This window comes from Pseudopipra pipra, chromosome 3 (genome assembly GCF_036250125.1).
Source record: "Pseudopipra pipra isolate bDixPip1 chromosome 3, bDixPip1.hap1, whole genome shotgun sequence".
In the NCBI taxonomy this organism is placed as follows: Eukaryota; Metazoa; Chordata; class Aves; order Passeriformes; family Pipridae; genus Pseudopipra; species Pseudopipra pipra.
Window position 1 is genome coordinate 39,881,530 of NC_087551.1, and position 121,062 is coordinate 40,002,591.

A 121,062-nucleotide genomic window follows, 5' to 3' on the forward strand; every position below is an offset into this window, starting at 1 on the left:
GTGTAACCACGTATAATTTACATTTTCAACACAAGTAAACTCTCTTATCGGGATGAAAAGTAGTAGAAATTGTTAAAGAAAATAGTTGAATAAATTGTTGTAACTAATAATTGACATCTGAAAACAAGTTTTCCTCAGGAAAGGAGCTGGAATGAATGAGCTAAGCAAAAGTTATTTAGAGATACAATCACAAAAAGTGTAATGCCCTGATCAGAAAACCACTACAGACAAAACCTAGTAGCTTGTCCGGTAATGATAATTTTATAATGTGATATTTGCAATGAGTATCTTTAAAGGCAAATATTGACAGACTGCTCTGATAAAAGAAGAACTTTATTTTTCAACAAAGGCATAGACTTACAAACAGTGTAATTTGTAAGTGTAATTAATATACTTGTGGGAAAATCACACCTTTTCTGTAACACAGAGAGCCAACAAAATACCTAGTGCAATAAAACCTTATGTGATATTTTACACATCAATAATGTTCTGGTAGATATTCATAAGCACATTCAAAATGAGTAATACATACTTCATTTTCTCTTTGTTGCCAGTGTAAAATGCTTCAAAATAAAATTCCAAATACCCTGGATTGTGAAGTATGCACAGTGCTAAGCTAAGCTCACAGGAACATCCTTCAACTAAAAAAAAGAACAGTCTTCTGCACATCAGGAATAACAAAAGGAGCAAGAGCTATGATCATTATATTAAGCCATACAGCCAGTTACTAAGTGCTAATCAATAGAGACAGATTTAGAAACAAACGTAAGTCCCTTCCAGTAATAGAAGTAAGCAGAGGGCTCAGAAATAGCATAGCAACAAACCTGCTCTGCCTGGAGGGAGCCATTTCCAACACTCAAGCTCCATTGCTGTCAGCTGTGACACACACAGGCCCTGGAAATGGTACTGTTTCAGTGCTGAGTGCAGGCAGCATTTAGGCTTTTCTGTTCCCAAATTACACAAACTCGCCTTCTTGTTTGAGCAGCAATGTCTGTTTAAAATCATACTCGTGGTAAGATTTATGTCCTACCAGGACTGGAGCCAGCAAGTGACAAACTGACTTTGTACAACATGCATATAGACTTGTAAGCCTGACACTCTCACTCTGCCAGAAGAACACTTCCAGACTTCCAAGTGCTGCAGACTTCTGGACCTTCATCACATTGTTGTGCTTGTCTTCCAGTATGTTGGGTACATGCTCGGGGGAGCAGGATCTAAACTCTACCCTGGCATTGGACCTCTGCACTCCGGCTCATCGTGTGCTTCCTCTGCCCACAACAGTCACATACCTGAGAAAGGAGACCTCTCTTCCCAACCCCTCTTCCCAGCTGCAACAGCCCTGGGACTTCCTGGCTGCCTAAGTATAACCAGACCTCCAGTGTTCTGGTTTCCCATTCCACAGGCAAAGGATAGCTGAAGAAGTTAGGAGAAAATAGGCTTGTGCCAGTTTTTGACAGACCTGTGCACAGGTTAGACAGAGGTCTAGATTACCCTCACAGCCCACTTTTTCCTCATGAATATCAATTTTCTTTGGTTCAAATCTGTCCTTTAGTGAGCCCAGATAAGTTCTTTTCCTTCTTCAGTTTAAGACCTTAGCTACTTTTATTGTCAGTGGCAAAGGAGGGAAAGCGGCATTTTCAGAGGCCAGTTGACCCCACTTATGCAGTATACCTCTGTTAGGATGGACTGAGTTGCCTTCTGGAGGTTACTATCTCTCCCCACTGATCATGTAAGAATTTTGGTTTAGATTGCATGTCTAATTTATTGTGGGAAGAAGTTAGATAAAACAAAGATCAAGCCTCATCTGCCTAATGTAGGTGTCCAACTGCCAAGCAAAACTGTAAAGAGACATCAAAATATTTACAATTGCCCAGGCAGATGTACGAACAGTTTTCCTGGTCATCTTATGACATGGAGATACTACAGCACAATGCAGGAATTGTTTTAGGTCTCTGTGTCAGATAAATTCTGCTATAGTGTACAGTATTTCGTAGCTTCCTGTGCTGGGTTTTGTCTCCTTGAAATTGAGAAGACGTTTCCTCTTGGTATAAGAATAGAAAGGAATTTTACATCTTGAGAATTTTCAAGAGCTTGACAAAACTGAGAAGTCAAATTAAATAGTGATTACATGTTTTCAGCAATACTGCACTGGTGGTGATCTGTGTCTTATTCCTTCATACCAGCTGCTCCTTGTACAGAGATTTCTTGAGTTACCCCTCAGATAAGTATAAATTTGGAGTAAATCCTCTGAAGTTAAGGTGGTGTAGATCTGATGACTATAAATGCAGACTCAAGCATGATACCACTGTGCTTGGCCAGGACCTGTACTGTTCAATGAGCGTGTGGTGAACTTTGCCTTCATGGAGAGCCTTAAGAGACTGACATGCAGACTGAAACCAAAATGGATGGCATTTTCTTTCACTTTGCAGATGCATGTCCCCCTTCTCCCTTTTGTTGGCAGAGTACTCATGACTATGTCATCAGAGAGGTCAGCAAGCTGATCTGGTTGAAAACCTGTCCTAGAAAAATAGCGGATTGTTTTTCAGCTGGGTCAGTGGGCTGATCCAGCAGACTGCAAGACCAGACAAGCATGAGCACTCCTGTTCCAGAACTTGGGCTTAGTGAAACCATGCCCTGAGATGTAGCTGTGACTACGCAGAAAGTAAAAAACTAATATGCCCAGCAAATATTTGAGACAAATCCCAAGACCATATCACACTGACAGGAGAAGCCATAAGTAATTCAGTAAATTAAGACTAATAGGTAAATTGACATGGTAATATGTGTCAGGAAAGCTCAAAGAAGCAGTCTCAACCATCAATTCTTCATGAGAAACACAAATATTACAATGACAGTTCAGGGAGGTGCATAAGGAGTTAGTGACTTCTCAGGTTTAGCTGTGCTTTTGACACCTGGCTGCTGCCAGCACATTCACAGATTGCTCTCTCTCACAAGGGTTTGTGGCTCTGGATCTCTTCACATTTAGCTGAAACGTGCTCACCAGTGTTAGTTGTAAGACATCTGGTGCCTATGCAGCTAGGATCACCCACATTTAGCTCAAGTAATTTGGTATTTTAGAATTAATATGATTTCTTTAGTGTGACTAAAATAAGGGGATCCTGCCCTTGCTGTCCTAGCAGATGGAAATTCAAAAGGACACCTCTAAAACTGCAGGCTCTGAGATGTATGTGCAGATTTTGATTGCATGGTTTGATCACCCTTTTCTTTCTTTTTTTTTTTTTTTTTTTTTTTTTTTTTTTTTTTTAATATTGTGTTTAGAGAAATAACACCAAATGGAGACCAGAAACAAATTTTGAAAATCAACTCAGATTGCTTATTGAAACTCTCTTTGGCAGAACAGCACTGAGTTTTTAGTTCTTCACACAGTTGTCTCAGTTCATCAATATGGCCTTAAGGCCAAACTGTTCCCTTTTTATATGTCTATATACAATATTCAAACAAACAATGGAATGACATATTGGAAAGCTTTTAGCCTCTTGCACCACTTAGCATAATCTTTTTAGCTGTCTGCACTGTTTACTCATCCTCCTGCACCATTGACAGTAAAAGCCTGAAGGAATCCTTTTTCTTTCCTCCCTTTCCTTTATTTTTTTTTTTCTCTAGCAGCACTGCAGACACAGTAGCATAAGCAACTCAAAGAAAAACAAATCGAAACAGCTTTTGAATTTCCATACCTCTGCAGGGCAGGCTGCTTGTGTGGAGCTGAAAGGGAGCCGGAGCACACAGGAGCAAGGAAGCTGTGATTTCATCCAGCAGTCTGACAGAAGCTCCGAGGTTTCACTGCAGCAATTTGTGCAGATGCAGCAGCATCCCTCTGACTGAGTCCATGTCAAATGCTAGCAGATGAGTTCCCAGGAGGAGGATGCCCATGTAATTCTGTGTCACTGCACTTTTGCTTTTTAGTTGCAACTCTCTGAGGAAACAGGTATGCTCTACAGGTTTTTAAACAGTTTTTTATTCCTTATGATGATGTCTAATTTCTAAGGGAAGGGTAAGCTGTATGGAAATGGGGAAGATTGATGTGAGAAAGAAAGGTCCCCAAGGAGGGTCATTCCTCATCATGGAGTGGTGGTAGTGAGGTTTCTTGTGCAAGCAGGTGCAGGAAAATCAGCCTGAGCAGAGGTGGCTGGGGCATTTGCCTGGGGTGCAGGTTAGCAAGGAGGTCTCTCGTGAGGTCAGGCATGAGGACTCAGGATAGCTAGCTTCTGAGTCACACACATTTTGACATTTGTCTGGGGATTGATATTTGTGATTTGGTATCTGTGCATCAGCTTGTATGCCAGGTCAGCAGGCAGGGGAGAACCATTGACCAGGCTGGGCAGAGGGTTTAAGATGGTGTGTGCTGAGTTGGTGAAACACTAAAGATTATATTAAATTCATTTGCACCTATGTGACTCTGGGGTGACTTCGCTGAAAGCGGTAGAGTAATGCTGACAAAACTGTGAACAGGATTTTGCCTTATGCTGTGAAAAAGAGAAGATTCGGCAGAGGGCCCGGGTGGGTGCTGGGAGCTAGTCTCTGAATGTATAAATGCATTTGTTTCTGAAAAAGTCTGTGCCAGTTGCTGGATAGATGTCTGAAGCCCTACAAGCATGCATCACCCTTCATAGGAAACAAAGAGGCTGTTGCACTTCAGACAGCCTCCCCGCTGAATTATTCAATGCAACTAAATAACTACAGAGCTCAAATGAGTTACATAAAACTGCAAAAGTGGCTCACTCCCTTACCTTGAATCGCTAGCATTTTCTCTTTCTGAATGCTACATTATAGCGTCAAATCCATGGCTTGGAGCAATGCTCAAGATGCTTGGAGAAAGAACAGAACAGAAACACAGTAAGAGGAGCGTGGAGGGGACCTGACATAATACTGTCAGAAAGGTTCAGGCTGTTGCTGGTTGTGGGGAAACGACAGTGTCTGAAATAGAGCATGCTTTGTGTCCCGTTGTGTCTTCAGAGCTAGAGCCTGCCCAGAAATCCTAATCTGGAGACAGAAAAGCAGAAAAGCACAAAGGCTGAGTGTTATTACAGTGACTACTTCATGTGCTGGGTTTATTCCAAAGTAGGCGATGGAAACCCTGCGTACCACCCCTGCTGGCTTTCTTGCACCCTTTTGCTTGCCCAGCGTCATCATTCTTCTTGTCAGATTCCCCCACTGTGCCAGAGCTGAAGCTGGTATACGTACCAACAGGGAAACAAACATCTCTAAGTATCTGGAGCTGCTGGGCTGGGGGGAGCAGTTTGTCCTCATCAGAGCAGCTCTAAGGAAACATCCTGTTCGCAATGATTACACAAGCTCCCATGAACACTGTGGCTGGTGGGGAACAGACTGAGCCAGCCCCTCACCTTCCCCTGACACCACACTTGTACCTCCTGAATGGAGCGAGAAAGCAGCTATGAGTGCTCCCAGCGCCAGAGGAGTATTTGAAAGCAACCCTGTGATTGTTTTCTGCTTTACCAGCAGTAAGGAGCACCTTGAATGCTGCTTAGAACTCCATTCATGAAGGTGGGTTACTGCTTCTGGAGATGGAGTTATACTATGCTCTAATCAGGGGGAAAAAAAAAAAAAAGAAAAAAAAAGAAAGTTGATTTTGAATATGGAACATTGGAACATTTATCTTTACTGAATTACCTTTCCTTTTTCAGCAAGGAAAATTAACCACTAGACTGCAAAAAAAAAATTATTAAATTGCTGGTCAGAAATCACAGGCAGAAATGCAATGAGTCTTATGCAGGGGCAGAAATGTTTCAAACAGGTTTATTTGCTGTTATATAATGCTAATACATTTATACAAATCATAGTCAGTTTGTCAGAAAATGATTATGTGTGCCTCATAATTTATTCATTGTCTTGTGATTAACAATTTGTGTGGATGATCTGTCTTATCTATTTTCCTTAAAAAACGAACCAAACCAAAAAAACCACCTGATCACCCTAGAGTGATTTTTTTTTGTGAAAGACAAAGTTTTGCTGCTGAGTCTTTCTAATGCTCCACTGGCTCTAATGAAGCTCATGAAATTTAAAAAGGCACAGCCTTAAAAAAAAAAAAAAGAATTACAGATATTGAATTTTTACAAATTGGTAGAAAATATACCATGTAATGTAGTTAGCAAGTGCGTGAACATATGTGATATAATGAGGAAAAATTGATATGAATTTTGTAGAAAAAAATATCTCATGGCTCTGTGAAATTTCTGGGGAGGAGGGAGAAGAGGAAAGTCCTCAGTGAAGTCTCAGAAATCTGTCCCTGGAGTTGTGTTGTTTGGCATCAAAGTTATCTGGAAAAAGAAGCATAGTCTGAGGTGAGAGAGTTTCCTGATGGCAAGTTACTCTTGCAAGGTAGCAAAAATGAAAGTCAGCCGGAAACAAAAAGATTCCAAGCTGTGAGTTATTGGGTTAAAATGGCAGAAAAAACCCCAATGTTGATAACAACAAAGGAAAGTACCTCCAGTCACAACAATCATCCTAACTGCATACAGAGAGAGAAGTGTTGGAGAAGTCCTATCACTTGGGCAGAAGTCCCTGAGTTATGACACACAGTTTTATAAAGTTGTCAACTCAGTATTCAGTGGTAGAGGAGGAAAGGGGATATAGCATTAGGAATTATTAAGGAAAAAAATAGAGAGGAAAACATACATATAATATGCAGGAAATTCATCACAAACTCACATCGTGAGTATTGTCTGCAGTTCTAATTTTCTCATAGTACAAAGAACAAGAAAAAGGTTCAAAGGAGGGCAAGAAAGTTGAACAAATGGCACAGAACAAATTATTAAGTAGTCTGTGACTCTTCAAAATGGAACAAAAGAAGCAGATGGGAGATTTGACAAAGAGTCTTGAAACCATGGGCAATAATTTTTTGCAGTGGATTAGGAAGATAAGGAGTTCTAGTATTTTCACATGGGTTGTAGATCCGGCTAAAGACAACAATGGACCTAATAAGGACATGGGAAAACTGCAGCCTGGCCTGCTTTTATTGAGATTTCATCTCAGTTTCACCTCTTGAACTGACTCAGCTCAAGAGCATAGCCTTTGCTTGACTATTTACTACAGAACAGACATGAGTCTTCAGACATTGTTAGACACATGACAATGTGTAACTGTAAGAGACCATGATGTGGTGTAATTCAGACATTTACAAGATGTGAGAAGGTGCAAATTAAAGCTCAAAGTCCTGTATACATGTTTTTAAGCCATTTGTGTTTCTCATTAGGCTTGTGTCATTCTTTGTAGTGGGAATTATTTCTACATAAATCAACTTTTCTTACATTATTCAAACTAACTGCACTAAATGCAATTTAATTCTAGTTCAGCATACATTGCAACTAGTGATTTGCCTCAGCTGTTTTTGAGTAAGCTTTAAACTTGATGAATTCCATCTAAATGGAAAAGCCAAGGCGAATCGAAGTAGACTCGCTGATTCAAAACTGATAATGCAAGTAATTTACTTCTTTCATCTAGATTAGACGTTGGACAAATTTAGGGGTCATACAGTGTGTTTCCACCTGGCTATCTGGCTACCTGCTCTTCTGTTCTGGAAATGGGACCTAGAACCATCAGTAAATAGATTCTCATGTCAGTGTGTGCTGACCAGGAATTACAGCAATGAAAAATCAAGCATCACTGGAAATTGAGCCCTGCTTGCAGCAGGAAAACATAAAGAAAGATTACAAACAACTAGGAAAGGCTTCCCACAACTTCTGTGCTTTAAGCTCCTTTTGGAAGCATTTAATTCCCCCTTTGCTTTCTAACTACTGCATGAAGTTTTTTTTTTCTCTCTGTTCCTATACCACTGTATTCAAACATGAAGAATGAAAACACGAAGAGTGTCCAGCCTGGATTTTTCATCCTTGAGTTTATTCAACAGCTATCTCCTGCAACATTGATCTGGAAGTGAGTAGATACTCACAGATTGTTTCTCCTCAAGATATAGATAGACTCACACTTAGACCAGTATGGGTTTTTTTAATGAATGCCTCAGACCATTCTGTGATTCCACAAGTAAAAACTATTTTTCTATTTTATGTACTCTTTCAGATTTTTTTAAAGTAGCATAGGGAAAAAAGAAGTAATGTTCTTCCTTGGGAAAACAGACCATTATTCATTCCCTGCCGAAAGTCTGCTCATCTCAGCTGACAAAAGATACCCTTTCCACAAATGTCTCTGATTTAAGATCCTGGATTCAAGACAGCTCGCTCATTAGATTTATTACTCCACAGTTTTAAATATTATTTTTATTATACCACTAAAACATAGGTAAATTTTCCTAGACAAGTAAATACTCATTGGAAAGGAGAGAGAATGAGACTGTAGAAATGGCTCACAAAATCTAGGCCTTGCATTACCTTTGTAATGCTTTCAGCTGAAACTTTATTGATGAGACTAGATGGAGCCTTATGAAAAATGTGCAGTGGGTACTTAAGAAATTCCAGGAACAGACAGTCACTCATTGACCGCTAAAATTTTGGGACTATTGATCTCAATCCACTCTCTGTGAACATTAATACCACACACTGAAGAATCTGAGTACCAATGTGACCCGTGCAGTTCTAGTTGCTGTGGGCTCATTCTATTGTCCAGGAGAACAGTAGGGAAATACTACTTTTATTCTTGTTTCTTGCTTGTTTTCCATCTTACTATCTTCTCCAGGTATTCAAGAGAGAGAGAATTGCAGTAGAATTCTGCTTAATAACTTTATAGATTTCAAGTGAGATTCAGATACTGTTTGTAGGATAGTGGGAGTTATCAGTGAGCCAATGATGCAAAGAACCAGACTTGACTGAAAGTTACTGTGGCTTGAACTGGTGTCATTCTACTGACTTTCATGGAACTGCTGCATATTTACGTTGACATACATGAATTCAGAATGCTTAATATTTTACTGAAAAACTCTGATTTAAAACAACAACAGGCATGGTGTCATATCTGTAGCAGGAGCTTTAATCACTGTAATTAAAAAGCATCTGCATAAGATGAAAGACAGGTTGCACTTTGAAGCATTCAAGTGAGAACAACATTATAATTCTGATAAAATCTTCAATTGCACCTACTTATCTTTCTCAACAATATTTTTAGTCCAAACAGTTTATAATCATTTTTTAGTGCACACATGGTAACTGCTTCAGTGCACTTCAACTTAGGCCATGGCTAATTTCCCCTTGAAGATTTTAGTAAACACCTTGCAAAAATTCACTCTAGTGTTTGTATGTGGTGGCTGATTCTTATCTGAAAACTCCTATTTTCAGTAAAACTTACATTATCAATCTGAAATGCTCCTATTCTTTGTACTTTGAAAGCTAATATTCCAAGGGTGAGTTGATGTACTGCTAGTCATTGACTTAATTTTCATTGCTGCTGTTACAGTTCTGCTGTGCAACCACACAAGGCAATGTACTGGCTGCTGAGTTTCCCTGGTTTCCTTGAGAAAACCATAAATAATGTGTAAATGTCAAGCACGGCGTTTGCTTTGCCCTACATCTGCTACTGAGGAAAACTGGGCAGGCAGCAGCTGAGGTACCAGCAAAGAGCCTTGGCGGTATTGGCAGGCAGAAGTTTCATGGGAGGGGCCAGCAGAAACCTCTGTTTTCAGGCCACTGTCAGCAGTGAGGAGGGACACATGCATGCAGTCATCCTACGGCAATTTTAAGATCTGAAAGAAGGATAAAATAGTGTTATCTCTTTTTTTCAGTAAATAGGAAGCCCTGGTTCAGAGGTAGAAGAGACTTCTCTTTCTTCTTGCTGCAGGAAGTAGAGTGGATTCACGTGTTATTAGGGGGTTTGCTTCAGGGCAACAACTGCCTGAACTCAGGATTGGGAATCTTGGCTCACTTTCCTCTCCAGCAGCTGAAGTGCCAGATGGGATGGACTGGACCAAATCCTACCGTGTTCTCCAGGAGTTTAAAATAAACTGGCTTAAAAGTAGGATTTAGTCTGCCTGAATTAGCAACTAACTGGCATCTAAACTCCAGGGCATTGAATGAACCAGTTTTCCTTAAGTCCCTAAAGTTCTCTATGGCCAGTGAAGAGGTCTAGGTGTCCTTGAAGGCCATTTGTCTCTCTGAGCTGAGATCTGACCTTCTCAAGGGTGGGCACCTAAGTGGGGGCACAGGGTGCCACTGGGGCTCCCATTGCAGCTGTGTGGCTGTGCTGTGTAACCTTGTTTGGCAGCAAAGCAGTGTGTCAGGCTCCTTGCCCTTCCTGGTTTTACTGCAATACCAGTGGCACTTGCCTAGGACTGTTTTTTTCAAGGGATTTAAGCCATTTTTGAGTGCAGAAATGTTGCCTAGGTACTTAATCTCTGGAGAAAGACACTCTCTTGGGGTCTGCACAAACTGATCCTTGCATGGAAGTTGCTCTCTTGGCTTGGACTAGAGGTCCATTTAACCCAGTACCCATCTGACGAGGACAGGTCAATAAGATGAGGACCAGCGTGAACAACAGCCAAAAGCAGGTGCCAAGGGAGAAAATAAGAAATGTAGCTATAAATAAATTCCATGGGAAAGACCACAAGAAGCAGAGTGTACAAGCAGATCAAAGTTTATATTTGCAAGACTTAACTGCTGTTACATCGTGTGTATCTAAACTGACTTTGGCAGGTGGGTCCTGGGATCCTGCTGTTTAAAGCATTCCCAAGATCTGACTGCCCATCCGTGTAATCCTTGCAGGCAGCCTGGCTTAAGTTTTACAAAGGCAATATGCCACTGAGGTAGCCAGCAGGCCCTGGGATGATAACTGAGATGCAATCACAGTCCTCATCAGGAAAGGTAGCAGAGGTCAGGGAGTAGGAAGCCAATGCACCAGGGAAAGGTGTAAAGGATGTGAGAGGGTTACACTCACGCACCCTCCATATGTACAGTTTTCTGATTCAAGAATCAGAATGGTTATGCTAAACCAAGGCATGTATGAATATAGGAAACATGTGCTTGTTAACATCACCAGAAACATATTGCTGCCACTTTCAGAAGATTAGTAAGTGCCCTGGTCATGCAAGGTGAATTCCTGGAGGAGGCAAGAGCAGGGACATGGAGTCAAGGTACACTATTGATTTATTTGTGCCTGTGAAGCAGCTCTGACAGGGAGTTGATCGAGCAGCTTTCAGGGCAATCCTTTCTTCTGGGCAATCCTGCAAAGCGCCAAAGCCCAGCTCTGCAGCCGTAAACTTGCTCCAAGAATTTACTCTAAGCAAACACCAAAGCAGAACGCAAACCCTCCAGAGCCCTTCGTCCTGCAGCCACCGAGGCAACGCAGCACAGCGAGGGCAGCGGCTGGCAGCAGCCTGGCAGCGCCAGACGCCAGCGGCGAGATGGGAACAGATACGTGACACGCATGTTAAGAGCGTTTCTGATGCTGCCATTAAAGCCGGGGAGGGGGTGGCCGTGGCGGTCTGAGCCGGCTGAGCCCTTAGATGGGGACCACCCTCCCGCTCCGTTCCCCTGCAGGAACTGCAGCCCGGATCTGCCCATGTGGCACCCGCCGGGCGCTGTCACGGCGGGGCCACGAGAGCACAGGGAGCCGCCACCCCCGGGCTCGTCGCAGCGCTGCCAGGAGCGCCCTCCCGCCGCCTTTCCAGGGGGAGCGGGGCGGGAGCGGAGGCGCGGGGTGGGGCGGGCACTGTGTTGCCGGAGCGACGGGGGCGGGCGGCTCGGCGGGGCCGGGCAGGAACCTCCCGCCATGGGCTGCCGGGACGGTGACAGCGGAATAAGAGCGGAGCGGGCGGCCGGGAGCGCCGGCTCCGGCGGGGCGAGCAGCGGGTAAGGCCGGGGCGGGCACTGCCAGCGCGGGGGGTTGGGAGGCAGCTCGGCAGGGAGGGAGCTCGGCGGGCACAGGCCCTGCTGCGGGTTTCACGGGGCCGAGGCCGGCGCCGGGAGCCGCGGGGCCGGGCGGGCTGTCAGCGGCGGCTGCCGCCTCGGTCGGCTGGAGGTGCCGCTGGCGGCCCGGCGCAGCCCGGCGGCGGCGCCGCGGTGGGCGGAAGCAGCAGGAGCCGCGGAGGCGCAGGCGGGGCCCGGCCCGCCCCGGGGCTCCCGGGCAGCGGCGGCCGCCGGCGGCGGGAGTGGCGGTGCAGGCGCGGGGCCCGCGTGTTTCCTGGGGCCGGCGCCGGGAGCTCGGCGGCCTGGAGCAGTCCTTGCGCACGGGAGGCCTCGGCTGTCGCCGAAAGGCGACTTTTAATACCCCGTGTGCGTATCCAGGCGGTGCGTGCCGGCTCTCCTCCGTCCCCTCCCGTGTTACCGGGATGCTGCGCGGGTGACTGAGCACTGGAACAGGTTGCCCAGAGAGGTTGTGGAGTCTCCCTCACTGGTAATAGTCAAGAACCGTCTGGACGCAATCCTGTACCGTGTGCTCTCGGGTGACCCTGCCTGGGCAGGGAGGTTGGACCAGATGACCCGCAGTGGTCCCTTCCAGCCTGACCGATGATCCTGCTGTTCCCTGTGCTCTGCCTCACGGCGGGATGCGCTGGGCCAGGGGTTGGCGCAAAGCGGGAGCACAAAGCCTTTGCTGTTAGCGAGGCGTGTGTTGCAGACAGGAGATAAACCATTGAAGAAAAGCAAATGTGGGCTGTTCACGGAAATGCGATAACGCTGGCAGACGTGGAATATACATCAGTCGCAGCTCTTCAGCGCCTGAGCTGCCCTTTTTTAAAAAAATCCATTAAAATGGGTGGACAGATGAACGATGGCAACTCTTCTAGATGTTCTTTGAGCATGGGGAGAGTGTGTGAAGATGCTTCCTCGGGGAAAAACAAAAATCTGAGAACTGGACATTACATGGTACCCCCAAAGGAACCGAAGAGCTGCCTTTTACTTACCTCTGCAGTGAGAGAGATGGCAGGGAAAGGAGGTGCATTACTGGCAGTGAGAATAAACCTTGTAGGAGAGAAAGCAGAACAGTTGAAGAAATTCAGAGAATCAGGTGGCTGCATGTGGTGGCCTAGGAGTTGGAAAAGCATCTAATGTGGTTATAAATGGGACAGGCTGGAGAAGAAAATCTGGATGGGAGACTTTTTTTTTTCTTTGTAGTGCCATGTGAATCAGTAAGACTTTAATATAAGGATCTACAGAAACTTGGAGTAAGTGATGCATGCTTGTGTCACTAACAGAATTGTAATGTTGCTGACAAGGTGGTAGGACAACCATCTGGTTTAGTCATGTGTATCATAATCTTATGCTAGGTAGCAGAAAACATATGTCTGAAACACTTAACTCTTCCTGAAGGAAGGGTCTCAGGTTGCTTGCTTGGACAGGAGACCATGTCTGCATGGAGCTATTATCATAATGGAGCCACAGCATGGTAAGGACTCAGGAAAATATTTTTGAATCTCCTTTTTTCCTTTATTGTAGGCTTACAGACCAGTAGTGAAGAGGAGAAAGTATCTTCTTAGGTGCTTTAGGAAATATGTGGTTTAGTGGCTCTGAGAGTTACTGGCGGATGTTTAAAATAAAGTAAATGAAAAATGAGATTGTTTTCATATAGTCATAGGTGAGGGAAAAAAACCCACATCTTTTTCTAGGGTATTTTAATTTTACTGTTCTTTGTCATTGGACAGAGAATCTTGCAAGCTAAAGAGATATGGTTTTCAATGCTTTACTTCTAAACCCAAAGGTAATAGTAAATGAGACTTCAGGAAGTCAGTTGTCACTTAGTTTGTAAGACTGTACACAGATTTCTTAAGAGGAGTTTTTTCAATGTCACTCCCTTCCCACCTTCCCTCTCTCTTTCCCCTGTGAATTTCTTTAACCATACTCAAAGACAGCTTTTCACTAAAAATATTTAATTGATTGTAAAAAGCTTTTTTGTTAGGTTAATAACCATTTAATTAAGATTCTTTTTTAATGCTTCTTTTGCTTTCTCCTTTCTCTTAGTCTGTGTTAGGTTTTTCATATGTCACCATGTCAATTGTTAATGCGGTTTAAGACTGTGAGCACTTTGAACATAGCATAGAATCTGTTGGAAAGTCAGACAATAGGTAAAAACTGGAAAAGGAAACTGTATTCTTAACACTTTCTGAAAGTAAGTTGCTGTTCTCATATAGTTACAGTTAAGCTCAAAGCGTGTAAGCAAATACTGTGATTCTATGAACAACCACTTCAGGAAGCTATCAGTTTTGTGTTCCTATTGTCAGTGATTTCTGTAATAGACTGTGGTGCTTCCTTATTAATATAAAATTGTACACCCTTCAGCTTGTCATCTAATTTCCTTAGTATTTGCAGAATTTTGCCATTGTCATGGTAGTCTCTTTTCAATTAAGTTAGTGTTGCCCACAGAGAAAATCTGAGGCAAAACTAATTTTGATACTTTTCTTTTGAGGGCAGACGGGAGCAGAGGGAATGCAGGGTGAAATGATTATTTTGTAAGAGGATTCAGCCGCACCAGGAAGTGCTCGCTGTCCAGAACACGCCTGCTTGTCCTCTGCGGGTGAATTTCAGTTCTTTGCACTGAACAGCTGTCATTGACAGGACCACACTAATACCCATTTTATTCCTTTTTGAGTTGTCAGACTCTGTGGGCTTCCTTAGTTAAGAACTGTAGTAACTGTTGCCTGAGATGTCTCTACTTCATCTTTTTTGTTATGTTTGTTGGAAAATTGGATTATAATGTTAGAAAAGGATTGTAATATGCGGTGGAGAGAGGGCTTTATGTATATGCTTGGGATTACTTTGACTCTTGCTTACTTTTCCAGTTCAGAGTAGTTGTGAGAATGTCAGTCACTTTGGCAAATTATTGCTTGAAGGATCATAGGCCTTTACATAGCATCAAGTAGTTGAGCTAGTGCCATCACAGCTGTTGGTTCCTGTGATAGCACTGATCTGGTTATGGTATACCTGGGACAAGATCAGGTACAAGAGACCTGCGGTTCTTTTCTGTTCTGTCACCTGGACTGATTTGTCTGAGCTGGCTAAGCTGATCGAGCAGCTTGTAACTGCTGAAGGGGGAAATCTCCCTTCTGCAGCCTTCCCTTTACTGATATTGACAAGTGCCTGACCCCCCAATGTGGCAATTTAACAACAACAACAAAAAAAAATCCAGCTGAAAGAAATAGTTTTCTGCAAACCTGGGGAGATGAGTTGCATCAAGAAGGAAATGGATGAATACAGTGCTGGAGAAAGAGGAAGGGAAGAGTTGCTGGGGAGGAACAGAAACACCTTTTTGCTAGCCATGAGTTGTCAGGTGGGCTCAGCTGTTGTGTGGGGGGGAACTGTGTGTTCAGGGACTTTGAAATTAGTCCATGGTGAAGTCTTGCTTCCAGATAGAGCACTCTGTACAGAAGTGATACTGTCATGTGTTATGATGGGAAAGGAGAAAAAGATGCAGTGTGCAGTTGGGAGGCTTTTCTCGATATGTTAGCTCTTTGATTCCTGTTTGTAACCTGGGGTCTGATTAGAATCCCGTTTTTCTTGGAAGTCATGTTTTTTGTGTACTATTTGAATAGAATAGAAGCATGAGTCTTGCTAGTGTGGTTTTTAGGGAACTGTGCTGTGCACTCTGTGAAGATACAACTTAAATCTGATGCTGAGTGAGAGTAGGACAGAAAAAAACCCTCAAAATTTATTAGCTTACATACGTTGAAGGGATAGGTATGTAATGCTGTGATCAATGTAGTGAAGTCCTAGAACAGTGCTTGGCAACTGTAAGTGCTGAAAATTCTATTGTATTTTTGTTTTGGATATTTCCCTGAAGTTCCACTAGCTTTTTTCAGTCACCACTGCACATTTAATCTTAGTTCATTTTCTGTAGCTCATGTATTTTGTGGTTTTGGCGTATTACAGGAGAGCAGGGCTTCCACTCTTCTGTTTCTCTGTCTTATTTTTTAGTCCTCTTCTCCCCCACAGGTAACTCTGTACTGCCTGCTCTTGGTGTGGGTGGGATTTTGCAGCAGCCAAGCGGTGGGAAGCAGTGAAAGGGTTGTATTGTACACTCTTGAGCTTGTGTAGTTCACTGTGGGCATCTGGGGCATGCCCTGTGACACTTTGTATGGGGTTGAGCCATGTGGTGCTGAGGCTCTTACTTAAATTGTGAAAGAGCTTTCCTGTGCTTCCTGGATAATTTAAGAGGTGGGAAGTGGAAGGCAAATCGTGAATGGTGGTTTGCGAAAGACAGTGGAAGACTAGTGGCCATTAGGCTGTGTCTGTCAGGTACTTGCTCAACCACTCTGACAATCTCAGCTAATCCTCATGTTTATACATTCTTTGCCCTCTTTTCCTCCACAGAGAAAGTTGAGCTCATTGACTTCAGTTAAAAACATCATCATGCTCGATGGAAAAGTATGGGAGTATGAAGTGTGAGGTGCGATGAGGGAGTTCCTGGTTCTTTAGACTTTTGACAGTAGAGAAAGTCTTCATTTTCCCTAGAGAAAATTGGAAAGGCAAAATATGAGAAGGAATTTCTGTTAGGTAGTGCCCAAAATAAAGCTTCATTGAGAGTGTTAAAACTGATGTTAACTTTGTGCAGTTTTGTTTCAGCAAACACTTGACTTCATCTATTTCTCTTTAGTATTGTGGAGGTATTTACAAAGGATTTTTGTTCTTTTGGGGAATAAATGACAAAAACCATCTAACTAGATTGGTTAATTTTGGTAAACAACTGATTTGGATAGGCTTTAGTGCATTAACTAAACTGTTTCTGTTGCTCGTTCCTCATCTTTATCTGAAGGGATGAATAGTTCTCAATGTCTTAATTCTGGAAAAATGTGAATTAGTAAGGAAAATATTTAAGACATAGTGCAGCATTCCTGATAGTTCATAATTCTGTTGCAGGAGCTGATAAAAATCCAGAAATATACTTCTGTTACAAGATTTCAAGAGTTGAACTCTATCCAGATTTGATTCAGTAGTTCAGACACTGAAATAGTCTTAAAATTAACCAAAAAAGTGCTAGTCTTTGACCTTCTTGTTCTTTCTATCGGAAAGCAAGAGAGTTTAATGATCTTAACTTCCAAGAATTGAGAACAAACATTATTATGACTTGCCGTAGAGAAAACAAAACAAAAGCCCTAAAGTGTAAAACTTTGCATACATTGTCCTTGTACTACTTGCATCTTACAGTGATATGGGGAGATTTGAGTCTCTGAGAAGTGTGTAGTTTCATTTTTGATTTGTATGTTTCAATTAGGAAAAGATCAAAGGAAAGTATAGATGGATATATAGATGAAATGCTGTGTATCTGTGTCTTTTCAGCTGCTGAAGGTACTCCTCATTAATCTAGAACTATTTTTAGAAGCCTAAATTACTTCAGTTACAAAGTCAACTTGATTATTGGAGTCCTGCTAAATTCTTAGCATTTGCAGTGAAAATTATCATATGATGTTTGGTTACTGAAAATACTGCTTAGTTACGTATGTAGCCTTCATCTGGCACACTTCATGCATCTCCCCAGCTCTCTCTCAGCAGTGTAAAAAAAAAAAATCTTTTTTTGGTATATGTGCATGTGTGATAGACATTTATAGTCTGGGGACTTGAAGTGGGCTTTTTTTTTTTTTTCATTATACATAGATTTAGAGTTTTTTCCAGTGATTCAGCATTTTGTTAAATGTTTGTGGGTAAAGAGTTTTAGGTATACTGGGAAACTTCATACTCCTAGTCATTATTATGTGTAATTAAGTGTAATTATCAATTACAGTTTTTCTGTTGGAGTCTATACTGCTTGACTAATTTGGAGTGTCGTTTAAACTTTTAAAATAAATTAAAATTCCTGACTGTTCCTTATTTTCATTTCCACTGGAGAAAAGCTACCTAAAGTGAGATGTTATGTGAGTCATTTTGCCTAAAGTTATCTTCATTGTTGACTGGGTCTTCTTGAGACCAGTTCAGTGCAAGAGGGGCATCTGGAATAAATACCTCCTTACTGTAAAGCCTGGAGGAAGTATAAGGTCTGCTTCCCTAAAGCCACCAAAGCTGTTTGCACATTGTAAAGAAGCTGGCATACTGAGCTTTACAGGAATAACAATGTATTAAACTCTCAGATAATTAGGTAATTTTTTTTATTACCACTTTTAGAACTGCTACCTCCTATTTTTTTCTGCATCTGATTACTAATAGAAAATGCCAACTTCACTGACCAGTTTTAAAGACTCAGAAGCAGAATTTGTCTTCTGCCCATTAATGACCTCTTTTTTTCAAAACTCTGATCATTGACCTTCCTCTCTTAATCTCTTGTAGTGGGTACTTTAGACACAATGCCAAAATTTATCTTAAGCACTTTACTTTCTAGTTTTAATCCTCTACTAAGCTTTCAGTTTAGAGGAGCCTTTACTCATTCGTATCCCTTCCTCAAGATACTGCTCAAATTTTTGTCTCTTATTTCTCTGAGTATTCGTGTAATCAAAGAGTATAATCTTAAAAATTACAAAAAGTTTTGTATAGTCCTCCAGGTCGTGATTTGAGTGGTACATTTATTGTTTAAAATAATCTCCAGATTGATACTAAGCGGTCTGCTTAATTGTAGTGTGGTCACAACTACAGTGTTTTTCCCAGTTGTCCCAGAGACCACACTATCTGCTGATCTGCTGTACTGCAGATTATTGTAAGAGGGTATTCACAAAGTCTGCCTGGTCATGCAGGGCTGGTCTGTGTAGGCTCCCTGCTGGAGAGAACTTCTGACTCACCTGCTGTAGCAGACTGCTGCTTTCATTTTGCTCTGCGCAGTCTGTGGAGGTTAGACTTGGTATTTAGATTTAGTCGTTACTGTGCAACATGACTGTCAAGGCGGTAAGTATAAAACCTAAAGTGCGGAAGAAGGTATTTATATATATGTATATTACATACATACACTGTATGTGTGTAATACATACAGAGTATTAACTGTATGTATTTTAATTTGGGGAAGAACTTGTTACCATTCTGAGAAGTGTTCAGAACAAGGCTCACTGGGGAGCAATGCCTTTTCAGCCTTTTCACTGCTAAATGTTTTATAGATTATATTCATCCTTCATTTTTCTTTAGGAAGAACTTACTGGTCTTTCCATTCTGCCTTGTGCTGGAATATTTGTCAGTTCCTTCCTTTAGTACCATGGGTTTGCACAGGTGTTGCTTTCTGACTCTTCAGATAAGATCTGAAACAGATCCTAGCCTTCAGCTCTGCTAACACAGTTTGTCTCTAGCATTTTCATGGTATTAATAGCAGCATGAATATTCTTCAGGACGTTTTAGCTGGTCTGCATAATAGCAAGCATATTTGTTTCTGACACAGTTAATGTTGTAATGATTATCTTTGAAGGCCTCCAGCTTTCCCCATGCCTCTTGTAAGGAATGCTTATTTTCTGTGCCTGCATGGAGTGGTCTGAAATATGAAATTTTTAAATGAACTGGAATGGATTTAATTTAGCTAACTACGTTGTAGTTATTGACTTTGGATGGTACAAGACCATAAGCTTATCATAAACTTGACTATAGCATGTGTACAGGGTTAATGCATTGCTTGAGTGTAGGTGATTCTTTGAGAGCCAGTCTTTCATTAGTGTTGTACTTTTTACCTCACTAGATGAATCATCTCATTTTTTACTTAATTTCAGGCTTGACAAGAATGTATTCACAGGTGTTTCATATTGTTTGACTAAATAAAATTCCATGTTAAGTTGAGAAGCTGTCGCAAAGCACTTGTGTAGCTAGCCTGCGGGATTCTTTGTGTTGCCGTGGGATTTAAGTGCTGAAAAAATCTCCAGAGCAGTTAATTAGGGGTGAGATAAGAAAAGGTTTATTTTGCCAAGGCTAAAGATGTTACAAGGCGCGCAGGCCGTGCCTGAGATGTTACATTTTATGATACCATCCATCCAATCCCAGATGTGTCTACCCTGTGACCTTTACTCTGGTCCGCCCTGGGTCCACCCCCTGAGAATTGAGTCGGGGGGCTTTTGGGACCCCCTCTTCATCCCATCTTCCTCTCCCTCAGAGCACAAAGGGTACATAGTTACCCAATTTTTGACCGTGTTCTGTGGTTTAGGCCCTGATATGCTGTTCTGCCAACAATCTAGGCCTTGCCTTGACAAAAGACTAAACATTTCTGCTGTATTCAGGGGTATGAGTGATATAGGGAGCATAGAAAGGGGTAAGAGGGTTAAGGAATGTGTAAACAAGGGTGCTAGAGAGAAAGGGAAAGGGACAAGGGACAAAGGAGGGAGGGTTGCTGCTTTTAAAATCTACTTATAAAACTTCTAAGGCTTACCAATATTAGAAAAATAAAAAAAAATCAGGGGCTTAAGGCATCAGTTGCCATTAACCATCTCAGGGATATTTCATCCAGACTCAAAAGGAGGAAATTGTTGATAATCTGCTAACTTGTAAAGGGAATATTGATCTTCATAGCTCAAGGCAGAACCTGAGAACCTGCTGAATTTTAGCAGGTAAAAGCCTTGTTATGAGTTAAACAGGTAATAGAAATTAGTTTCTTTTCATAAGCAGGCTTTAAAATGATGGAAAAAATCATGATATGAATACTTCACAATCGAGAAGGACAAGAAGTTGTAGTTTAAGTTAAATGTTGATTAAATGATATTTGTGTTTCATTGCTGTGAATATTTCAGTAGCTTATGGTGCACCAAAAGCCGCATCAAAAGTCACTGAAGTGACTTTATTGAAACAGTCACTGAATTTACTTCATTGAAACATTCCTAAAAATTACTTTCCTGACAAATTGAACCAATTAATTATATTAAGTAAAGTTGCTATACAGAATTATGTCAGGGATTTCATATAAGACATGGAAAGCTGTTGTCCATCCATGTTCCAGAACATAGTATGTTGTGGATATGGTGTGAGGACAACTAACACTCAGGAGGCACTAGGATGAGAGGGGGATGTTAGGCTTCTCAATCCTTAAAGCTTGCTAGGTTTGGATTATAAAGTAGTTTGGCCTCAACGATACTGTAGTACAGACTCTGCCATATATTCTCTTTCCCTGAATTGTAAGGCCCTGGTAGGCTGGGGCTGTTGCTGAAATCCGAAGTTTTACCTGTAGCTTCATCATGATGGGTGTCAGAAATAGAATATTTGTTATAATAATAATGATTATGGTTTTCACCTTTAGAAATACAGCCCTCTAAAACATCATACAAACTCTATGTTCCACATTATTTTGTAGATCTCTAGTCCATTCCTTATAGGTGGTAAAGTCTGCAGATAGTTTACGTGTGAGCTGCCTTCCTCTTGAGGCACTCAGATCCTGTATCTCTCTCTTTTCTTGCCAGGTTCTCTCTTCTGGGTTTGATTGACCTTTCTAACACAGTTTATTATATCTTAATGTTCTTGCCTTGGTTTCCAGTCACCTGTGTGCTGCTACAAGTTAGAGCCATTGTATAATTAGTTGTAGGTAATAAGTTAGAAACTTGCTGTTTTGAGTTGGTAGTCACCCTTGCAGGACAAGCTTGTGCATTTCAGGGCCATTAGTAGGTTTTTCATTTAAGGGGCTGGATCCACAGAATAATGAAATGACAATATACAGTAGAAACACTGGGAATGTAAATCGAAGTTTATTTAATGAAAGTCATGTCCTAAGATGAACTTTGGAAATGATTGAACAGAAAAAAATGAGTTGTGGTGTTTTGTTTTTTTTTCTTGTATGTAAACAAGAATAATGTGTACAGATTAATCTGAGATACCTTTGAGTGATGCTTCTGTCATTCGGAGCTGGTTTTACCAATAGTTATGCTAGAGAAGTGAGATTCCAGAAATAGTCACGTGGGCAGATCAGACTTAAACAGAGGTTGCAATATATCACTGGAAGCAGATTAAACTCTAGCAAATACATTATAAGTTACCTTTGAAAGAATACACTGACCAGATTTTGGAAGTGTAGTCTGCAACAAACTGTGCCCAAAAAAGTTACCTGTCAAAAAAGCCTGAGGCCTGAATATCCATGGTAAATGATAATTTAGGAGTAAGGAAGGGTTTGTTTTTTCTTTCTTTTTTCTTCTCACTGTGTGTTACACCACAGATCTGGGTCTTGATCCAGAAAGATGACAGCTCTGAAACTGAGAAGGTGACCTGCCTGTACCTGCTATAATGCCACTTTGCCACTAAGTGCCTGTAGCCTTGGGTGTGTTTGCTAATTAAAGGTTTGCTGACTTGATTTTATATCTATATCTATCTATATATGATAGGTATTTTGGGAAGCACCTTGTTCCTTTTATTTGGCCAAACCTGGCATACTATTTGTCTAATCTTATTTGTTTTTTTCCTTGGCGTTCCTATTCTACATCAGGAATGGCTAGTTTAGCCATCCAGGTCACAATGTTCCTAACTGTACACAATATGAAAATCAGTATTTCTTTAAAGAGTGGGTTTTTCAGTATGCACAGATAATTCCTTTGTCTTTTTTTTTCCAGTGTAAGATATAATGCTTTCACATCCACTTAGAGGTAGAAATTTCCTGATTCTCAGGTTGTATAAGCACTGAACTTCATGGATTAAATTTTAATACCAAGGGAGCAGAACATAAGCAGACCATATACTTATAGAAGGCTTAAGATACTTGCAGGAGCAGGACTCTCAAACTTCAGGTGTTGCAAGACAAACATCCCATTTAGGTGAGATTGGAGTTAATACATAAAAGTGGCTTCAGTAAGATTATGCAGACATAAACACACTTGTATATACTGAAGCATCATTGCTCTGAAGATCTCAACGTACTTTTCAGTGTTCATTAAAATAATACTTGTTTACTGTCTTGTGAAGTTGACACGCTTCCCTGGCTAGTTGAAAGGACATTGCATGTGTTATGTATCCAAACATACCAAGCATTTTTGGCTTTTGCTTTTTTCTTTATTCTGGGTAAAGAGACTCTGACTTGTTTGGAAATAATATTTATCTAGTGCATTACACAGAAGGCTAAAAGCTGCTTACTGAACCCCTTGATGAAAGGATTTGGTACCAGTAGAACTGCACCGAGAAAATTGATAAGTACCTGCAATCTTACAATAAATTCTGTATGTTAAGAGGTTGTTTTTCATGTGCAGTGTCATGGCTGGAGAAACACTGCTTTAGTATCTTCTACTAGGTTTACTGCTTCCTTAACCCCAAATAGTTAATAAATAATAGCAGAGGACAGAGCAGAAAGTGATGGAAAATATAAAGTAGGAGATCTGCAGAGCTGGAGTGTTGTCTGTTTTCAGAATGAACCAAACTTGAAGTGTCTTGTTTTTGCTCTTGTTTGCATATGTCTGACTATCTGAATTGCTGGATGATTAGTAAATGTTCCCTGTGTTTTGTAAGCTATGCTTTTGGCCAATTGCCTTGCATCAGTAAAGCAAGGCATCAAAGCATCTCAAGCTTTGAGATGCTCTGCTTGAATTGCAGGTTCCTGTTTTCTTTAGGTCTTGTGCATTGCTCCTGCTGTGTAACCTGTTTTTGCAATATCAGCTGGGTATTTGTTTCCAGCTTGTGTAAAGTTTTGAATCATATCAAAAGAACAGAAAAGGAAGAATGCTGATTTTGGTGATTTTGAGCCTTCACTTGCATTTTTCCACCAAGTACAGACCTCAAGGCAACACTGTGGCTCCCATCTTGTTCCAGACCATACATATTTCTCTATTGCACTCTTTCAGGCTCTACTTTCTTTTCCTCCCCAGTTTGCACAGAGGATTTGATCGTTAGTCATATTGTTAACAAATTTCTTTAAACAGACAATCAAAACTGATGTCTGTTACTAACAAGATAAACTTAGTTTCTGCAATAAACCTGACAATCTGTGCTACAATTGCAGAAGGTGGAGTGTCTTAGTGTTAATAACAACATACTGGTGCTCTTCGTTATGCATGTGTCCTCCTGTTAGAGAAGCTTGAGCTTAAACTGAAAGTTTAACCCCAAAGTTAATCTGATTAAATAATGGTTGATATAATTATATTAATGTTAAAATCCTTGAAGAGGTAACAAGCATGTTCTCCAGAGCATAAATATTAAGTACAAGGTAGGGGCTGGGACAAGTATCTGCTAAATGAAATAAATACTGTGTGAAATAAATGTAGCGTTTGTTGGCCAGTGGTGACTTGTATTCCCCGTATACTTTTTTCTAGGCAACAAGTGAAAGGGCTACAAGTTTTCAACTGGAGGCCAGAAAGAACTTGGTTATACCTTATCTTATAGAAACTGAAGGAGTTCTTTAAGTGTTAATTTTATTACCTACTAAAAATGCAACTTCATTACAGTTTGTACTTAAAAGGACTTGTAGCCGTGCCAAGCCTGACCAATGTTTATCTCTTACCTGAAACAGAAAACTAGGGAAGGTAAATAAATTACCACTTCATGTAGCTATATATTCTCCACTTCTCTTTACATCATCTGTAAAACAACTTCTTGTAAGTTTGTTTTTCTTATGAAACTGGCTATCACTCCTTTAGTGCAGTAAGATATTCCTTTAACCTGGTAGACAAGACTGCTTTATTGAAGATAACATAGTGACTTACGGGAAATTAAAGCTTGCAGGTGGCTTTTATGTGCTGTGCATACCTTCTTAGGTACATTATCACCTTGTTTTAGTTGGACAGTCAAGCCTGACAGTGCAGCTGTATGAACAGCGCTCAGTAGCATGCCTATTTTAGACTCATGTAACTATTAATGAGCAATTTGAAGATACTTATTGGTGTCTACTTTACAAAAAATAGAGGTGGTTTAAGAAGTAGCTTTTTTTGCTAAGACTATGAAATTAATATTAAAGAAAAACTTAAAAGAAAACAGTTGTGGAGAAGTAGGTTTATTAGAGCACTAGTTAGGGCTATTTATCAACTGGAGACCATCAAATGCTTTGCCTTTCCTTTAGTCCCACTGCAGCTGTTGGACAACAGTTATTGAAAGTAATAAACTAGCATAATGGAATTTTGACTTCATTTCCCTTAGTACTGTACTTTATTACGATGTTGCTGTAACAAATTAGTACTTTCTACTTTTTATCGTATTACTGGTTATTCCAAGCTGTTCTGGAAAATGCATTGCTGAAAACATAATCAAAGAAAGGCCTAGTTCACTCTTATATACAGAAAATTAATTCTGACCCTAAGCTTTTGTTGTATTTTCTTCTTTCCACAAATTGTGCTGACATTAGAGATAATACCATTAATCATTAGCACTGTATAAATTTACTATATAATTGATTCAGTATTCAAGATTGCTAAATTGATCTTAAGATTAAGTTCTTTTGAAGCCCACTGAAGTAAGTACAAGGCAGCCTTACGCTTTAAGATGCTGAGTTGATGAGCAACTTCATTAAAATGGAAAGAAGTTCAGAGAAAATACAAGTTTCAGGTGCAGGAAATTGATTTCCACCACAACTGCAAACAGAAAATAACTCCTTTGAGAGTTGGTGCAGGAAGGGGCCAGAGGGAAGATGTGATACAGGTTGAATTATGAGGATGATGGAAGGATGGGCATGAAAAGGGCACATTATAGGAGAATGTCAGATCATTCATGGCTGTTTTGATTTGTGGTTTTTTTTCCTTTTATAAATAAATACTATGTAGTAGAGGTGATTTTTATGAAATACGATGATAAACTTCTAGTGAGTGAAATGGAATTTAAGAATGTGATATTTTGGTTTTTGGGGTTTTTTTAGGGCTGGCTATGTAAAGCCCTGACACACAGTGTATTCCAGAACTATAACACTGCAAACATCCCATTGGAACTGTACACAGCATTCTAGTAGGTTTCTTTCTGCTCTCATATGGCTTAGTTCGTGTGTGATATTTAGGTTTTGGGATTTTTCCCTTGTTAAAGTAACATCTCTGAAGTTTAAAGTACAGGGGGTTGTGTAGCATCAGCTTCCATATTGCCAGGCACCACAGCAGTTAAAGAGGTGTCACTTGAAACAAAAGAAAAATGCTGCAGTAGAGTAGATCCTACTTAAAACAAGTTGCCTGACATACTTTCTTGGAGATGAAATTCTATGCTGTGTTGGGTGTAATGTCAGCATATCACAATCTACAACAGAAGGGTGACGAGCAAGCTGACACCTTAGAGTGGGGTGGATTAAAAAAAAATAAAATCAAAAATCAAACCAACCAACCAGCCCCTCCCACCTCTGCAGAGCGTGTACTATGCTACATCGTCAGCAGGGCAAGTTGTTCACTGAGTTCATCTTTAAAAATAATGTTCTTTAAGTGCTAAAATCACTTGTCAGGAAGCAAATACAAAAGGGAAGAAGGTTGTCTGTCCATTGGCAGCTTTTTTTGGAAGCTTCTTAATTAATTCTGTTCTCCTTGTATTGTTCTTTGTCTCTAGCTTCAAGGTGGGTTGAATAATGAGGTTATATCACAAACTGTTTCCAAAGACACCTTTCTGCTGTCAGACTGTTTCAGAACTTAATTGCAGAGGAAGAAATAGGTACAACTGAGAACTAGCTAGCACTTGTTGGAACAAGTCCTTCTAAAAGCAGTCCTTCATTATCCAGCATGGTATTTCTTAACAATTTTTTTTCTGTACTGTAAAATGAGAGCATCTTAATTTAACACAGAATGGGTAAGGAATTATTGTGTTAAGAAGACATGCTTAATATCTTTGCATTAAAGGCAAAAAAATAATACTTTATCTTACTACTGACGTTGGGAATCCACCCTTTTGGTAGAATATGGTAATGTATGTTAAATCCATGTAATAATGCAAGCAATGCAGGAAACCTGGAGACTGAAGCTTCAACTGGAAGGACACTAAAACATAATGGACAGCATATTTCTACATTTTCTAGTAGTCTGGTGCAACTGCAGAACCACTAACTGCTTAAACTATTTCAATAAATTTTGAATATTAGCTGAAACAATAAGTTGTTTTTTTGTGAGGCTGTGGATGAAACATGTTTCCTAGCACTCAAAGGGAGGACTATTACTGGGAGCTTGCCTGGGGAACCTATGGTGTTTGTCTTCTTAAGGAAGACTTTCATGTAATTTGAAGTTGAAGTCCTTATTTACTTGCCATCTGAGAATACTAAAATTTTAGTCTTTTTTCTTCTTTTCCTATCCCCATCTGTTTTGGTGGATGTAATAAATGTCTTCTGGTTGCTTACCTAGAGACCTTTGTAGTTGAATGTTTTTGAGGCTTTTCTTGGTTACTACCCTTTGTATTCCTAATGATAAATTTCCAGTTGATAAGTTTGCCATTGGTAATTTCCAATTTTTATTAACTACATCTTTCCCAGTGCTTAATGTAATAAAGATTGGTAATCTGTCAGGACAGACTAGAAGGACAGATTTAAAATGCATTTACATCACCACCTGACTGCATAATTCACTTTCTCCTACTATCTATCACTTGCACCTAGAGCTGCAAGTTCTTCAGATATTATGTATGCATGTAGTAATCACTAATTCATACTCTTTCTAGAGGGAAACTATTTAAACTTGCATACCTAGCTCATTTTACATTTTAAAACTAATGAACTTTATTATGTTAACTTCTCATATGCCCAATTATTTTCTCTATTATAGAATATCTGTTGTGCACAAGCATAAGCTAAAAGTGAAAACTAGAGATTTAAAGCTAAAAAAAACCATCAAGAACTCTTCATAAGCTTCAAATAACTATCATAAAATGAGTTTTTAAAAACGAAGTGCACATTAATCATGATATATTTTTCTGTTTTTAAAAACAGGTGAACCAAGAGTGATATTTCCAGAACATATTTGCTTTTTTTCCCAGATAGAAGATAAATGTGCTAAGCTGGCAGAGTGATTCTGGTAAGAATGTTTCTGTTACTTCCACAATGAATGTTATTATAAGTGTTTGCAGTTTTGCTACTAAAAGGAACTTTCTATACCATTAGTGCAAATGAACTTGCTTTGGCTTCCAAGGTCTTATTTAGCATTCACTAAGTGGGGTTTATGTGGATTCACGGATCACAGAATATTCTGAGTTGGAAGGGACCCACATGGATCATGAAGTCCAACTCTTCAGTGGATGGCCCATACAGGGATCAAACCCACAACCTTGGCATTACTAGCACCATGCTCTACCCAACTGAGCTAACCTTCCAAATATTAAATGACCTTGTTTCCATAGTTGACATCACTGATTCTTATTTTGTTTTGCTTTCTTCAATGATCCTCTTGAGTTTTATACAGCTGAGTCTTACGTTTCTTGTCTTGTTTGATTTAAATGTTTCTCTGTAGACTAGTGCTGACAAGAAGAGCTGGAACGAAGTCATTAGCTTTCATTTGTGCAGTAGGAGGGAATGCTCTGCCACAGGCTTTTACTTGATAAAGTCAGTGTTTGGGGTCATGGGCTGTTATCTAAAGTTTCACTGAGATAAATTCTTTAATTTTGTTCTTTCCATTCCCTTCCACCCTACATTGGTATACTGACTCCTCAGTTCTACAGACACTGTCTTTGGAGGGAGTGAGATACAGGGAAGAAATGCTCCCTTCTTTCCCCCAGTCTTTTTTCCATAAGGAATGTGTTTTCTGATGGAGTTAATTTCTGTGCTTTCCTCTACTTACAGCTCAGACATGAGCAGTGCCAGTAACTCACTGGCACGGGAATTCTTGTCTGATGTCAACAGACTGTGCAATGCAGTGGTACAGAGGACAGAAGCCAGGGAAGATGAAGAAGAGGAAACTCATATGGCAGCACTGGGACAATACTTAGTTCAAGGCCGTGGGTTTATTTTGCTTACCACTCTGAACTCAACTATTGATCAGGTAGTAGCTTTTCTTAACTGGTTATAATTTTTATATTCAGCTTTGACTGTGTGGATTTGTCTGGCTTATGTTGTTCTTGGTGCTGGTTTTCCTTCCTTCTTATGGAAGAGTGCATGAGTTAATTGGAAAGACCATAAGTTCAAAAATATATGTTGCAGTAGTATTCTGTCCTTCAGCAGGAACAGAAAAATTAGGTAATCATATACCTATTTGCCAGCTGATAGTCAAATGTTTAGCAACCATCAAAAAGGCATGTGTAAAGCTCAAGTGCAGTAGCTGGGTAGAAAGAAGAAATAGATTATAAGTTTCAAGAGAAATGAGTGTTTATTACTGCAGTACAAACTGACGGTTTTTAATTTGAGAAGGTACTCCTGGTTTAAGGCAGTAAAATAAAATTAAAATATACTCCTTTTATTTTCTTTATTTTGTTTTTTTGGGCCATGAGACATATTTTTTTCTTTAAGTAACTTGGTCTTGGACATAATATAAAGTAAATATATTGTAGCTTCAGCTCAAAACAGAAAGTATTTTAGAAGACATGATCAGTTTATACTATTTTTTATATAGAAAGTCTAGCACATGTCCCTGTAGCTGCAGATGTCCATTTCTTTGTTGTCTTTTTCCTTTTCTTCCTCTTCAACACTGTGGGATAGATACTAAGCAATTGCTTGGCTGAGATGTGCTTTGAAACTGCAGATCCCAGTATTTAAACATAATGAACCAAGTGAATCCTTGCTGAGTTTATTCAGCCCTTTTCTTAAGTGGAGTCAGCTGTTATTGCTGGTGAAATTCATCTTGTATGCTTGATTTTCCTTCATGAGGTGACCTGTGCTAAGACTACAGTTTGATCTTCTGGTTTGGTTCTGGCTTTCAGTAGGTGCACTGTCTAAACAGCAAATCCACAAGACTACAGTTATACATAACTGTGGGTTTTTAGATGTCACTTGAGTTCTACATAGTTGCTGTTAATAGATGCTTCAGGACCAGAGCTGTTGGAAAAACAGCTGGCTTTCATGTAAGAAGGAATTGGGGGATTCCATGTGCCTCCCCTCCAATAAAAACCCATTTCTGAATTAGAAGGGGACAAAAAAGCTTGTAGCATCTGCAATTCAGCAAGTATTTCCTGAGGATTTTTTTAAAGGCAGGGAGAAATGAGGAAAGTAAATTTTTTTGAAGTGTACCACTGAAATTTGAAGTTAATATTTTGCCTTTTTCCAGCCTCATTATTATGCTTTGAATGCTGCATTGCTCATTCCCACTCCCAATTAATTTGTCTTGCTGAGAATACCCTAGTAGAAGAGAGTTGGGAGAATGACTTTGAAAAAGCTTTGTTTTCAGGTCTTAATTGTACTGTATCAATAGTTTTAAATTTTATTTTTAAATTTTCATTTAAATTGATAGCCTTATCAGAAAAATACAGCTATTACATATATAGAGAAATAACTGTAGAGCTATCTCTATTACTATATATATAACTGTATATATTTGTTATTTATATATTTATTTATAAAAAAACTATTGAAGTTGCTTTTCTCCATACACTTACATTTCATTGTTACCTCGAGTTTTTGGAGAAGGATGTTGCTTCAATTGCATGTCCCTGAATGATATCAAGTGCCAAAATGCTCAAATCAGCGTTTTGGTTTTGAAATTTTTGACCTTTAGGGCTGAAATCATTCTGATTTTGCTGCAAAGCACTCCATAAAGGAATTGGTTGAATTCTGTGCCTTCTGTGATTCTTCTCTGCATTGAAATTCTTAGTGCATAAGTGTTAGAATCCCAAAAGGAGGGAAGATTTTTACTGGTTATTCTGTTTAAGGGTTTTTCTAAATTGAGTAACCTTCTCTCTTTCCTCTCATAAAATTTTGCCTTTGTGTTGTAAATCAATAAGATCAGTTATAAATGTAAACCTTTTTTCAGTTGCTTAAGAATGTCACTTTGGAGAAAGCAGAAACTTTCAAAATAAAATTCTTCAAAGTTGTATTTTCAGAAGAAATTTCAAACTCATCTTGGGCTTCATGTTGGTTTTGATTAAATCAACAAGTTCTGTGCCTTTGATTTTTCTCGTTTTCTTCTTTAAGTTCTTTCAACAAGAGGGATTAGAAGAGCTTTGTATAGAAACAGTTGCAGAGGTGTAATAAATATCTTGGATGCTTTCTGACTGGCTCTAGTTAATGATTATAGCACTCTGCAGTTAGGTCTTTTTTTCAGTGCTTAAAACAGCAGAGAGACATAGGAACTGAATAGCTTGGTAAAATAAAGAAGGTTAATCTATTTTTTTAAAAGTACAAGATCTTACTTTTTATTTTGTTCCTAACATAGGAGCTGACATGTCGAGAAGAACTTCTGACCCTCCTTCTGTCACTTCTGCCATTGGTGTGGAAAATCCCTGTTCAAGAAGAAAAAGCAATAGGTATGTTTTATCATTTACAGTATTAAGCACCTAAAGGAAGTAGTTTGTGCATTACTACAGAGTTCAGGACTCTCTACCAAAGAGTAGCCCATTGTAGTACATATGCTCTAACATGGAATGAAGATGTGGATTCTGCAGAGAATTTAAGTTCAAAAATACCAGTGTCCTATCAGCATACAAGGAAGATAAAAATAATGCAGAGAAGGTAAAGGCTTTTGATCAATGTGAAAGGTAATGCTTATGTTACTGTGTAGCTGAGCTCGATGTTGAGATTTTTCTTCTTTTCATGTGATTTGGGGGGAAAAGAGATTTGAAAGTATATGATATTTCTAATGCAAAGGGTTTCATGACGAGTAGAAAGGGAAAATATAATGATTTTTTTTTTTTTAAAAAACAAAAAAGTGATACCTGTTGACATTAAAGACAGGATGAGGCAAACTTTTTCTTGTGAAATTGAAGAAATTGGAAATAGAGAATAAGCTTAAAGCCAAGCAGTGGATAAGAGAATATGAAAGAAGTGCAGTGTTATCAGGAAGTCAGGCCCTGGAAAAAAAGGAATAATGATGACTAGATGACTATGAACAGAACTAGGCTTGATTCTTTAGAAAACGTCATGTTCTGTGTCAAACTGATATGCTAATTGAGCAATCAAATCACAAGGGTTCAACTGCCAAACAGTCAGTTTAAAGTGAATTAAAGAAATGAAAAGGATTATATGAATTGAACTCTGTGGAAAAACTGAACAAGGAAATGTCAGTGATTTTGGGTTTTTTCATTTGGGATCTTACATTTGTCTGATGCATTCTTTTCCCTCCCAGAGGATGAAGCAAAGAGAATGAAATAAATAAAGTTACCTGACTGCTTGAGGGAGTTCCTAAGGATTCTTATCTGAAGCTCTCCCAGTGTTTTTTGCTGTTGGAAACTCCTGCGAATTGAGGCTTTTGTTAATGTTTGTAGACTTGGAGTGCCAGTTGCATAGAGCTTTTATATAATAAGCTTTCCTGCTTTCTCAGTTGCATCGTTCTCTCATGCTCCTGTAAGCATGATGGAATTAAAGAAATGTTTTGGTTATCCTACAAGAGCTTAGTGGCTTTTCCAGGGTTAGTTTAAAATGCTGTTGTGTAAATAGGTTTTAAGATGTTGTGGTTTATACATTGCAGAATGTGAAGTTTCTACTCTACAAATTACGTTCTCTTCCCATTGATACAGTAAACATGATGTATCCAGTTGTGCACTAAGTACTCTTTTTTTTTTTCTTGACTGAAACAAATCCTCTGGTATTAGGCAGGTTTTTTCTTTCTGTGCAGGGAATATCTTTCATTTGGTAAAGTACTCCTGGTTAATTTCCTGCCTTTAAAGCAGATGATGTTTCTTATGTATCACAACTATGGTTTTTGAAACAACAAGGCTTGCACATGGAAACATCTTTTCTTTCAGCTTGATTTCAGATGTTTTTAGCTATTAGGTGGGATTCTAGGGTTTTGGGGGGGTGGGGGCTGTTATTGTTAGCTATCACATTTTTCTAAATACTGAATTTACTGGATGATGGATGCTTGCAGTTGTTTTATGCTAGTTATTTTACTGCCCAAAGCATCCAGTTACGGTTCTGTCACTACTGAAAAATAACACTGGACTTAATCCAAGCACATACGGAGTTGTTTCTCTGCTTCCTTTTTTGATAGTTTGAGTTTACTGATACAAATGAACTGGTAGTACTCGCATTTTATTCTTAAAAATCTTCTTGTCCATTGAATCAGATTTAAATTTCATATTTGCTATTTTATACTGCGTACTTGAAAGTTGGGGGTTTTTTTGTCTTGGCTTTTGTAGGAATATTCAGCATCCTAAACATTATTCCTTTCCATCTCCCTCTTGTCCTTGACTATTTAAAATTTCCTACTTTTATTTCTGCTTCTTGTATTTGGAATAAGTAATACTGAAGTAAAGACTGAGGTCTGTATACTTGACGATCTGCGCTGTTTCTAAGTAGAGAAATATATTTTTTTTATTACCACTAGTATGCTTCTTTTTGAGAATGGAATTGTTGTGCCAACAAAAAGTTTTAGGAAACCCTCTAGCACATTTTTGTCTAACCCTATGTGGGAAATAAACTAATTTGTCTAGGCTTCTAAAATACCTAGTATGACTCCTAAACATGAGTTGTTGCTGCCTGTTTTATATTAAAAATGTCTGACATACGTATATGCAAAACCATGACTTAAGATATAAATTTGTTGCATGTTTTTGATCTGGAAGTATTTAACTATAGAATTAGGAAAAATGCTTTACGTATTATAATGTTTCTTTAATGTTCTTTTGTTGTCTTTTTTCCAACAGATTTTAATATACCCTTCACAGTAGACATATGCCTGACCAAAGAGAATAATACAAGTTCTGTGAAATCTACTCAGGAAAAACTAAACTTAGATGGAAGCATTCATTCATCTCTTCAGACTTCTGTAAAGCTAAATCTTCGATCTCGAAAAAGTGGACGTCTGCGCAAAACCACCCATCGTTACTCTGTGCGAGATGCAAGAAGATCTCAGCTGTCCACTTCAGATTCCGAAGGAAATTCTGATGAAAAGACTACTGTAATAACAAAACACAGACACTCACAGTTACTGCAGCCTTTTTTAACATATCCTGTTAGGGACAACTACCTTGTAGATAGAAGTGATCGCCTACCTGTGGAAGTGGTACCAAATTCTAATACCAATGCCCCTAACGTAGAAAATTCCAGCAAAATTATTCCAGCACATGAGCTAAACCCAGAGACTTTGAATGAGCCAGCTGCAGGAACTTCTGAGAGCAACAAGGATAACTCTCCTTTTGACTTATGCCGTGTCTTACTGTCTCTCTTAGAGAAAGTGTGCAAATTTGATATTACTTTGAATCACAGCTCTGCTCTTTCAGCCAGTGTGGTGCCCACATTAACAGAGTTCTTATCAGGATTTGGAGACTGTTGCAATGTAAGTAGTAACAGAGAAAATGAAGTAGTTTCTGCAGGGTGGACAGAAGAACCTGTGGCTCTGATCCAAAGGATGCTCTTTCGAACAGTGCTGCATCTTATGGCTTTAGACATTAGCAATACAGAAACAATGCCTGACAATTTACGAAAAAATTTAACAGACTTACTTAAAGCAGCATTAAAAATCAGAATTTCCTTGGAAAAGCAACCTGGTCCTTTTTCTCCAGGTTATGAGAAAACACTACAACAGCCAGTTCAGGATGACTACATATTTTCTAGATATCGTCACAGAACCTTGCTTCTACCTGAGGTTATAAAAGGCACCTTGCAGATTTTGATCTGTTGCCTACAAAGTGCAGCCTCCAATCCATTCTACTTTAGCCAAGCTATAGATCTGGTTCATGAGTTCATACAGCATCAGGGATTTAAGCTATTTGAAATAACAGTGCTTCAAATGGAATGGCTCTGTATAAAGAATGAGGGAGTACCTGGGGAAGCCTCAGAGCATCTGAAAACTCTAATCAACAGTATCATGAAAATAATCAGCACTGTCAAAAAGGTGAAATCAGAGCAGCTCCATCAATCAATGTGTACAAGAAAGCGGCACAGACGATGTGAGTACTCTCACTTCATGAATCACCACAGAGATCTTTCTGGGCTCTCTGTATCTGCTTTTAAAAACCAAACTTCCAAAAACCCTTTTGAAATTTCTGATGGAGAAGTTCATTATCCTGAGAGATGCTGTTGCATTGCTGTTTGTGCACACCAGTGTTTGCATTTGTTGCAACGAGTTTCTTTGAGCAGTACCTGTGTTGAGATTCTCTCGGGTGTACATAATGTAGGAATATGTTGTTGTATGGATCCAAAGTCTGTCATTGTCCCACTGCTCCATGCTTCCAAGTTACCAATATTAAAAAACTTTCAGCAGCACATACTGAACATCCTTAACAAGTTTATATTGGATCAACTGGGTGGAGCAGAAGTATCTCAAAAAATTATACAGGCATCATGCAATATATGTACTGTTGACTGTGATCAACTCGCTCAGCTGGAAGATGCCTTGCAGGGCAACTCTAGTGATGCTACTCTTGCATCTAGTTCCTCTTGCAGAGTTCAGGGAATTCTGCCTAGCACTGGATCTGAAGATATGTTGTTGAGATGGCATGCATTGGAGGCTTATCAGGACATTGTTTTTGAAGAAGACAAGCTACGTGGCACACAGATTGCAAGCCATATTTGCCACTTAATTCAAAAGGGAAATGTAGTGGTCCAGTGGAAACTATATAACTGTATCTATAATCCCGTGCTTCAGAGAGGAGTTGAGCTAGCTTGCCATGCTCAACAAGAACTTGGACTAAGTACAGCTGATAAACACACATGCAGTTACCATAGCCAGGATTTGCCTTCTGAAGTACTTCAGGTTTATTTGCAGATGCTCCCCGTGTTGCTTAAATCCAGGTTGGTTGATTTTCTGTTTATTATTGGAAAGCATGCTAATTACATACGTAGCTTTGTATATTTGTTACTGATCAGAACATAAATTTTATTTGGACTCTAGGCAGTGTTTGGATATTGCAGGTGGCAACAAGGTAAATGCTTGAGTAACATAAGATATATGCCTAGATCCATAAACCATAGAAAGTGAGGGTGCTCTACTCATGAATTATGGTCTTTAATAAGCCAAAGTGTGTAGAAACCAATAAAAATCTTTGTCCAATGTGACATGCTCTCTGCCTCTTCATTCCACATGCTAAAATTAGTCAGGAATGTTGAACAGACTGATATGTCATTTTTCTGTGGGAATTAGACTACTTAGTTTTCTGTTTCCCTTTTCCTTCTAGAATGGTTACTATACCATCTTTCAAAATAAGTCTTGATGTTTACCTGTCCTGAAATAACTATTTTCTAATTTACAAAATCCTGTTCATTTTAACATAGTTGAGAAACAAAACAAAACCAATCCCAGAACACAAAAACACAACAAACATTCTTCCAAGGCATGAAATAGTAACTTTCTATTTATTGTTGAATTGATGCCATAATGTTTTAATACAATATATGGAAGTTTTTTTAAAATATGAATGTGTCCTTTTGTCCAGGAAAGATTCTGATTTTATTTCTGTTGGACTCCTGAAATGAATTTAGTGGGGGTCATCCAAAACAATTACAAAGATTAGACTAGTATTCCAGTTTATGTAAAGGGATTGTCTGATACAATTTTACTTCTATCCTAGTCTACACTGTATCAGTAGCTATTAATTTTTGAAAGTGCACTTAGTGGCAAAGAGGCAGGAGGAGTTAAGTTTAGATTTTAAAAAGGAGTTTAAAATATCCTTTTTCTTACTGGCTTAAAGATGGGAATATACAAGTAAATGATTGATTTGATTCTAGAGTAACTTGGTTAGAGTAAAAGCTGATCCTGTGAGAAGGAGATGAGAGGTAAGTAAGGTAGATGTCTAAAAGCAAATGTAGTATGCTAAAAAGCTTACAGATCCTTACTCCAAATTTTGTATGAACTTAGCGTAAATACTTGGGGAGTAAAAAAAAGGAAAAATAGACTTGGAAACAAATATACAAAAACTTTTTTGGCATTGACATGTTGGCATAACACAATTGCACAACAAGTTGTGCTTGAAAGGTATTCCTGAATTCTATCTGAAATACATCATCCACACAACTAAGATATAGCTAGGAAAATGTCTTCAATTTTGAGAAGGAATCTCTGCTTTCTGGTGAAATGACAGAACAGAGAAATTTACAAAAATATTTACTAGCTCCAGTTGCTAAGAAAAAGCTGGGGGGGAAGTACCACGAAAGAGCAAATGTCATAAATAAAGTTAAACGCTTTTAATGTTTTGAACATCATACATGTTTGTGGTCTAGATTTTAGAGGGAGGTATTTCTTTCATCATATCTTACAAAAAAAGTTGAGTTTTCCACTACTAGTTGAATGATGCTTACTTGAGATTCTAGACTACAGTGAACAAGTTCATCCTCTCTTTAATTTACAGTAATTTACAGCAATTAGTGAACTACATGAATTTGTGGCTGATTTATAAGGTAACTTTTATGCTTTATCTTGCAGGGTAATTAGAGACTTGTTTCTGAGTTGTAATGGAGTGAGTCAAATGATTGAGTTAAATTACTTAGATACATTAAGAAGCCATTCTTTGAAAGTGTTGGAGACTTTGATACTCTGCCTTGGTGATGAGCAGAAAGACCAAGCAACGCCAGAACTGGAAGGCCTGAATGGCGAACAAAAGGAATCTACGTCTGACTTACCTGCTTCCCTTTGTAGCCAGCATGCTGTTTCAGAGATTCCTCAAAGCCTGAGCAAGTTTTATGCTGGCTTGAAAGAGGCCTACCCAAAAAAGAAAAAGTTTGTGAGCCAAGACATTCATGTCAACACAATAAACCTGTTCCTCTGTGTTGCTTTTTTATGCGTGAGTAAAGAAGCAGATGGTGATCTGGATTCAGCTAATGACTCTGAAGATACGTCAGGATATGATAGTACAGCTAGTGAGCCATTAGGCCACAAGTTGCCATATCTGTCACTGGAAAGCCTTACTTTGCCCTCACTGGAACATATTCATAGGGCTGCAGATATTTGGTCCATGTGTCGTTGCATCTATTTGTATAGTTCTGTTTTCCAGAGACAGTTCCATAGACTTGGAGGCTTTGAAGCATGCCATAGGTTACTAATTCTGATAATTCAAAAACTTGGAAAAATTAAGGAAAAGGAGCAAGAAAAGAGGGAGAGAGTATTGAGTGAAAGCAGCAGAAGTTCACATGGGAGTCCTCGTACTGAGCTTCTCAACAAGGATGATTCTGTTCAGCTGGCTAAAAGCAGAGAGGTGACACAATTGGAGCTTGATAATTCTGGCAGTCTTGCTGGTGTGGAACAGCTGGTGCCTGACTCTGTCTGCTGTGACAGCTCTTTGAGTAGGGAACACTCCTCAGTTATTTCAGTTGCCAATCTTGAAGGGATAAAGACTTCTTTAAGAGAAGAGGCTGAGTGGGCACTTCACGGTATCAGACTCCTAGAAGCTCTGCTGACCATCTGTCTACACAGTGCAAGTAACATGCAGAAGATGGAAGTGGAGATGTTTCACCAGGTACTATGCAGCTTCCCTTAGCTTACTTTGCTCATATTTGTTACGTACAATAATATTTTAACAGGAATTTAGTTCTTGTAGAGAGGAGAAAAAACTTACGCTTTTCTTACAGTACCATATTTTCCGTAGAACTGAAAGTATACAGTTAAATCATGTGCTTAGTAGTTGGAGTAGTGGTCCTTTTGAGTGGTACTCTTTTGAAAAGAGTATTCAGTGGATAATGTGTGTGACAGGGATGCTGCAGGAAAGCTGTGTAGGCAAGATTATACATAGTAACACAGTTTTTGATCAAAGTTCTGAGCACAGCATGGTGCTTGAGAAAGAGGAGTATTGCAGGGCACAGGTACTGAAAAGACACCTGAAAAAAAATATTACTTAAGCCATAGAGGTGAACTAATTCAGTGTTCCACAAAAAGTTGTTAATTCACAGAAGACAACTTCACATTGCTTTAATGTTTTAATTGCTATCTTGAATTTTATTTGGCAGTTTGTTACAAAAGCAGGAGGCATTAAGTACAAGAGAGAACTGAAAACTGGAGTTCTGTCTGGACTGCTTGCAAGTTTTGTGATCTTGGACATGTCACCCTCTGACTTATTCACTTCTAGTAATGTTGTGTGATTTGAATGCACACTATGTACCTGAAACTGTTTCAAGGTCATTTATTTTTGAAACAGTGCTTTTACCTGCAAATTTTAGATAACAGCATTTTGCCAGATTTTTTCAGAGTGCAGATTCCATTTAAATCTCTGTGACAAATAAGATGAATATTTCTTTTTTTCAAGAGACTGAATGAAGTGTGATGGTTTTAGCTGAGAAGTTAGATTAATGTAGGTGGAAGGAGAAGTTCTTAAATGAAAATACTAGGCTACTTCTGTTAGCCAAAACATAGTAACATGAATCAAAATGTTTGTCTCCCCCAAAACACAGAATACCTGTGTGGATGATATCTTACTTGAAATAAGAGAGCAGCTTGCTCAATCAAAAGTGATAGAAACTGACTTGGCAAAGCCTCTGTTTGATTCACTGCTTCGTGTTGCATTGGGCACTTTTTCTGCTGATCTTGATCATTCTGAAGAAAAAATTGAGAAGGTATGAAACACCAACTAACGGGTCTAACTGTGAATAATGCAAGATTTTCCTGGGTTTTTGTTGTTTAGGTCTTTTTAAACTCAATAGGAAATGTTATATATCTTTTGATTACTGTGGCAGCTGAGGATGAATTCTCTGCTTCTCATATGTAAGTGAAATGCTGCTTATTGATATGGTCCCCACATTTACTGTTCAGAAATGAGCCATGCTCCAAACAGTGGCAAGCTCAGTCAACCTGATGTTCTCTTTACTCTTTCATCTCACAACAGTGTGACAAACTCTCGAAGAGCTTCAAACAGGGATGTTGAGTGACCTTATCACCTTAGAGTGAACATCAAGGTGCACATTGATGGTGATAGTGATTTTGGAAACATGGTTATTTTTAATGCATTGGCCACCTGCTTGCTAAAACTTTGATCAGATAGTTAATATGAAAAATCCATCTTTGCAGATTCAGTTTTTTATGTAAGAATGAAGTATTCTTAACGTATCTCAAGTTTCTTGAAAGTATATGATTAATTTATTTTGCTGATGGGCTTGGAGAAAATAGTCATTTCTAAGGTTCTAAATTATTTGCTTTTCTGATCCAAAGATATTTTTTCTTCTGACCAATGATAATCTATTTACTTGATGTATTGTACAGACCCATTACACTGAAAGGGAGTCTGTGTCACAACCTGGAGAAATTTCCGAAGAAACTGAAGAATCACAATGCTGTAGTCTTAAAGTTTTTGCTGAAGAGGAAGGATATGAAGCAGATAGCGAAAGTAACTCTGATGATAGTGAAACCAAGGATGAAGGTAAATGTGAACTTTCTTAATATAGAAAGCTGTCTTTGCGACATAGCAAAGTTTGACTTTTGAAATGTACCAAAACGGGGCAAGCATTAGATACATTTAACAGATGGAAATAACAACTTTTTTTGCTTTCAGTATGATGCAGTTACAGTTAGAAAGATGATGAATATTCTTACTGAGTGTTGCAGAAACTGTTGTCTTGGTTGTCTTTTGTTTATGTGACTTTTGCTCTAAAGTCATGCTGCTCAAATATATTATCGTGGTCTAGGAGCTCCAAAGATGTTTATTACTTTGTTTGAAATTCAATGCTCAAATTTTTTTTATTTAGAATTGTAACTCTCCAGTGAAAACTAAATAATCTAATTATATTATAGAATACTAGGTTGGAAGGGACCTCAAGGATCACCTGGTCCAAGCTTTTTTGGCAACAGCATGGTCAAGACAAGATAGCCTGGCACCCTTTCCATCTGAATCTTCATTGTCCGATGTTGGGGAATCCACCACTTCCCTGGGGAGATTATACCAATGACTGATTGTTCTCATTGTGGAAAGCTTTCCTCTTGTGTCCATATGGAATCTCCGTGAGAGTAACATGAACCCATTACCCATTAACTTTTGTCTGCGTGACTCCTTGGAAAACAAGGGTCTTCATCTTTGTAGGCACCTTTTAAAAACCAGAACGTGGTGATAAGGTCTTCTCTAAGCTGCCTTTTCCCAAGGCTGAACAAACCCAGTTTTCTCAACCTTTCCTCCCACGTGTTTTGCGTAGTGGTTACCAAAACTGAACAGAGCTTTCAAGGTGAGGCCTGACAAGCACTAAGCAGAGTGGGATAATGATTTCTTTACCCCTGTTGGTGACGCCTTTGCAGCCCAGCACCCTGATGGCTTTTTCTGTTGCAGCAGCACACTGTTTACTGATACTGAGCTTGCTGTCTACTGGGACACCCAAGTCCCTTGCCACAGAGCTGCTCCACAGCTGGGCAGATCCAAGCCTGTGCTGCACTCGTGGATTATATTTTCCCATGTGCAAGACCTTACATTTGTCCTTGTTTAATTTCATAAGGTTCTTGTCAGCCCACTCTTACAGCCTGTCAAGGTCTTCCTGTAGCCCAGGCGTTCATTTCCCCACTCAGTTTGGTATCATCGGCAAACTCCATCGAAATAGACTTGACGGATCACTTATGAAGACATTAAACAGCTTTGAGGTGATATCAATCCCCAGGGGACTCCACTTGTGACAGCTGCCAGTTTGAAAAGGAGCCATTTACCACCACCCTGTGGGTGCAGCTGGACAGCCAGTGCCCACCCACCGCACAGACCCCTTGTCTCGACCCTAACACATCAGTTTCTCTTGACCCTAACACAGTTTCTCTAAGAGAAGGCTGTGGGAAACTGTTGAAAGCCTTGGAGAAATCTAGATAGACAATGTCCACTGCCCGTTCCACATCAACCAAACAGGTTATTTGGTTGTAGAAAGCAATCAAGTTTGTCAAGCATGATTTGGCCTTGGTGAATCCATGCTGGCTTTTCCCAATCACGTGCTTCATTTGATTTGTGATTGCTTCCTTGTTATACAACATATCCCTTTATATTCATTCAACAATTGATGTATCCATATCTTGCTGTATTCTGTTTGTGTAATTAATTTTAAACATGAATTAATTTTTTTCTTTTGTGCTGAACACATCTGGATGCTTCCATTCTGGTATGAATAGATTAATAGAACTGCATTAAACTGTTGCTTTTTACCTGCATGACTAGGCCTTATGAATAGATAGATAACATTGTAAAAGCATTTCTGAATTAAAAATTTCATCTGAAATACTTTCATGAAACATTGGTATGAAACTTGTACCAAATATTTTTAAGTAATGTGTTTTAAACTCTCTTCCACATGTAACAGGAGATGCTTATGCTTTTCTTTTTTGGTTATTATGCAGATATTCTGTCATGCATTTTCTGAGTTAAATAACTAAACTGCTTCCCCAAAACTTTTAACAAAAAATAATTTAAATTTATGTCCTTTCTTGGCAGGCTCAGAGTATTGTATAGAAATTTGAGGCTCTGTTACAATGATTTTACTGTCATGTTTCATGCATTGCATATTTCACCATTACTGTGTGTTCAGTTCCCAAGAAATGAAGGCACATAGTTTAAGAGCATGTAATGGGAGAAACTCGCCCTTCTGTGTTAGCAGCAAAATAGGAAAATCTGAAGAAGAATAGAAGATTATGCTAACTTCTTATAGGGTAGTGACTACTTTTGGTTTGGACTTTATGAGAAGGTTGAAGGAAGTACGTCCTTGAATGTTCTGCTTAAATCGTGTAATCTGTGTTCAGCTGAGTAAGTTTCAGTAAGACAAGTGTTTTGGTTTTTTGTTTTTTGGTTTTTTTTCCAGGAGCAGACACAAAGGGAGAACCAGGTCCTTCAGGTTATTTTAATGACCTAACTGAAAACATCAATCAAGGAGAATTAATGTATCCTGAAATTTGCATGTTAGAATTAAACTTACTCTCAGCTGGTAATGCAAGTTTAGATGTGCTTGCTCATGTATTCCGAAGCTGCCTGAAAATCATCAGCCAGAAGGAGAGAAATGCCACTGTACTTATAGAACAGGTAAAAATGTTATTAACGAAGGCAACAGTCTGGAGGTTGTGTATCTTTTCTTCAGTTTTATAATACCAGTCTATCTAATAGAGTGATCTCAAATGTTCTCACTTCTTATGGGGTTTTATAAGATCTGAAACAGTATAAATGACTGATAATGCCAACTGTGTTGTGTTTAGGTTACCAGGAACTAAGTAATGTATTGAAAGATATTTGAGCTGCAGAGCTTTTGAGTTTCCCAGGTGTCTTATTTTATCAAGACTATTCAATCACTAGGGCTAGAGCTAGAGATTTAATGATTGTCAGGGCATTAGAAAAAAAAAAAGGCAGATATCTGCTTGTGTATGTATGTATGTAAACATTCTACACATACATGTATTGAATATGTACTTTTAGAAACAGTGAGTTATATACCTCAAAAGTATTTCATGCTTTTATTCTTCCTAAGTTAATATTAGAAATTACTTATGCAAATGTTGATGTCTTCACAATCCTTTGGAATTTCTGATAGATAACTTTTTCACTTGTTTAATAACTAAATTGAGTATACCTCTTGCAAAAGAGAATCATTTAAATTTCAAAATATCTTCTGCAACTGAACTGCACAGAACATGAAAGAATGTTCATTGGCAAATATAAAAAATTTCCATAATTTCAACTAGTTGGAATTATCATTAAAATAATAGGCAGGAGTTGATTGGAAGAATTTATTTCTTAGTTCTTTGAGCTGGAGTTTATTCTTCAGATATCCATTTTCCTTTATTTGTTTTAACAGGGAGCTGTTAAACACCTTTTGGGAGGATTTCTGAATATATTGACACAAACGGAATCTAGTTTTCATGGTGAGTTAAAGGTTCAAGTAACTCAAATATTAGGTTTTGTAATTTAGTGTATACACAGTCAAATTTTTTAGTTCACAGTGTAAATGCAAAGTTGACAAAAGAAGTTCATTGGCATGTGAATTTATGCAGCTGCTTTTTTAAGTTGTAAGAAACTTGTGCCTCTTTAGTGTAAATATGGGGTTATTTCTGAGCTAGTGGAAATATATTATATAAACAAATACTGGCAGATATGAAAATGATAGTTAAAATTATAAACAGTGGTGTGACAGTGTTAACCATTGCTTGGAAAAATAGCAGCTGATTGAATTCTCACTCCATCACAACACAAGTTTTTATTTCCAATTTCTTTGTAACACAGGTCTTAAAGATGTCTTGAGTTTTATTTCTAACTGTAAAACAGCTAGCTAATCCAATTTGCAGAGAAGCAAATTAAATGTTTGCCCTAAGGTAGCTTCACATGATGAGGCTGTTCCACAGTGGGAGATGTAAACCCATCCCAGGACTTGGATCCCTGGCTTTGTGGGAGAGCCTTTGCAAGTTAGATGCTAGGTTCCCAGGCTTTCAGACTCCACATTGCAAACCTGGGAGCTACATCTGGCATAGCCATCTGAGTTCATTCAATGAAATTTTTAATGATAGTGTTAGGAAGTACTGTTCAGTCTCTCTAGAATTTATCTTGTAATCATTATTGCTTCCTTAATTTGAAATGTTTTTGCAAAACACTCTGAATTCCAAGTTAATCTTTCCTCATAATACTATAGAATATGAATTTTTACAGCTTTAGAAAAATTCCTTTTAAGAATATTATTATCTCCTTTTTAGCATGTCAGATGGTGCTGGTAGATCTGCTAGTTTCCTTGATGAGTTCACAGACATGTGCAGAAGAGCTAACTCTCCTTCTTAGGATATTTTTGGAGAAGACACCTTGTACGGTATGTATGCAGGAGCACATGGCAAAATTCAGATGCTTATTAGAAAAATGAAACCAAAAGGAAATCCTTTTGTGTCCAAGAATTTTGAGAAATAAGATAATCAGTGACATTTGAATTGAGCAGAGCAAATAAAATTTGGTTGTTGAAGTAATTCTTTGTTAAAACAACAAAAGGACATAGGAGATAAGAAGAGAGGGTTTTGAAGGGCGTGTGGGTCCTGGGGACTCTCTCCAGTACAAGAAACCAAGATTCCTCTTGAGGAAGACTGACATAGTGATTATGGATGACAGAACACTAATACTGCAAAATTCAAAGCAGTTACTTGGAAGTTATAAAGCATCTCACTATTCCAGGAATGCTTTAGCAGCAGGAATTACTTTCAAAAGTGTTGTAAGCTGGTTTGTGTAATGCTGGAATCTACTGTTTGTGTGGGATATACTGCTGAAATAACTCTGGTTTGTGTCTGAGTCTGTAGCAAAATACAAGTGGAAGAAAATAAAAAAATTACTGTGGCATCTGAAATAGTTCCAAACCAAACAAGGAGTCGCAAGTCAATTTTTCAAAGATAGCTTGTAATAATTGGCCAAGTGACTAGGGAAACTTTTTGGCTTAAGGGCTCAGCTAGTTTTGTTGCTGATTATGCAATAACAAATTGATGGCCTGTGTGTGTATTCTTAACTACCCTCAAACATGAGGTAAAAGGTGTGATCTTTTGTTGCAATATGAATTGATCTGTTAGCACATAACAAAAGTGAGATAAGACTGTGCAATGACCACCTCTGCTTTGGTTTAGCTGATTCCTGAGCATGGCAACTTGAAAACTGATCTGCCTGGACTAAATCCCAAAGCTCTGCTGGGCCAAAATCTGTTGAAGCAGCTACCTGATGCTTTGCAAATGTATCAGTTTGATTATGAAAGTCCACCTCTGATGAGAAAACATGAATCCAAATTTAAATGAGGAGTGGCTTCTGTTTGGTTACATGATACTTGACTATGTGGTGTAAACAGTTTAATTTTTTTTCTCATTTGTTTGGTTTATTTCTTCTAGGAGATACTACTCAAGGGTGTATTGAAGATCGTAGACACTAATATTTATATGAACCCATTACAGTACCTTGCCTTCCCTGTGCTACATGGCATGAATTTGAGTAGTGGTTCTTCACAAAAATATGCTAGTGCTTCCAACAGCAAAACTACTGGACTACTTAAAAGAGCAAAATTTTCACAGAGTAAGAAAGAAGCAGATAGTGAAAACTTGAGTCACCAGCTGCTTTCTTCTTGGCATGTAGCCCCAATTCACTTGCCTTTAGTTGGACAAAACTGTTGGCCACACATGTCCGATGGCTTCAGTGTCTCGCTGTGGTTTCATCTGGAGTATGCTCATGAAACAGAAAATTCAACAGAAAAGGGGAAAAAAAGCAAGAAAAGAAGCAGACTCATAACTGTAAAAGAGAACAGTTTTGACAGCACGGGTGAGCATACAGTACTTTCTGTTTCTGTTTAGGTAGCACTGAAGGATTCTGGTTACAAATATTACTAATCTATTTGCCATGTACAAAGGTTGGATTCTTTTTTTTTATGATGTATATTAAACAGCAGTGGTAGTATTTCTGATTTTAATTTGAGTACTGTTGTATACTTACAGATAAAACATTTGCAGCCCTGATCCTTAAATTAGATTAATGCCTGCTTCCTTGGAAATATAGTATTCTCATTGAATTTGTAACTTCAGTAAAATGTGTCTATGCTACTTCATGTTATGATGAAGAAAATATTAAATGCTGCAACTGAATGGGAAAAAAATGCTCTCAAGTTTATTTGGTTTCATGTATTGATAATGGAGTCTCAGGCTAACTCAGTATAAATCCTCTTGACTTTCCTTGGGTGCACCATTGTAAATGCCAATAGCTGTACAATATTATTCTGTCTATACTTTAGTAGAGACACCTGCTCCCAAACTGTTCTAAACAGAATCTTTTGGATTATAATTTGTAGGAGGAAAAATTCTTAAATTTGTTTAAAATGTCTCCCATTCACAACACTTGGAATACCTGTACTCTTTTCCTTTTACTCTATTTAAATAAAAGGAGAGAAAACTCAACCCTGAATCTTGGAACTCACTAGAGCTGCTGTTGTTAGAAGGTCTGTGCTTTTGCTCGGTAAAGTAAAAATAGTGAATACAAGATCATGCTTAAAGGGTAGTATGATTTGTGAAGAAAAATCTGAAGACTTCTTGGTGCATACTGACAGTTCAACACAGGAATGTAATATGATGTGGCATGTCAAAAGCATCATTGATAGAATGTATTCAGCTCAGTGGATTTACTTGATTACTAAAAAAAAATGTGAGGTGCTGAGTTAATGTCAAGTTCCTCTGTTTCAGTTTGACACCCAAATTTCTGAAGAGAATCATGCATATTAATCAGCCCACTATAAAAAAAAAAAGAACAACAAAAAAACCCTCAACTAAACAAAAAAAAATCTATTCAGTACCTGAACTGTTTCTTTTCTTACTTGTGCCATATATGGTGTGAAAGGCATTGTTGTATTGTAACTGTGTATAAATGTTTATATTTCTAGAAGAAACGAAGTCTATGGGAACAGAATACCTAAGTCTGGGAGAGAAACTTCTTGAAGATGGCTGTATTCATATAATTTCATTGGGTTCCAAAGCACTGATGATACAAGTCTGGGCAGACTTGAATACTGGAGCATTTATATTTCGGTATGCTGTTTTAGTCTAAAAGCAGTCCTGTGAACATATTGTATGACTTCCAGTAGCAGCCTGCAGAGAATACTGCTGGAGAGTAGAGAACTAATTACTATAGTAGAGAGGTCTTGCACACTGATGGGGCAACATCAAGGATGTCTATTAGATACAGATCTACAGGGTTGTGAGCTTAAAGTGTTAGGGTCTGGGCTTGCACGTTTCACATAGCCGTGTATAAGTAACTGCCCAAAGTAAGCTTCAAGGTCAGACATAAACATAATGCAATGCAAAGTAGCAATTCAAGCTTTAATGAAATGACACAATAAATGTGTGAAGATGGAAAAAGTTTTGGCAGCTGTAGGTTATCACACCTGCTGTTATGTAATACTTACTGTGACAGTCTTGGTTTTAATCTTCTGAACACACTCTAGCCCTAATTTAGTTCTCATAAGTAATCTATCCTTAAAATAGGTTTAAAACTGCAATTTTAGAACACTTTATTTCAGTGTTCAAAGCACCTGCATTTTTTCAATAAACTGAATTTAACTTCCCTGTAAAATAGAGATAATATCCTTATCTTAAATATAAGCAGATTTATGCAGACAAGTTGAAACCATGATGTGAGGATTTCCCTAGCTTATGCTGAGCACTCTAAAAATATTTTTGTGATCAAAAAAATTACCTGTGAAAGTTAAGGAATGCAATCTCAAATTAACTGAGGCCAAAAATTGCAGACTTGAGGCTTAAAATACAAGTATGAAAACAAACATACGCACTCATTTTTCTTTTCTTGTTTTCATAGTATATGCATGGATCCAAATGACGAGATGAAAGCCGGTTTGCTGGCACAGGCAGAATCTCCAGAGAATGTTTTCCTTTTGGGCAGGTGGCAGCATTTGGCATTAAAATATCTGCAGAAGCCAGAAAGCAAGAAAAATATCCATGGAAAGCTGTTGCTGTGGGTTTCTGGTCAGAGGTAAAGAATACATTAGTTGTACCTAGATACTTCTTTAAAGATGTTCTCTGGTAGGAATATGTCAGCACTATGTTGGCACAAGCTGAAGTTATGATTGAGTAGTCTTCTAGGAGGGTAGGGGGGGGGGGGGGTTACACTGCTAGGAATTCTCTAGAATAGTTGTGATTGCTTTGAGAATCATCAGTTTATACTATGGACCTGTGCAGACATCAGTGTGATTCTTCATCATGAATAAGTGAAAGAAGAAAAGTACTGCAAGATTTTGAGTAATGTCCAAAATAAACTAAGGCATGAAGTTAGCAGTAGGCATAATGTCTCTGGTTAAGAATCCACATGAAGGAGGTATAGCTCAGGTACAGGCCGTGTTGTTGAAAGTAGTAATTAAGAGGAGAAGGCAGTAATTTTGTTCCACTGAGGGAAATGGAGAGGTGAGAAGTTAAAAAATATTTCAAACAAAATCTGAACTGCCAGTTGGAAGTACAGTTTTTTCAACTGCAAAGGTAAGGTCCATGCTCCTAGATGAGGTACCTGATGCTAGGTTGGATGGGCCTGTGTCTGCATGAATTACTCATTGGTTAGAGAAAGAGGTATTTATTAAATATCAGCCTTTATGCTTTCTTCCTAAAGTCCAGACTGTGAGGGCTGTGTTCAGTCTGTGCATGCTGGTATGTCATAAAGTCCAAATATGGAGACATAGGGGGAAGCTAAAAGTACTACAATGTTCTGCATGTGTGCAGTTATTGAGGCCCCTCTATATATGGTTGCTAGTTTGCCAGTAGTCTGGCTCTTTCAGGAAGCTTTGGATGATGTTTACAGTCTAATTGCTCTGTTTATCTAATGACACATAAATTTATTTGGATGCTTTCTGAAAGTATCAGGCTTATTGCCCGTGGCTCTACAGCACGCTAGTTCTGACAGTGTTCCTTGGTATAAGCAAATCCTCAACGTGGTATTTTCCAGCATATGTGAACCACAGTTTTCATTGTGTCTTGGCATAGTCAAAGGCCTTCAACTTCTTAGGAAGAGTAGAAATGCTTGAAAAATTATGGTATTTTAGAAGCATATATAGTGTTACATATGTTTCTTCTTTGAGGTCAGAGGAAGGAAGGAATTTCAGATCCAGGAAATGCTGACTTGATGGCAACCCTAGTTGGAACTCTATTCTGCTCTATGCAGTGTCTGAATACATATATCATTATGTAACTGAGTTTTAAGGTGCCTAGAAGTTGAAGAGGACTTGAGTAATTTAATGTTGATGACAGCATGGCTTCTCATCTAGTAAATATTTAAAATGAATTTTAAACCTAAGCTGAATAGCTTGATAGCAATTTTGATCACTTCTTAATACTTAAACGTGTTTGTTTGTGTATATTTTCAGGAAATGTGATATTGATTTAGATTTCTCACTGCCAAGGAAAACAAGCTTATCATCTGACAGTAACAAAACATTTTGCATGATTGGACATTGTACATCATCTCAAGAAGAATTGCTTCGCTTGTCGGGTAGATGGAATCTTGGAAATCTGCTTCTATTTAATGGTACCTTTGAATGCTTTTTTTTTTCTTGAATAACTCTTCATTTCTTCTTCTCTCTCCAAGATCAAAGGCTTATTTAGTTGTTTGGTTTTTTTAACGTGCCAAGCTTTTACAGTAAAATCAACGATATATTCTTTAGCATCATATTATATCAGGGAGAAAGTAGGCAAATGTTTCAGTATTGGGTACTTCCTAATGTGCTCTTCTGTCATATTCTCTTGCCTTCTTTTTAGTGACATAATTGGTAATTATAGTTACTTCAGTGGTTTTTAAAATTTCTTTAAATTATACCTTGGGATAGGGGATGGAAAGACAGTGGTGTTTGTTCTGGGGGTTTTTTTGTTGTTTTTTTTTTTTTTTTTAAGCACTCAGTCTCTTTTATCTGGAAAATTGATTTCACTTACCTGCTTTTAAACTACTAGCTTCAAATTACTTAAAGCACATTAAAAAGTAAACAAAATCTGAACCACTGAATGCTGAGTTAAGCATGCTTTTTTTCTGAAACTACTGATGTTACTGGTCTGTGGTGTGTCAGAAATAAATTTTGCTTTATTGTATACTGAAGAGTTAACAGATCATTTTCTGGATTTTAGGTGCAAATATTGGACCGGAGGAAGCATTTTACTTATACACATGTGGGCCAGACTTCACATCTGTAATGCCTTGTAAATATGGCAAAACGTTGACTGACTGCTCCAAGTACATAAGTAAAGAGATTCTACAATGTGAACAAGTTAAGGAGCTCTTCATGACAAGAAAGGAAGTGGATGTTGGGCCTTTAATTGTAAGTTTCTACTTAAAAATGGTTCTTAATCTCTTAGAAATGATTAAGAAATTCTGAACAAGTTTTCTGCTGTCTCCCAAAGTGCTTCACTTGATCAAAGTAGACAGGAGCAAATCCTGTTCTTGTTAAAATCACTGCAGGGTTCTTCCCACTTATTTCAGTGGGAGTTGAACTCCACGCAGGGTGGCCGTTTCATCTTGCTTTAGGTTGGATTCTGAAAATTTCTAGATGTTCCAGCATCTATAATACTGTGTACTATGTTGTACTGGATAAACAGACACCTCCAAAAGGTCTAGGATGGATATATAGAGACAATCCCTTCATTAGTGTAAAGGTAGTCAAGGACAGCTTAGTTAACCTGTTAACATTAAAACTGAGAGGGGAGGAGAAAGGAGGCTTTGTCTGGCTTTAACAGGAAGCAAAAGAATTCATCCCAGTTCTTTGGAGGTTTTGAAGGGAGTAAGTTTGCATCAAATTTAGCTGAAAAGTCATTCTGCAGCTGGCAGATCTTAGCTTTTTCTCATCTTTCCTGACTGAAACAACCATGCCAGATGCAGGTGTAAATACAGTGACACTAGAAAAAAGAATAAAATAAAGCTTTTTGAAACCTGCTATATTTGGGGAATTCATACACTAGTAACTCCTGCTGTATGAATTGTTTCCAGTAGAGGGATTTTTCTGATCTTGTAGGGGGTCATTCTGTCTGGATATGATCCTTGTAAATGGTACCAAATTTTGAACAGGTTAAGAAGGAATGAATGGGATAAGTAAAAGCTTAGCAAAGCAGTCTTGCAACTTTTAAGCTTATTTTGTCTTACAGAACACCAAGTAGCTAGATAGAAGAACCATGTGCTTGAGTGATGAATTAATCTTTGCACTTTTGCAAAGAATACAAGTACCTTAAATGAAATTATTTCTCTATTTTAAATAACCTTCCAAATATGATAATTTTACATTTTCTGTGAAAATTAGTTGGTTACTTTCCGTAGGAGCTTTAGCTTTTGTTTGAGTCTCTTCACTGATGAAATTTCTTCTATTGAGTTCCTCTTATGGCAAAGCTGATGAAAGGATAAACTTAAAACAAAAAAAAATGAGAAATTTTTAAAAAACAGCCTATAACTTTCTATTTTGGACTTGCCACTTTAGAAAAGGAAACAATTTACCCAATACCTCTGTATGCTCATTTTATTTTATCTATGTCAATAATTTGTTTTTATGCAAAACAGTTGTCATTCTATAGGTGATAAGAGGGGGATCCTTGATGGAATTTTTTAGTGCTTTCTTAACTTTCTGTGCTTTAGGTATTGCATAAATTTTCTAAGATTTAGGAATCCTGTTGCTTTTTAGTGCATGTGCTCCACATGCAACCTTAGAGCATGCTAGTGGTAAAGTAGAAATGAACTGCTGAAGTTGTTGCTACTTGCTTTAGGTGGCTTTTGTGTCCTGGATGTGTGAGGGTTTTTGTATTAAACTTTCTAGAAAAAAAATTTAAACTTCTTTTGTTTCAGGAGAGTCTTGCTGTTGTTTATACCACATGCTGCCCTGGTCAGTACACCATATATGAACCTGTTATTAGACTGAAAGGTCAAGTGAAAACTGTACCTTCTCAGAGACCTTTCAGTTTGAAAGAAGTTCAAAGCAATGTATTGGACTCTCATCACCTAAAAACACTTCAGCCTGTTGAATATAAAACTCTTCAGAGTATACTACATGAAATCGGAGGAACTGGTGCATTTGTTTTCCTCTTTGCTAGGGTAAGGGGGCTGGAGGAGGGGGGTTGCATGTATGTGTTCTCCCATATAAAATTTTCCTTGGATCTTGGGTAGCAAATCTCATTATTCTAGCTGCCTTTCTCTAGTCTGCATGTGATGCCTTTCTGTTAAAACTTGTGGAAAATACTTGTGCCATAACAGACTGTATCACACGGGTTGTCTTAAATTGGAAATGTAATTATAATTCTATTGTGTAATGTTTTAGTTAATATTGCTAATATGTAAGATGGCATGTTACATTTTGATTTAGAAATAGGACTTTTAAATGTTAAAAAAGATTATTTTTAGGGGTGTTGTAAAGCTGATCATATTTTTGGTCTCTGATTTTGAAGCACTTAAATTCATGGCATATCTTTAACAGTTTAACCACAGAATACTCACATTGCAAGTGTGAATAAATGTGAAACTACATGGTGTGCAAAGCTTTATTTTTATCTGATAAATCATGAGAGCTTTTTGAGATAACTGTTCAGCTGTGCTCAAAGGCTTACTTATCCAGTGTAAGAGAAAATGTAATTTCAAAAATAGTAAGGCTATGAGCCTTAACTTAATTACTACTTACTTAATTGTGACCTTTATGTGGAGAGGCTAATATTTGTGCCAGGAATCTCTGAAGTACTACAGTTAATTCAAAATAATACTGCAGACCTAAAGCTTGTCTTGATTTATGTGTCTCTGGTATGGTTCTGAAAGATATATGGAGAGTAATAAATGCACATTAGATCATGGCTATGAAGACACTGCCTGCTGTAATTTTACCATTGATTGTGAAATCTGAGGAGAAAATCCTTATCCACGTTACTGTATTATGTGAATTTATGCCAAGTACGTGCTACAGATCAGTAGTACATAGACTGTTTGCATCAGAAAGGCAAGAAGACAATAGATCAGATGTCAGGCAACACAGGTATACATGTCTATAAATGTGTAGTGCAGCAGAATTAACAGGTATGTGGCAAGGGAAGCTATGAAACTGAAGTTCCATTAATGTGAGATTTCATTCTTGTTCATTTTTGGTTAAAATTCTATTTGCTTTTTCTTGGGATTCAAGAATTGTAGAAAGTAAAAAGAAAAGAATGGTTTGTGGTCTTCATCTCTCAAATTGCTTGTCATTTTGTGGATAAAATAAAAGTTTTGACACTTACAGGTAGGTATAGTCTAGACCTTCAGGAACCTTATTTTAAAGTTTTCCTTAAACATTTAAGAAACCTAAGTTTCCAGGGCAAACAGATTATTCTTATTAGAGGCTTATGTATTTCATGACCTTGTGACTTTGTAGGATGGTAAGTGCCTTCTACTTTAAATTTATTTGGAACAGACATTTTTCTTGGAAAAGGATTCTTGTAAAGGGACTTTATTTTCTTAGCAGATGATAATTTACCACAATAGGAATTGTCAATTCAAATATATCTGAATGTACACACATAGACAAAAATGGAGGCTACGTACATAACATCAAGCTCTTTAAAACAGATTTAATCCAGAAGTTATGATTTAGGAATGCAAAAAAGTATTTTTAAGTCTTTTTCTTCTAAATGTTTCTCACTTTAACTGTCTTATAAATTTGCCTTTTCTTCAGGTAGTAGAGATTAGCAGCTGTGAAGACACTCAAGCTTTAGCACTACAACTTATACTGTCCTTGACAAAATACAATCAACAGAGAATACAGGAGATGGACAATTGTAATGGTTATTCTATGATTCGTCGAGTGTTGATCAAACCAAAATGCATTGTTGGATTTTGCATGCTGAAGGTAGAGTCCTCTTTTAAACCTGATATTTTGTTCAATATTAGCACAAATTTAGAAACTTCTCTGTGATTTTAATTGTACATTTGAAGCTGTTTTTACAGAGGCAGAACAGTGATTTTAAGCAAGTTTGGTGTTGACCAGGTATATATGTCTTCCCTATCGAGAGTATGCTGTCTCTTTAAAGATTTACCTTTTTTGTTATAATTTGGATAGAACAACTATACTACTTTGTGATTATGACACTTAAAAAAAATTTCCCCCTTTTCAAGACTCTCCTTGAAGGATGCTGCAGTGATGAGATTCTCTATATAAATGAAAATGGACAATTCCAGCTTGATGCAGACTCTACTGCAGTTATTCAAGATGTTCAATTGTTAGAAAAGTTACTGCTTGACTGGAAGATATGGTCTAAAGCAAAGGTAAGTACTTTAGTTTTGGAAATATTTCAGGTCTAAAATTCAATATTTAAAAAAATAAGTATTATGAGTAAGAAATTAATTTCTCCAGTTACATGTCAGTAATTATTACAATTTTCTAAAATTAATGGTCCTTATTTTTCTTTGAATAGCTATTAGTAGCATTAAGCTCCCAATATCAATGATGCAGGTAGCCTTATATAATAAAGTCTGTAAATGTGATGTATGCATGTGACTTGTTAGTTGAACTGATGAATTTTTTTGTAGAGAAATTGCTAAAACTAAGAAAGACCTGCTTTCTTTTGGAGTTAAACTATTGAAAATAACCATCCAGTGTTAATATAGCAAAGAATATACAAAACTAATTCTAGACAGGAAGTTTAAGATTTTTTTGTGGTAGCTTAGTCATTAAAATAAACTTAGTTTTGTATAAACATAACTTTTCTGATAGTTTCTAGTTCTGACTTACCATTTGAGGTCATTTAGTCATCATCTTAGGTGCAAAACTAACTTGACTTCATTGTGTTTGTTTTTTGTTTTTTTTTTTTTTTCACAGTGTGTAGACTCACAAATGTATTTTTGAAGTGATGTTTCCGGTTTTTTTGTTTTTCAGCAAGGTGTTTGGGAAACTCTGTTAGCAGCTCTAGAAATCCTTATCAGAGCTAACCATCACCAGCAGATGTTTAACATTAAGCAGCTATTGAAAGCTCAAGTGGTACATCACTTCCTGTTAACTTGTCAGGTTCTGCAGGTACTTTCACTCTAAAATCCTACTTTGTTCTTGGCAAATACTCATTTTAATTGGGGGAGGGTAGAGAAGAGACTAAATGTGGTAGAAAAAGCTACTTCAGTAGACGGTCCTCTGTGCTTCTAGACCCAGTAAGGAACTGTTTCATTTTACATCAACAATGCCTAGATACAGAATGTTTCATAGTATTTCCTGTCTTTTCTGCACATAAGGGAAAATTAGTATCTTGCTTAAAAAAATTACTCGAATTGGGCAACAACAATTTGGCAGTTTTGGGGGTCTGGTGGAATGGAAGATGAAATTATATAAACCATTCCCTTTGGAAAAAATCACTTCAGTTAGCTTAATTTAGTCTTTTCTGCAGCAGTCTCAGTTAAGGTGCTTGGGTATAAAAAAGGAGATGGAAATTAGAGAACTTGGGAATAAGTTAATCACTATGGTCACCTTAGAATAGGATTTCCCACAAGTTTCTTTAAGTCCGGTTCTAAAATCCATATTCTTTTAATAGATTTTTTTTTTCAGCTAACCAGCATCAAACTATAGAATGCTTGATCAAGCAGAAATTATAAATACAATTATCAGTGAAATCTCAAATGTGTATGTTTATAAAAATGGCTATTGAAGTGGAAATACAGAAGACCCGTGTGGCACTGTTCAGAAAGTTTTTAATGTTTGAAATGTTGGTATTGGCAACTATTAATTTCTCTGTAAATATGTAATACAATGACAATAACCTGTATTTTCAATGGTGATTCATGTCCTAGGGCTCCAGCATTTCAATACAGATTAGTATAGTATGCTGAACTTTTTAGTTTTCCAAAAATCAACTTGCATAACATTTGCAATACCTTGTTTCTGTCTGGATTTTGAATGGGCTGGATTTGGATAACATTGAGTAGGTACAGTAGGTCCTCTCAAATTAAAGAATACAACTTTATTAGTTGAGCTTCTTTTCTTATCTGTTTTACTACAGCATGACAACTTGAAAAAAAAAAAAAAAGACAATTGCTGTCAAATTAAAAATACAAGTAACTTATAGTTGTACTGCTCTTCCTTTCTAGGAGCATAAAGAAGGGCACGTTGCATCCCTGCCTCGGGAGGTTTGCAGGTCATTTGTGAAAATAATTGAAGAAGTGCTTGGTTCTCCCCCAGACCTGGAATTGCTGACACTGGTCTTCAATTTCCTCTTAGCAGTTCACCCTCCCACTAATACATATGTTTGTCACAATCCTACTAATTTCTACTTTTCCCTGCACATAGGTAAATATGTCACATTTATCTAGTAGTAAGCAATAAGATAAAAATCTGGTCGTAAATTAATATCTAAAAAAATCTCTTTGCTGTATTTTAGTAATGATATATAAAAAAATTATCGAATTATTGGGACTTAATACTGTAAACTACTTTTACATTTCTGAGAGAGGTTAGACTTTGTTTGCTTGGCTTACTTGGAGAGCTTTCTTCTGTCTACAGCCATAGGTAATATCTCTGTGATTATGCCATTAACTTCCTTTAAAGTTTGGTGCTGCTAAATGGAATGCATAATGTTAGCTGCCTGTGTGGACACATTTGTCTTGGGTGAACTTGGAGAACAACATCTAACTTGCTCATAAATTAAACTTTTCAGAAATATGTGCCTATAGTCTTGTTTTAATTTCTACTTTCTTGTTTACTGTTATGGAATTCCTGGAAAAATAAAAGGCCTGAGGGGCATTTTTAGCAATTGATCAGTTGCACTACAAGATGTCACTGGCAGGCACTAGCAGTTCTTACTAGTTACTGGCAGTACTTTATGGGCTTTGAGGGATGCAGACCTAGAACAACAGCTTCTTTAATATATCTGTACTGGATGATCATGTTGGCAAAATGACTGATATGAGCTTTAAAAAACTCTTTCTTGCTCTTTTTAAAAATGAGAAATTATGAACAGTTGGTGTTTTAATATTAGCATTGTGCAACCTTAGCCATAACTTATGTGAACATGGAAAGCATCATCCAATTTTGAAATATTTTCTCCTTTTGCAGATTCCTGTGTACCTCCAGGTTTAGTAATCAGTTTCAAAGGCAGCACAGTTGTATTTATATGTATCTGTCCTCTAATACCAACTGGTGTAAAATTCTGAGTCTTGGAGCCTTACTAGGCTGTTTGAGAACAGTGACTTGTTTTTGACATGACAAAAAGTCAGTTATCACTACTTGTATGCCTGCAAGGACTGTCTATAAATGTAATTGCTTTAGTACATCATAATATTTTCAGTGTTCTAAAATAAATTTTTTAAGTTGGATCACTAAACCAAAAAATGGTGTTCAAGTGCTTTTTCTAGGTTACTTGCACTTGAGCACTTCTCATTAGCCTCCAGTGATCCGCTCAAAATGTAATCTGACTACTACGAGTCTAATTTGTCAACAATGCAAACATAAAACACTTTTATTTAACTTTTTCCCTTTTCTTTCTAGATGGCAAAATTTTCCAGGAGAAAGTTGAATCACTTAGGTACCTGAGAAATTCCAGCAGTGGTGGGAAGTCAGTAGACAATTCTGCATTTGTGATTACATCTCCAACTGGATTTACAGCTTTACCACTGGAAGGTAAAACAATGCTGGAAAAAAAAGGATGTTAAGACACAATCTCTTGGCAAATAACCAGAGTGCCTGAAAGTGTTACTTTCCCACAGGTATCTCTTACAGAGCTCCCCCTGTCCCTTGGAGCTTGATGCCTGAACAGCAGAGTAGGAAGGGTGGAACTGAACATGCTACCTAAACTGCTCTTCATTCTTAAGCAGAGACAAATTGCCACATTGATGGCTCAGGCAGTGAAGTGAACCAGATAAGCTGAACCATCTCATTTTTTGAACAGACCTGCTAAAGATGCCTGAGAATGCCTTAGCCAGGCAGCAGTTGAAGGAGTGAGCCATAAGCAGCTATCTTATCTGGGCAGGAAGTGTTAAGCAGATACTTTTCTTTATTTGTGCATAATTCTTATCTGTCTAAATATGGTATTAAAGTATTACCATTTAGTTCTACTGTAGGTAGAGAAACATGATAGAGGATGGGAAAGTATATCTTATGAAGAACAACAAGATACCTTGGTTATAAATTGGTATAAATTAAAATTGAATCATTTTCTGGGAACAGTCTCAGCATGCTGAACAGGTTGAGGTCTGTAAAGATAACTGCTTTCATCAGTTTTGAATTCCTCTTCTATAGATGCTGAAATACTGTGAAGTTATTTGTTCAAGCTGGTAACTTTTTTCAGTTGGTGTCCTGTCAGTGGGTTGTTTTTTGCATTATTATTGAATTAGAGTTTTAATCATACTTTTTACAGATTTGCATAGGCAATCAACAAATATCATCTGAAAAACAAAAGCTGAAACACCACTTCTGTTTAAGCCTTTATTTAAGCTTGTTGACAATGAGAAATAAATTCAAAATAAAAATTCATAGTCTAAGTTCACCAGTATATACAAAATAGGAATGGAAAAAAGTTATATTGATCTCTAAATTAGCTGCTATATATTTCACATCTTGTGTGACTCAGTTATCTTCTATGTATTACAGTGTAATACTTTTACAATTGATGCCTTGTTGCTACTTTGCTTCGGAAAAGGAAATTGAGTCTTCAACTACTTCATTTGAAACAATATTTATCATGTGTCTCTTTAGAAAAGCAGTGATGTAAAGAACAGATCACAGTACTAAACTGCATATGGAATTAGTCCTTTTCCCATATGGATAATATATGACATCTCATTCTTCTAAACTGAATACTCTTTTTATATAGGTAGTACAAATTGTTGTTCTTGAATAGAGATTATTCAGGTGTACTAGAGGGAATACTCAACATTTTTATTTTTGTGTGGAAATGGATATTTGAGTATTGGAGTTCTGAATTTGAATTTCTAAATTTACTTATATAAATTTATAAATTATACAAATTTATATTTTGTCTGGAACTCTAGTAGTGGTAGGATAAAGGAGTAAGGGGTACAAACTGAGAGGGGAAATTTAGGTTAGATATTAGGAAGAAATGTTTTACTGTCAGGTTGCCCAGAACGGTTGTGGATGCTCCAATCCTGGCAGTGTTCAAAGCCAGATTGGACAAGGCTTTGAGCAACTTCATCTAGTGGGAGGTGTCCCTGCTCATGGCAGGGGAGGCTTGGACTAGCTGAGCTGTAAGGTCCATTGCAACCCCTTAACATACTATAATTCTATAAAATATTTTAAATTGGAAGCTCGTTGGATAACCTGCTACCTGTATGTGGGTTCGCAGTTTGTTACACTACCTGCTAATGTGTGTAAAAGATTGGCTGTAAGACTGTTGCAGCTGTATAAGTGCAGCTTTATAAATATTTTCTATTGTCTGAAGGCCAGCTTGGTCTGGTTATGTTGGCACATGTATGTATGTATGTATATATAGTCACATATTTGTTTTATATATATATTCTCATAAAAACTATATTCATGACACATCATCATTGCATTAGTACTAACTGGTGCACAGTTTTCAAAATACTTCTGAATAAGCAAAGTCTCCTTTTCCTAGAATAACAGAAAACTGCTTCTACCAGTCTGGTATACAGTCTGCTTTCCCTCTTAAAACTTAGTTATGAAAGACATGTGTAGTGTGCTCTGAAAGTTTGACTGTTTCAGGTCAAAATGTGCACTTAAAAGGAAGCATTATTAAATAAAATATGCAGCTATTAGTTGTAAACTTGAAGTATGTGTAAAACCTTAGTGCAAATGGGTTGGTGAATAGTATTTCAATGTCCACTGAAACATGTTGGTAGATTGGACCTCTTACACAAAGCTCCAAATAGAACAACTTGTTCTATTTGACCCTGCTTTGAGCAAGGAGTCTGGTCTAGACAACCTCCATTCTCAGTGATTCTATACAAATTCCTGCTGAGGGTTAGTTGAGAGGATCATGATTTAAATCCAGAAAATCCAATATATTGTCAAAAATTATTTTGCATTTTATGCTTCTTTCAGATTTGTGACTTGCTAAATATATGGCTCCATAGTAGTTTACTTGATTTACCAAATCTGAGCTATGTCAGGTGTTGTCAGTTTTGCAAATAAAACTAACTTAGGTCACCACAGTGCTAAATGTATAAGGAGTCTAATATTGAGAGAAAAGTTTCTTTCTAATGTGAAAGGAATGCTAAAGATATCCTTATTTTTCTAGGGAACACTTCCAAGGCTAGTGTTCAGCAGAAAATAAGCTCTCAGGCACCCGGAAGGCTTTCTAAAAGCTTACCAGCATCGCCTACTTCCTCACCTCAAGTTCACCAAAAACAACTAACTGAAAGATTGGGAAAGAGCACTGATGACCTGCTGCTTATTGGGGAGCAGGACTACATTGATCTTCAGGATAGAACTGGTTTTGTAGAAAATTCTGAAACCATAAGGAGAGTACAGGAAGAGCTTCTTAGCAGTTGTGAGTCTGCAAAAACAGTTTGTGACTCAGAGCTAACATCTGCTGAAACATTTGAAGATATTGCAAAAGAAGTAGAGTTATCTGAAAATGCATTTGAGAGTAAAGAAGCAGATGCAGACCTGAAATGCAGTGAAGGTGGTGGTGGTGGTGCAGCTGAGCCATTGCTACGTCGTCCAGACAATCTAAAAGGACTGCCTTCATTTCAGAAGGGCCAGAGTAATTTTGCAGGGTTGGGCTTAGCATTTTCTGTTCTTGGAGCATCATCAGCCATTGCTCGCTGGCCAAGCTTTGCTGACAAGAATGTACTTCCTGAAGACTGGGACAGTCTTGCTTTTTCTTCAGCTAATGAGAATACCCCAAAACCATCTGAAAGCCCTGATGACAGGTGAGCACATAAAATAATAAATTAAGAGTTGCACAGTATATGAGCTTTAATTTCACTGTTCTTGCTCTTGGTTACTATTCTATAAAAATCTGAATCTTAAAAATTAGGGGAATTTTTTCATACACTGTCATACACAAATTTATTAAGCTTTTAGTCCACAGAATGTTGTGTTGTTTCAATTTTTGCATTATTTACATAGCAAATTTTAAAAATCAGTATTTTTGCTATGTACAGTAGAAGCGGGAACTTTTTATGGTACCTCACAAAAACTCAAGCAAGTAGTTCTGGTCAGATTATCCTTTTTGCCATCTGCCATTTAAAAATAAGTGTTAATGAAGATTGGTAGTAGGAGTATTGCAGAAATGATTTCTCTTCCAAATTTCTTCTTCCTCCTGTCCCCCAAGAATTGCTAGCAATTATGCATTGTTTTAATCTTTTCTGCTATAGACAATAATCAGTGGTAAAACATATTCCTCTGTTTTCAGGTGTACAGAAGACTATCTTGTGCTTATCTGTTGTGGATTATATGATCTCTTGCGTGGAGTGCTCCTAATCCTACCAGATATCATGCTAGAAGATGTGATGGACAAACTTATCCAACCTGATTATCTTATAGTTCTGGTGAACCACCCATCTCCTCTCATACAACAAGGAGTCATTAAAGTAGGCCCATATAAAATGTTTTCTGCTGAAAAGATGTGAACTTGCATAGTTAACATCTGGAAATATGAAGTTTTGTTAATATTTTTATTCAGCTTTCTTCAGTTTTCTATGTTTACTTCTGAGTTTTAAGATATGTTTCTACCCCATAGATTTAAAAAAACCCAAAAAAACAAACACAAATGTAGAATCTTTGAATAGATATAGTCTATAATGTAAGACAGAGGCCCTGAGAGCTTATGATGGCATTAACAATATAAATGGAAGGAACAATGCAGAAAGTCAGTGACCGTCTCTTCAACACAAAACACATGATGCACTACATTAAATTAAAGTGCAAGCTAAGTTTTTACTTCTTACATAGCTGACTGAAAATGGACCTGAGGCTTCAAAATCTTTTCAGAGGTTTTTGTAATATTGAGAAGGACAGTGTTCCTGTATGATGACATTATGTAGAACTTTGAGTAGATTTGTATTTTGATTTGAAAAAGAGTAAGATTATAAGGCTTTATTAAGAACAAAAAAGTCATGCATGCACACCAAAGTGCAAGATTTAACAAATATAAAAAGTTTGAGTGTATTTATATATGCATCTGCTAACTGTTATGTGTGTGATTTCATCTCCCTCAAACTTAACTAAAAACCTAAGAGTCTTCAGATCAAAAATATAAGATGTTGATTGTAACAAGGATTGTAACTGTTCAAATCACAGACAACAAATTAACTTTCAGGGCAGTTATATTAAATGTTTAAATCTTACACCATAATTATGCATTTATTTTTAGTTGTTGGATGCATATTTCAACAGAGCAAGGAGGGAGCAGAAGGAGAAATTCTTAAAGAACCGTGGCTTCTCCTTGCTAGCCAACCAGCTCTATCTTCATCAGGGGACTCAGGAAGTTGTAGAGTGCTTTTTGGAAATGCTTTTTGGCCGCTCTGTTGGCTTGGATGAAGAGTAAGTAATGCTGTGTTTTGACATCCTGTAGCAATATGTTAACTACAAGCAGTGCACTTTGCTGGTCAGCAACCATAAGAAGTTCCTTCAAAACAGTTTTGAAATGTTTTGCTTGTAGCTTTAACACTTAAATGTATTAAAATTCTTAGGACTATTGTATGGCCCTTAAACTGCAAGCAACTTCATCTGATGAATGCTGTTAGACGGGATCTTGTAAACACTCAGACTTTCTGAGTGCCTCAGAGGCCTTAGCACTTCAAATGTCCTGTAACCAATTTAACTCTCCCTGTTGTTTCTGATCCTACATGAAACTGATTTATATCCTTAAAAGTTTTAAGTAGTAGTCACGAGACTTCTGCTATTAGATTTTGGAAGGTGGTAAAGCAAAAAACTTGATGCCACAGCTGCTTCCTTGGCTTGGCCCTGAATTTAAATCCCTGTTTCTTTTAGGGAAAATCCCAGAGATACACCACTTCCATGAACTAAAAAGCCACCTCACATTGACAGGAAAGGAGATTACCTTTAAGGAGACAATTATATAAGTAAATGATATTTTTTTAGAATTAGTCTGACCACTTAATGATAGTACAGGGAGCACATGTGTAAGTATAATCAGTGCAAAAATCTTACGAAAAGCTCCTTCTCGATTGCTGCCTCTGCAGGATTTGTAGCTAAATTACTTCTCCCTCTTTACTTGATCTTCACTCCTCAAAAATTATTCTTGTTTAGCTGCAAGATTTAAATATGGCTCCTTTACTTGCCCCAAAGCAGAGAACTGTTACTTTTTCAGGATTTATTATGAGGCTGGAAAGATAGTTCTAATGTCTCAGGTTTTTAGGATTGTGCATAATAGTTGTGTGGTGGGCTGATAACCTTATAATAGTAATGCAATTTCTTAGTCCACAAGTAAGACAAGGTCAGAAGCACTGCTTTTAATTCTACAACTGTAATAAGCCAGAAGGTGCCAAACTTAATTAAACTTCAGCAGTAATGGATACAGGATATCAAACCTGCTGTCAGTCAGTATATTATTATACTGATGACAAGCTGTATTTATTTTCTTGGTAATTCTGTGCCAGTTGTAATACTCGTTATTGGAAAAGTGATGCATCATTTTTCTACACTGATTAAAATCCCTGTTATTTTCATGAAATCTATATTGTAGGCAGTTGGTAGTTAGTCAAAACTTCAGATATACTTTTTAGGCGCATCATTTCTTTGTAGCTCTTCAAGGTGTTTATTTTGTTCTTATTTTCTTTAGTAGACAGGCATTGTTATGGCAGTTAAATGTAGGAAATTACCATCTACACCTTTGCCAAAATACCAGCATAGAGTGGTATTCCAGTTGCATATATTACTTGCATTTATCAGATTGGTATTTTAAGGATGTCACTCACTATATTTCTGTTAATAGATTTGATCTGGAAGATGTCAAGAATGTTGGACTCTTTCAAAAATGGTGTGTCATTCCTGTTCTGGGTCTTATAGAGAATTCTCTCTATGATAACGTTTTGCTGCATAACTGCTTCTGTCTTCTGCTGCAAATCATAAATTCCTGCTCAAAAGTTGCAGACCTTCTGCTTGATAATGGTTTGCTCTATGTGTTGTGTAATACGCTGGCTGCTCTCAATGGACTGGAAACAAAGTGAGTATTGTATCCATTCTTATCAAATAGTCTAGGCCACAACCTTAAGGCTAGCATGAAATTACTGTCTTCAATTTGTTCTACTTGCTAAAATTGTCTGAGAACGTACCAAACAAGGGTTTGAGGTTTTCAGCTTCAATTATACCTGTAAGTTAATGTTTAGATATTCACTTCAAACAACAGAATATAGAATGTTCTTTCGATATCTTAAACTGTCAAGTGAAATGACATTTTAAGATGCAAGTTTGTCCCACTGTCAGCACTTTGGATGCTTTTCTTAATAAAACCAAACAGGAGATAGTAGCATTCTACTGTATCTATAGCCAATATTAAAACTGCAGAAAAGTCTCTACTGTACTGCCTGTGATTTAATATTTGAGATTTTGAGTAACTTAAATTACTTTATTAGTTACAAAGATTCTGTACTTTAAGAAAGGTTATGCAGGAGAGATTTTTTTTTATTTTATTTCATTAGCTAGTATCCTGAAGAAATAAGAAAGTTTCCTTTTCACCTGATATAGTTTTAGTTCAACATGGTCACAAAATTATATACTGATATACTTTTTGAAAAATACAGAATTTTAGATTTGTTCTTTACTTAGAAATCTGATAATACGTCATTGCTTTTCCAATAAAACTGTGTTACACTCTTGTTTGGATGCCTGCAAATTTGAGACATTCTATCTGCCAAAGTTAACACTAAAGAAATATCTTAGATTATAATGTTCTAGTCTTTAGTAGTAACATTTTTATGTTAGCAAAACATACTAATAGGTATGGTTGGTGGAAGTAGCAAGGGGAATAGTAATGGGTCATGTTATAATTTACAGTCTACTAGAATTGCCATGTTTCTGGTAACTAAAACTTTGTTTGCAGCATTCCCTTGAATGACTACAAGTTACTTGCATGCGATATACAACAGCTGCTGGTAGCAGTTGCAATTCATGCCTGCAGCTCCTCAGGTTCTCAATATTTTCGTGTTATTGAAGACCTCATGGTGCTGCTGGGTCATCTTCAAAATAGTAAAAATGCAAGGATGCAAAGTAAGTTATCTTCTTATTTTTGGGATCATGGGACTACTTCCCCACTGACTTTTGTTTAAATTCCTATTTCTGCTGAGGGAAAAGGGGGAGTTTTCTGGTGATGGATCTTCTTTCTCTTCTAAGTGGTTCTCAAAGTAATAGTTTTCTTCAGGAGCCTGCATTGTGATAAAGAGCTGTGTATCCTGCTAATCTGAAAAAACAGTAATTGCAAAAGTTTGATGTGTGCGGGTATTTAAATGGAAATGTTTTGTCCAGTTTCACTTAGCTTGTTTTGGAGTAATCAAATTTAATGGCTTTTCCATGAGAACTCAATTGTGTAGTGTCTGTATCTGTGGAATAGTGAGGTGACTTCTGTGAAATCAAGAGTCTTACAGCTCTTGACACTTTTTGTGTTCTTGTACTTGTTAAACATGTGGTAAAAATAGTTGAAGGATGTGTAAAGCATGTCATGTATGCTTTGTATGCTCCTCTTTATAGATATGGCAGTTGTTCTGCAGTTAAGAGTTCTTCAAGCAGCCATTGAATTAATAAAAACCACAGCAAACCAAGATGCTCAGGAGCAGGCCAGTTCAGCCCCATCACCTTCTGCACCACATCGTACAATGTTTCAAAAGCGTAAAGGTATTGCAGGTGAGTAGCAGAAGTGTAGCATTCTTGTACTTTCTTTTGTATTAGTTGATGATTAGTTGATGATTCATTAGTTCATGGTGATATTCCCTTCTTTTGGGATTCTCTTACATTCACAAGTTGCTTAGTAAAGATGTTTTTCAAGTAATTCCTAGTGGTTTTAATAACCAACCTCACAGTAAGGTAATGCTAAAATTAAGCTAGTCCATGTAACTAACATAGCTGTGTGGGGACTGCTTTGTTGCTCAACTTCTAAGTAGTGACCATCCTGAAATAAATATCTGCCACTCTAAATTTACAGTTGGAATTGCCACTGTGGCTGTGTTTGTAAAACCTTTGTGCAGTTCTAGCTGTAGCAGTAATACTTTCTCTGTATTTGATAGCTTGTCAGTCATTCTGTAAAGTTTTTGTAGTCTTCTGGCTGGAAATTGAGTTTTGTATGTTTCATATAAATGAAGCTACATTAAAGACTTCATAGAAGATATAATTTAAAAACCTGGCAAATGCTTATCTCCTGTTCACTATGGGAATGTTTCTCTTAGTTGTCAGCTTTTGAAAGCCCTCTATCAACCTGGTAAAGATAGTGAAAGTATTTTTATATTAGTGAATCTGGTAAGACACTAAAGATAAATAGAAATAGTTATTTCAAAAGAAGGAAGTACAGTCAAGGCCTGCCAGTTCATTTCAACAAAATTAAGAAATACTCTTAGCTAAAAATTATACTTCTGTTAGTGGCAATGGATATGGTACAAAATGTGTTTGTTAAGTTGTTGATATATCTGACTCGTCAATTGTGCTTCCCAATATGCAATATTTTGTTTTATCACTAATTTTTAATTCTTCATCGTAGTTATACAGTAAAAAGAGGAATAAAAGTAATGTTTTTGAATCTGTTTTACACAAAAATATGGAAGTTGTACAATAAAGCTGATCTTGAGACTATCTCATTTCATGGTATCACTTGAATTGTATATGTTTTTAAATAGCTTTGAAAACTAGAACCAAGACAGGCACCCAATGACACTTATGTAGCCTTTAATATTAATGTATCTCAAATGATTTGATTCCTTAAATGATGTGAACTCTTTGGATGAAAGCAATTACTGAGTGATTGAGTTTTTGTACATTTTCAGTAGAATTCTGTTCATGCTTCTCTCCTTAAAGGCTCAAGGAAGTTTTCGCTTGCTCAGTCTGATGCTCTGCTGATGAAAATGCGCTCACTAGCAAGTGAGGAATTCAACATGATGATGCAGCGAAGAATGAGCCAAGAAAATCCTATCCAAGCCACTGAGCCTGAGTTTGCACAAAGGTTACAGAGGCTGACTGTTCTGGCTGTTAACAGGCTCATTTATTTAGGTAGGATTTCTTTTTGGGTTGTTTCTGTTTTCACAGAGCCAATGTAGTGTGATATATAAAAATGGATTCTTGCTGAAGTGTTAGAGAGGACAAGTCATATTATTGGCACAAATTTTATGGATTTAGCCACAAAGCATCATTCTCTGTGATTTGTCTCTCAGTATTATGTAACTGACAATCTGGATAATGTTTCTATCTGAATGAACTGAACAAGTTGTTTTATTTCTACATTAGTCCTTTCATGTGTTAACTGCCTCAATTATTACCTGAAGATTTAACTGCCAAAGGGAGCATCTGCTCTCTCAAAACACATCCGTTTGCATGTTTCTATGAAATGGCTGTAATTTTTAGCAAGACATGATGACTTGGAGAGCTAGTTCAAATTCTGCAGAAGCAAGAGAGAGTAAGAATGGTAAATATAGCAGCAGTAAAGGCAGTATTTGATTGAATGCCAACTAAAGGATCATAGGATTGCCTTGCTTTAGATGGTACTGATCAATATGTACCCCTTAAATTTCAAGCATCTACCGAAGAATGCCTTGATGTACTGGGTATAACAGAAAACACGAGTCAAGGCAGACGTTCAGCATCCCAGCTGGAAGTTCCTGAAGAGGAAAGCCAACAAGAACTGCCTAGCAGAATAAACCCTTTTCTTAAAGAAATGGTCAAAATGTTGGTGGAAGGAGTCAAAGTATCCATTGTAAGTTGTCCACAGTAAAGCATATTTCATAAGGTTCATTTATTAGGAACTCTTCATGCGTAATGTATTCTGTCCATAAATGTTCTTCTTACTGCCTCTCCATTCAACTGTGGCATTGAAAACCCTCTTCAGCTTCCTAGTTATTCTGCAGATGTAAAGTAGTAAGTGGATCTGTTCTGAGCTTTACATTTAGCAAAATTTTTCTTATTGAACAAACACACGAAATTTAAATGGACTTCTGTGTACTCTATAAATTTGCTTGGTCTCCTAAACCTCAACATTTAAATTTGCTGGAGCCTATAAAACAAGATCTGCTGTGCATCCACAGATGGTGGAGAATTTCTCTGAGCAATTTGTGTCTATAGTATGTTTTAGAGTTGGGAAGGAGAGCTTTTTTTCTTTCAATTCTTGCCAAAGGGCTGTGAGTTTTCTCTTCTAGCATACAGGTGTTAGCTTGTCAACCTTTCCAAAGTGATCAAGTTCTGCTTGGGTAATATGAAGTGACTTTTTTGGAAAACTTAACTTACTCTTTCTTGCCTCTTTATTTCTCTTAGGTTGCCTTTATAAAAGTAGTTCTACCTAAGTTTCTTTCTAGTTCAGGAAAATTAGGTTTGATAGGTATGTTATCTTTCCATTTTGCCATGCTTGTAGTACTTTTCAAAGATGTCAGATTTCTTTTTGTGAGCACAAGCACCTCAGTCCAATGCATGAATTCTAATCATTTGAGGTAATCCATTCAGAAACTAGGGATAAATGTAGAAGGGCTGTTCATTAAAACAAGCAATTAAAAAAACCCTTTGATTTTTAAACCCTCTACATCACAATTTTCACTTTCTGGATTGTTGTATAGTCCCTCTGACTAAATATCCAGTTTAGCTAGGAGTTGCATTCCTAATATTGGCACATAGAGACAAAGATCTATCTACCAAAATAAGTTTCATTTTAGTTATGTGAAAAACTTGGTAAAAGCAAACCCTAACCCGGTAATATTAAAAAGTTGTCCCTTTTACTTAGGGCACCAGCAGAATGACCACACCAAAACAGCAGTGGAAGAGAATTCTGTTGTCATGTAAGGACACATTCCGTACACAACTTGGGAGGCTTCTTGTGCACAGCTTGTCTCCAGGAAGGCCACTGCAAGAGAGAAAGCAGGCTTTGGAGATGGTACCTGAAGTAAACCATCAAGAGATTTTGCGCGACTGTCTTAGCCCAACTCTGCAAGTAAGCTCAAGATGTTTGAAAGAAGTCTCTAAAACCTATGTTCAGTTTTTTGTTTAAATTTAAAACTGTATGTGGCTAAAATTGTTCACTGCTGTTTTAGCAATGTTTAGTGTAATGACAGTTATGTTATATGAAATGTTTGTATACTTCTGCAATTGCTGTATTATCCTGAGAATAGGCAGTTTTGTAAGAGGCAAGATAGGATTAAGTCTGTGTATGTTGACCCTGTAGTTGACACTGCATCTCCTGTGCAGTGCAGAAACAAAGGCGGTACTAGTTTTAACGTGAAGGTACTAGTTTTAACATGAAGGATTTTACTGAGGAAGCTAGAAGTTAAGGTACTACCCTAAAAAAGCAGATTAAGGAAGGAATTATTCTTGCCTTGGAACTCTTTAACTGCAGACTTCCTGATACTTGTAAGAATTGATTGCAACTAGATTTTCCGAAGCAGTCAGTCCTCCAACAAAGCAGTACTCTATCTTTTCTTACTTAGCATTTATTCTGAAAGTGGAATTGTATATTCCTTGTTCTTATGTCAAATAGCTGAATAGACTGTCCCTATCAAAAAAACCAACTTTTTTGATTGTACTCTGTCAGTGCAAGCTTGTAAGAACGCATTTCTTAGAGCCATGGTCAGAAATTGGGTATGAATATTGCTATTTGAGATCTTCAGGAGTGCAAGAATGAAATAAATTATTTAATATATGCCACAGTTTGAGTCCCTATATACTAAGGAGAGAAAGTATTTATTGGATTAGCCTTTGGCACTTACATGTTTCTGATCACATATACATTATTCAAATAAATTAACAGTTTCATCAGGAAGAGCTGATGTACTAGCAGGGACTTCTGTGGAGGAGTGTCTTGTTGAATGCATTTATGGCCTGTGTCTGTTTAACTTCATTATCTGTCAGCTCTAATTTGATTAATCAAATGAAGTGTAGCATTCTTGGCAGGCAGAATTAGAAGTCTCTGGCACATATTTCTTGAAGTATAGACAAGACTGCAGGAGCTGAGTACTGGGAAAAGAAACTTGGCTTTCCTGCAAGCCGTTTGAAAAGTGACAAGATGCTGGGGGAAGTTTTATCATGTGAGGATTAAATTCAGCATGTTTTTCTAGTTTTATAAAAGTTTGTCTCTAACCATTAAAGCAGCCATTTTCTTTGAATTAGAGAATAATTAGTAGAAGAAATCTGTGCAGTCTGACTACAAAAGGGAATAAAAGTGGAAGAAAAAAAACTGCTCAGTGTTGTATTGTGAAAATGAGTGACCATACATCTCTCTTCCCCTCTTCCCTTCTTTTCATCTTCTAGCATGGGCCTAAATTAGTGCTCTATTTATATGAGTTAATGCACAATCACAGCGATGGAATGACCAAAGAACAACAAAGAGCAGTGGTAGACTTCATGAATACATTGAAAAGTTGTGGCTATAAATGCATTCCCCTGAGCCCACGACCAAAACCAGATTTATTAAAAGCTTTGAAAGAGGTTTGTGAATAAAAATTTTGCTTTAAAAACTGGGTATATTTAAGACAATTGTCTGTTATATGGGGTCAGAGTTTAACTGCAGACAGTGGTTTTCTTTGGTGCATGGCTTATGCTTTTGGGAATTCTCTTTGGGTTCTAAATATTTCTATCACATATACTTAACACTTCACAGTAAGCTCACAAGCTTCTTGATTAAACATATTACTTAACCCAGGCAAAGATGGGAGTTCATAATAAGCTACTAGTATCTCTCATTGTCAAGAATTTTTATGATTTCTTGCAAAAAGAAAAATTATATTTAGATATAATAAAATGGCAGTAACTAAAATGAAGCTTTGATGGTTTTAAATGCTGTGAAGATACAGCTGAACAGTTTTGTCAGTCTTCCTTTTTTTGAATTGGCATATCCTTTAGTCTCTCCTTCCTTATTTCATCCATCTGAAAAAAAGAAAGTAATGTATGAAACTTCCATTCAGGATCAGAAGAAATATGAGATGGAAGAAGGTGTAAACAAAGCTGCTTGGGAGAAGACAATGGCTAATAATCAGCAGAAGTAAGTACCTTCTTAAAGGGGCTGCAAAAACTCCCTCAGATGTTCTCTGTTCGGCGCTTCCCATTGCAAAGTTGCCTGTATGATTATTATCGATGTTTTTTTCAAATTAGCAACAACACTGGCTTTCAGATTTTTAATTTTACTGTTATATATAGGTATATACATTTTCATAGATTCATAGAATCAGCTGAGTTGGAAGGGACCTCTGAGATCAAGTCCAACCCTTGATCCAACACCACTTTGGTTGCTAGACCATGGCACTAAGTGCCACATCCAGTCTCATCTTAAAAACCTCCAGTGACAGAGAATCCACCACTTCCCTGGGCAGCCCATTCCAGTGCCTGATTACCCCCTCTGTAAAGAATTCCTTCCTAATATCTAACCTAAACCTCTCCTGGCAGAGCTTAAGATAGGTTGTATAATAAATGGTACTGTGTGAACCTCAGAATACCAAATTGGTTTGTTACAGCTTTGGCATTTCACCCTTAATTTTATGGCTGTTGTATCTGTCCAATCACCTCTGCTGTTGCCATAGTCTGTGCAATTAAATGTCCCTACAACTGATCCCAATCTTTAATGAATAAAATATATTCAGCAGACTATTTGAATACTTTTGTGAGCTATGTAGACTGCTGCTACTTGGTGTAATGTAAATTTCAGTATCTTGTGGTAGATCTAAGAGTTCTTTCTATTAATTTACATTTCAGGCTATGCCATAAAATCAGATTTGAGATGCACACACAATGTGCTTTAATGTAGGCAACTGTAGTAGCTGTAAAGGTCAGCTCAGTCAAGTCCATGCAGACAAGTGTTAAGACTTCATGTCGAATGACTTAGGAGATTTAATCAGTGGTAAATTACTGTCCTTACTCCAGATTTTTATTGTAATGAGTATACATGAATTAGTAAAGCATGCTAATATATAGTCATTGATCTTCTGACTGGCTTGTCTTGTTTTAGGCCACAAGTCAGAGGTTTTTTGATGGCTAAGAAGCAGAAAGTGTTCATGCATCTCATTACATAGGCTAAGTTGCTCTGCCTCTGATGTAACAAGAACTATGGATAATAACTGCCAAGATGATTGTATTTTATAAGGCATTTTAGTGTTTTGCCTTGCTTTTTCAGTGTGTTTATTTCACATTTTAAAATACAACTGTTCCTCAGTCTCTTTCAACGTCTAGATACAAAATCTAAAGACATTTCTAAAATAGCTGGAGACATCACACAAGCTGTGTCTCTGTCACAAGGAATGGAAAGGAAGAAAGTAATCCAGCACATCAGGGGGATGTATAAGGCAGAGCTGAGTGCCAGCAGACATTGGCAGGAACTTGTTCAGCAGCTTACCCATGATCGGTAAGTTTCTTCATCTCAGTGAAAAAGAAAGAGAGACTCAATGCCTGACGTGTGCTTCTCATTCTACTTAAAGGCATGTGAAATGTAGGTGATATTAAAATTAGAATTACTTTTGCTAATTATCTGACGGTTAAAAACTTGTAAGATACTTGATTTTATGGTGAGCAGCTGAGTAGCCAAGTAGTATTTCTATGCCATTTAGAAAGGCTGTTTTGTCAGATATATTTTGGTGTGTCTGATGCAATGAAGAGTGTCCTAAAGTTTTCATATCTTGCATTACGTAGATGGAGTAGAAAAATAGTTTTTTGCTAATGTTCTTCACACTAGCATCTAGATACTTTTGTTCTACGTGGATTAGTGAAAAAAGATGCTAAGTTTTAGCAAAAAACCAAACTATGGTATTTTCATCATTGCAGAACTAGTATTATGTCATGTTTATAGTGTTGGATAAATTGTATTGCTGTTTTTGTCAGAATTTATAGCTTCAAGAACAGGCTTACAGTAGTAGCTTGTAAGAAGTCAGTCAGTGGAATAGCTCATGAAAATAAACTAAATTGAGTCTTTTGATACTTTTTCCAGAAATAATTGCCCAGTGTACTACTGTGCAACTTCTGCCTTTCTACTAGTTAAAGAACAGAATGAATAAGCATGTATACTGCCTCTGCTGTCAAACTCTTAACACTTTTTTTCACAGAGCACTCTGGTATGACCCAGTCTATTACCCAACTTCTTGGCAACTGGATCCAACAGAAGGCCCAAACAGAGAGAGGCGCCGCTTGCAGAGGTGCTACCTAACTATTCCAAACAAGTACCTTCTCCCAGACAGGCAGAAACAGGAAGGTAATTATAACACCTTCTAGGAGCATATCTGAATTGTAATGACTTTTAGTGCCTTATTTGTGATTTCTTTATAGGTGTGATAAAAACTCCATTGTCTTACCTATTTGAAGACAAAACACATTCTTCTCACTCCTCTACTGTAAAGGACAAAGCTGCAAGTGAGCATATAAGGTAAGGTTTGGATAACACTTACCTCCTTTTCCTGCCTTCTGCCAATCCAATGTAATAGTTGTCACTTTATTTGTCTAAATAATTATTAAAAAAAAATTAGGTGAGAAATGAGATGTCAAAAATAGTAGGCTTTCTGCTATACTAAAAAGCAAAAGACTAGAGCTACCAAATACCAACTAGTGTGATATGCAGATGGTCCTTTTGTGAGATAACCTGGTGGCATATCTTAACTTATTTGTCGCTTAGTAGCACTGCCTGCCTTCTGTATCTAAGATCTGGTAGGTCTTTCCATTAGTGTTCAAAAGCAAACTGTGTTTTCATCCTGTCTTGCTTTTACCGTTGTGTTACTCAGCTCTGCAGTTGTGTCAATTTGCCACCTGTTACAGGCACAACTACAGCCTAAAAGAACTGCAGAGAGCACACAAAGAAATAAGTCCAAATTCACTAATGTCCAAGTCTAGAAAGCTGAAGTTCTGTTTTCTTTCCCTCTTTGGGATTTGAACCATTAGAGTCATGGTGTTGAACAGTTTTTCTTCAGCTGCAGCCTTTGAGGCTTGTTAGTTTTAGGTGTGTGGTGAAAGGTGCATAAATCCCTAAGCAATAATGTACTTCGAAATATTTCAGAGTTAATCGAAGATGTATAAGCGTAGCACCTTCTAGAGAGACCGCTGGTGAACTGTTGTTAGGTAAGTAGAATTTTCAGTCTTCATAAATACATTTTTGGTGTAAGATTCTGTTGTATATATAAAGCGGGCTAATATTTTTAAGTAAATGAGTTGTTGCCTGGCTTCTTACAGATTATATACTTTATAGATCAATTTTGCTTTTCTTCTCTACTGTTTGCATGAGTGCTGTTTGGACTGCTGTTAATTTTTAAGATTGCAGGCCACTTGCTGAAAGACAATTATATTTCTGTCAAGTACTGTCTTGCCCAGGTACTATTCTTAGTATTCTTAACTGCTGGATACTGTTTATATAACCCTAAGATGCATTATACTAATAGTAATATCATGTACCTTTGTGCAACTATTTTTTGCTACAGGAAAATGTGGCATGTATTTTGTTGAAGATAATGCTTCAGACACAATTGAAAATTCGGTAAGTGTTAGAGCCCGTTGTCCAGCTTTAGTTTTTCCAAACTAAAACCACATGGAGCTTTTGTCTCCTGCCACTGAGATTTCTGGAGTACTAGAGTTAGAGATCTCTGGACAAACCAAACTGATTAGTTTGGTTTCAGTGTTGCTTCTTTTCCCCTGGCTGGAATCAGTGGTGATAGGAGAAAACAGGAAAGATGTGGGCCTGGATCTAGGAGGGAATGATGAAGGGGTGATGTGGGGAGGCTTCTGCACCTTACAGTCCATTGCTCTGAGTTCATCAGCATAAGTGCACAGAGTTTGCTTTGATCTGCACCTGAGGTAACTTGCCTTAGTGGAAGCTGGAGCACTAGGAAGTGCTTCACAGCATCTGATTCTTCAGTGTTATGTTTTATAGGATGTTCTAGCTTCTCCTTTAATCTATACAAGAGTATTGTTTCATGGAGGAAACTGGAGCTGACCTAATCCTTCTGATATACAAAGACTTGTATGTTTAAATTACTTGTACATCCAACAGATATTTAAAAATAATTGAGATATGGGATATACTACTGAAAGCTTTAATCTGTTTTTACAGACCTCCTCCTTGCATCTCCTAAACACACAGGTCCTGTGGTTTAAGAAGCTACCAGCTGTTTTGCTGCTTTGTCTTTCACAGAACTGTCAGAATTGGGATTCATGACAAAGCTATGCTTGCTCTGGCTGTCCAATATCTTAGCTTAAGTGCCAGTAAAAATATGGCATTGCTTGCTAGTGTTAGATAGGAAACTGGAACAGCTGAGGAGCATGCATGATGTTCTACCCACTGCCTTGAGGAGAGTGGAGGATGAGGAAAGTAGATGAGCAAAATCGCAACATTGTCTTAAAGCATCGCAGAAAAATGACAGTTTGCTTTATGATCTGCTGTATGGTTATAGACTGTCTGCATTGAAGGGTTTCTTGTTAGGAAAATCTGCTATTTAAAATGATTTTTTAATTGCAAATTCTACAGAGTTTTCATGGAGAAACTGAACCAGCATCATTTTCTTGGACGTATGAGGAAATTAAGGAAGTTCATAAGCGCTGGTGGCAGTTAAGAGATAATGCTGTGGAAATATTTCTTACAAATGGCAGAACTTTACTTTTGGCTTTTGATAATACAAAGGTAATGTGGCACCGATGCATAGTAATATATCAAAGGGTTTTACTGTGTCTTTGTAACATGTATATTCATGCATTAGTTTTTAAGGAGACCTGTTGCATGGACTAACTAAATTCTGCATAATACCTTTGAAAGAACTTGGCTCAGCTAGACTTCTAGACAATCACAGGCATGTTGTAAAACACATCTCTGGTATATTAAGACATTAAAGAATCTTAGTAATACTAAACATTATTCCATTACAACAGATATGAGGGAATCTGTAAAATCAGAGAAACTGATGAAATCTTGGTAATTTGAGGCTTTTTAAATTGTATGATTAAATTGATGGTATTTTCTTCTAGGTCCGTGATGATGTGTACCACAACATCTTAACTAACAATTTGCCTAACCTTTTGGAATATGGAAACATTACTGCTTTGACCCACCTGTGGTGCACAGGACAGATTACTAACTTTGAATATCTGACTCATTTAAACAAACATGCGGGCCGTTCCTTCAATGATCTCATGCAATATCCAGTATTTCCTTTTATACTTTCTGACTACACCAATGAAACACTGGACCTAAATGATCCATCAGTATATAGGTAATGTGAAATGTTTGGAATTTTTTATTTCCAAATACTTGAACTGATCGTCCTGTATAGCTTTTTAACTTCATTGTACTAAACTGCACACATACATGAATGGAACTATTCAGGGACAAGCCTCATCTGTAACAACTTGGGCTTTTTACAATAAGTGGCTGTTTCACCTTGGATATTGAAATAAAATGGGTGTGTAGATTCAAATGCAATGTATTGGACTTACACTGTCTTAATAGGATATGTATAGTCCACAGATTTAAATAAAGGCTGTTTGTTTAAATTCATATGATTTAAGACTTCCAGGCCAACTAGCAAAAATTAAATAGAAAAGGAAATAATCTTGTAAATTACTTGGCCAGGTACTTTTGATTATAAAATCATAGTCTTCATTGTGAATGGATCTGAGCGAATTGTCCCACCCTAATAAATTTTTGTTAAGTTGATTAACATTTGTGTGCACTAAGTCTTTGTCTTTATAGGGTGCTTCTGGGTTAACAGAGGCACTTGGCATTTTCTTGCCTGTTAGTGTGCTGTGGATCTGAGTTTGTCTTTAGCACTAAATAAAAGTGGCTTTTTTATTTTCTGTGCTGTCTTGGAAAGTGTTATTAACTTTCCTAATCCTTTTCATGATATTAAAGGTGTTATTCTTAATAATGCACTATTAAATGGTGTGAATCGATATTGTTATAAAAATTACAAGATATCAGTACTACTTCTGTTGCAGAAATCTGGTCAAACCAATAGCTGTGCAGTCTAAAGAAAAAGAGGATCGTTATGTGGATACTTACAAGGTAATTTGGATAACTTTTGCTCTTGCCTTTGTACTGTGTATGGTGGCTTTAGTTTTTTTAACCTATATTGATGGCGGAAAAAGAAACTACAAATCTAGGATTTCATGTCTACAGAATTCTTATTTCCAGTATATTTTCCAGGAAGCATTTCCTGGAAATTGTTTTATAACATGCTTGGAAGTTGTGTTTATTCCTGTAACTGCAGTCATTAATGAATTTAGTCTTTCCATGTGATACTGCTGAGGAATTTAATACCTTACACATATGACCATGCATATATTTAAAAATCCCTAAAGATCAGGATAACTTGCTGCTGTTTATTTGAAATTACCTCAGTGGAGCTTGTAGCTATTTGTTCTGTTTGATAACAGAAAAGCTGTTTTCCCTCAAGTACTGTTATTTTAACATGCCTTACTATGATTGTAGTGCTTTTTGATTTTTTTTTTATCTTTAGAATGTTTTAAAGGCTGTAGGAAAAAGCAACATGCTGAGGAATGAAAGTATCTGCAACTGGACTTTCAAACTTATGTCTGTCACCACAGTCTACTGTATTATTTGCAAATACTGGTTTTTCCATTTAGTATTGAAAAGCCTATACAATGACTCTGCTGTATTAGAAAACAAGAGGCAGGGCAGTGGGGAAAAGCAGAAGTAATAAATAATAGAAAATAGGTCATTTGAATTGGCTAAAGGCTGATATGTAACTGGATTGTAAAAGAGACCACATATCTTTCGACACTTAAAAGTATATTTTATTCAAAATCACTTTTAAATGTATGTTTCTGTAAAATTTTTATGGTTTATTCCTAAACAATTTAAGCAAGCTCTTTTTTTATCAAAGTAGGAGGTTTGTGATTTTTTCTTTTCTCTACTATTTTTCTAGTACTTGGAAGAAGAATACCGTAAAGGAGCACGAGAGGATGATCCAATGCCCCCTGTACAACCATATCACTACGGATCTCATTATTCCAACAGCGGAACTGTGCTTCATTTCCTAGTTAGGCTGCCACCTTTTACTAAAATGTTTTTAGCTTATCAAGGTAAGGTTATGTTTGCTTGCACTTGCCTTTCACATCTGGGCCTTGTTCCAGTGACCCAGGAATACTATACGTTACCCTATTCAGCATAGTTTTTCAATTCCAAATAACTGCGTTTTATAAAATTAAATCTGGTATGCTTTAACAGTAGACCCATTCTTGAAATTATCAAGCTAGACCATAAAGCTGTATATCTTACATTTATACCTTAGTTTCTGTAGCATAAAAAGCTGACCTATATTTGACTTGCAGTCCATGTGTAACACATAGTAATTGAGATAAAAGAATTCTAAATGTTCTCAGCTAACTGGAGAGCAGCTAACTACTTGAAGTTGCAGATAAGCAACTGTTAGTGTCCAGCATCGATGTAACAAATTCAGTTTGGATTTCTTTACAGATCAAAGTTTTGACATCCCAGACAGAACTTTTCACTCTACCAATACAACCTGGCGACTCTCTTCGTATGAATCAATGACTGACGTGAAGGAGCTTATACCAGAATTTTTCTACCTTCCCGACTTTCTAGTTAACAGAGAAGGTATACTAAAAGGACAACAAAACTGTATACCCAAAACAGTTGTATAATTGAGCCTATGGGTTGAAACTGAGAACATTTATATCCCTTGGTTGAATATGCTAAGCAGTAGATGTATGGGAGAAATTTGTGGATATGCTAAAAAAGCTGTTATGTAGGACTTAAGCTAAGTTTTTCCATAATTATGTCAGCAGGGCCAGGGAGTTTCCTATTTTCTGATTTTTCCATTTAAATGAGTATGTACAGCTTGAATGTGTTTTGGAGAGACTTGTTAATGATGCTGCTTTGTTGATCAGCAATCATTGTGCTTAATGGTTTACTTTCATAGAACCCTATAAAGACCTTTCTGAAGTTACTATCACCTAAAGTGTTGGAATATTCATTCCCCTCTTTTTAGGTTTTGATTTTGGAGTACGTCAAAATGGTGACAGAGTTAACCATGTCAATCTTCCACCCTGGGCTCGTAATGATCCTCGTCTATTCATCTTGATTCATCGTCAGGCTTTGGAGTCTGACCACGTTTCCCAGACAATCTGTCACTGGATTGACTTGGTGTTTGGTTATAAGCAAAAAGGCAAGGCCTCTGTTCAGGCTATTAACGTCTTTCATCCTGCAGTAAGTATTTGTTGAGCTGTGTGTTTGTTCATTGCCCTTAATAACTTAATGGGAGAAAGTTCAGTCTGACTTGCTTGGAAAACATGCAACATGAAGCAAGATCCCTCTCTCATGAAATGTTGAAGAATAAGGAAAGGCTTTAACTGTTTCAATGTGGAACTGATAAGATCCCAGGGAGTGTTATGAGACTTGGTGAATTTGTGTTCCTCTTTCTTGCCTTGAGCTAGGCATGGGGAGTGATCGAGTTGTGGGTTTAGACTTTCTGGATAGTTGTTTGCAGTGTCTTGCAGTGGTATACAGGTGCTACTGTGTTTGTGTGTATCTGCTTCCATCTCATTCAAAAGCTTTTCATTTAAACAGATGGTGCTGCAGCTTTTGATATGATTAAAATAGTTCCCTTTGTTCTGAGCTCATTATTTGTGTTCTTTCCTTCATACACACCTTGTGTTCATATACACCTCTGTCCCTCTTATGAACCCTTTTCCCTACAGTAAACTCAATTTCAAATAAGTCTTCATTTAAAGATTTTCAGAATTTCACTACTTGATTGTAACATGGATATCTTGAATTATATTCTTTAGCTTTAATCCTTACTATCACAAGGTTAGCTCAGCCAGGTAGTCCTCGTTTTAAATGCATTCAAATGTGTTCCATGTTTCTAGTGTTTGTTCTGTATTTGAAAAAGCTAATAAAACAGTAGTGTTTTGCTTATAAAAAGCTAATAAAACAGTAGTGGGGGCTTTTTCAAGTAACCATTCAAATGCTTTTCTTCCTTTTTTCCTCTTTTTGTGCTTAAGTGTTGACTTAGTACCATAAATTTCAAATATTAAGTTTGCGTCTTCATTGTTTTTTAAAGTAAAAAGTCAAGGCCTTTGTCAGCATGACTGAGGAAGAGTGTGTGGTACACAACTACAGAGGCATAAAAAAAAGTAGAAGAAGGAAATGATTTCCACTCTCTAGAAATTTGAGGTTTCTTTTAAACTCTCTATCCCAATACAGAGCTTTATTTTTTATATACTCTTTAAAAAGAGGTACAGAAAACACTCTTCTAATTTCTTATTTATCAACAGGAACCTGTCTGGTTTTGCACAGATTCATAAAGGTCTCAAAAAAACGCTTTGACAGAAATTAGTCATGGCATATATGTAGGAGCAGCTCACATGATAAATCTTGAAGTGATAGTTATTTCCAGTAAAGATGCTGTGATGAGGTTACTGTTTTCAGTGGCTCTGTAGTCAGCACAGCCATTGTGGGATGGCTTCTGGTTCAAGTCTTAAACAACTAAAGAGTTTGCCTCTGAATTTGTGTGTGTGTTGCAAAATCTTTCCCAAAGATAAACCTGACAAGCTTATTCTTACCCTTCCCCTTTTTTGTTTCCCCTTCTCTAGACCTATTTTGGGATGGATGTTTCTGCTGTTGAAGATCCTGTTCAGAGGAGAGCCCTTGAAACAATGATAAAAACATATGGGCAAACACCTCGTCAGCTGTTCCATGCAGCACATGTTAGTAGACCTGGATCCAGACTTATCATGGAAGGAGAACTTCCTGCTGCCATGGGATTACTAGTGCAATTTGCTTTCAGAGAAACCAGAGAACACACTAAAGAAATAATCTATCCAGTATGTAATTTTGATTTGCAAGATAGTTTAATATTCATATGCTTGTAATTGTTGTACCCTTGATTTACAGTTTCCTTCCTAAAACTACAACTTGTTACCTATATTGTACTGTAAAAAAAATACACAAAATTATTAAGTGATTAGTAAATGAAAATTATTTTCATGCATTTGTGATGTATTTTGTGTCAAACTAAGATCTGAGTTTATTTTGGTTATGGAAAAAAGGTGTTGGAAAGCATTTCACTTAACCAGTTTTATACTTTCAGTGATGAATCCTGGAATCTGTATGCAGACCTATAGTAGGCAAACACATACTGTGCTTTCTGCCATCTTCTGCTTTTTTACTGCCTGTAGGACAATTAAACTTTCTTTGCTTCAAACACTTGTTTTCCCTAAAGTCCACTGAGAAGCTGAATCCTTGCATTTAGAGAAATCTGTATTTTTCACTAAACTACCTGAAATACAAGCTTACTATCTCTGCCCTTACAGAAGTAGCAGTACTCCCTTAAAGTAGAGAGTTTGGGTGATGGTACTGCAGTGCTTTGAACTTGACTTTCTAGTATTTTTAGAATACTTCAGCTGTTCTAACCATACGATTGCTTATAGGAAAGTGATATAAATCATTCTTCAGTACTAATGAAATAATATTTTTCTGAAAATTCTTTAATTTGAACCTTATCTGTGCTTGTTTTAGAGTCCATTACCATGGATAAAAGGCTTAAAGTGGGGAGAATATGTTGGTTCCCCAAGTGCTCCAGACCCGGTTGTCTGCTTTAGCCAACCACATGGAGAAAGGTTTGGCTCTCTCCAGGCTTTACCAACTAAAGCTATCTGTGGTTTGTCCAGCAAGTTTTGCCTATTGATGATATATAGCAAGGAACAAGGTACGAATTTGTGCTTATTCTCTATATGCTCAATACGTGTGAAATGAGTAATTAAAAAAATTAAATCTAATGCTACTATTGCTTTCTAGCAAACTTTCCGAATTTAGTTGCTTGTGCCAAAGATTGATTTATAAATCCATTAACAGTTTCCATGTGTGTGGTGTCTTTCCTGGAGAGTGTATTTTACTTGTAATTTTCAATACTACAGTAGAGGCATTCTATAATTAAGTTAATATTTTCCATTAAAGTGAGTGAAGCATGAGGATTTAACTTTAGAACTTGCCAGCAGATTGAGTCCAAGAACTGAAAAACAATTGAAAAACCACATGTGGCAACAGGAAGGAAAATTTAAGGCATGTTTTTTAGAGGCAGAGAATGAGGAAAATTATCAGTGAAAAAGCAGAGGTGAAGGATGATCTGCTTTCAGACAAACTTCTCAGAGGGATTCCTATTGATAATGTACAAACAGGTTCTCATAACCTCTTTTGTATTTATGGTAATGTGTACTAGTGAAGGTTTTTTAAAAACAGTTGGCTTCACATTTAGTCAACAAAAGTAAGTAACATTCTCCTTGAAGTAATTAGCAATAATTTCTCTAGCTGGGAAGTACTGTCATCCTCTTATCCTTTTCTCCACTCTCAAGATATGCAGCACTTCAAAAAAGCATTGTCCAGGTTGCAAACTGTCTTTGGAGAAGACTGAATGTTTACAGAGTCTCTGAAAAGTCTATTTGTTTATAATACATTACAGATTACATAGCCTAAGAGAAAGTATCTTATTTTGAAACTTTGAGGTTTTTTTATTTTCTAGCTTGAGATAAAACATGAATCTGAGATTTTTATTGTTGACTATTAAAGTGGTCAAGTCTGGTTGCATATATGACACAATATTATATGTCTTCCTTCAGGTGTGAGAAGCATGCACAGTACTGATATTCAGTGGTCAGCTATCCTGAGCTGGGGATATGCTGATAATATTTTACGACTGAAGAGCAAGCAAAGTGAACCTCCAGTAAATTTTATACAGAGTTCACAACTCCATCAGGTAAAAAAAAAAAATCAGTCTCTTAGTCTTTGATTTAATGTTGGTGGTTTAAGTGGTGGCTTGACTTGGCAGTAGGTCGTCTTCCTTTTGTTTTTCTTGGAGATCAGCATCCAAACACAACTGTCTTTAATCTTTTTGATTTCCTTTGGAATGTGTTCCTCATGGCTCCACTGTATCTTGTTCCTGGGTGTTTTCCTGTACTAGGTAAAGATTCCTTTTGAATGCATTTGATTTTCGTAGCTTTTCCTTCCTATGGAATATTGCTGTGGATTTTAAAAAGTTGTGTGCCAGGAAAAACTAATACAGAAAAAAATCAGAGATGCCTCATGTTAGAAGCACAACTCCTCTATAGTTTAGGATTCATCTGAAAAAGATTATTTAAAAGATTGTTAGGGAACATTGCATAAACTCCGTCACACTTCAGTGATTGGTGAGATTCTGCCAAAATGTTTTTGGCTGATGTGGCTGTAGATCTAGAAGTCTGCACTAGTTCACTGCTCACTAGTGGTGAATTCCAGGCTAAATAAGATTTCTCTCTTTGGTTTCTAAAGTAATAACAAATATAACCTAGAGCAGCTATATTTTAACTCTTGGATTTCTTTAACTTAGGTATTTTACATGGTTTTTCTTAGAATAACCAATAAAGAATCAGTTTGACCAAATGCTATGGCATAATGAAAACAGCAGTTAGAATAGTTTCTGTTCTAACTTTTCCTGGCTTTGTTTTGTATTTCCAAGGTAACAAGTTGTGCTTGGGTGCCAGACAGTTGTCAACTGTTCACAGGTAGTAAGTCTGGTGTCATCACAGCATATATGAACAGATTCACTAGCAGTACGGTAAGTTACGTTGCATAAAATTTATATTAAAGGATTTAGGTGTGTTTGCTATTAGTCTTTTTTTAAATAGGAAAAGTGAGAAAAGGGGCCTGGCTTATATTCTGGACAATTGCTAAAAAAAATCATGTGCTTTCTTTGTATGTATTTTTGAAGGATCCTCTTTGATATCTCAGCATGTTTGTGTGCTTTTCTTAAGCTCTTGTTCACATACTGCTAGCCTTTAATCAGCCCTCATCATCTGAGTGAATAACTGGTTACATACACAGCTCTGACTATATTCATTTCAGGGCTTGAAATTGAAGCTCTCTGGCACAATAAAGCTCCCTGCATTAAGGAGTAATTTTTTCTGTGAAGGAGACAGAGCCTTTTCATGCCTTAACTGAAACTTTAGAATGCAATTCCCCGAAGTAAATAACAATTCAAATGCAGAAGGCACTTATACTACAGAGAGCCAGGATGAAATCTCAGACACTGTTTATATTAACCACCAAGCCTCTTTACTTTGTCATATTCTCCAAGGGGAAAAGCTGTGAGGAGGGAAGGCAGAACGTATCTTGCATTATTTAATGTGTTAGTGGAAAATACTGAGACTACTAGAAATTCCCTTGATACTGTTTGCTAATCAGCATGATATGAAAGCATAAATAGAACTCAATCATCTGGTTTTTGACTGAGTTTCTAAGCTTCTATCTGTCTTTCTTTAGCAGTAACTTCTATTCTTCATAGTTTTAACAGAGAGTATACAACTTTCCTAACAGCTCATTTTAGGTGTGTCTGCAGGATTACCCATAGCAACAAATGAACTAAGCTGATTTCTCAAATTTAGCTTGATACAGATATTGGCAAATTTACCACATTTGTGGTATTGTACTCCTTAGTGCTCTTGAATTACTGCATTAGCACGAGCTGGAGAGAACCTTGGTATGATTTGCTATGCCAACCCAGTTTTCTCTTTTCACTAGTGGCAAACAGCAGATGCTTAGACTAGGAAGAGCACAAACGCAGGAATTTATTTCTTTTCCTTGGCTTTCCTCCAGTTTCTGGTGATCTGTCACTCAAATTTCCTGAGTTCAGCAGCACTAAGAGTATAAAAAATGAAGTAGAGCTTGAAGCCTGCAAATTTCAGTCGGTTTGATCTTAAGTCAGACACCTTAGCTGCTCACAAGAATAGTCAGCTTGTAAATAACCTGTACTGAGACTTTCAATTCCAGCTAAAATTTTTAAAAATACAAATGCAATGTACTTGCCTTCTGCAAAGCTGAAAAGGAACTCCAGTTAATGGGGTTACGATTCTTCAGTTCCTTCTGTTTCCTAAAAACAACTGACTTTTGTTCAGCTGTACAGATGTTATTGTCTTTGAGACCATCTTTGCTGAATTTCTCAGCACTGACAGTTTTACATGCCTCAGGCAGACTGACCTTGTGCCACTTTTGTAGGAATCAGTTGAGTCAGTTACCCAAGTCAGGGCTGCAGGGAATGCAAATGTGCTTCCTAGCATCTGCTCTATATCCATCTGTCAGCTGATCAGTGGTGAAGTGAACAGTCTGTTATAAAGCAGTACTTAAAATGTGACTATTTTGCCCTGTTTCACATTTGTATAAATGCAATCCATAGGCATAAAGCAGATACTATGTTGTTAATTGGATATGGGAATTCAAAGGCATGCAATCAGAATTCAAAAATGGCTCCACAATGTGCTTCACGTGCTCTGTTTTTCCTGGCCTTTATGATGGTCAAAAACCAATGAGATACTGCTTTGAAACTGTGATCCCTGTTGGCAATGTCATACCTTCAAGAAAACCTTGGTCACAGGTTTCTGGTTGTACGTATACTCCAGCCTTCACTTGCTGACTGTTAGGGTTGTCTTGCAAACAAAGCACTTTCATGATGTGTTTGAGTAAAACTGGTAAGGAATCATTTAAATTTTCCACTCAAGTGCTGCAGGCAGTCATTTAGGGAAACCAACAGAAAGAACTGCTATTTAAAGGTAGATATATACGTGCATGTTTTCCCACATCTAGATACTGTTTTAGGGGTTGTCATCTAAAAGCAGGTGGTAAGTAAAAACGGGACATTGCTTCAGGCATGAGATAACTATTTCATAACTTTTTAGAACTTTAAACCAATTGTATTAAGTTGTATTAAAATTCCAGCTTATCTCATTGCAAAGAAGATCAATAAACTGTTGCTATTAGTACTGAAGAGAGAAGCTGCTAAAGGTGAAGGCTGCTTTTGGTTCAAGTGTTGAAAGGCAGATGAATAGCATCACTTACAGGAGATGGGAGAAGCACAGTAGAAGGGTTATCAAAATCAGTTCTTCATAAAATCACAAGTCTTATTTGTTCCTGTTATGGAAAATTTTGGTATATTTTTTTTCTCTAAACTGAGCAAGGATTTAAGAAGGATTTTTGTATGTGAGGTGCCACACTGTTCTGAGAATGACAGCTGGATACTTTCATAAATGTCTTACTTAGATGCTCAGTAACAAGAGCAAACTAGCAGGTCTTCCTGTAGTCAAAGTTTATTACCTTTTCCAGTGTTACATAAATTATATTGTCCCTGTTAGTGCAGAAAGACATGCAGATTTTCTACAACCTGTGAGTTGAGCATATGTGTATTTTTCTCTCCTGTTTCAACTTTCAAGTCTGGTTTTTTTGTAGAACTGCTGTATGCATCCTGTACCCTCATAGAAAAGTGCAGATGATGTGCTCTGACACATGAGAAAAGAAGCAGAAAAATGTTCTGTTCTTTTACAAAGATTATTCTAATCCCTGTACAGCAAGTTATCTCAAATAAAGCATTAGTATTCTGATTAAGCAACTCCTTCAATTTAGCCAGTTTTCAGGAAGTCTGAATCATTTAAAATTATATAAGTCAAATAAGAAGTGTTGTTTGGTGTTAAATTTTGCTGCTTTGATTTTTATTAAAGTGCTAACACTTTCTAGATTTACACTTGACTTCCTGCATGTTTTTCCAACTTGTTGTCACTGAAGAACTTGGCACCAACTTGAGAAGTTCCTAGTAATTTACTGTATGGAGAATGACAACTTCTGAGCTAGGTTTTCCTTTACATTTCTAAGCGGTTCCATGAGATGCTAAAATACTGAGAACTGTTGTTTCACTCTCGTGTGGAAATAGCAGTCTTGCAGAAAACAAATCAGCCAATTTCAAGGTGTATAATAGAGACAGAAGTACTGTAGTCTTCATTTCATTGGATCACATCAAAATGTTTGCTTAGACTACAGCACTCGAAGCAAAAAGTTGAACATTAATGATACCTGTCTTACCATATTGTAAGGCATTAAACATAATAAAGCATTAACATCAGTTGCTAAACTGATGATATCCACTTTTTGAAATCCAAGAATTAAACTTGTTCCTAGGCTTATCTTTTTCAGAAAGAGACATTAATTTTCTTTTTCATGAGAGTTTCTGTTTTGTCTTGCTGTTTTTCAGCCTTCAGAGATAGAAATGGAGTCGCAAGTCCATCTCTATGGACACACAGCAGAAATAACAAGCTTGTTTGTGTGCAAACCATACAGTATAATGATAAGTGTCAGCAAAGATGGAACCTGCATAATATGGGATTTGAATAGGTACAAGTCTATATGTAACTCTTTCCACTAGCTTTCTTATAAGTACTGGCTTTCCAACTTTTGAGTATCTTTGCCCTTTTAAAGCTAATTGAATTTGTTATGTGAAGTCAAACCCTTACTGTTTTTTCCCATGGAGGGCTGAAATTCTACAGTGAATATGAAAAATACCAGAATTGAAATTCATATAGCTTTTTTTAATATTTTCCTCTAAGAACCTATTTTATGTGTGAGTCTGAACTTTAGGCTTGTTCCCTTTGTTTTCTTCAGGCTGTGCTATGTCCAGAGTCTGGCTGGACACAAGAGTCCTGTGACTGCAGTTTCAGCTAGTGAAACAACTGGTGATATTGCAACAGTTTGTGATTCAGGTATGTTTGTCAGTCAAGAAAGCTGTTTTGACTTACAAACCAAATAAACCATGACACTTTTGTTATTAAATTAGCTACTGAGCGTGTATTAATCATGGATGCATTGGGTCAAATAGAAGCAATGTTTTGCTTTTTTTACATAGTAACATAGAAATTGCTTCACAAATGATTAGGCAGGAGTTTGAGTACAATGTAGAGATACAAAGGCTAGCTAATAGCTTGATCTCTTCATAGGAGACTTGAAATTTCAGCAGATTCCTGGGAGACCCACATTCTGTGAAGTTGACTGCTTTCATTTTAACAGAGGTTTGTTGTCAAAGGAACAGGTCTTCAGTGGAATACAGTGTATTACAGAGCACAGGCAAAGGGTATTAAAGGACAAGGGGAAATGATTCTGACATTTTCAGAAATGTAATATTTAGGTTTTTAAACTTACATGGAGACTATGAATTCCATTTCTGTAGCTTACAAACCATTTTTTTCTGCAAAAGATTGTGTTCTTCTTTAATTAGTAAGGGACATGAATTTCAATTCTTTTTAAGACAAAGCAGTAATTGGGTTATTAGTTCTTTGACAGAATCAACTAATGGCAGAAAACCAGGTAAGAGAACTGTGCTTGCTACTTTTAAGTATTTTGCTTAAAATGCAAGCCAAGGTACAAGAAACAGATGCTTAAAGTCACTAGTATGAATTCCATCTTAGTGCCTTCCCTATTGGTACATGAAAATTGGTCATTTACGAAGTAAATTCACATATCATTTTGTAAGTAAAATGTTCCATAAGTATGATGTGATGTCCTCTAAATCACTGCAGTGGCTGGTAATTCGTGTGTTCCCTGTCACAGAAAGAGGGATGAAGTAATAGTTTGCTGTAGCACACATCGTTCAGTCATTTAAACCTTATGATCTTTCAAGAAGTTAAATTCTTTGCAGCAGAACATTTAAGTATTATAGGCTTTTCTGTGGTCTAGACTTATTTTTTTTTTTTAATACTCCCATGCTATGTTCTGTTGCAGTTGGAGGAGGTAGTGATTTGAGACTTTGGACAGTTAATGGTGATCTTGTTGGACACGTGCACTGCAGGGAAAGTATTTGCTCTGTTGCTTTCTCTAACCAGCCTGAAGGTGTGTCTGTCAATGTGATTGCAGGGGGCCTTGAAAATGGAGTTGTAAGGTAAGTATTAGAAATGTTTATTTATTAAAATGCTCTATAACTTAGGCTTACAGTTTGAGAGCATATAGCCAAACATCATGCTGATATTTGGCTTTAAAGAAGATGGACAAGCTGTTACTCAGCTTGCAATCTTGTTAGTTGCTAAATAGGTTATGTTTATCACTTGAGATATTTGTAAAATTAAGTGTGAAAAAAAATGACTTTCTTTCAGACTGTGGAGTACATGGGACTTGAAGCCAGTACGAGAAATAACATTTTCGAAGTCAGCCAAACCTATTGTAAGGTAAAAAGATCTTAAGCATATAATAAACAGATTTTTTTTTTTCCTGGGGGGGAAAAAAACCAAAACCACAACAAAATAGTCTTGAATGTTGAACATGAATTTGATGTGCAAACAGGAGGTAAACACCCATGTCTAAAAAGAGCAATGTAAACCTACTAATTATTCATGAAAGCAAAATGAGCACAACTGTACTGTATTTTTAATGACAGTAATAACTAGGTTCTGCTGCTGGCAGATGGAAATTAGCAGGATTCCCTTGAGAACTGAACAATAGCTACTTTTCTTATTCTTAAATTTAATATTTTTCCCCAGAATCTGTGTTAAAATGAGATGATCTTAACTTTGCTGGACTTAAATAAACAGAATGTTACTTCCTCAGAATTAAATGAAAACACTGCATTTTCCCTCTCCATTTTTTTCTGAAGCTGGAGGGAAATGGTGGAGAAAGGGGTAAACTCAGAGGAGCCTGGAAGCTGCCATTTTGGAGTGCTTGTGTAGTTCGTTTTCTGAGTCCCCTTGGTTTACATAAGCAGAATTATTCTCATGCCAAAGTGTTTTCAGAACACAGTCAAAGGATTGAATCTTTGATATCCCCAGTGGTACAGTAGTCTGCACAGAGGTTTTAGAGTCATGGCAGAATTTTATCATCTTAATGCTAGTGCAGTAACAAATCACTATGAAAAAATTTGTTTTGACCCTTGCTGAAATATTTAAAATCTAAACTACCGTGTTTTTTTAGAAATGAAAAAGATTGTCTGATAGCAGTTATTGTCTTTGTTGCCTTCCTTAAGAAGCATAATTCACAAAGCTTGTTGATAATGAATTAGTAGCTATTGAATAATTTAAAGTTCCCTGCTTAAATGCAGGATGAATGCTAACCTTCATGCTCTCTAACATTATCCATGGCATGACTGAAGGGCTTTACTAGCCCTATCATAGCTCAAGAAATGCTTATCTGAACAAAAGTCCAGTGCTGTGCCATGAAATCTGATTGATTTAGTTTCTGCAATTGTCAGCAAGCAAGTTCAGAGGGCCCTGAGCTCTGTTGCTGAAAAGCCTTCCTTTCAGAAGCAGAAGGGGTACAGCCCAGGGAGAGTAGGATGCTCCTACTGATCCTGCCCTTTTCTTTGACACTGCAGAGAAATGCACAGTAAGCTGTGGGGGATGTTGAAGTGCTGGCCAAAGCTGTAGTTCAGCCTGTTTGGTTACAAAAATGAGTAAGCAGGTATTGGTCTCCCTGGACAGTTGATCTTTGTTGGCTAAACCCTCATGGGTTTTTAATGTCTTCTAGCATTTTAAATAGCCACCTTTGATATAAAAGTAGGCTATCTTCTTGTTTTTCAGCCTTACGTTTTCCTGTGATGGCCATCACTTGTTCACAGCCAATAGTGATGGAAATGTCATAGCCTGGTGTCGCAAGGACCAGCAGCGCTTGAAGCTCCCCATGTTCTATTCATTCCTTAGCAGCTACGCGGCTGGGTGATGACTACTTTTGCTGCTAACTTATGTCTCTGATGCACTTTAAATCCAAAATAGATTATAGAATCTCTTATTTAACTGGACTTTGGAGTACTTTGAATGTCTCTAGAATAACTGAATGGTTTGGGTTTTTTTAAGAACAGTCTAAGGTGGCTGTAAAATTGCATATGTGCATGCACAAACTTGAAGCATATTCAGGTCAGCAGGAAGCTCTGATCATATTCTCCAATACCAGCAAAGTGACTCATAAATGCTCTAACATACAAGTCAAAATGCTGCAATGTAAAACACAGCAGTATTTTTTAAATCACTTCTGGGACAGAAGCGATTTAAAAAAAATCGATTATGCTTATTCCCTCTCTTAGGTTGTAAAATATCAGCAGCATCAAGTTCTGTAAATATCTATTCAAATGTCAGCATGTGTATATCTGATTAGTTGAGCATCGTATGGCTAGCTCTGGAATAAGCAATCCAAAACTTAAAAATCAAAGACCACTTAAAATTGCTTTTTTTGAGAAGCAAAGAACTTAGTAGGTGCTTTTTGCACCATCTTATGGTATTGTAATGCTAAAAATTGAATTTCTGTTATCTTTATATTTGTAACTTTTGACATCTTCTCTGTTAATGTAATAGTCTTTGCAACAGACAAAAATAAAATATTTGTCTTACTGACGGGTCAACAGCTCATAGCATCATGAAACAATTGTTAGATCACAATGCAGAGTTAACTCCCTAACTTTGTAATAGTTAGCTATTGCAATTATGTGGCAGAATATCTATTATGAACACACACAGCTTATCTTCCAGAGCTCTAAAAAGAGGTGTTAAAGGCACAGATGTTCTTCTGTTCTAGTGTCATTGAGATTCAATACACTGCAAAATGTTTGAATCTAACTGCTTGAATAATCAATGTTCATAGGCATCAGATGGCTTGGAAAGGTTTACACAGATACACTGTGCAAATTTGTTATTTATTCCTAGGTGCTATTTTTTGGGGGGGGGAAATAAGCCTCCATTGTAAAAGGCTTAACAAATTTGAATTCTTAGGCCAGATGAAAAATTAGTGTTTCAGGCGATGGATTTGAAGACCTCTAAACCTGACACACCATGAATGAGTGCCTACTAGTCATGCAAATGGTAAAACAAGAATGGTACACAAGTCTGATGTAGTTACATTTTTCTTTTAAATTGCTTTGCTTTTTCATCCCTGACGTGTTCTGCAATTTCCATACAGTCAAACTGCTGTATCTTCTCATGTTTAAAGTTCATCTCCTTTTAAAGTTCATCTCTTTTCAAAACACTGTATGTGAAATTGTCAAGTTGTGACAAAGGTCACACACAAAAAATCTTCACGCTTTTGAATATTCCAGTCAGTCTTCTGAAATTCTTGCAACTTCCCGGCTGAAGAACTTCGCAAACTAGAAACACTTTTGAAAAGTGTTCTCACAGTTCATGACATAAAGTCTCCTCTTCGGTTCAGTTAAGCAAGTGGCTACATACTGTATGAATTGACTCTTAAACTGTGTATATTGTAGCAGCCTTGTATGGGATGGCTTTAGTCATGTTTTTCTCTGTCTAAATGTAACGTAAGGTCCTAATACAGACCGAAGAGCTAAAAGCTTCCTGGCTCATGTTGAAGTGATGTGCTTTGTTTAAGATAAAAAAGACAAACATTGTGGTTTGGGGGTGCTTTTGTGCTCCCTGGTTTGGGGTGTTGCTCACAAAGGCTTATTTTTTATAAAGTAGAATTCCACTTGTTACAAACCAATATGCAAAATTGCTGGCCTTGTAAAGAGTGCAATATTATATATTTTTATGTAAAAGTAAAAAATGATTTTTTTGAAGCAAGGAATATTTATTCAGCTTAACATTCTGGAACTATTAAAATAACATTGCAATAGTGTCTGTGCATGATGTACTGAAATTTCCTGTAAATGCCACATTCCACGTTGTCTTTGTATATACACTGTCACATTGTCGGGTAATAAACAGATCTTTATACCAAATAATTTTGAGATTATTAGAAACATGTTTCTGGCTTAGTTGCACCTTTCTCTTTTAGAGATCTTTCACACCTTTGTCCAGATCAATTTCTGTGATTCTCAGAAATTCTTTCTTATTTTAAAATTCATGAGGTGGGCAAGTTCTATTTATGGACTATGTCATGTGCTTGTCAAACTGAAGGTGGCGAGTGTAAGATGGGAAGTGGGAAACTCTAGGCATATCACTTTGCACACGTGTGCATTTGTCCTTCCTTCCCATAGGATGCATGACTAGAATTTGGATGAAGTGATGTCTCTCAAAGCAGAGACATTCCCCTTCCTTCCTGCTGCCTCGTCCCTGAAAACCTGTCTGAACTGAAAAGGCAGAAAAGGAATTCCTGTCTGGCTTCTCTGAGAGATGGGTGGGAAGCTGGAGCCTGGGATCTCTGTTAGGCATCTGATAGGATGTAAGGCTCTCTCTGTTAGAAGCCAGGGTTTGGGGAGAGGTTCATGTGGCAAGGCCTGTCTACCTGATACCACTTGCAGGATTCTGTGGTAAACCCAGACCTTTATGTTCTGATTGTGGAGAGACCTGGTGAGAAAGGGAAGGGGAGGCAATAATCAGATTGTTACTTGTGGTGGAGAGAGGGAGTCTCTAAACCATTACTGAAAAAGGGAACCCTGATCTTGCATTTAGAGATGTTTAGGCAAACCCATGACAATGAATAGGAGAAACAAAAAAAAAAAAAAAATCAGTAGAGAACTGATATCTGTGAAGTGAATTAAATGAGACAATTTTCTGCCGGAAAAACAGTTTCTGTGAGAAATTAAAAATACCTTTCAACTTTTACTCTGAAACATCAACTTTAAAGATCATTTTTGCATTTAAACTACATTGATCTTTGAAGAAAGAGTTGAAAGAGTTTCTTATACTGAACAAGAGTCCTCTCCCTCCCTACTTCCAGGATTTCTTGACTACACTTGCAGGATTTACTATGCATTTTGCAGAGATAATTTTAGAGAGCAGTGGGGGAATTTTCACCTGGCTTGCTACCAAAAAACTTTTAGTTTACCTTTTAATTTCTTCCCACTTTCTTTTGTTTAAAGCTGTATTGGGTTATTTTTTTTTTCCTTATTGAATATGGAAACAGAAATCACACTATGCTGCTACTCTATCACAAAAACAAACAACAAAGCCAAAAAAAACCCTAAAAAAACCCCCAAAACCAATTACTACTTAAAATTTCTGCTTGCCTTAAAAAATATCCACTGGAATATTAGGTAAGTCTCCATACGTACAGACAGTACTATTTCCTTTGCTACTGTAGTAAGTTACAAACTACTGACAAATGACCTCTGTGTAGAGATTTATTTGCCATTACTGCTCTGGAATGGGGTCAGAAAGCCACTGATTTTGCATCTGGATCCCTGTAATAGACTGTGTTGTGCATTTCACAATTTTGAACAAGGATTAAAAATTAAATGTGACTGCTCCAATTAGACTTCTAAGCTATTCTAGACTACACAGCAGAAAGTAGTTGAGTAAAACCAGGAGTTTGCTCACTGTTTCCAGCTTTAAGATAGCATTCCCAGAAAAAAAAATTAAATCTTGATTCTCTAATGCAAATTACTGAAGCCCATGTAATCTTCATTAGGGGCTAGTTCATGTAAATTCAAGGAATAGAAGTTCATGTTAGCTGTATGGATATTGCCTTCAGAACCTATGGGCCAACTCTGATAGGAGACTCCTGGTTGTGGTGGAAGGTAAGAGTTTGCAGATTAAAAGAAAGCATGTCTCTGTAATTATGAAAATACATTTTAAAACAGCCATTCCCCACCCTCATATTTTAGCTTTAATAATAAAATTGCTAGAATCCAGAGGTAAAAATTTTGTGTAAATGAGTGACAACTGTCTGATTGCTAGAACCATTGTGCCTGTGCTCTTTGTCCAACAGCTCATAAATTCTTTGTCTGGTAAACGGAAGTTTTTGTTGAACATGAATGAAAGAGCAGCAGCATGAGCCAAGGAGGTTTCCAATCAGTTTCTGGACTCTAGTTAGGGGAAGCTTCTGAACTTACCTATTTAGTAATGTTTACCTTCTTCCTGCTGCATTTCCTTCTACCAAGCCACCACCCCAAGAGCCATTGACTCAGTCTCAAAAGAAGCTGCCCTTTCTCCAAGTCACCTTTGAAAATGGGGCTCTTCCCTGTTCTCTTTTGTATAGAAAACAAATGTGACTTGGAAATGCTTCTGCTCTATTATGACGGAATGAGAAGTGCTGATGGCCGGGTAGGAGAAAAGGGTGACCAGCATACACTCCTCCAGAAGGAACAGCACCTTACTGGGGAATAAAATAAGTGATGACAATTTTTTCAGTTAAAAATGTTAACTGGCACTTTTAACTGCTGCTGACCTGTATGGGTTTTATATGGAAAAGTATATAAATATTGATCTATGAAGCTGAAGTTTTCTGATGTACTAACCCCGACAAGGTGAGTCTAAGTGCCCCTTTCCCACAGCAGTTCCTTTCCTCAGGGCAGCTTTTTCCTTCATCCTTGCTTTGTTCAGTGGGACAGGCAGTGTGGGCTCTCACCCCAACCCCCTGGGTCATGCAAGTTTTCCAGTTTGAGGTACAGTGCTGGAGGTGGAGACTGGAAGGCAGCTCAGTGGGAAAAGGCCCTGGGGGTGATGGTCAACAGCTGGCTGAACATGAGCCAGTGTGTGCCTGGGTGACCAACAAGGCTAGTGACATCCTGGCCTGTATCAGCAATAGTGTGGTCAGCAGGACCAGGGAAGTGATTGTCCTTCTGTACTCAGCACTGATGAGGCTGCATCTCCAGTACTGTGTCTGGTTCTGGGCCTCTCAATTCAGGAAAGAAATTGAGGTGCTGGAGTGAGGCCAGAGTGGGGCAATGGAGCTGGTGAAGGGTTTGGAGCACAAGTCTGATGAGGAGCAGCTGAGGGAGCTGAGGTTGTTTAGCCTGGAGAAGAAGAGACTTGGGGCAGACCTTATCACTTTCTACAACTATCTGAAAGGAGGCCATAGCCACGTTGGGGTCGGCCTCTTCTCCCAGGCAACCAGTGACAGGGTAAGAGGATGTAGTCTCAAGCTGCACCAGAGGAGGTTCAGGTTGGACAACAGGAGGAATTCCTTAACATAAAAGGTAATTAGATATTGGAATGGATTGCCCTGGGAGATGGTGGCATCACTGTCCCTGGAAGTGTTTAAGGAAAGACTGGACATGTCATGGTCTAGTTGACATGGTGGTGTTCGGTCATAGGTTGGACTCGATGGTCTCAGAGGTCTTTTCCAACCTAATTGATCTGTGATCCTGTTTGAGAAATACCTGGACGACCCTCTGATCCCTAAATCCTGCTAGAGGCGGGACAGGAGGAGGCTGCAGCAGTAAAGAAAGAGGTCGGAGGGGGGCGGAGCGGGAGGGCGGTGGCAGCCGGGGCCGCGGCCACCCCGCCCCGCGGGCCATGTGCCCGTGCTGCTGCCGGGCGCCGCCCCGGGCTGCTCGGAGCTTCCCGTGCTCCTGCCCGCCGCCCCGCACGGTGAGGGGGAGCCGCAGGCGCCGGGCGGGAGAAGGTGCCGGGTGGGGTGGGATCAGGGATTGGGGCGGGGGCGGCCCGGGCAGGGCGGGCCGGGGCTGCTGCGCGGGGGTTTGTCCCTCGCTGCTATCGGTGCTGGTGTCCTGGGAAACCCGCGGCTGCTCCGCCCGGCATCCCGGTGGTTCCGTGGGCTGCGGGTAAACAGCGCCCGGCGGCGGCCGCGCCAGTCGGGAGTTTCCCGGGTACCCGCAGTAGTCGGCGCCGGGCTTTGGGCTCTGCTGTCGCTGCATCGGCGGGGGACGTCCTTCCGTGGAAAAGCTGCCCCCAAGTCCAGGTACCCCGCGGGCGGCAGGGGGGGGCTCTCTGTTCTGCGTGCTCGTTCCTCCGCCGCCAGCTGCCTGGTGCGAAGGCGAAAGGGAAGCGGCCGCTTTTCCTGCTGACTGCTCGCGCTGCCGGAGGAATAACACTTACTGCCCGTCGGCTGCTGGCGATAATTATTGATGTGCTGTGCTTGGAGCTGCTGCACAGCCGAGCCATTAGGGCAGCTCAGAGAGACAGAAAACTCGGAATAACAACTTGAAAAACACTGCAGGTGATGCAGTGCCGAGCTTCCCGGAGGCGCTCTTCCTACCTTGTGTGTTACAATTCAGTTTAATACATTTTAAGCAAGGTTTAAGTGGAATAATTAAATTTCCTCGTATATTTCTTAGAAGCTCACAACTGTCTTTAAAAAGTTAACCAAAGAGGTAAAACAGTAGACAGGAATAATCTTCCTGCCTCAGACTTTCTAGATCTCTGGTAGTTTGCTGGGCTGTACGTGCACATAACCTTGTATGATAAATAATATTGGATGAAAAGATTGTCCTTGTGAAATGTCACATTAGTTCAACCATTGTTTTCTTTGATTTTTTAAGTGCCGAGAAGCAAGATGATATTTTTGAATAAAAATTTGGGCATAGTGGCAAGAATTTTTGGAACTTGACAGGTGGACTGAATATAGTACTGAATATGTCGGATAAGAACTGAGCTGTTGGAGTTTGGCTGGTTTGCAGTGACATGATTAGCAGTTATATTCAAAGTCACCACGTTTATGGTATGAAAATTACATTCTTTCCTTATCATGAACAATAGTCTTGCCTTTAATCTACTGATTTCTGCTCGTACTACTAAGCCTCTCCTTAGTAGATGGAATGAAAAGCTGTAGTAATTTTCTAGTATTTCTTTGTGCAGCCATGAGATAGAGAAAGTAAAAGGATTCCTTACCCGCCCTCTCTTTTTACAGAGCTACATCAGTTGTGGTGAATCTTGGAGTAAGAACTGAGACGGCAGAGGAAGTTATTCCTCTCCTCTTTGTGACCTGCAGATGAAGGGGAAAATTACCCGTGTTGTATGGACAGTGATGCTAGCACAGATAACTACTGCTCTTAGTGCAGGGGTAGTTGTTAAGTTTCTCTTGCCTAAACAGCAACTGTAAAACTCTTCTATTTTTTTTCTTTTCTTTTTTCTTTTTTTTTTTTTTTAATTTCTTTGGTATGCCAGTTTTTTATCAAACAGCTGTGAGTGTCTAAATTTTGCTGTTTGTGTTCTTGCAAGTTGATAATGAAATGTAAATCACAATTTAGTATGTGATTTGCAGGTCAGTGTCCAGAGATGATTCTTGCTAATGTCACTGGGACTTTGTTGCATGATTGGGTTGACTTTTCTATTGTGCTATATGTCCAAGAAGTGCAGAGCTTATGTGGAAGGTGTTCCACAGAGTTGTCAACCCCAGATTTTCTAATTTAGTAATTTCAAGTTCATCACTTTAGATTGGTGAAAGAAATTTGGTTTAGGGCTTTTTAGATTGAATTCTTCAGGTCACTCTTCTGGTCTTGCATTTTAAGGTTATACTTGGAACTACAGGGGAAGAAATTGCCATGCAGCTTTTCATTCCTGTTGTTTGTTGAAATCCATACCAAAAAGCTTGAAATTATATTTTGTTTCTCTGTTACTCAAATTTTCAAACTTCTGCATTTTACTGACAAGTATTTATAATGTTTAGTAAATGTTAGTTGCACTCCTTACCCTGGTGCAGGGTCAAGCTATACCTGCAAATATTTGTGCAGCTTCCTGGGTTGTCATAAGTTTGCCTTTGAAGTGCTGTTGGGTACAATCTAATCAATTGTAAAAACAAATAAAGAAAAGTTGCTCTTCACAAGGCAATTTTGAGGAGCCCTGGAGGTGATGAACTTCAGCACACGTGCATTAACTGCACCCAGAGAAAGGATGAAGTTCAAGTGAGCTAAAAAGCCACAAAACCCCAGAAAATTCATCTGGCTGGGAGGCTGTCAATACAAAGCTTTCAGGAGTGATGCTTTAGGAAACGGTTGTCTAGTATGATGTGCCAGTCAGCAGAAACTACTTGGCTGAAAAAGGCTGTGTAGCTGCTGTCACTATTCTTTGGTAGTATGATCAGTGTTCCCCTGATAGAAAAGAATCAATAGAGACTAGGTTAATAAATTCCATATGCTGCACAAAAATATACTGGATAAGCGAGCTCCTATGTAATCTAGGTCCACTGGTGTGCATCAGTGACACGTAGACTGCATGTAGTCTGATCATTAACATAGTTACTGTAACTACGGTGATTTTCAGGACCTCTGTATGTCTATATCGATCTAACTTAATGGGGGGCTGCTGGAAACACAGCCAGGAATGAACATTAGCAAACCCAGCTGAGTAATTTCTGGTTCAAGGGAGTTTAGATAATTTTAAAATAGGGAGAAGTTATTCCTTTTGAGTATCAAAAGCAGTGTGGCCAGCAGGGCAAGGGAGGTGATTCTGCCCCTCTGCTCCACTCTGTTGATACCCCACCTGCAGTGCTGCAGCTCCCAGCTGCTACCCCAGCAGCTCTCGGGTCCGTAGCACAGGATGGACATCAACCTGTCAGAGTGAGTGCAGAGGAGGACCACACACATATCAAGGGGCTGGAGTACCTCTCCTACGAGGAATGTCTGAAAGAGTTGGAATTGTTCAGCCTGGAGAAGCAAACTCTCCAGGGAGACCTTATTGCAGCCTTTCAGTAATTGAAAGGAGCTTGTAAGAAAGATGGGACAGACTTTTTAGCAGGGCCTGTTGCGATAGGGCAAAGGGAAATGATTTTAAACTAAAAGAGGGTTGATATAGACTAGATATATGGGAAAAAAATTGTATCATGTGCAGTGAAGCACTGTAACAGGTTGCCCAGAGAGGTGGTGGATGCCCCATCCCTGGAAACATTCAAGATCTGGTTGGATGCCCTGAGCAACTTGTTGTAGTAGAAGTTGCTACTGCTCATTGCAGGGGCCTTGGACCAGATGCCCTTTAAAGGTGCCTTCCAACACAAACCATTCTGTGATCCTGCAGACTGCCCCTCAGGTACAACATAAAGCTAGATGTGCCTTCCTGTGGGACTAAAGGCCTTGAGAATACTTGAAGTGTTTCTGAGGAGACATCTTAAGAGAAAGATTAAGAACTGTCAGGCTGCAGCCTCGGAGGAAGCACTTCAGAGGAAACAGGTCCTACAAGAGGGTGTTTTAAGGAGGAGGCTTCCTCACATTCCAGGGGATGGGTGTGTAATAGATTCTCTTGTTATTGAAATTTCTTTTCTCTCCGGAGCTTTATTTCTAAGTAAGAATTTTATTTCGTTAAAGAATATTAAGCTTAAGGTTATTAAAGAATATCATAGGTCCTAAGGAGAACAGAATCAGATGTCATCCAAAGCTTTGTCTGCAAAAATGACCTTTAGCACAGCCTGATTTGTTATTAAAATGTCTTTCTCTCTAGAGCTTTATTTCTAAGCAAATATTTTATTTCACTGAAGAATGTTAAGCTTCAGGTTATTAGAGAATATCATAGGTGCTAAGGAGAGCAGAACCAAGTGTCATCCAAAGTTTTGTCTGCAAAAAAGACACATCATATGTAACTGATGCACAGATATGTACTGTATTTGCAGAGAGTTAGAGAAAGTAGAGGTATATGTAGCTTGGTAGGTGAAATGTGAAACAGGGGAAATCACTTACAAAAAGTTCTTGAACAAGAGCAGTGTGTATGAAAAGTAGAGATTAGATACTTAAATGGATGTGAAGCTCTTCCAGAAATATGGTAGTTAAATATTTAAATATTTAAGCATGATTTGAATGAATGAACTGCCAGAAAAGCTTGGGAGATCTGGAATTCTCTGGACTGTTCAAGCAGTTTCGGTTGCTTAATTCAGTTTAATTTACATCTCTTATTCAATATTAAATTTCCAATTTGCCTCTGGACTTGGGCTGCGGCAAGTGTAGAAAGGGCTCTGTTAATTGATTTAGCTTTGACTTTTTTTGGCTTTATGATCATTAGAGTTTAGCTGTGGAGATGATAACAAAATTTAAATGATTCATACTTGTGGGGGTATCATTTTGTAAACAAAGCTAAATGTGTTTATTCTCATTTTTATGGCTAGGTCAATGCTTAAAAGGTAGGGAGTTGTCAAGCAAAAAGTCCAGAGATGAGCTGTAATTCAGAGCCTCCTCCTCTTGTGAATGTCTCATATCCTTTCTGCTGTTTGACTTTCCACTGCAAGTCAAAACACATCTGAAAATTGATTGGAGGCTGTTGGTTGGTTGTGGGTTTTTGTACTGTACATGGCATCTTATGCAAAGCCAGTTCCTCCACATGTGTTCAGTCCTGTGCCTTGTGAAGAATATGAGTTAAAAGATTGTAAACAAAGTCAAAACAATAAGAAGCTGCTGTGTTCTGACACGGTTTTATTTCATCAGAGCATAAAAGGGGGAAACTTGTTTTCCATTCAAATGACACACAAAAAAACCCCAAAAACCTGTTCTTTGTCTTGGCAAATGTTAAAGCTCTTGTTTATTTAGCACAATTAATGTATTTTAAGGTATCGTTTCCCCTGCCTAGACTTACACTAGACTTGAAAGAATAAGATTCTTTTGTTTCTTCCAATGAGTGTTAAGCACGGCTCACCAATGCATTTGTATTCCACTATCCTGTTTTACAGCACAGGTTACTGATTTTTAGAAAGGAGAAGAAACAGATGTTTTTTGCCTTGTCTTGGAACATGTATTTTGTGAAATCAAAGCAGTTAAAAAGTTATTCCTTCATTCTTTTTGTGCTCTAGATTATGTACTTCTATTGAGTCTAACAGGGTTAAGACATTGTATATACAATTTTTTTTACAAGAGCATTTCCTGTGTCCTACTTAATTTCCTGTTTGTATCTTATCCCCCAGTGTCTGGATCAGGTAAGCTATCAAGGTTCAAGAAGGGAAATTTGTATGGTTCTACGTGTTTGCTTCTTATCCAGAAATAAGCCGGAAGTATTCATTTTGAAAGACCTGAGCCAAAAACTCTTCTGGCAGCAATACAAAATGCCTGCTTTTGTGTGTTTTTCTCCCATGTCCCATCTGCCTGTCACACCCCGTGTCCTTTGCATTGCCAAACTTTGTATTGGTTTCTGATGCTTGGTGCTTGACTAATCTTGCTTCAGGTAGCACTTGTGGTGAAGACCATAGGGGAGTGTTTTGGTTGATTGAAACCTCAGCCCCTCATCTTACTGGATAGTATAACTAGCCCAGGACCTGTCTAGGTCATCTGTGATCCTATCATCTTTCCATGAAGCTTTAGTCTAACTTCCAATGGCTTTGAAATAGGAACTGTTACTTGTGCTGGACCAGCGCTACATAGTGGTGTCAGCACGAGGTGGTTTAACATACAGACCACCTTGGCATATATATTGTTAAGTTATTCAAGGTCTGAATGTGGTCATGTTGACTAATCTGGTAACAGTGCCGAGGACTGTGTGATAACGAGTTGATTTAATCCCTCAGGGAGTAGCAGTGCACGAAAACCAAACACTGTCATACCTTAATTAGATATCCCTTCCCAAGAGCTGCAGATCTCTTAAAAAATAATGCATTCCTATCCTGCATAGTGTACTGTACCAGGTTTTAATCATCTTTAAATTTGCTAGGCATGTCTAAGCAAAGAGTTGGAAACCACTGTAGTATTTTTCTTAATCTGTTACTTAATTTCTAAACCCCTTATATTGATAGTCAGAATTTTGACTCGTTCTCTATCTTAAAATTTCTCTTTGATGCTCAGTGAGAGCGGTGTGACATTCGTTTCCACTGTGCATATTTCTGAACCTGTTTTGATGTTACAAGGTGTAACTGGGGCATGGAGCCAAACTGTGCAATGGCTGCAAGGTCTGTTTGTGAACAGCTGTTCTGAGTTGGCAGTCTAAACCAGGGCACCCATTTCTACACTGAAGTAATGGTCCTGTGCTCTGTGTTTGTATGTTGTTTGCAGGATTCAGTTTGAGTACTGATGATGGAGAGTGCAAACAGAAATAAATGGTGTCTGGTCTGTATTTGTGACCTACAGCCTGGCAGTGTTGATGTGGTGGGTGAGGGTTGATTAAGGTTCAGAGAACTGTCTTCTCAGTGATTGCTGTATTGCTACCTGTACTTTTAAATGTTTTCAACTTTGTCTCTTCTAGGAAAAACAAAATGAAGGAACTAGTATCAAACAGTACAACCAATATATCTCAAGCCAGGAAAGCTGTGGAGCAATTAAAAATGGAAGCATACATGGATAGAATGAAGGTAAACTTAGACTTATTGTTGATATTTTGAATTCACTGACTAGCTTATGTTACAGTGTCTCTTTAATATTGTAGAAAGACTCAACCAGCTGAAATCAAAAATCCTTGTTGAACTATAAATCAATATGCAGTACTGTAAATGAGTCACTAACTCCTACTAACTACTGTAAATAACTAATTACTAACTACTCCTGCTAACTACTGTAAATGAGCCACTAACTGGTGGGTTCTAATGAAGGGATTTCCAAAGCCTGGCTTATAGTTTGCTCCTGTGTGAGTGTCTTTTACATCTGTCAAAAGTTCTATTTTGTGAAATACTTAAAATCATCTGGCAGATGCAGGGGTGCTCTTCCTTGTCACCTGTAGCAGCTCAGGTTTCTCAGTTTCTCTCCTTTAAGACCTGGAATAAGTCTTTAAGATATTGCAATGCTTTTGAACAGTGATGAGACAAGATGAATTGCTTTGATTTGTTTTGTTTTAGCGCAGACATCATTGCACAAAAAATTTGTCTGATTGCAGCGTGCAGTTATGATTTTTCACACTTGATAACTTGTTGTATGTGAAGATTTCATTTTATCACACCTCTAAATATATGTGGATTAAATATTTTTATTAAAGACACTATTAAACAGAGATTCTCAACATTTTTAACCAGCATAGTCTGTGGATTATTCTTGCCTGTCATTGTGCCTTCCACTAGACTAAAATTTTGTGAATAAATCAAGCACCTAAAACCTAATATCATAGAAAGTTTTAAGAAAATAATGCTCATTTCTTTTGCTATTTGCCTCTGAAAATAGAGAATAATTGTTTGCATTAAAAAATCCAGTCTCTCCAAGTAAGAACAGTTTCTAGTCTGACAATCTCTGAAAAGGAATACATTTAAATTATCCGATTTTCTGCAAACAACTGTACCTGAGTTGTTACAAACTGTGTTTGTAACTGAGATTACTAACTCAGTAAGACAGTTTAGAAATGTTGTACATTAAAGTTATCGTATAGTCTTAACTCAGTCTGTTTGTCCATTGATCCCGTGTGCTGAAATTTTGCATGTAGCGAGCATGGGGACAATAGCATATAATTATGATTTTTAAAATAGTATCAGATCACAAACTCACTAATTGGAAACATAGTGTTTCTAATTCAGAAATATTAGTACAGTCAGGTGAGTGGTCAATCTTGGTTATATGAAAATAGAAATTTCAGTCTCTCCATTTTGTGGCAGTTTTTAGCAATGTCTTGTAAGATCACTGAATTTGTAAAAGTGTAGTTTCTATCTTGTATCTTACAAATTCATTCCATAATCTGTTCACAGGGACAGGTGTTTCTATTTTCTGGGGTAAGGGAAGTTCTATCTTTTCCGTGTTCAATGCAGCTAAACCGTCCCCTTACTCAGGTCATAATGCAGCTGCATGAACAGAAGTGACCAGAAGGAATGGGTGTGCAGGAGTGGCAGAGGAAAGGGTTGGAAAAATATGACCCAGTTTATTGGAATTTGAAGTCGTTGATACTTAGTAGATTGTCTTAAACTTGCTTCTATATATTCAGTGGTAACTGTCACTAACCACGTCATTAGCTCAGTTATGCAGATTGGTTCATTAGTTAGATATATAACATTCTTAATTACATATGCAAGAAAGACATAGGTTATTTTTACAGTCAGCTTAATTAAAAAGAACACAGTTATTAGCAAGTGTGGCAGACCTAAATAACAAGATAGCTTGCAAGTGCAATGACCTCACCTTTCAAGACAGCTTGGGACCAAGAATGCACCACAGAAAATCTGACACGTTTCAGAATTCTGAGAGTTCCTATACTAACATAAACTGAATATAACGTTTCAAAATGTCTTGATTTCTAGAATTTCTTTGAACAAGCATGTGAAGGATTGTGAGAAGAGGTTGATAGGATTTTTATTTTTTTCAAGATCTTTGCTTTGCTTTTTAACTTTGAATCAGCTAAGTGTGTTATTGAGCATAGCCAGATTTTACCAAGAGACTTTCCAGGGTTTCAACAGGAGATTTTGAGTTCTCAGATCATCACTGTAAAGGGCAGAGAAATGAATTTCCTTCCTTTTTTCTGGCGTTTTGCATCTGATTAAACTAGTTAGACATTTAACAAAAGATCACTGCTTTCCAAATAATTTAATTAAATACTGTTTTCAAATAGCTGTAGCCAAAGAGTTATTCCCATAATAGGCAAGACCACATCGTGAACATTAAAAAGGTGCCTGCATTATTGGCCAGGGAAATCAGAAGTTCTAGCTCATTTTTCTACTACAGAGGCACTTTGTTTTCCATGGACAGTAGCTGCTGTAAGCAGCAAGAGTTGGGTCTGCTCAATTAAAATCTTGTAGTTAAAAGTATAATGATAGTTGCATATTCCCCGCTGTGTTCTGGATTTTTCAACTGATTTAAAAATCAAGTCCTTTAAGCAGTCAGAACAGCAAGCTGTGTTCTGAGCAAGCTGTATTCTGAGGTTCCACAAAGACAACTCGCTGTTAAGGTGTGAAAGAAACAGGACAACTTAAAAGCAGAGGATGAAGTTATTGATGTATTGATTGGTAGCTGGAAGGAGTATTACTGTGCTTCTTTTTGTAAACTGTAGAAATCCCAGAAGGATTGTAAATTGAACCTGCCTTACTTACCTGCCAAAAGAACAGCTAGAGTTATAATGGAGAAGTAAGTACAAAGCAGGAAATGCATATTCCAAGCTAGGAAACATCAAGTGAAATCAGATGAAGTGGCCTCATGACTAGTAGAAGAATGTGTCTTCTAAAGATCTAGCAGTAAAGCTGAGAAAGCAAAGATAATCTTGATGTTCATCAGAGTTGTCCTCAGAATAAAGCACTATTTAATCTTCTCTTTGCAAGCAGAAAAGCAAGAAAGAGTGCTCTGACATTTAAGAAACTTGGTATATCAATTATTATTCCATTTTCTTTTTCCTTAGAAGACAGGAAGTCTTCCTAACTGGTCCTGAATAGTATTGGGAGATAAACGGTGGAATTGCCAATAAATGTGTGTGAACCTCTTGGTGGAATTGCCAATAAATGTGTGTGAATCTCTTTGTTTTAGATGTAAAGGATAAGCAGAGTGGGTGTCATAGTAAGGATGGTAATTAGTCACAATCCATGACAAGACAGATGACATAGTAATTGCAGCATTTTGCCCTGTCATTGAAGCTTATAATTATTAGTGCAGCTAACAGGATTATGTTCTAACTTTGGCTTTCTTATCACCTCTGTTATTCTGAAATATAATGGTCAAATTTCACAGTCCTCCTGAGACTAATTCTTTAAAGCATCAGGGTTGAATATTTTATTGGATTTTTTTGTTTCCTTTTGGTAGTTTGACAAGAAGATGTATTTTTCACTAGAGAGGCTAAAAGTAATTGTATAAAATGTTAGATCAGTGTGATCCCTATATACTCAATCCCTTCTATCCATAGACTTTAAAAGAATTCATCAATCAAACTGGAGTCTGATTTTTTTTTCTTTAGCCACTTCTGCAATATGTGTAAATTACTTTGAATCTGCAGACCAAGCTGTATTGCGTAGGAGAGTTGACATGATAAATGTGATAGTTTCATTTGAATATTCAAGTTACATGCATTTATTTTAATTCTTAATAAAAGCAATTCTGAAACTGTTCAGCAGCATTCAGCTACAAATAACCCTAAAGGTGAGTAAAAGCTCTGATGGAGCAGCCTCCATTTAACTCCTTCCATGACATAAATAGGCTGAGCAGCCCATTATTTTGTACACTAGCAGGGTGTAGCCCTGGCCATGAGGCATCTCTGCCTGCTGACGTGTGCTAAAGCAGCGTCTCTGCTGGAGCCTTAATGCCACGCTCAATGCAGGGGCCTTCCGCCACTGTTGTTCCGAATAATGACACTGAGCAGAAAGCTTGCTGGAGGCAACGTTGTATTTTGCTCTTTTTTTGGCCACAGTTCTGACTTTGCCAACACTGCTCACAGCTGCAGGAACCCGTGTTTTCATTGCTCCTGGATTGTGATCAGCTAATTTAACTCCCTGTAGTGAGTGGTCATTATTCCGCTGGGCAAGCCTAAGTGACTCCACTTTTAGTGAAGTCATGGCCATAATTCACTTTTATAACTGCTGTAATCCCAGTGGGAGGATATCTCCTCCCCAAACTTTCTGTTTGCTTAAAGGATGAAAATATATGGCCTCGTACAGGTTTAGTTTGTGACAATGTGCTGAAACGTGATCGTGTTCCTCAGTTCCTTGTTGCAGATTTGGTTTTTTACTAAACGGTACTATGGTTTGTTTAAAAGCAAACTAAATTGGGATTTAAACACTCTGACATTGAAGAAAGTGTTGCTCTGCTTTATGGCATTGCTACTAGCATTAGAGGACAAGTTAGACACAAAAATGTATGGTGAGCTTTTGCTAGTGAAAATCATTGTTACATGATATCAAAGCACAGTAAAATGTAGAGAAACAGGAAATTATATTACTGGGCTTATCCCTTCTAAGAATGATGATTGAAATTGTACTTCTACTCCATTGAAAGAAAAGCAATATACTTGGGCTGATGTTGCTTATCCGTGCATGGAACAAACAAGATCATTGTGGGAAAGTTGGTCTGTTGAAGTCCAGAGTTGGTTCTCTGCTTCTGTAGGCTCAGTTTGCTTAAAAAGACTGTTGGTTTCATGAATAAAATAATTTACTCATTAGCTTAATTGAAGGTGAAATGTGCTCGGCATCTTTAATAAACCCTGTCTCTGGGACCCAGAGAATCAAGACTAGCTCTACATTAGGTTTTGTGGCACTAATGTTTATTATGACATTGCAGTGAAGATGTCATTGAGCTTTTTGTGGGCACCTGTGGCGCTGAGTTTGATTTGCTCAGTTTGAATGTAAGAGTTCAGGACCAGCTAATTAATTAGAGCATAGACCTCTCTTAATTTGAGACAAGCCTAGATAAGCTTGTAGGACAATAGAAAAGTGAAAAACTGAATGTTAAATAATTATGAATGTACTGATGGTTATCATTACTTGCAAATACTTCTCCAAAAAGCTGTGGTGATACATTCCTCCTAACATTACTGGAAATGTGCTAAACTCCTCTTCAGTGGATAAATTCTATGCTAGTTTATATTTTGCTGAGGTACAGCGTACATAGTTAGCAAAGATAAGTATGTTTCTGTCATTTGATCTTTTGGGGGCTTGATAGGAATTTCATACTCTGTCTACACTGTGCCTTTCTTTGAATAATCTTTTTAAAAATTCACAAGTAAATTTAAATGAAACTTGGAAATATGATAGGATTCATAACTTTTCTGTTTGTTGATTACAGATCTATCTCTCTGTTCTAGACAATGCCCTCGTACCCTAAGCCTCATTCTTTTGTCATTGCTTAGCAAGTAGCTAATGGAAGTATGTCTGAAAGTGATTACAATCCTTTGTACTTTTTAATTTTCCACACATAAGTGTTTTACCTGCTTCTTTCTTGAGAAGAATTTGTCCTTCTGAATATCTCTTCTGATTTGCTCAGTTTAGTGCTTTGTTTTCTGCTTTGTGTGTGCCCAGCAGTCTGTTGTTCATATGTAGTGTCTCTGCCCACCCTTTTGACTTACAGGACAACTCAAAGACAAACTAATTTTAAATAACTTAAACACCCTTGCCTCTTCCACTAGGAGGGTAGTCTATACTGGGATGCCAAAACACAGGTACTTTGTGGGTTTAAACATTCTACAAAGATATGTTTTAGTGGATATTTAAGAAGTTAAAAGTCTGTTATTTTCTTCCGGGAGTTAATTTAAATTTTATGTGAATTCGGATTCAATATCTTTTGACTTCATAGGTCTCATCTGAAGCCTACTACTGGCCGGGCTCATGTCAAAGCAAGTAGGGTGTGGGGAAGCTTAAAGCTAACATTGATGACACATCTGCTTGAAAAATACCAGAAATCTAATTTGTTTTTCCTCTTCACTATAATTAAACAAACATGCTGACCTCAGTGTTTGACTCAGGAGAAGCTGTCATGTTGCTCAGAGAAAAGACTTTTTTGTAAAGACTTCAGATTTCATTTTCTCAGATTATTGAAAACACATTAATTCACCAAAGCAAAGAGATACAGATAGCTGTGAATATCTTGCTGACCGAGCAGAACAGAAATATTTTGTGTATGCATTCTAAATACTTGAAAAAATAAATGAATCACAGTGGCCTAATGTCACAGATATTCATATGGCACAAAGCTGCAAAGGTTACAAAGTTTAATATTTCATTTTTTCATATAATGCAAAATATCTTGTAGGCCAACACACTGCTGCATTTTTGTATGACTTTTCAGTAAGCATAAACCAATGCCTTGAATTTGGAGACTTGAGAATTGTTTATTTTAGAAATATAAAAATATTAAGGTAATGCTCAAGTTTTAATGCATGCTATGAATAAAGTAACTTACTAAGCAGAAGATAATTGGTCTTACTTCATCAAAAAGAACAGTATTTAGCTTAAATGACAGCTATGACCCACTATGTTCAAGTTGTGTTCTTGATTTATTATTTCTTTTTAATCCCATGGTTATGTGCCTAAAGAACTTTTTGCTTGTTTTGCATCCAGAGGAGCAAAGGGTAGAAAGTGTTTGTGGAAAACCCTACAACGAATGACTAGGAATAAGAGCTGAAGCAGGTGCCTCTACAGAAACAGGCACTTCAAGGAGAATCCATATTGTTTATGGATGGTTAGCATATACATGTTTTAACGAGTACGTGCTCCTGACCTCCTTCTGATGGAGAGGAACAGCTGAACATGAATCATATAAATTGATACCATTTTATGTCTCTATGTTAGACAAAATTTATGTAAGGATTACTAGGCCTAGTAAGAGCAAATGGAGAGTTCTGGTCTCTAATAACATACAGGATAAAGCAATCTAGTCCCTATTTTATGATAGCTCCCATTATATTTGTTTTTATGAAAAACATTTATGCAATGCAGATTGGTTCAGAATTACGTGTTACAGTAGTTCTCTCTTCTCTTCTATTAGGTGTCCAAGGCTGCAGCAGATTTATTGGCATATTGTGATGCGCACATTGGAGAAGATCCCCTTATTATTCCTGTGCCTGCATCTGAAAATCCTTTTAGGGAGAAGAAACTCTTTTGTACTATCCTTTGAGTCTGTTTTCAATTAAAAATGTCTCCTGCTAAAATTTGGTATCAGTGTTGCATGCTTGTAGCATTTTTTTCTTCAGATATCTATACTTACCTTATAACTATAATATTTTTCAAATGCATTTTCTGCTAAAAAAACCCTAAAATTACAAAAAAATCCTAAAAAACTCAAGGTGATACTTATTTTTGAGAGCAATGTACAAGTTTAATTTCAGTTCTTCATAAATATTCTTTTGGTCTTAATGAAAGTATCGAGTACAGTATCAAATTGTAGATATCTTTGCCAGTCATAGATTTTTCTGAGACCTAAATGAGTCATACCAATTCTCGAAGCTATTTTTAACATTCTTATTTTCCTTGGAAGGTGAATTTAATTCACTTGCCTTTACAAATTTCTATCTAAAGAGAGTAGTGTGACCTCTGCCTCAAGTAGCACTATTTAGGAAAAGATCCCAGTAATTTATAATGTGTGGAATGATTAATCTTACACAGTAAGTGGTGTTTTCTGAAGACTGTAAGAAACTTGACTATAAAAAGAATCTTAGCAAAGCAACATTGTAACTACAAGCAGAATGAAGATGTATAGTTACACACCAGGATTGAATCAATAAAACTGTAGAAAAACACATCTGCTTGTATCTTATTTTGAATTATAATGATTTAAATTATTTTAGAAAGTAAACTGAACTGTAATATAACTGTTCCTGAGGGTCTTAGTGGAGGGTGTAAAACTGCCCTGAACAGCACAGGGAGGGGGATTATATTTTCTGAGCAGCTCTCTACATGCTTTTGCCCACAAGAGTAAGACTTTATGGGGATGGAGAGTAATGGTAAATGAATGTTGTTCTAGAATATGCAGCAAGGCCACTGTGCCATTGACAGCCACTATGTTGGTATATTTTGTAGCTGCAGATTAGTTCAGTTGTCAGCAAGTAATTTATAGAGGTTCAGGGTGATTTTTTTGTTTTGACTTTGTTGAAAGTGCAGTGAGAGGAAAAGAATGAGGTGTGGAATATGATTGCCTTCTTCGATAAATAAAATTAAGTTCACACAAGGCATCTGATGGAAGCAACTGTTACATTACAGATGGGGTTTTTTTATTCTTCTTGAATAATAATTGAAAACTCCTCTCTGATCTGATGTATTAGGACAGTTCACTCATTGCAGTACTTCTTATTTACAATGTGTCTTCTGCCTTATGTCTGGGGCTGACTGACAATTTTGTTGGACAACTGCACTAGTTCAACTGACTTGAGACTCTGAACAGCCCCCTGTAATGGATCATGCTTCCTTCCTTCCTCTGCACGAAGTTGTATTCCCTAAACATCTTAAATACCTGCAAGGCAAAGACCAGCTGAGGAACTGAGGGCCTTGGGATGTACTTAAACATTCAGTGTAGATGCTAAAAAGGGACAGTTTGGTGAACAAAGTCATGTGCATTTCCCCAAAGTGCATGTACCTTGTCCGGCTTATTTTTAGCAGTTTCCATCAGTGTCTGTTGTACTGTTTTTTTGCAATGAAATACAAGATGACTGCATTGTACAGGTTTTGTTTTCTTTGCCTACCAACTTGGATAATGTGCTGCACCCAACTGCATTCAGGTACCAGTCTGGTCACATGAGACAGGTGGCTTTGGAACTGTGGGTCTGCTGCTGGCAAAACTCACCTCGCATCTCACACAGAACCACCTTGCTATATTCTTGTAAAACGATGATATAACAACATTCCTTTTAACCAATAGGCTTTTGGGATGTCTTTCATTTAAAGATCTGTTTTTTAGTTTGGCAGCTTAAGACATCAGTAGTTTGATAGGCATAGAGCTGCTTCACAGTACCTATACTGAAGAACATTCAAATGTCTTGAACAGGTCTTATCTTGGGTTGGTTGATCCTTGGTTCCTATTTCAAAGTTTTCAGCTGAAGATTCCCATTCCTAACTTCTAACAAGAATAGTTCTTAATGCATGGTGTGTTTTCATTTTGGGGGTAGAGAAATAGGCTTTAGCTAACTGGGTAGCTGTTTTATTGACAGTGAAATAAGACTGCCTTTCTGAAAATATTTGTTAAAAGGGAGCAACAAAATGCTTAATGATATTCTTTAGGGAATCCTTCCTACAGTGTACATGATTTGGTAACTGCTCTGATCACCATGGCAACATTTTCATTTGTCCTTCCGCATGTATGACTTTAACTGGAACAGCATGGGAGGGGAATATAGGGCATGCAGCTTTATTCTCAGAGGCTTTGTAGCAACTCGCATTTGTGGCTCATCATTTACATTCCCATCTAAAATAACAAAATTGCCACAGCTTATTACAGTATTGCAAACAGCTTGCTTTCTGTTTCCAATTACGGTTAGTGTCTGATGTCCTGAGACTGAAACATTTCACAATGGTTTTGAGCATCGCTAGTTACAAGAGCTGCATTTGAAAAAATCCAGAATTATTACTCTGAAGAGAAGAATGTAATTCTTTTGAACTCCCTTTTTTCTCTTAAATTTTTCTTCAAATAGTTGTGAGTCTGTTGGACTTGTTTGTGGTTTCTTTCATTCATTCATAACTTTCAGTAGGTAAAAAAATTCGTATCTATTAGGATGATTTCATGCTTCTAAGTTAAAAAAACCTACATGGAGTACAATAAATTGTATGTTTATTTTACCAGATATCTATAATGTGTTTGAAGAGGTTAATATGTAGAAGCATAATTCCTTAGTAGAAAACAGGACAGCTTTCTCTAGTATCATTGGGCCTTATTTAGCAGTTCCTTGAATGAAATTACTAATTACTAATTTGAAGGGGAAGAGAGCAATGCACACTTGGAAGATCAGCAGTTCAAATATAATTGTAACAGCTTTGGATCGCATATGAATATATTACTTTATTCAAGAACACCATCAAAATACTGACTCTGAAAGAGAATGGCATCGTCTGATTTGTTGTTTGGTTTTGGGTTTGTTGTTCGTTGTTGTTTGTTTTTTTTAATTTGAATGCCAGCTTGATCCATGAATCAACATTTAAAAAAACATCTTTTCCTCCAATCCCTCTAAACCAGGAAATGTCTTTGTGATTATTATATTTTGTACTGCTTTGGCCTTTGAGATGGTTTAAATAATCTGCTACTGATACTTGAGTTTCATTCTGAAACATTTTGCCTCACCTCTACACAAAAACATCTGAATGTTTTTGTTCCTTCTTCTAAATAATAAATATGTATTATATCACGAAGTATAGCATAATATATAAAAAAAGCTCTCCAAAATGTAGATTTGTCCAATGGTAAGGTTTTCTGTAGGCTGAAGCAATGAGTTATTATTTTCATCAAATAGTCTGATTTGATTCCTACTAAACTTAAATGAAAACAAGACCAGGCATGCTAGCATCCTAACATTGTACTTCTTCCTCTCTTATTATGTACTAAATTCCCATTCTTTGCTTCCTACATGATGTGTTAAGTTAGTAGCAGGGTGCTTGGCTGGTACTGATAGGCAAGATTTTTAAGCTAGCCTCTAAGAAATTACAGTCAAAGGAGGGGAAAAATAGGGAGGGGAGTTTAAGCTATTCTACATTACAGCACAGGTTAAAATAAATATGAGCTTTTCTGTCAGTGACATAGGGTAAACACAGGAGTTGTTGCCAACTGATTCATAAGGACATCATAACCAAGCATTTTTGCAGTGACTTACAATAGGATCAGCTTCAGCAGAAGGAAAGAACATTTGAAGAACAGCAGTCTGTAAAGGTGCATATTAAAGCCTGGAACTTCAATATGACAGTCATTTATCCAGTTGGATTTCTGATATCAAAGGAGTAACAAAATATGTACTTTGGGAGGACCCGATTATATAGTTTTTCCTATCTCTTCATTGTATAGGGATAAAAATCCGTATACATAATTGTCCTAGAAAATGCCATAGTTGTGGCTCTCCTTGGGACTGCATTAGAATCTGGATTTGTTTCTTCAAGAAGACTAAAGAAAACTTGGGGGAAGAATGGTTCCTAAGAAATACATGTTCCTTGTACTGAAAACTATTACTTAAAGTCATTAGACTGACTTAAATATTAATGTGCAAAAAAATGTGTGAAAAATAGTAGGGAAAACTATGAGAATTTTACAGGCATCTGCATATTTAATCTTTAGGGAGACTCTTTGGAATAAATATTGTACATTTGCATCTAATTGAATTCAGCTTTATAGCACTGTCAAATTAGGTACAGCCATAAATACCAGAACTGGTATGGGAACAACTTTTCTGTCCGTTAAAGTAAGATGTGTGTCTGAGTTTGTCAAGTACATTTACACCACTCACGCTTGTGAACAAACAAAATGAGCAGCCTTACCCTAAAATAGGGTCTTTTCTTTCCCCAAGTAGAAATTGCACAGGCTTGTCTATTACTGCCACCTACTGATAAAGTGATGAACAGCCGACTGAGACACAAAAAAAAATACAATGACAACTAGTAATGACCAAAAGGGGGATTTTAAATTAATACATATACTGTCATAAACAGAGAGCCAGCAGTTCAGTTTTCATGGGCTGCATTGTGTGAAGTATTGCCTGCGGCTGTGGCACTGCTGGGGTGCACGTCAGCCTCATGCTTCAGTTCCAGACTGCTCAGTTTAAGAAGACACAAAAGTCAAATACATTTTTGGTTAAATAGGTCAGGTGTCTAGCTAATAAACCCTTCAAAAGTTGTGGAAATCTTTGAGAGTATCAGTTGGAGTTGCTGCGTATTCCCTTCCTGAGTTTCATTTTCTGGTTTCACGGGTAACTAACTCGGGTGCCTGTTCCTCATTGTCTCATTGACACCAGTTGTGCCCTTTGCTCCCTTGAGCAGGTGAGGTGGCTGCAAATGGCAGTAAGGCTTGGCTCTAAGGCCCGAGCTAGCCCCCAGCCCAGTGAGCTGCTAATGGTCTCTCCTGTTTGCCTTCCTCTCTGCAGAACTGTGCAACAGCTCCCTGTGACTGAGTGCTGCACTGTTCTTCGCACTCCAACTGCGCTCCTGACTGCTGGGTTTTTTATTTCAGGATGGGGTTTTTTTCCAATTACCATAGTCTAGGCCAAATACTTCCTCATATGCCACAGCACAATAATACAACTGAAACAGAGCTTAGGCTACTGCTTATGCTTAGAATGACATTTTATGGAATATACACTAGGCATGGCATAAGAATGTGTTTCAGTAGACCACCCATTCCACAATTTATTTGTTGTGTAGCTTCTCACTGTACCATACCCTGTTGTGCCTTTGAGCTTTAGGTGGCATCCTTGAGCCCTTCATTCTCTCTATTGCATACTTTAAAGAGATGCACAAATTTTTTTCAGTGAAAGGAAGGAATGAGCCAAACTTGATAGAAAAGAGTCATTGTGACTTTTAAAAAACTTTCAAGTAGCAGTGACTTTAAAGATCTTTACAGTATAACAGCCTGTCTCTGGCAAGTGTGGCTCACATGACTTTTCATCCTCAACTTTCTTGTTGCAAAGACTGTTCACTACGAAGGATTCTTGTCTGAGAATCTTCCCCCCTCTGAAAGCACATCAGCTTTTATCCTACTCATCAGAACACAATACACAGATTTCTAATATATATATCTGCAGTGCTGATATAAACATGTTAATCATACCCTTAAAAGATCAAGTGAAAAACTTCAGATGCTAAGATTCTTGTGAAAAAATACCTCAACAGAAACTTTGAGAATACAAAGAATGCTATAGCTAACAGCCTCTCTGAGGTCTTCTCTTCTTTCTCAAGCTTCACATGCTCTTTTTGTTCTAGGAGTTTGCTTCAGACTCTGGAAAATTACTATAGAGAGCAGCTGTGAAATATCTATTCATAAGAAATTAGAAGGCCATAAAAGTGATTATATTTCTTTACAGTTCTGCCCATACCAGCTAAACAAATACTTGCATCAAGGATGTGAATACATTTGAAGATATTTAAACAGAATCTGGATAAATGAAAAAAAATACATTAGAATATCATTAGAGAAGCCAATTTAAGCACTCATTTAAGAAATGTCAGAGTTAAATCTGCTTATGCATCTTCTGTTTGCCTCCCTTATTTGTATGTACTACTATTCCCAGTTGCCAGTTGCAGGAATGCCTGCAAGGCACAGTATAGGGAATGCTCAGTTAATGAGCAGTTACTTGGTACTTTGGTGTCATTATTCATTGTGTAGCCCTGGGCCTGATTTACTCACAAATTCTGCTTCTACTGTAGAAGTGTTCCCTGATGAGCTTCTCTGTGGTGCTCATCACAGATTCCTTCACAAAGTATCTCCACAGTATCCTTGAGGAATATGAGGGTGGAACTATTCTCATTTTACAGTGGGAAGCTGAGGCAGAAGCTAAACAGAAGGGGTGAGATTGTGAGTACCTGCCACTGCACAGTAGTTAGCTCTTTCAACATCTCAAACAATGTTCCCATTTGTTCAGCCTTCAGCTCTGAGTCTTCAACTCTACAAACTGGAATGACTTTTACAAGTCAAATGCAGGGAAACTATGGGGGAAAAAGCAACGTGAAATGTTTAGTTTAATGATTTTCTTGTTCTCCCAAGCAGCTATGACCCTTAGCCTTGTAACCCTATTTCATAGTCCCACCTCATTGAGCTTGCATCTTCTGCAACAAGTGAAGCAGCCACCTGGTGCATTCTCCAGCAGAGCACGTCTGTCCTAGAGCAAGGTAAGCACCATGAGGGGAAAAGAGCACCAGGTCATGTAAATTATTTCAAGTGAAATATAGCCTGAATATTATCTATCCAGTGATAGATAATAATGAAATTATAAACAATATGTGGCCAATCTGCTTTTCTCTTTACCAGGCACATGATTAAAAAGCATATTGGCTGTTGTAGGTCTCAGCAGGACTTTCTATAAACCTTATTCTCTTCCGTATGTGCATCCTGAAGTCTTTGTGCCACTTGTTAAAAATAACTGCATTCTAGCTGCACATGAAGTAGTGCACATGAAGTAACCCCACCAGCTGGCTTCCGACTGATTATTGGATATTTGGTGTTCCACATCTCTGCAAGATGTTCCCATTAGCTGCTACCATACAGGCAGTGTAGAGTCCATTTCTATTTTTGATTGTCATGAAGATGACAAGGAGTCAACTAAGACTGTAAAAATTATTATTGCTGCATTGGTATGTCTGGATAACTGTGATGTCTTGCAAGCCAATTTTGTGTGGTTGTTACCAACTCTTACACAGGTTAGGCTGGGTCTTATTTAAAAAGAAAAAAAGATCCAACTGAACAACACCTTCTTTCCAGAGGATGACAAGGTTATTCTAATTAATTCCTCTCTAGAATAAGGGATGGTGGCTTGGTCATCCACCAGGATGCTCAAGTGACCCCTTTGTCAGAGAATGTAAAACTTGAAGCTCTACCTTTCTCTAAAGGAAAGTGAGCTGAGGCAAGTTGGGTTATCTTTGTCTGAATATGATGTCAGAGCTGTTCTGGTTGCTAGGTTGTTGCAATGCCAGTGAAAGGAAGACCCTACAGAATATTGTTCGACCTCGGAGAATTCAGTCAAAACTGTGGCTTCTGCCACAAATCAAAGCCATGTGCCAAAACTGTTAAAGCTTCTGCACAGAAAACATGAGGGAAGAAGAGCCAATTACAACACTGATTTGCTGACCTAATTCAGCAAAACTTAAAGCTACTCCTCCAAACAGACAAGAAGATGTAAAAACTTCATTTGAAAAAAAGCATCAGCAAAGTAATTGCCACATAATTTTAGACAAAACTTCCTTAACTGGAAGTTAATTTGGAAAGAATTAACTGGAATAATTAAGGAGAAGATTATACTGTGTCCTACTGAAAGGCATTTAAAGAATAATGCAGTCATGAGGCACAGTCAACTTTGGTTCTCAAAAGGAAAATCCTTAAAATCCAACTAATTTGATATCCTTCTATGATAGGGTCACTGCCTAGTGGACAAAGGGAAGGAGGTAGATGTAGTTTTTCTGGATTTTAGTGAGGCTTTTTATACTGTCCCTCACAGCACCCATCTGGACAAGTTGTCCAGCTGTGGGATGAGCAGCTTCATGATGCACTGAGTGAAGAACTGGCTGCAGGGCAGGCAGAGCTCAAAGAGCCTTAGTGAAAGGGGCTACATCTGGCTGGTGACCTTTCACCAGTGGAGTTCCTGAGGGCTCAGTTCTAGGGCCAGTTCTGTTCAATATATTTATCAACGATCTGGATGCAGGAGCTGAATGCACCATTAGCAAGTTTGCCAAAGATACCAAACCAGGAGGTGCTCTTGAGTCTGTTGAGAATCAGGAGGCTTTGCAGAGAGAACTAGACAGATTGGAGCATTGAGCAGTGATTAAAAGGATGAAATTTAACAAGTGAAATGTCAGATTCTGCACCTAGGATGGACTAATACCAGGCACTCCCAAAGGAATCTGAGAACTCCTCTGCATCTGCACTTCATTGGATCAGAAAGCCAAAAGGGGAGGCAGTGAAACATTTCTTCTGTTTGGGAAAATAAGCAAAATCTATTTCTTCTAAAGATCCTAAGAAAGGTAAGGAAAGGATTGACAAATCCTCGGTATGGACAGTGAATCTGTTTAGGTAATGAACACTAGAAAAAAACACATTCTTGGGATGCAAATTTACAACCCCTTAAACTAAGAAAGTCCTTCATACCCTGTTCTCTAATATCTTTTAATATTTTTTCTTTAAAAAACTGAAGGCACAAAGATTTTGTGAAATGTAATATGTCAGTGTTTCTTCATGGTGGGGAGAAGGTCTCCCAAATCCTTAAACTGGAATCTCTCACCAGACCTTCCTCTGCTTTTACATGAAGCACAGAGAGATCAATAAAACACATGACTCCCTGGGGACAAACTCTGCTAAAACATATGCAGCTCCACCCAGATTCTCACTCTTCTCATCTGCTACCGTCCTATAAATATCCCAGTCGCCCACTCGGGGCAATAATTAGGCAAACAAACATTAAAAAAATCTGAATGCTATGGACGGGCTAGCTGTGGTACATGAGTACAGCTCAGGTATCCATCATGTCTTCTCTATGTCAGACAGGAGATACTTATCCAGAGGCACTATGCAAATTTAACTGAAGCATTTTAAGTTTGCAAGCAGCCTGAGGACTAAAATTTTCTCTCTTCTTTCTTCAGCTCTTGGGCCCAACATGCTGTGCCTATACTATCCTTTGTGTGCCAGTGTGTGCCTGAGTCTGTACTGTAAATCTGCTCAGAAAGAGCATAATGCAAATGGTATATTTTTGAGTAAATGATACCTAGAATTGTTATAACCCAAATCAAAATTTTATGTCTTTTAGAAAAATAATTCAACATTATCTAGAAGTTATATTAGAGATCCATTTGTCTTTTCATACTACATATATTCATGATTCTTAAATCTCTGGAAAAATCTAATTTTTATATAGGCACTTTTCAAAAAGTGTGCCTAAAACTTGGTGCCTTGAAATAATTTTTAGATACTCCGATATCAGCTTGCTTCCCCAAAATACTAGTCCTCATAAAAGCCCTCAAGTATGCAAACTGAAACTGCCTTACTTATGGGAACTTCTGAAAATTGGGTTAATGGTTGGGTCTAACATCTTACGATTTATATACAAGTGCACACTTTCAGTGTATACAGATGATGAAGTTGGGAGGCTTAGGTAAAATCTTTGGCTTTAAAAATCTTGTGGAGAATGTAATAGAAAAATGGAGTAGGAAAGGCCAGCCCTCTGCAACTAAACTGTGTTTGTAACAATTTCCTACATGACTAACAGAAATGCATATGTATCATGCTCTTGACCAGGATATCCTGTTTCTCTAATGTGGAAAAACAGGTTTCTCCTGTTTTGTATGTTATCCAGTCCTTTATCCTTGTGCATGGTAGGTAATACCATACGGAAAGTAAGATATTAAGAAATTGGGTCCTCTGTTTTGTCTGCAAAAAAGTAATCACTCCTAGGCGTTTATAAGATCAGTCCCCATCAGATCACCTGGCCTGGGGAGAGAGCCTAACACATTGGCTACAAGGAATGTAGGCAAATACAGATAAATATTAGTAGTTAGACCAGTTTTTATTTCTCCAGCTGAACCTGCTGAAATGCAAGTCAAATGTAAATAGTGATTAATAGTGGCAATTTTTGTGTAAATGCTTTCTCTAGTAGTATTATTTGCTACTCAATTGCTTATTAAATGTTTTAAGTATGCAGAAAACTAAAGTTGATGTATTTCCACAATATTTTCATTCTGCTGTTTAAACCCAATATATAAAAGTTAAAGTCATTGGTTTACCTTCTAGTATCTCACTCCAGTTGATGAAAAATTAATCTTAACTAAGCAGTTTGAAAGGACTGTAAGCATTTTCCAAATACTTTTCATGGCTTGGGGATTTTTAAAAAAATTAAATTTAGTCTTCTCTGGGTAAAAACTCAATCCTTTCTTTCAATTATACTTCATATCAGGTTCTGTTACTAAATTAAACTCTTTCTGATAGACTAGCATTAGCAGTCGTCCATTTAGGCCTTACGGCTATTACACATAAACCTCTAGTTGACACATTAACAAGAGGCAATGGGCAGAAACTGATGCACAGGAAGTTCCACCTGAACATGAAGAACAACTTCTTTACAGTGTGAGTGACCAAGCACTGGAACAGGCTGCCCAGGCAGGTTGTAGAGTCTCCCTCACTATTTCAAGACACAATCAGATATTCAAGACACAATCCTGTGCCCTGTGCTCTAGGACAACTCTGCTTGAGCAGGGAGGTTGGACCAGATGACCCACTATGGTCCCTTCCAACCTGCCCCATTCTGTGATTCTGAGAAGCCTTTGCTTCTTTAACCACATCACTTCTTTTTACCCCGGGGCAGTCCAAGGAAACATTTCTCCTTGGGAGACCAGAAACAAGTAATGTCTCAAGGTGCTAGTAATATTATGCTCTGCTTCATCTGATCGTATTTAAACCTTTCTAGCCAGGACAGTGTTCTGCAGACGGTGCTCTCTGTGGTGTTAGTCTGTAGGTACCCAACTCCTCAGAGTGGTGGCTGTAGGTAAAATATGAAGCTGATTATTAACATACCACAACGTGCAAGAACAAGAATTCTTGGCCGTGATCCAGTCGCTGTTAAGGACACTTTGTCTAAAATCCTCCCTGGAATTTCAGTCAAAGAACGTGTTCCTTTCTG

At 37.8% G+C, this 121,062-nt stretch overlaps 2 protein-coding genes across 9 annotated transcripts; both read left to right on the forward strand.

The window, feature by feature from the left end:
• Positions 1–3,849: 3,849 nt before the first annotated feature.
• On the forward strand, positions 3,850–92,600 carry LYST (lysosomal trafficking regulator). Of its 5 annotated transcripts, XM_064648775.1 has the most exons (54): positions 11,672–11,768; positions 25,546–25,631; positions 27,574–27,658; positions 28,420–28,618; positions 30,941–31,031; positions 33,369–35,457; positions 37,085–38,114; positions 39,043–39,204; positions 39,848–40,004; positions 42,400–42,617; positions 43,384–43,450; positions 44,273–44,382; positions 45,431–45,854; positions 46,963–47,107; positions 47,895–48,068; positions 49,447–49,607; positions 50,198–50,388; positions 51,897–52,142; positions 53,740–53,913; positions 54,180–54,329; positions 54,940–55,077; positions 56,136–56,334; positions 57,532–57,663; positions 60,260–60,896; positions 61,382–61,559; positions 62,342–62,511; positions 63,926–64,156; positions 65,033–65,199; positions 65,677–65,829; positions 66,991–67,182; positions 67,704–67,882; positions 68,897–69,103; positions 70,417–70,593; positions 71,070–71,146; positions 72,311–72,499; positions 73,194–73,339; positions 73,414–73,510; positions 74,135–74,196; positions 74,553–74,608; positions 75,596–75,748; positions 76,090–76,334; positions 77,059–77,125; positions 78,009–78,165; positions 78,560–78,700; positions 79,095–79,312; positions 80,701–80,931; positions 81,626–81,815; positions 82,723–82,859; positions 83,598–83,696; positions 87,153–87,292; positions 87,560–87,657; positions 88,673–88,829; positions 89,041–89,112; positions 90,457–92,600. In XM_064648775.1, the coding sequence occupies exons 4-54, from the start codon at positions 28,427–28,429 to the stop codon at positions 90,593–90,595; spliced, it is 11,412 nt and encodes a 3,803-aa protein (XP_064504845.1). In that variant the 5' UTR covers positions 11,672–11,768; positions 25,546–25,631; positions 27,574–27,658; positions 28,420–28,426; the 3' UTR covers positions 90,596–92,600. The 5 variants fall into 5 exon arrangements, with proteins under 5 accessions (XP_064504846.1, XP_064504845.1, XP_064504844.1 ...); XM_064648776.1 differs by lacking the exons at positions 11,672–11,768; positions 25,546–25,631 and adding an exon at positions 3,850–3,946; XM_064648774.1 differs by lacking the exon at positions 25,546–25,631 and having other exon boundaries at positions 11,675–11,768.
• A 2,376-nt stretch (positions 92,601–94,976) lies between these two features.
• On the forward strand, positions 94,977–110,520 carry GNG4 (G protein subunit gamma 4). 4 transcript variants are annotated; one of them, XM_064648797.1, is made up of 3 exons: positions 94,977–95,066; positions 102,649–102,754; positions 109,770–110,520. In XM_064648797.1, exons 1-3 carry the CDS (start codon positions 95,029–95,031, stop codon positions 109,896–109,898), a joined length of 273 nt encoding a protein of 90 aa, XP_064504867.1. In that variant the 5' UTR covers positions 94,977–95,028; the 3' UTR covers positions 109,899–110,520. The 4 variants fall into 4 exon arrangements, with proteins under 4 accessions (XP_064504867.1, XP_064504868.1, XP_064504869.1 ...); XM_064648798.1 differs by lacking the exon at positions 94,977–95,066 and adding an exon at positions 96,008–96,132; XM_064648799.1 differs by lacking the exon at positions 94,977–95,066 and adding an exon at positions 96,086–96,166.
• The last annotated feature ends 10,542 nt before the right edge of the window (positions 110,521–121,062 follow it).

What these genes read in the sequence shown, in the direction of transcription:
- LYST (XM_064648776.1), top strand. Translation starts at nt 28,427, where the DNA reads ATGAGCAGTGCCAGTAACTCACTGGCACGGGAATTCTTGTCTGATGTC. An exon ending in TATTAAAAGCTTTGAAAGAG is followed by an intron (nt 70,594 to 71,069) that starts GTTTGTGAATAA and finishes ACTTCCATTCAG; the next exon opens with GATCAGAAGAAATATGAGAT. An exon ending in CAGACACAATTGAAAATTCG is followed by an intron (nt 74,609 to 75,595) that starts GTAAGTGTTAGA and finishes CAAATTCTACAG; the next exon opens with AGTTTTCATGGAGAAACTGA.
- GNG4 (XM_064648797.1), top strand. Translation starts at nt 95,029, where the DNA reads ATGAAGCTGAAGTTTTCTGATGTACTAACCCCGACAAG. An exon ending in GATGTACTAACCCCGACAAG is followed by an intron (nt 95,067 to 102,648) that starts GTGAGTCTAAGT and finishes TGTCTCTTCTAG; the next exon opens with GAAAAACAAAATGAAGGAAC. An exon ending in CATACATGGATAGAATGAAG is followed by an intron (nt 102,755 to 109,769) that starts GTAAACTTAGAC and finishes CTCTTCTATTAG; the next exon opens with GTGTCCAAGGCTGCAGCAGA.